Source organism: Zootoca vivipara, chromosome 4, assembly GCF_965207765.1.
Source record: "Zootoca vivipara chromosome 4, rZooViv2.hap1.1, whole genome shotgun sequence".
Taxonomy (NCBI): Eukaryota; Metazoa; Chordata; class Lepidosauria; order Squamata; family Lacertidae; genus Zootoca; species Zootoca vivipara.
In genome coordinates, this window is record NC_142587.1 from 66566792 (window position 1) to 66710970 (window position 144179).

Here is a 144179-nt window from a genome sequence, read left to right on the forward strand (position 1 = left end):
CTCCCTCCCTTTAGGCAAGGCTCTCCTTTTGACATTGCTATGGACCTCAGTTGGTCGCCGTTGAGGGGCCTGGTAGGAATTTTCCCATTTGGCAAATTGGCTTTGGCCTGGTGGTTTTCGCCCCTCGTAGCAACTCGTCACAACTAGGCTTTGGATTATCTCTGAAAGGTTACAGATGGGGAGGTTGCTGCCATCACCTCCCCCAAAATGCGGAAGGGTACTCCCTTAAGGAGTCCGGGGACATGGCCATGTCTGAAGCCGTGGTAGGTGAGGGCCTAAGGCACGCCCCCTAGTGGTAGCCCCAGGGTGAGTTCCTAGTTGATTTGCATCGCAGGGCTCACCCAATGATGGTTAACCCTTCACAGACTGCCAGCAGAGCGGGCTGGAGTTGGATATAGACGGTTAGATCCAATGCCTAGGCCAATACCTCTCTACACCCGTAATCAATAAAGTTGTGGCCTTTTACGCCCATTAACCTTATGCAATGTGTCCTGTGTCTTTATTTATTCCAGGAGGGCTCGGGGTATCGCCACACAATCCAATCCTCCTTTGATATGCATGATTTATTGAATGAACATTATCAATAGCAAGAATTGTCTTTGTCTAGCTCTCTCAACTGCACACACAGCAACAAGGCAAATATCTGGGAAAATCTCAGAGTCATTTATATAATCCACTAAATCATAAATCATTAAACGTTGATTGGTATGAGTAAGCTCTCATTCAGCCCATCCTGATTCAGCAGTGCTTGTTTATACAAACCAGGATTTCCAAAGGATTTATTGCATGCACAGCTATTAAAAGGTTGACTGCAATAGGTTCACAGATTACATTGTATCTGAGATTTTGAATGATACACATTTTAAATGGGTTATTTATGTATACCTGTTATTGTTTACATGCTTACTAAATAAGACAAAACAGAAGAGAATGAAGATGTCCCAAAGCAAATACTGTATATATTTTCCTTTCTTTTTCCTGACTTTCCTTTGGTTGTTGACCATATCAGCAAATATTAAGACACTAGACAATTAAAGGATTATATTTTGTTGATTCTTCTTCTGAGCAGATCTGCCTGCACTCCAAACTATACAGTTACAGGCCTCAGCTCCAAAGCATTGTCTATCTGCTGCCATAATCATTTTCTGCTAGGATTGATCCATTATCAGGGCAGCAAGAGAGAATTTCTGTCATGGGGGCCATTCCAGAGAAATCTCATTACAACTAAAGGTCACAGCACAGTATGCAGTACTAAATTCATCACAACTCTAGCCATATTTATTGCTGCTGCTCCAACACAGCAGTAAGTCTCTATTTTATAACATTATTTAAGGTCACAGATGATGCATTGACAGAGACCTGAGGTTGCAGCCCTAAACAGCTATGGTCTGGGTGTCGGTGAAATACACACGAAGCTGGAAATGTTAATTTTCCAGTTACCTGGAAGGATGGGAGGACCACTTTTCCATTCAAAACCGGCCAGTGGAATGGCTGTTCTTACAGGTTCTGAAAGATCTCCCTTACAGACACAGAGCTGACTCATGGAGACTCTACTTGAGGTAGATTGGCAGGGCTAATCCATGACTCCGCAGTTATAGCTGCATTCCAGTTCCCAACATCTCTGCTCATGCTGACTGGTTGGCACTGCTGGGTGTTAGGAGTCCCCCAGCATCTGGAGGCAGGGCTGGCTCAAAACATTTCACTGCCTGAGATTAAGGACTAGATGGTGCTCCCTTTCCCATTATGCATACAGAACTGATTGTAGACTGCCTGAGGCAGCTGTCTCACATTGCCTACTGGTAGGCCTGGCCCTGTCTGAAGGGCCACGGGTTTCCCATCCCTGATGCAGATTCTTTCAGAAAACTGTACGCTGAGAATGTTTACTAATCACTTCTAAGATAACATCCTTCACATCTGTTCTGACTGAGGTGTCACTTTGAATATAGTATAGCCGCCAAGCATTCCCAGCTAGCTGCTATTGCTTGGATGGGTTTAAGTTACTGCAGCTTGAGGATATAGGCATGAATCCAGTGCTACCTGAACATTATGCTGCTGCTAAAGGCAATGAGCCTTTTCCTCTCTTTTTTAAAGGTGCTAAATTCAGACAAAAAATAATTTGTTTTTTCAATATATATTGGACCCATGATGAATAAATAAAATTGATAAATAAAACACAATAAAACCAGGCATCATTTAAGATAATAAAAACTGCAGCCAACAATAGGATACTAAAATATCATAAGCACAAAGATTATCTTTCTCTTTTGCTGGATGATTACCGGTAAAAAAAAGAGATTAAAGTAAAACAGTGCCAGATTTATATGGGGATATATCTCCATAGGAACTTTTATTTTTAGTGAAAGCTTGGCATTTAAGGAAGGAAACTTGAATCACCTCAATGGCCAGGTCCACCCAAACCTCCCATGGCTACAACCCGGCTTGAAAGATGGGGATTTGAAGAACAGGGAGCAGATGAGCAGTAAATGGAAGGGGTGTGTGGAAAGGCCTGTAGGAGATCATTTCAACATTTCAACACCATTTTTCTCACTTACTTAGTAACAGTGGGTGACAGGAACAACTGAAATGTTTCACGATAAACCAGCCACATTTGCTAATGAGCAAACTCCCATGGTGTGTGTGTGTGTGCGTGTGTGTGTGGCCGGGGGGGGGGGGGCGGTGTTAATCCTTCCTTCCATATTTTTTTCCTCCTTTGTCAATTAAAGCTTACTTGTATTGTATTACTCTAATGTCCCCAAGCCCTGATTTGATTGAACTGGCTAACTGGATATCCTAGGATTTATTGTGTTTCCTGCCTGTGTAATAAGCTTTGCTTGGGCTGACGCATTCAGAGCAGACCAGACCAGGCTGGATGTGAGAAGAGAGAAGCATACTGGTTCTTGCTTTTGTGGGAGGCCATCGTCTGACCAAAACTAAACCAGAGGTCTGCTATGATCATGTGACTTTGATCAGCTCCTGTTTAGTATGTGCCATCATCTAGCAGGCAAAGCCTGCAGCTTTACCGATTACCACTGTGGCCATTCCTACCATTAGGCAGAGTGAGGTGACTGCCTCAGGCAGCAATGCTGCATGTGTCGGGTTCAAGGTTCTTTTGCTAGTGCACAAACCCCTGAACAATGCAGGTCCAGAATAGCTTATGATGTGTCTTACCCTATAATAGTTAAGAAACCTTTTCAGCGTTTGCCATTTCAAAGAAGTGTTCTTTGAAAAATAGCAGGATACGGGTATGACGGATGATGTTTTAGGATCCTATTGTCCATTGCACCCTTTATTGTCTTAGTTGTGCCTGGTTTTATTCATCATAGAACCAGTATATAGAGGAAGAAGAATGGTTAAAATGGCATCACATTTCTCTAACAATGGAAAAGGCTGAATGGTGCCAAATTTAGACTGATTAATCCTAAGGCCAGGAGTGCTTGTGTGTGCACAGTGAAGTATTTGGGTCTCAGATGCCTTCCTGCAGGCCTTTTGGGAATCGCCCAGGACCATAGCTGCCAAGTTTTCCCTTTTCTCGCGAGGAAGCCTATTCAGCATGAGGGAAAATCCCTTTTAAAAAGGGATAACTTGGCAGCTATGCCCAGGACTGTGTGTTTACACTCTATATTTTTTGGGAGAAGGGCGCTTCCAGATGTAGACAATTTACAAGCATGCTTTTAGAAATTGAATAGCTATTCTCCTTCCAACCCCAGAAGTGGGGGGGGGCAATTTTCCTTGAGACCACTGGGTGTAGAGAGATGTTTAAATGCTCCGTCTAAGCCTTGTAGGATTCCCACTCCTGCCTACTTTCCGTTGCAATGGGAAAGGAGGAGAGAAAATGAATTAGAAAGGGAAGTGATAAACCAATAGAGTTGGTTTCATAGTAAGTGCCCATGGTGGGAGCAGCCTGGGACTCTTATGTTCAGGATAATTTGGTGTCATTGTTAGTGTTCCGCATGTTGTCTGACCATATCGCCAGGCTGGCCAGCAATCAGCCCTCTGTTTCTGGGCAATGTGAAGGCATATTCCTGCTCTATTCTGCCTAGATCAGACCACGCCCAGAGTACTGTGCCCAGTTCTGGGCATTACAATTTAAGAAGGATATTAACAGCCTGGAACACGTCAGAGCTCAACAACCAAGATGATCAAGGGTCTGGAGACCAAGCCTTATGAAGAATGGTTGAGGGAGCTCCATATGTTTAGCCTAAGAGGAGACTGAGAAGAAATATGATAGCCACCTTCAAATATCTAAAGGGCTGTCACATGGAGGATGGAGCAAGCTTGTTTTTTTCCTGTTGTGGAGGGTAGGACCCGAACCAACAGCTTCAAGTTACAAGAAAGGAGATTCTGGCTGACCACCAGAAAGAGCTTTCTGAACAGTAAGAGCTGTTCAAGAGTGGAAAAGACTCCCATGAAAGGTGGTGGGTCCTCCTCCCCTGGAGCTTTTTAAGCAGAGGTTGGATGGTCATCTATCATGGATGCTTTAGTTGTGATTCCTGCATTGCAGGGGGTTGGACCAGATGATTCTTAGGGTCCCTTCCAACTCTACAATTCAGTGTTAAGAACATAATGGCCTATCCAGTCCTAGAATCATAGAATCACAGAATTGTAGAACTAGAAGGGACCCTATCTAGTCCAGCCCCCTGCAATGCAGGAATCCTAGCTAAAGCATCCATGACCGATGGCCACCAAGCCTTTGCTTAAATACCTCCAAAGAAGGACAGCCCACCACCTCCCAAGGGAGACTTTTCCACTGTCAAACAGCTCTTACTGTCAGAAAGTTTTTCTGTATGTTTAGTCGGAATCCCCTTTCTTGTAACTTGAAGCCATTGGTTTGAGTCCTACCCTCTAGAGCAGGATCCTGTTTCAGCATCCTGTTCTCACAGTGGCCAACCAGATGCTTGTAGGAAACCCACAAGCAGGACAACAGCATCCCCACCCCCATGGCTTCCAGCAACTGGCATAAGAAGCATTACCGCCTCTGGCCATGAAGGCATCACTTCCACCATGCCCTTGGATTACTAGGCAGCAGCAAGGTTCTCAAGGATGCTGTTGGTGTCTTTCCAAAAAACAATATTAAAAACTGGGTGTGTGGCTGGCCTGCTTGGGATCTGCCTGCTGGGTGTGTGGCTGGCCTGGGATTCTTTAAACCAGGGGTCCCCAGACTACGGCCCGGGGGCCGGATGCGGCCCAATTAGCCAGCCAATCCGGCCCGCGACGACCCCCGCCGCCCACTCTTACGGCGCGCAGCGCGGCAGCGCTCTTCTGGGTTGAGAAAAAAGCGCCGAAAATCCTTTCTGCGCATGCGTATGGGCCTCTCCCGACCCGGAAGAAGTCATTTCTGGTGCACTTCCGGGTCGGGGGAGGCCCACGCGCATGCGCACAACGGATTTTCGGCGCTTTTCCCACCCTGGAAGCGCGCCGCCGCGCCAGTAAGCGCCCGTGCGCATGCGCACGGGCGCGCACTCCCCCGCCCTCCGGCCCGCACAGGCGCGCGCTCCCCTGCCCTCCGGCCCGCTGCGCGATCGGCGCGGTGGGAACCGGCCCAAACGCCGGTAAGTCTGGGGACCCCTGCTTTAAACAAACATTTCCTCTGTGTTTCTCCTTCATTTGCAGGGCTGAGAATATATTGGATGAAGCACCCATTAAGCCAGTTTAGCAACAGCAAACATTCTTACCAAGCCTAAAATAAGTATAGGATTGTTTGGCTCATTCAACTTTTCCTGTGATAAGCCAGCCCATTCGTTTCTTCTAGGTACTATAGCAGATCCAAATGGCACCTGGTTGAAGCTGCATGTTCAGTGTCCCCCCTTTATTGGGATCATCCTCATCAGCATCACAGCCCATTTTAGAGCTCAAAGTTAGGCACATTCTTCTCATTGGTATCAAACACTGCAAAACATATTCTCCCTCCTTGTCTTTTGGAGCAACTAAATCAGACCCTGGCTTTGCTCCATAAAAGCCTTGTGTTTCTCTCTTTACAGAGCAAGTCTTTTTCCAGATTGGTTTTTCGCCCTGATTTATTTTTATTTTTAGAAGAGCAAATTATTTCACCAGTAGAGTGGAGAAGAAGATTGCCGAGGTGCAAGAGAGCAAGTTCAATAAGACACAAGTACAGAAGGTAACAAACTGCAAATAAATACAGAAAAACAGTCTTTGCATAGTTCAGAAACGAACATCACAGGGCATCAATGTGCTGTGCGAAGTGGTACACATTAAGCACACAGGTCCACATTTCAGGTTGAAAGGTTGCAGCTGGAAAAAGAAATCCAAAAATCTTAGAAGGGAAAACTTAGAAGCAGATTTTTCTTTTCTTTTTAGCATGAACATTAACTAGCTATATTTTTTCCCCAGTCAGGCCATGCTGTAGATTGTGTGTGTGTGTGTTTAAAGGTGGAGAATGTGACCTATATGATCTGTCTTGGCATGCCATATCCCGTCATCCCAGACTGAGACGCTCCCTTGTTGCTCCCCATTTGGAGACCGATGACATTCTGTCCTTGACGAAGTTGCTCTTCCGAAAACCCTCGCCGGTTCTTTTGTGCTTTCCTGTGAAGAGGAATTTGTAAATGTGACAAGCCTGAAGTTAGTTCTCATTTGCACACCGCTTTGAGCACTTAGGTGGATTGGTGAAGCAGATCAAAAGTGGTACATGTTCTGGGCTTTAATTCCTTGCATTCATTTTCCTTAAAACGGAACACAGGTAAGTGCTATAGCTCTCACCCAGAGGACAGCAAAGGGCAAAGCAAATGGGGAATGATCAGATAAAGGCTCCTACTAGAGTGGCTTTCCTCCCACCTGGTGTCCTCCAGATGTTTTGAATTGGACTACAACTCCCATCGTCCTTGACTATTGGGCCACTGCTGAGTCCCAATGTATCTGGAAGGCAGCAGGCTGGGGGAGGCTGTTCTAGAGTTTAGACAGCGTCTGATCCTTCTTAGAAAGGTTCCCATCCACCCTAAAGATCAGAAAACCAGATCTCCTTGGAATCTTACTGTTGATGCATTAGCTATACCCACAGAATAGAGGGAACTTTTAGCATGGCCAAATCAATATAACGCTTTCCCAATGGCTGCGGTCTTAAGTAATCTGGCCACCATCCAGCAAAACACTTAAGTGGATGCCCAAATGATCTGCTAGATTAAGGCAAGAATGTTGAAGACTGAGCACCATTGTCCCAGGAGCTGGTGTTACAAAATGCATAAAATGCCAACTCTGCAATGAGTTGTCCAGAAAGGTTGGCTCTCTTATACGGGTGTATATTTGCTTTTTTATTTTTTAAAGAAAGTTTCATTGCAGGTTCTGGATGATTTAGTCACAGCTGCCGATTAATTTGCACAAATCGGATAACAGAGTTATACAACAAAACCTTGAGGAGAGACTCGATTTTTAAAAGCACACAGCGTGCAATACATTTATTTGTTTATGAATACAAACGTCTTTGGAATTATCACAGGGGGATGAAACTGCTTATCAGAATTTGAAAAGGGGCCTCGTGTGCCGTAATTCTAGCAGCCTTTTCATGACAATCTTTCATAGCATTCTTCCCTCATCCCACTCCTAATATTCAGTCAGTCAGCCTCTGGAGTATCGCCTTCTCCTCCTGGAATAATCCTGCCCACAGGCGCCCCTGGGGGGGCTTGAACCACCAACCTTCTGGTTAACTCATTAACTAGGGTTGCTATATGTCCCCCCCCCCCAAAAAAAGGCCAAAGTTGTGGAGCTATTTTTTTTTTTAGCAAAATCTCAAAAAAAAGAGGGTCCAGGAAATTCTGGACATATAGCAACCCTAGTAAAAATACAATTTAAGGCCATACCTCCTAGTGCATTAGAATTCCTACAACAACAGAAAAATAATTAAGAGGTCCATCAAAACTCTCAGCAGTTTTCATGTGATCCATTGGGGTGGGTGGGGGACGGAGGTTTGGGAACCACCCTGCTCAAAGATTGACAATATTAATTCAGCAAATGGTAAATTTGGTGCTGATTGACACATTTAGTCTACACCCGAAACATGGCCCCAGAGGATCCAGGGAAGAGCTATAGATCCTTACCTGTGAAACCAGGCTGGATCCCCTCTATAGCACCCGTCATCCCTTGTGACAGCTTCGCTGCCCAAAGCCATTAAAGTTCTTTGCACAGCAGCCATGTCCTTCCCTAGAAAGGCAGAGGAAGAGAGAGATTCTTTACTGCTACATTGTTTGGCTGTAGTTTTGGCAGTACTGTAGATATCAGTTCAATCCCAGAAATCCCCAAGGCTTTGTTGTCCCATTATGTTTTCTGTTTCTCTTCCGGTCTCATGGGCACCATCAGGGTTTTCCTCACCCAGAACAGCTGCTTCTTTCGCCTTGCAAACTGTGGCATGGTTTGCAGTGGACACTTGGGTAGTTCTGCAATTCCCCCCAATACAGTGCAGTTTGGGGTGTTATTTTCACCAATATATACATTCGTGAATTTTGGAGGATGAATTGTTTTTGGAATTAGATAAGTTTGCCTTTAAAGGTGAATTGAATCAAATTTCTCCGTCATCCCTAATTCCCAAAGCTATGAATACTGAAGTCTGGGCCTGTCCATTCTTTGTATACAGCATGCTTAACTTAGGACCGGTCATAACCCTTCTCTGCTTATGCCTCACACTTTGCTCCATGTCCAGTGAACTCATTGCGCTTCCACTACCAGTCAGATCCCTTCCTTGTGTCAAGACCAGACCCTACACTGATCCCTCAGTCTCCCCATTTTTATCAAATAGCAGGCCAATCCTTCCACGCAAAAATGCTTCCCTTTGCAAAGCTTGGCCTTAGTCTGCATCTCCACCATACATCTCAAGCTGTATCCTACCTCTTTAAACAATCGTGCCTCTCCCAAAGAAGTCTGGATCCTGTCTTTTGTTAAGGGTGCTGAGAGTTGTTAGGAGTCCCCAGTTCCCTTCACAGAGCTAAAATTCCCAAATAGGTTTAACAGTCAAACCCTCTTCCCAAGGAACTCTGTATAGTACAGATGGGGCCTTAAATTGACCTAATTGCAGAGAGACTGATGCGTGACCCCACTTAACCTCAAGTCTAAAGTGGCACAACAATATTGAAAACCATGGAGCGCAGCGTGTGGAAGGAGAACTCACTGCTGGAGCTACAGCAGAGGAAAGTGACTGTGTTTATTGTGGAAATGGGCTGCCACTGATTTCATACCAATCCTTGTTGGAAGCATCATTCAACTCATTAATCTTCACAGCGGTCCCAAAGTAAATCAGCTTTGCTATCTCATTTAACAAAGGCAGGGCAATGGTCTGAGGCAACAGAAAGAGGTGGCATTAAACAATGCTTCCAAATACTAGTGTCCTATTTTAAGCAGGCTATCCTGGATCCTGGCTTCAGTTTGTATCCCAGAATGTCTTGTTTTTTGGTCCAGCGCTCTGGCACAAGGACGCTCTGGTGCGACCCTGCTGAGTGCCAGATTGGAAGTCATTTTACCAACAATTTGTTAATTATATTATATGATTTATGCTGTACTTGTGAGGTTCTGTTCTGTTATTGTTATTTATTGTTTGCAAGCAGTTTGAGGGATTCGTTTGAATAGAAAACAGCATCGAAATACAATAAATTGATCTGGTGTGGGAGCCAAGAGTCTGAGCTTTAAACTGGGAAGGTGCCTTAGATAAAATCTCACCCCAACCGTAAATTCCTAAGTGATTTCTTAGTCTCAGCCCCAAACTGAATCCCCAACTCAGCCATGAAGCACACTGGGTGAACTTGGGGCGGTCACCCTCTCTCAGCCTAAAAAGGGTCACAGGGTTGTTGTGGGGATGAATGGGGAGGAGGAGACCCATGTAGGCTACCTTGAGCTAATTGGAAGAAAGTGTGGTGTATAAATGTAATAAACATAAAACACAAATACAAAACACGTACCAGAAATATGGAGGGGAGAGCATCATAGCAACAAGCTCCTCATTCCATCCAACACATATTCTATTTTGAATGAACAGGAGCACAGATGCTTTAATGAACACACAGAGTGGAGCCCGCACCCACAATGTTCCACAAACATATACCGGTACATATATTTTAAACTCTTGCAAAGGGCCCAAGCAGAAGCCTTTTCCAGCCCTGCATTCTGTTATAGCACATTGCAAATCATGGCTTGAAAATGGCTGTCCCAAGTACAGTGGTACCTCTACTTACGAATAACTCTACTTACGAATGTTTCTACTTACGAATGGAGCTCTGTCCGCCATCTTGGATGCTGTTTAGATAGGATTTTTTCTACTTAACGAATTTTTAGATAGGGTTGCTTCTACTTACGAATTTTTTCTCCCAATGCATTCCTATGGGATTCGATTTTTTTTTTTGACTTACGAATGTGCGTTTGGAACACATTAAATTTGTAAGTAGAGGTACCACTGTAGTTGATCTCAGTACAGTTCAGGAACTCAGAACAACAGATCAACAAATGATGAATAAATACATCATGGATCTTCAAGTTCTGTTCTAAGCTTTTCTTACAGGGCTGACTGACCTGTGACTCTCCAGACATGGCTGGACTGCAGCTATCATCATCTTCTGATGCTTGGCCATGCTGACTGGGGCTTATGGGAGTTGGCGCCCACCACTATATGGAGGGCTACAGGTTCCCTATAATTATGGATAGGGAAATCCATCAATTTTAGCTCTCCCATTTACCCGTTTTCTGAATCTTAAATTCAGCTCTCTGCACTTCTGTGCCCATTTGCTCAGCCAAGCTCAGCTAACATTAAGTTCCCAACCTTGGCTCAGTTAAAGATATGCTGGCGTAACTTGCCCGTCCCCAGTGAGGTGAAGCTCACTGATCTGAGGCCAGTGTAAGTCCCCTAAAAGGGCCACTCCAAGGTCATGGTAGAGGAAACTTAGTTGGTCTCTAAGGTGTTACTGGAAAGAATTTTTTTATTTTGTTTCGACTACGGCAGACCAACACGGCTACCAACTTGTATGGTAGAGGAAGCACCAGAGAGAGCAGACTTAGGCTGGACCCTAAGCCTGTTCCACTCAGTCATGTAATCAGGCAGCCTGGCACAGAACACAGTTTTAATGGCTCCCCTCTGCCAGGGTTTGGCAGAGTAGCAGCAGAAGCCCCATTGCTGAATGCAGTTTGGATATGGTGCTACTTTATGGGAGCTTATTTTACACCTGCATGTTTTTCACCAGCTTCCTGTACAGGGCCGTCTTAAGCGCCCCTGGTGCCGTGGTGCGCCAGATTCCCTCCGGCGCCCTCCCGCCCCGTTTCCCAGCGCGGTGGGCGGGTGGGCGCAGCATGCAGCACGGCTGCCACAGGCGCTGCTGCGCGGCGGACCGGCCAGCCAGTGGGCGGGCGCAGCTCACGACGGCCTCCTGGCAAACCGGCGCCGTGGTGCCCTGCGCCACCCAGCCTGGCCGTAGGGCCGGCCCTGTTCCTGTAGGATTACTCCCTATCTTGCTCCATGGAGGCAAAAGGGAAATGAGAGGATGAGCCATATGTCTTACTTTACAGAACACAATCCTCTCTTTGAGGAGGTCCACGTTTGGTCCAAGTTCAGCTTACAGATAAAGATCCTACAAAAAGGGAGGAGAGCAGAGCCCTTGAAGTTTCTCATAAAGATTTAGCACCTGGACCAAGCAGGCAAAAGGCTCACCTATTTACCCTATTTTAGTATTGTATTTCTGTGTAAATTATAGTCATTCTTTGCCAATACGTATAAATTAGCACATGCAAATGTATCCTCTTTTGGCTTTTTTTTTTTTTGGCCCAAGAAAGGACTGGAAGAAGAGTTCGCTTCAACCTTCTCCCCTGAGAGCTAGTAGCCACATTCTTCAGGGCTTTCAGCTGACGCTGTCTCAAGCCTTCCTAGCCATTATCATCATTACATATCTATAAAAGGACCACGGATGCAAAAGTTACAGTAAATGGGTTAGACGAGCCTGCAGGCTCATAATCTAATTTAAAACACAGAATGAACAGAAAGGAGGGGAAGTGGGTGGTTTGCTGACTGCTACATTGGACTAAGAAATAGAAAATAGTCAAAACCAAAGAAAACGGAAGAATGAGTTGGTTGTGAAAACTGATTTGTGTTTTTGTCTTGAATCATGTACACAGATTAGACAGCTGCTGCATGCATGCTTTTTCTTACACAGGGATTAGCTCCATGTGAGAAAAATGTCATGCGTGAAAAGATTTTAACATGGCTACTTTTCTGGAAGGTGTACATACGTAGACACCCAGTAGAGGTTCTGGGAAACAACTCATTGTGTAAAGTGGATTAAAATCATCACATGGGTTGATGCTAACTCTAGTCCTCCAAAGAGAGAGAGAGAGAGAGAGAGCTTTAGGATGGGAAAACAAATAAAAGATGAAGGGAAACTGTTGAATCAGATGGTGAAAATGAAAGATGTTGCAGTCTTGCGTTCAGAAAACAAGCAAAACGCTAGTGCCAAAGCACTGCATCCTCTCCTTGTGCCGCACTGACTTGGGTTGAAATGAACAGAGATGTCCCTCTGCCCAGCTAAGCCAGCCTCCTACCACCTACTGGATGCGTCAGCTGGTGGGTAGGCCACTGGCAAAGTTCCTGCTGGTGGGAGTCAGTGGAAAGCCCAAAAAGAAGGCATTCCTTGGGTGACTGAGAGCGACTGAGCTAGTGTGGACCCTGGATGGGTTGGACCCTGAGCTGATTTCACTGCTGTCATGCAGTGGCTTAGGACCTGATCGCTGCACCAACTCCCAGATTGCTTCAGTGATCTGCCTGCGCCCTACCTGCTGTGCATTGCAGGACTACAGATGTGGTGGTGGTTTTGCTGCTCCATACAACCCCACTGGCAAAGGGAAGGGAGGTTTGGATTGCAGCCTAAAACACAAATGACACTGATCCTACCCCCTAACCCAAAATTCTGAAGTGTTAGCAAAATTTAGTTCAAGAATTCTCTGTTTACTGTACATGACTACGTACAACTCTCTTCCTTTGAGTTTCTGAGTTATAATATGATCAGACAGTTGAGCAAACATCTTCAAAATGCACACATGTTGTTCATGGTAGGAACACATGATGCTGTCTTCTACTGAGTCAGAGCCATTGGCTCATCTTGCTTAGTATTGGCAGTAGCTCTCCAGGGTTTCAGACAGGAAGTCTTTCCCAGCTCATATCTGAAGATGCTGAGGATTGAACTCAGAACTTTCTACATGCAAAGCAGTTGCTCTACAACTGAGCTATGGGCCTTCCATAAAGTAATGGACAACATGCTAACAGTTTGGGCTTCCTATTTGCAAGAAGAGGACTATAAGTTGTTAAAAGAAGTCCTGTACTTTGCTAGTGGATATTTCCAGTGTGAGTATGAACGTTCAGGTTTCCATTCAAGGTTACTAGATGTACCCTGACATTTAGGAGCATGCTTTAATTCCAGAGCATAACAGCAGCGTAGAAATGAGACAGTGTTCCTTATTTCAGAAACCTTATTGTGGACCATGCTGACTGGGGCTGATGGGAATTGGAATTAAACAATGAAGGGCCATAGTCTCCCTATCCTTGGCCTAAAAACTAGCTGTGAATTGCCCCATCTTCCAGCGATACAACAGTTTGCCCTGACTAGGTTACTTTAGAGAGCCTCATCTGCCAGTGGGGCCTCACTCAAGCATGAAAATGGACACTGTTATGGGAATACTTTTCGTAGTGAAAATTGGATATTACCACAGTTTCTGCTGAACCTTCTATAGAAACTACCCTTTCTCTTGGATTTGATAGGTTTCCATCAAAGTGATATATTTTTCAGTTATGGATTAGTACAAAAGATGTCATAAACTCCTGGAAAAAAATATAAAATCTCTCAGAGAAGATAACAAGGTGGGGAAAACATGGTTGTGACACAACAGAAACAGAAGAGAAAGATAATGACATCAGGGAATTTCCACCCTAGAGACGTGCATGATTAGCATCAGTCTAAGTAGTGTAATATAAAGAAGGCAATTGCCCCTTGAATAAAAGCTCATATAAATGGATATTGGTACCTTCCCATAAATCCACTGTCTGGAAAATATCTGTTGTTCGTATTCCATAGATTTCTGCCGCTTTCAAGAATTGGGAAATTTGCTCCATTTGCTTGAAAGCCATCTTTGATTCTGTGATCTTTGGAATGGGTTCTTTCCCCTTGGGATGTAAACTGTTTATTAACTTGCACAGCAGCTGGGAGATTAAAGATAGAAGCAGAAATGAAGAGGGGGGGAAATCAATTAGTTCCAGCTGACTAAAGACAACATGTACACGCTATTGAGTTTATGGCGTGGGTGCTCTGGTGCCACTCAGGAAGGAAATCTTCTCAAAAATCAAATCAAGTAACAACTGAGAATAATTCTGAATGTGTTCGAAGCAAATAAGGGTTTTTTTTAAATTAAAAAAAATGCAAGCCAAAGCTTCCATTTCTGCAGCTGGATCAAAAATGCATGGATGTACTCAGGCAGACAAAATCAAATCATTCGCTAAAGGTTACATAACAATTGACAGTTGTGTGGGAGAGCAAAACGGTAGCTGGAATCCAACTGTAAGTGCTTCCATTTGGTATACTGTTAAAAACACAATGACAGAGGCTCAATAATTTGCCATGTCTTATATCTGCAGGGCAAAGGACAGCATCTTTGTGCTTATTTGCTTTTTTTTTAAAAAAAAAAATCCAAGATGTCATTTAAAGTCTTCAGGATGTTTACAGAAACAGATCAGGAATGTAGCATAAGCACATTTTACTTTTACTTTTCTTTTTAAAAACCGACACTGACTGGTTTCTAAAGAAGATAAATCTGGTATTAAAAGCTCAGCTAAAAAAAAAAGGCAAAAGCAAATCTGTTCTTCTTCTTCTAATTGTCAGAGAAATAGTTACCAAATTATATAATCTGCCCATCTGTCTCTATGCACATATACTGGCTATTGTTTCTAAAACCTCCTGATCATAATAAGCAATTGTTTTAAATATTTTAATTGTCCTAAAAGAGAAAAAACAGCTTAGAAATGAAATTGATACTCTTGGTAAAATGAAAAGTTAAATTCCAATCCCTAAACATTACTTTGTTACCTAATGATTTCTACAGGGTATATATGGAAGTAGGGTTGTTGCCGGGAGGGGGGAGGGGATAGAGAGACACTGTCCAAGGTAATTGATTAGCTTTCTCCAAAGGAGCTGTTGGGAGCAAAAGTTAAGGAGCAAATCTTAAAGCACACGTTATTATTATTGATGCAACATCCAGACTATTACTTACTGTTCCATCCATTAACCATTTCTGGAAATGTTGCCTTCCGGGAGGGGGATGCTCTGTGTTTTCACCACACTGTATGATAATCCAGTCCACCAGCCGACTCTCCAGTTCTGTGTCATATTTCTGTTCGATCTTTTCCTGGACTTCTCGGCTTAAACCATAGCTGGGTCCTCTGTTGGCCATCTCTAGGAAGAAGAAAAACCACTTTATTTAATTTGCAAGAGGTGCAAAGTGCTGAGCATCTGCTACCCAGCATCTATTCTGAACATCCTGGAAAGGGATACTACACAATCCCAAATGCATTACAAAAAAAAAAAAAATCAAAATCAAAAGCCTCATAAATTGTGATGCCAATAAAGGGTTTGCGTGTGCTGCATGAAATCATCAAAGCAGACATTTCGGCTGCAAGTGAAATTTCTGTTGTTGCTAGGAAGAGATGTAAGCATTTCAGATTAACATTGCAATTGCCAGCAAATCCAAAGGAATTAAAAGCAAAAAGAAGGCCAAAAAAGGTCTATTACAGGACAACTTGGAATAGCCTTTCAGTGATGCAGGTGATCTGGTGATTTTCAGCAGTTATCTGGGTCCAGAAATGCGGAGACCATCGAAGCAAGAAATGTTGGTAAAATTTCTGAAGAGTCGAAGGCTGCTGCGATGCTCTGCTGCTCCTGGAACTGCTGCTGTGGGAGCATCGTGATCTGAAGAAGGCTGTATTGATTTGATTTTCCTCACAGATGAGGAGGGTCAAAGCAGGGGCGTTGCTAAGAGCTATTAAAGAGGCCCTCCTACTCTGTCATGGCCAGAAAAGGATCCCTGTTCATCTCAATCCTCTGCAGCCTGCTCCTCTGCACACACTTCTGCTGCTGTCAGTCCTTGTATCCTAGGCTTTGGTACTTCACTTCTACGTTCTTATGCTGCAGCCGTTGTCATGGTGCCCAAGAAGATTGCTATTAAAAATACTCTCCCGATGACATCCGTTCGGTGTTGGCTTCTTTAAACCCAAGACAAACCTGCAGAAAATGCATGGAACAGAGCCCATAAAACAGCAGCAAAGATGTATTGTCAATAAACAACAAAAATCACCAGCGTAAATTCAAAGAAGGTGACTATTTTAATCTGCTTGAATGGAAATAAGAAAGCTAAGCAGCTAAATGCCGTCTCAGAGGAGGACAGAGTTCCCCATCCTCCACCCCAATTCCCTGCAATGCAGTGCCAGACAGAATATTCCACATTCTTAAAAGTCTAGAACTTTTCCAGTTCTGACTAAGCAAGCTTTGTCATATGCAGAGCTGTGGGTAGCAAGCAAAGGTGCATGATGGGTAATGGACAACAGCTGTTCAGGACCAGCCCAAGATGCTTTGCTGCCTGAGCTGAGACAGCAAATGGCACTCCGACCCCAAAGGCAAGATGCACGGCACCAAAGGCCAAGACATCAATTGGACAAGCTGAGGGCAGCTTGAGGAAGAAAAGCCCACCAGCACCCCTGTCTGCAAATGTAATGGTATGATAATAGTAAATTAAATAGCTAGCAATTTCTTTGGCTTTCATGATATCTAACCTGAGGTGACCACCTCAGTCCTGATTATCTATAGTAAGGTAAAGGGACCCCTGACCATTAGGTCCAGTCGTGGATGACTCTGGGGTTGCGGCGCTCATCTCGCTTTATTGGTCGAGGGAGCTGGCGTACAGCTTCCAGGTCATGTGGCCAGCATGACTAAGCCGCTTCTGGCAAACCAGAGCAGTGCACGGAAACGCCGGAGCGGTACCTATTTATCTACTTGCACTTTGACATGCTTTCGAACTGCTAGGTTGGCAGCAGCAGGGACCGAGCAACGGGAGCTCACCCCATCGCGGGGATTCGAACCGCCGACCTTCTGATCGACAAGCCCTAGGCTCTGTGGCTCTTTATTCAATGGCCTTTGACACCACCATGGGTGGTGCCTGCTGAATTTAGACCAGAGGGTCTCATTCTATTGTTTGCATTGCAGGCATTACACCAACTTCACACCAAAACGTTGGCTTGTACTGGTTCAGATGAAAGCTTGGGGGATGATGTTTTGAAGGCTCTCATGTGTTTTGAAAGCTCCTGCCGTGCCAAATTAGCAAAGGGAGAACTCTTCCCCACAATGTTCATTTTGTAGGTACTGTATGTGAGAGTGTTTTCCTCCCTTCCGTATAGGAAAAGCATTCAGGTATCCAGTCCTGAAGTGAAGGACAAAGCGGCACCTCCATTTCAATTATGGAAACCCACCAGCTTGGCAATTGAAACTCTGTCCTTCAACAGAAGGAAACCCGTCAGCATCTTCAGGAAGAATGGTTGGGGGTTGCCACTTCTATACAAACACACAGCATCTGCCATTGAGATGACTCAGCTGCCTCACTCTGCCTAATGGTAGGGCTGGTCCTGAGTCCAGCAAAAGGTTCGTCACATGAGCATGCTGATCATGTTTCCTTCTCCCTCCCTTCCATGCCGCTCGAGAGAACTGCCATCGTCATTCTAGGTTGCATCTTTTCAGATTTGCAGCCAAGCCTCTTCCATACATTCCGGACAGTTCAGATGCTCAAGCCGCGAGCTCTCTGGTTTACATAATTCTCAGACTCTCCTGGCTTGACTTGAATACATGAAAAATTCAGTGGGTGACCTCATTTCCCTGCAAGATTTTCATATTGTGTACTGGCATTTATTTATTTATTTTAAAAAAAGAAGTCGTCTGGAAAAAAAAATCTTATGTAACTCAGCTCTCTTAGAGCTCATCCTACTCACACACAGAATGTTGTTCATGATAAAGAAATGAGGCATCTGTGGGAAATGTTTTGTTTTTTAAGTACTGCCTCAATCGTGTACAAATAGCTAGGTTGCATATACTGATAACATTCTATTTTATAGTTCTGGAAAAGAAAGCTATGAAGAGGGTCTATTCCTCTAGTATCCCTGTAATACAAGAGATTTTAATGCACTGCATTTCCTTTGAATTAATTCATACAACTCTATAACATGGCAGTGGAAGGTTATTTGGCCTTTGTCATTGTCTTCAGATCCAACAGGATGAGTCATACTGTAAGGATTGTAGTCAACAAATGAATAGCCATCGCCTTATCTTTTATGTTGTGAACTGCCCTGCGATCTTTGGGTGAAGGGTGGTATACAAATTTAATAAATAAAAAATACTTATTACATGCATTTGGAAGGGCCACGCCTCAGTGGTAGAGTTTCTGAGTTCAATCCTTGCCATATCCAGGTAGGGCCTAAAACGCTAGAGAGCCACTTGCTCTCCGTGTGTAGGCAATGCTGAGCTCGATGGACCAGTGGTCAGACTGTTTCCTATGTACGAGGGAAGAGTACTCTCTCGGGGGGGGGGGCTCTATAGCAGGTGTGGAGGACCTTTGGTCCTCCAAAAGTTCTGAATTATTAACTCCAGGCAACTACAGGAAGCAGGGACAACAGCCAGGGATGATGAGATTTGTAGTTCTTTAACCAGTGCTGATGCTAAGTGGAGTGTGGAGCCTCTGCAAATCAATGTCCCAAGCTGAAATGCTAGTTTCTTTTCTCCCAAGGCCAGACATACTGAATGTGTACCTTTTTTTAAAAAAAGGAGGAGGAGGAGGAAACAGAACGTGACTTTTATATATGTGGTTGTATATTGGTGATGGGGCAGAAAAGAATAATCCTGAATTCTGGCATAGTTTAAAAATTCAACGATTCTGGCAATGCACACAAAAAATGTACTCTATGCAGATAAGCACTGTATGTTTTAGTTAGCATGTGCTTATTTCATCGTCACTCTTTCCCCATGCAGTGCATAATCAAAATCAGCCATTGAAAACTGTTCCCATGGGTACACAATGGGCACTATTTTCTGCTTAGTAGACAGATGGAGACGGCACAAACAACAGATGCAATATAGTCCAATATAGTTTTATTGAAAAATTGGGCTTGAGACAAGCCGTTCATGTTAAGAGTTTTTCAGTAAGACCAGGATTGTTCAGACGTCTTAGTGCCCACAAAGATGCATCTTTGAAACCCATTGATGATATCACATCACATGCGCTTTCAAGAACTGTGTCTTCTTTAATACAAAGGCAGGGTGGAATAGTGAATGTCACCAGGTCACAGGAAATGATGGAGGCAGAAGTAGCATAGAAATTACAGGGCAGGAAGCAGGGCAGATCTGAGAACCCTCCCCCTGGAGGTGCTATGAATAGCAGTTGTACAATTCCTGGGGTTAGGGTGAGTTAAAACAAAAAACCACCAGGCTTTTGAAATGATAAATATTTTACTCCTATTTTCAGGGGGGGGGGACATCTTAAAATGTAGAAAATATGGTGGGAAATGGCACTGATAAATACACATGGCCAATATACACAGAAATAAACTGGCACACTTGAACCCAGATTGCATTGGTTTCAAATTCACAAGGGCCACCTGATTATATAAGCTGCTATGGCATAAATAAAGCTGCATAGACACAAAAACGAGACAGTTGCAAGCTGATGCCTGAAAAACAAAGACCACCTATTTCCCCATATTGATTGTGGTACCACGAGTCAGCAACCAACCTTGTCCCCAGTCTTCCAAGAGACATGGTAAGAGGTCATGTGATCCAGCTGGTGATTCCTCCTGCTTCCTTTGGAAACTGAGCAGGCATTACAGTGATCTTGTTTAGTCGTTTAGTCGTGTCTGACTCTTCGTGACCCCATGGACCGTTGCACGCCAGACACTCCTGTCTTCCACTGCCTCCCGCAGTTTGGTCAAACTCATGTTCGTAGCTTCGAGAACACTGTCCAACCATCTCATCCTCTGTCGTCCCCTTCTCCTTGTGCCCTCCATCTTTCCCAACATCAGGGTCTTTTCCAGGGAGTCTTCTCTTCTCATGAGGTGGGCAAAGTATTGGAGCCTCAGCTTCAAGATCTGTCCTTCCAGTGAGCACTCAGGGATGATTTCCTTAAGAATGGATAGGTTTGATCTTCTTACAGTCCATGGGACTCTCAAGAGTCTCCTCCAGCACCATAATTCAAAAGCATCAATTCTTCGGCGATCAGCCTTCTTTATGGTCCAGCTCTCACTTGTATCTTAAAAGACAGGAGTGCCTGGTGTGCTCTGGTCCAGGGGGTCACGGAGAGTCAGACATGACTAAACCACTAAGCAGCAAGAAGTATCTTAAAGAGAAAAGGCCAGTGGGGACATGGATGTGTAAACCAAGGGAAATGAAAAATGTTACTGCTTCACACTCTGCTAACACCAACACAGAAAATTCAAAAGAGCCCCATTAAATACACCCTGTGGCCTGGGCATGGCTTTAAGGCTTTTTGACTGCCATTGTTTCTTTGAACAGCAGGCAGACCCATGCCCAATCATGAACTGCTTTTGCAAGTCTCCTCAGTTTCAGAAAGGGGTTGCCATATGGTACACAGACAGCCGTTGAAGAACAAAGACGGAGCGCAGATGCCCCTCAGATGTGCAGAATTCTCAGCCACCAGACAAAGCTATGAATATCTGCATGACTGATTTCATCAGGCACCTAGTCAGATTTATTTATGAGATTTATTAGTTGCTTGTTACCATCCATGGTCAACAAGCAATTTACATATAAAAGCATAAGTGTATGTACATTATGTGATGCAGGTGGTGCTGAGGGTTAAACCACAGAGCCTAGGGCTTGCCGATCAGAAGGTTGGCGGTTCGAATCCCCGCGACGGGGTGAGCTCCCGTTGCTCAGTCCCAGCTCCTGCCAACCTAGCAGTTCGAAAACACGTCAAAAATGCAAGTAGATAAATAGGTACCGCTACAGCGGGAAGGTAAACGGTGTTTCTGTGTGCTGCTCTGGTTCGCCAGAAGCGGTATAGTCATGCTGGCCACGTGACCTGAAAGCTGTACGCCGGCTCCCTCGGCCAATAGCGTGAGATGAGCACCACAACCCCAGAGTCGGTCACGACTGGATCTTTACCTTTACCTTTGTAAAGGTAAAGGGACCCTTGCATGGGCGTACCCAGCATGGGGCAGGAGGGGGCAGCTGCCCCTCCCCAGAGAAGCAAAAAAGGGGGGGAAGCTCCTGCGCAGCAAAAAAAAAAAACAGCTGGCAGCGGAGAGCGGAGTTGCAGTGTTCATACTCAGTGTGGACCATTCCCTGGGACAGGGAAGGATTGCTGGGTCACCTCTGTTGGTTTTTGCATCCTAAAGGTTCCCTCTAAGTCCCTTTCTAGCCAACAGCTAAATCACTCTAATCCTAGTTACATTGTTTTGCTTTTGTTATTGTTGCTTGATTATTTTACTCTCATAGCTGCTAGTTTATGCTCGCCTTGCATAAAGAGTAAATAATGCTCTATAATAATCAGTAGTTGTAATAGTAGTAGTAGTAAGAATGATGATGATGATGATGATGATAATAAATGTTTAATATATAAAATAAATAAATAAAATTCTATCAATAATAAATTATATTCTTCAAATCTCCAGTAAATTGTCAAGATTACTAAATGACCTTTGGCCTAATTACTTAACCTAATCTTAGAGCTGTACCACAGTGAAGATAGCCTGCTTTGCATGCAGAAGGTCCCTGATAGCTCTAGGTAGGATTGGGAATCTTCTTTATGAAACTTGTAGGTTCAATCCCCATATGGGAGAGCAGCATATTATTGCATTACAGGGGGTTGGACTAGATGACCACTAGGACCCCCTTGATCTCTGAGGTACTTTTCTGGGCAGAATAGTAGTGCTATTAACACCAAAGTTGCAGGTTCTATCCCCATTTGGGCAAGCTGCATATTATTGGTTGGCAGGATAGTAGTGCTGATAAAGCCAAATTTTTGCAGGCCCAATCCCCATATGGGATAGGTGCATGTTCTTGCATTACAGGGGGTGGGACTAGATGACCACCAGGAGCAGATGTAGCTTGGGGGTCGCTTAACACCATAATCTTCAACATTTTCTGAGGGAAAGAGGGGCACTCTACCATACTCTCTTCCGACGAGAGTACTCCTTAATTTCCCTACATCTTTAAAAGATGTGGTTATTGAATTCAGTTTTGTTCCCAGTGAAGAGTTTGTGTAGCACAGTAGTCTGCTTTAACCAGTGTACATGGTGGCAGGACTGTATACGCATTACTATACCACACAACTGCCAGTTTGTTTAGTCCAGATACGTAAAAAGGCCGCACCAAACAAACCTCAACATTTTCTTCGAACCCAAGAAAAATGATATTAGTATAAGACATGTAATTAGAATAGAAATTTTAAAAAATTCAAGCAAATAACTGTAATAATTACCATATAACTACCGTAATAAAACACTGCTATAATTATATATAATAAAATTTTGGTTTCATTCGCCTTTTCCGTGCTGAAATGTCACAACCTGGATGACCATGGCTTGCCCCCCCCCAGATTTGTTCCTGGGTACGCCCATGGACCCTTGACCATTAGGTCCAGTCGAGACCAATTCTGGGATTGCGGTGCTCATCTCACGCCTATGTACATTATACCAATAAAATTCATATAAAATACTAACATTCTCAAACACAATTCATACACACACACACACACACACACACACACACAAATTAAAAAACAAAAAACAAAAGCCCCATAACAGTCACTGGAAGCTTTGGCAGCATTTTGTTATAGCAGAACAAAATCAGCTCAGTCCATCAAAATTACATCCCTTGATTGGGAAACTAGGCTGATGCAGCCTAGAATAGCATTGGCTTTCTTTTTTTGCTGCTGCATTGTGGTCTACTAAGATCACTAGATCCTTTTCATATGTACCACTGGAAAGCCAGGTGTCCTACTTAAGTGTCACTACTGAAATTCATTTTATACGTTTTGGCACAGTTCTCCAATCTGTTTACTTTAGGTCAACTTGAATCCTGTTTTTGTCTCCAGCGGCAGTGGCTACTCCGCCTAGTTTGGTGTCATCAATATGACAATATGTTTAAAATAAGAACTCTTAAACTCCAAATTGTAAAACAATAAAAGCAGTACAATGAGAACATGGCTGGTTGTGGCAGAATATAGAAACTGAGCTGAGCATCTATGAAATATCCATTGCATCTCAACCAGCCTTCTAACTGTTCAAATCAAATTCCACCCATTTCCCCATACACATTCCCAGCCTATTTCGTTCATGACAGCTGGGGCTGTTTTATTTCCCAGACAAATCTGTAGGGGGGGACAATAATGAAGGGTTTTAGCACTGCAAACCTAATCAAACCTGCCACAGCAAGAGGCATTTCAAATTAATTGAAACCTGGCGATTAGAACAAGATTGTCTTTATTGACCATGAATGTTAAAAGAAATTGAACACTGCAGTTGTGAGAAGAGAAATGTCTGCCCTTAAAGTCATCTTCCTTTGCTCAGATGTAGAGAGAAAAAAATCAAACAGATATTTCATTTCTATTTTAAGTACAGATGTCCTAAAACAAGACACTAATGTCCAATTTTTCAAATCACACAGCAGAAGGGACCATAGTTTTGGACATGATGACATCTGAGGTGAGGTCAAAACAGCATCAGTTCCATTCTAGCTGTTTTAATGACTGAAAGGAAGGCACCACACTCCTTTTTGCTTCTGCTTCTTGAAACTACCGTTTCACAGCATGTCTAATCCTGGGTCAAAAGGCTGTAATAATTGGGTTTACACAACAGCTTTTACATGCTCCATATACATTGCTCTCATTTCCTGCTTATGTGCATTTGTTAGGCAACTGGTTGGCTACTGTAGATAAAAGGATGCTGGATTCAATAGGCCTTTGGTGAAGTCCAACAGGGATCTCACATTCCTCTGTCACCAATACAAAGTAAAGCAAACTAGTGTTATACCACTAGTTCAGATAAGGATACGATTGTGAGGTAGCAGCTTCTTCCAAAGACTGACTCATAGATGTTAAATATTACCTTTTTAGCTACTGCACAACACTGTAATCACTACACAAGGATTCTTAAAGTCATGTTAATTCAAAATGCATTTTGAATTTCAAGCTTTATTTCCAATGAAGAAGAAAAAATATTCAGCAGTTATTGACTGCAGTAAGCTTTGACAATGTCCACTCTCATCTTCGCTGGGATGAAATGCCAGCTGGTTTCTTCACTCCTAGAATTGTCTCTTGCACCTTATCAATAAACATTTATGTAGTTTTATGAAAAAGTATTTTCCATTTTTGCTTCCCTGTCCTCTCCCCTTCCCCTGACGTAGTCGTTCAGATTATAAAGCTGTAGGGAAGAACTATTGCTGGTAATCTGTGTATAGAATCTAAACCACTTTAGGATCTGAATTTCCTGAAGGAACTGATATATAGGCAAGCAAAAATCAACATACTATCAGGAGCATAAGATTAGATCTACACATTTGGAACATGGTGAACTGGTTACTCAGTAACATTTTATACTGGAACAAGCAGCCAGTGCTGCCTCAGGCTGCCACTGAACTTGCTTCCAAGATATGTATGAAAAGCATAGGCCATACTCCAGGCCTGTAGTAAGTAATCAGCTGACCTTTTTCTTACTACTGGTTCAATGGTCCAGTCAAGAGCATTGCATATACACTATGACGGACATTCCACTCCTTTACAGTCTGCACCAGAGTAATTTTAGCACGGCCATTCGACTAAACCAGAAAAAGTACTATGAAAAATGTAAGCATGTTTTAAGTCAGGGGAGGAGGAAAGAAATTCAGAGGACAAAGTCCTGCAGTGGTTTAGCTGCTTGAGGAGTAAAACATCCCACTCAAAACTCTTTATAGGTAAGCCATTCAATTGTCTAGTTGGATAGTGTCGTATATTGTATAAAAACACACTTCAGAACAGCATCTCCTTTTTATTATTAAACGTATTGAATAATTGCATAAGAATGTTAACGAAGAGCTACTTTTTGTCACTACAGTTCAATTCAGGTTATAGTTTGGACAGCGTCATTTTATTCCTTTCAAAGCCCATATGGTGGATTAATTTCTAGCACCTAAAACAAGTTTCTACTACACATGCACTTCCATGTATATGGCATTTCTTTTAATATAAATTTGAGATAACTGTTTTATCATTGACTTTCTATAGTATGGGACCATTCTCTATGCTCCAACCTCTCACCAGCACAAGTAGCTGTGGAGATATACAACAGCAAGATAGAAGAAACCAAGAGCTGATACAAAATCTACCCAAATTGAAAAAGGCAACTCTTCAATTGCATAAAGGGCTATGATAAAAGGCTTTTTCTTGTACCTCATAAGTATTAACTGGTTGTAGCCAAATATAGATATTATCAGCGACAGTTCTCATATCAAGTACTCAGAAATAATAATAAATGTCCTCAGATGTACTTATTCAATATTCTTGATTACAGGATGGTTCAATGTCATCCAGAAAACTACAGAAAACTGTATCTGAAGAAGTGTGCATGCACACGAAAGCTCATACCAAAATAAAAACTTAGTTGGTCTTTAAGGTGCTACTGAAGGAATTTTTTTATTTTACAGAAAACTACAGGTGCACTACAGACTTATGCTTATGTTATTCGACAGGTTCAAACTCAGGTCACCCAGGCTAGTGTTGACATGCACCATCACATTCTCAAGTTGAAAAACTACGTTTGCAACCTTGCAATTAAAGGCATCCTCTTCCCTAGAGATGTGAAATGCTGTGTTGAGAATCCTTAAGGTGCACCAATGAACTCTCAATTGCTGAAGAGTCTCAATGGGAATAACACCTTCTGAGATGGTAGGGTTTTCCACATGTAAGAACTTAATGTAAGATCTGGTTAAACGCTGCAAAAAACCACACCATAATTTAGAACTTATTTCTTCCATATATTATTCAGTAAAGGTTTTACTTTTCTGCATTTCACACACTGATTAGAATCCAGTGAAACAGCCCTCTGCGTACACAGGGAGCATATCCTTTAAAGAAATGTCATATAGTCAGGGCAATTCTACCTGCAATAACCAGCAACATGAACCAACCGCTAAGGTTTTTGATTATAACCAAGAATCACAACATAATAGGTCACCCCACATTTGAACCTTTAGTTGCATGATCTAGTAATACTGCCTTTCTGCTGCAGAAATGTGGCTTCAAGTATAAATCTTTTAATATTAGAATGAACTTTATATAAAATGTTTTTTATTAGGAATGAATGATAAAAGACCTGCTTCCCCTCACCTAAGAAAGGGTATGTTGTGTAGTTAAAAACCAAGAACAATGAGAAACGTTAACCTTAGGATTCCATGGTGAATGGCTTCCTCAAGACTACATGTCTAACAGTATTATCTAGTAACAATCTTATAACCAGCACAGAGCAATTCCTATAACACAATTCTATCTGCAAACCAGGTCTTGTTTTTTTGGAAAGTCTGACGATCCTCACCACTGGCAAATGGAAGCATTGACAACCACAAGATCAGGCGTGTGAAATTACACAAAAGTTCACATTACAAATCTGATCTTCTTTGGCAGACTACCTGCGGAAGTTTATCAAAAAGGAACAGCAATCTTTGACTTGTTTACATGTAAAGCACACTTAAATACTAGGCCCTACACACAGCTGGAATCAAGCCTCATTCATTGTAATTTCCGGTTGTGTTTAGGCTTCTGAACGTGAAATTCCTCCAACACATGTTCTTTCTTTGGTGGAAAGATACTTGTTTTTGCTTTTCCTTTGGTGACTGAGTTAAAAAATAATAAGGAACAGTTCCAGTGGCATGTAACTCCTTTATAGGAAGTACATCAATAATTGAAACCCATTTTAAATAATTCAATATTAAGTATGCATTCTCCTTACCTTTTAATTCTGTCTACACTATGAAAACCAGGTGCATTCATTCATGCTAGAAATAACAAACATTGCACATATATTTCAGGTACATTTCTAGAAAGTTTGACTGTCAAGTTATATTTCACAACTCAAGTGGGAAAACTTTACAATGCATATTTATTTTTAAGGTGTACAAAAGGGTGAAAAAGTCACACCATACTGCAAGTAATAATCATTGGCACAAAAATACCCGGGTATAAAAATATAGGAAATGTATGTTGCATAAAAGGTCAGTGGTGATTTGCATTGAGCAGAAGGGTTTAAACAGCAGCATTTTCTTCACATTATTACTTGTGCAAATGCATCGTTAAGAGTATTTACAAAAAAGAGAAGAAAACTAAGCAAGGAAACCATGGTAGGGCTCCAAGTGCATCTAGCTGACCAGTTACCCTCTGAAATGTCCTGCTGCCCCAACTGAGCAACAGAGCCCATGTAAACTACCTCTGCTTCTCTCATTAGGGAATTCATGCTAAGTGGTGAGCTCCTCAATCAAGTCTTCCACTGTGTATACGATAAGTTTGATATCTTCCTTCTCTTTCATCCGATGGTGACCAGCTTTGCGGAGAATAATATCCACATCTGTGCTAACAACGCGTTCTGCAATCTTCATAGAAGTCTCCCACGGGACATCCTCATCTTTTATGCCATGGATAAGCCTCACAGGACATTTTATGGGAAGAGGGCTAGTTAACACACAGTGATTTTCTGCTTCCTGGATGAGTCCATATGGCACAGAATAAACCCCTTCTTCGTTGTGCTTGGTTGGCACCTTCCATTCACCTTTTTCTTCAATTTCCATTTTTAACTAGGAGGTAAAGACACACACATATATCTATATCTATATATCTATTACAGACTAAACTCACAAGGCGGGACCTGAAAGTCACTCTCCATCCTAAGGTGAGTTTCTCCAAGTGTTAACTGATATCAGCACCTCACCATCATATAATTATGGACTTGCATCATCAAAAGAACACTAAGAGTAGGAGAGGAAGTTCAAAACAAATCTTTTTCACAGCTGAGATAGGCTACATGTAAAGTAGTGCGTTTATCAAGTAAATAATTGTTACAAGCTCAACCTGCTGTTATGTACTGGTTAAGAAAGAGGGCTACAAAAAGCTAGGAAGGACAAAGCTTGATTCTGCTATCAATGCACTATGAAGATTCTTCAGTTATCAATACAACAAAAAACCATTTTCAAGACTCGTCACACCAAGCACCAGCAGAAGAAATAAAAGTCAGAGCAGAATATTCAAGTGAAGGGGTAAAGGGCCAGATCTATTCTTAATAATTCCCATTGTGATCTAGTTGGGAAAGTTAACAAGTTACAATCTGCAACAGTTGGAAAGTGAACAAACCCAGATTCTTACAAAGAATTTAGATAATGTTATTCATCAGCTTTATAGTGATGTTAAATAGCTTAGGATAGCCTTTCCCAGTGGGTGGAACCACAGCAATAGCCTCCCAGAAACAGCATCACTGGTGCTATGGTTGTGGGAACACAAACACACTGGCAGAGCCAATCTAACATTGCTGCTGACATACCTGTGAACCCCAAACCTCACTGTCAAATCCACCGTCAGAGAAAGTGGCAGTGATGTGCCTGCCAGGAGGCTATTGCTGAAGTTCTGCCCCAATGGGCACTCCTTTAAGAGCCTGGGGGACATGATGGAACCCTGTAGGACCCTGTACTGCTAATGCCACAGGGCCAATCAGCTGTTGCCCAGTCATGTAAGTGACATTTCTCCACATACATGCTGTCTATAATAACAAAAGCCTTTTAAGTAGTGAAGTAAAACGTACAAAAAGGAGGGCCACTAAAAAAATTAGCGAAGCCATCCTAAATATGTCAAGTGTTTATTTGACAATCCTCAAGAGGCTTGCAAAAGTAGGAAGAATTGTTTTCTGCAGTGATTTTTCTGTCTGGCATACAGAGTCTCTTGAGACAGAACACTACTTCTCCACTAAATAAAGTGCCTATTTAGATCAGGAAAGCCTTATAATTCTTCCTTACCTCTACAGGAAGCTGTTGATAAGTTGATACTAGATAGTCTGCCGCTGCAGCTACTCCAACTAGCGCAGCCACCTTCTCTGGACGAGCAATTGCAGCATGAAGCATCAACCATCCGCCCAAACTGGAACCAACTAAAATCTTAATGCAAGACCAATATTAGTTTACTGCAAGCTCATTAATCAACTGCGCCACCCTAAACAAAACGGTTCAGGAGATAAAGCCACTTTAAGTTCTATGAGGACTGTCCAAGAGAATATGAACACCAGTTGACATGGCAAGCACATTTGCAGTCTTGTACCTCCTGCACTTCAATTAGTAGCCTGGGGGCTGTTATTACTTAGCATAGTTCTTGGGTGGTTTAAATATGTTGGCTCTATTGCTCTAAAAATATTTTAAAATATTAGAGAAATGTAACACACACTTTTAAATATGCTCTCAGATGAACTTTTTAAAAAAGCAGTTTTACTCAATTGTCTCATGAACAATTACCCAGCAAATGTTATCAACCAGAAGCCAGATTCCCAGCAGCATTGTGCAAATCTGGGATATCCAGTTAAGACAGTTCCTCCAGTGCAAGGAGTTTTAGCTGTGCCATGCAACTTCCCGTCCTCTCCTAGGGTGCTCCCTAAATTTGTTGTAGGGGTGCTCTCATCCCCCTGGGGCATATTTATAAGGCATGCAGGGAGAGGGGAAACGCCTTGCGCTAGTGGAACTGTTTAGCTGCATACTGTTCTATGTTTGCTTCTTTGAAAGTTACACAGGTTGAAAATGGCAACATATTCAACAACTTTTATTCACGAAAGAGGGCTTGAACTACATTCACAGGGGCTGCCAACCTTTCTGGAACTGTGGGGATATTTAGGCATCACAAATCCCGCACAACCAATTATACTGGCTACAGCAGAATGCTTTTAAAAAAAGCTTAATTTCAGGAGGCAGACACCACACTGGCAACCCCTGTACTTGAACTTGAGAGAAATTTTTATGCTAGGTTTAAAAATAAAGACATAGTCAACCTGTGGTCCTTGTGTGAGTTCATCCAATACTGAAAGTACATCCTTCCGCCACTTTCCCAATGTACATTCTTTAACATCGCCTTCTGAACTTCCACAGCCTCTGTAGTCAAACCTGTGAAATTAGGCAAGAGAGGGATCTCAATAAAAGCATAGCTTTGTGCAAATGACACTCAACAGGGCCACAAAATGTAAAGTCTGAAAAACATTAACAATACAAAGAGCTGGAATAGATTTCATTAACATTTACAGAAGGTTCAGAATAACAATAATTTATCAATATAACTTATTGAAAGGTGTTTGCATGTAATTAGCATATACTTCTAAGACATACCTTACAAAAGCGTGGCCCACTGATTTGCAGTATTCTTCGAGTGCAAGTGCCTTGTTGCCATTCATATTTGAAAGAAAACCTGAGAGGAAGACAACCCCAGGATTCTTGCCTTTTAGCTTGTGATAGGCTAGGTTTGGATTATCAGGACGGCTAAGTAAACTGTGTGAGGATTTTTGTCTGCAACCTAAACAGAAGACATTTCTAAGCCATGTATGTTTTGTCTGTTGACAGTATTGATACATATCATTTGGAAAAGCTAGCAGCGGTCTGATGGCAGCTGCTTAACAGTCCTATCTGTAACTTTTCAAATATTATTGTTTTCAAAGTAAAAAACAAAAACAAATCCAGAGACCAGAATGTGCAACACACATATCATATGCAAACATTGTCATCTATTGAGGTATTCATAGAAATAAGAATCATGTGAATGTTTTAAAATTGCAGTATATGCATTGATTTGACAAACACTACAATGAATCATTGTATATACATAAAATAAACAAACCATTTTTTTTAAAAAAAAATATCTTCCACACAATACATCAACATCAGGGTGGATTTGATTTGAATCAAATTGATTTAAATCATGATTTTAATAATGTTTTTAATCACCAGTCAGTAAGACTTTGATTTAAATAATTTTTTTTACAGAAAGACTCATTATTGCTGGTATAAAAATTAATATTCACAACCAGATGAAAGTTTCATTTTTGGAATAATACGGTAAATTTTCAGAGTAGTTTTTACAGTTATATCAAAAATTACTGATTTGGTTATACTATTAGAAATGCATAGACATATAATTATGAAATTATGGTGAGGTTTAATAAGTTAACTGTTTATATTTGGAGAACTTTTCTGCTGCACTTTATTGGAGGGAGAAAAATTATCATTTCCCTAGTAACAATTTAAACAATTTATTTAACTAAAACAATGAAATTATAGCATATGTATCCATGTTTCTTAACTGATGTAGTTAAACATTAAAATCCAATGTAAATTTTAAAAAACCATTTTTTTAAAAAAAAAAATCATTGATTTTTATCCACCCTGATCAACATTGAACACTTTTAAGTCCTGTTGATTTTGATGGGAGATTTAGGCATATACTTAGTTCTCCCGGTAAAATGAGTGGGACTTAACAAGAGACAAAGCAAGTCCTACATTTCCTCTCCACCACCAAGCCCAAACTCTCTCTTTATATGAATATCTCTTTACACAAAGTAAATTAAAAAGTGTCACCCAACATCTGGAAAACCTAAGCTGGATATTTATAGGCAAGAAGCAAGCTATAGAAGGGTCTATTATGTTGTGAGTTCAGAGTTGGCAACCTCTTTGGACCCACAGGCAAACTTGCAAACTGAATAAACTGTTGTTGGCATCACATACCCACTATTACAGATTCTATTATGACAAACTGCTTCTTTCAACCCTAATTTTAGTGTGTGGCAGGAGCCTATGGGCACCAAGGAAGGCCTCTGTGGGCACTCACAGGCACCCTAGGAGTGATCCCTATTCCAAGGGCACACCCAAAGCTGTAGCTCCATCTGGTACGCAGGATGAGACCCTACCTGCCCGCAGACTGTCTCACCAGAGTGGTGCATGCTCTAGTTATCTACCGCTTGGACTACTGCAATGCGCTCTATGTGGGGCTACCTTTGAAGGTGACCCAGAAACTATAGCTAATCCAGAATGCGGCAGCTAGACTGGTGACTGGGAGTGGCCGCCAAGACCATATTAACACCGGCCCTGAAAGATCTACATTGGCTCCCAGTACGTTTCCAGGCACAATTGGAAGTGTTGGTGCTGACTTTTAAAGACCTAAACAGCCTTGGTCCTGTATACCTGAAGGAGCGTCTCCACCCACATTATTCTGCCCGGACACTGAGGTCCAGCTCTGAGGGCCTTCTGGCGGTTCCCTCACTGTGAGATATGAGGTTCCAAGGAACCAGGCAGAGGGCCTTCTTGGCAGTGGCACCTGCCCTGTGGAATGCCCTCCCATCAGATGTCAAGGAAATAAACAACTACAGTACCTGACTTGTAGAAGACATTTGGAGGCAGCCCGGTTTAGGGAAGTTTTTAATGTGTGATGTCTTATTCTGTTTTTAATCTGTTGGCAGCTGCCAAGAGTGGCTGGGGAAACCCAGCCAGATGGGCAGGGTATAAAAAAATAAATTATCATTATTATAACCATCGTCCAAAGCTAAGCAGGTCCAGGTCTTCTGGCCTGTGCTTCGAAACGAGACTACTTGAGAAGAACCTTGTGACACCAAACAAGCTTGCATCAACTTTATGGTAGGGTGTGATTTCTTGGGAGGAAGGGAGGCTTACGTCTGCCCAAAGGGCCGCACTGCAGTTCCGGGGACTCGCATGTCCCAAACCACGCGGTGGGAAGTGGATGTGGCCACCTGTCCACACCACGCACAACGCGAGTGGCCACACAAAAATGACACAACATTGCTCAATCCGGAGTGACAGAAGAACCCCATGGCATTTCTCTAAAGCCCCATGGCTACCCACTTCTCTTTCTCTTCCTACCCTTCTTCTCTTTCTCACCACAAAGGCAGCTTTCGTAATCCGCCTCTGGTTGGGCAGGCACGAGGCAGTGATGGCCATCAATTCGGGTTGCTTTTTAAAAAGGACGAATTCATGGCGGAGAGGGCCGCTGGCGGCCACGATGACTACTGTTTGGAGCCAGAGGCGCTTCTGAATCCTGCTCGCCGGCTTCCATCGGGGGCACCTGGGTGGCCACTGTGAGAGCAGGATGCCGGACTAGGTGGGCCACTGGCCTGACCCAGACAGGACGCGGATCTGGGGGGGGGGGGAATCGGCGGCCCGCCAGTTGCCGGACTACAACTCCCATGATCCTTCGCCACGGGGTTGAGGGCAGATGGAGTACCACAACACCTGAAGCCTCGCCAGGAACCCACGGGAAGAAGAAAAAGAGGCGGCGGCGGAGGAGGCGGCGGCGGAATGGCCTTCCATAGCGCTACCGTCCGGCCGAGCCACGCCCCCTCGCACTTACCCGGCAACTGAGGGAAGCCCACCAGCGCCGTCGCTTGAGCGGCCTGTGGGCCCCAGCGGCGGCGGCGGCTCTCCCGCCACAGGACTCTCGCCGCCCCCGCCATCGCCCTCCAGCGCAGACACGCGCGCGCGCGCCCCTTCCCCTCGGGCCGCTCGGCGAGGAAGCGAGTGCGCATGCGCCTGGCCAGGTTGGGGGGGGGGTGGAGCCAGTCGGTTTTAGACCACGCATGCTCGGAAAGCCCGCGGGGATTCTGCGGAACAGCTGTGGGAAACGCGGGAAAAGCGCGTTAAGATGAGTAGAGCCGCTGGGAAGTGGAAGCTGGGCTTGGAAGGGGGCAGGATTTTGCTGTCCGTCTTCATGACTGCTCGCAGTGAGAACCTTACGGGCGGGGTAAAAATGAACGCTTGAGAGGGAATGGGAGGAAAGTTTGGGGTTGGCTGGATGACCTTTGGGGAACCCTTATGAAAACCAGTTCTATGGAAGCTCTGCCCGCTGCCGCTTCCTCGCCGTCAAACCCCGGTGACACTACCGGTAGTTTGTCCCAAATAACACAATAACCGGCCTATTACGAAGTTGATGTAAACGTGTTTATTCATTTTTTTGCTTCCCCTCCCAGTTTCACCTCCCTATGGGGAATCTTATGCATGCCTCGAAGGTGGTTTAATTATTTTTAACTCGTTTCCCTACTCTATGGACGGATGCTTTGGGGTTAGGGAGGGAAACTACACCTTTTCCCCAGAGCAGTATACTGTAGTTAGTCTGCACTGACTCAGAGAGGTTTTTCAGGGATTTAGGCAGGGAAAATTCCCAGTCCTATGTGGCGATGCTGGGGGTTGAACCTGTGAGCTTCTGTGTGAACTACACAGCCTCTCCCCAGTTAGGGGAGCTTGTAGCCAGGGCTGCTGCAACAAAAAGCCATCCAAGCCTTTGGGAGGCAGAGACAAGAGAGGGCATCAGAAGAGAAGGAAAGGGGGACATAGGCCAGTGTTGCTTAAGGCACCCGTGACCATCCTTCAAGGCACCCCAGGTTGAAAACCACTGAATTAGGTGTTTGAAGATTGTGCCTTGAACGATCTTAGTCTTTCCATGTTCCCATACCCACAATAAATGAATGGGGATTTAAAATAGATTCAAGGTTTTCAGCCTGATTCTACCCAGACATGTACCTCTCGGCATAGTCTGTTCAAGAGGGCTTGTGCCCTAGAACAGGAGTGAGGAACCTGGGAGTTTAATGCAGCTCTCCTGTCTGGTCCTCAAGTTACACTTTCTCCTTACCCACACCATCTGGTTGGCTGTCCTTTAATTTTTGGTTTTTTTTTCCTGGTCACAATGTGTGCCCTTGAACTCTGTTAATGGATGACAGATAGAGTGGGGTGTGTAGAAACTAGCCTTCTGTAGGAATGTAAAAGGTGTATTTATTACTCCACCAAGTTTTGCTTTTGGTCCCACCCAACTGCGGCTACCCAGAATTTGTACCCCAAAGGGAACACAGCCCCCAGGCTGAATAAATGTTTCCCGCTCTTCTTGTAGGAAATGTGGTTAGGATTGCATGAGCATGAGCATATAGGGTGTGATCAGCCTTGTAAACATACCCAGAAAAGTTATGAATCCTGCAGCAAATTTTGCTAGTCTGCTAAGGGCTGGAGAGTTCACCATGCTTGGGTGCATGCAAACAGAAGTCCTGGGACTGAGCTAAAGACCATCAGGGCTGCACACTGATTAAAGCTTGCTGCTGTAAGAAACGAGACACTATTATTTGAAAATAAAAGATTAGGTATATTTAAACATTTATTTGAATGTTATTACAACATGAAAGATACATTTTTTTAAAAAGAAAACCTGTAAAACGATATAGAAGTAAAATCAAAATACATGACAAAAATTATATAACACAATGCCACCCATTTCTGGAATTTATCCTCAAACATTGCAAACTCATTTGTTTTTATTTATGGGAATCTCTATACTGCTTAATATATATTTTTTGTTTTAAACCATCTAAGCTGTTTATCCAGTCTTTTTTTTTTAAAAAAAAGAGGATTTTTAATTAGGCTTTGTGGTAAGAGATCCTTTCTTTCTATTCACAATGACTTTGTTATTTATCATTCATACTGCATTCCTGGAAAAATCACTTACATCACAGTAGATTGAAACTTTAATCAAACTCAAGCAAATGTAGCCTTAAAGTTAAACCATGCTTGTCAGGCTGCAAGTAGGAGGTGGGGGAACTCAGGCCAGGAAGCCCTTGTGGGGACTATGCAGGCCACGCCTCCTCCACAGGCCACACCCCTCACCAGTCCTGTGCCAAACCCTCCTGGAGTGTTTTTGCCTCTGTTAATGCCTCTTGTTTGCCTGGATGGTGAGCTGTGTAGGCTGCTTCTGTAGAAACCTCCTGAGTTCTGCAGGGCTGTAATGTAGCCCTGAAAAATGTTCAGTCTCATTCAGTGCTCCGCCCACTTTGCCTCTGCCCCACCTAATGTTGTCATGTGGTCCCCAGTAGACTAGCGAGCAATGGAATAGGGCCCTCATGTTGAGAAAGGTTCTCTAACCCTGCTGCAAGCACACTTGGACGTAAGGACGTAATTTTTCAGGACTGTGGCATTTGTGAACTATTGTAACCACATTATTGGTCATACCATAGTGTGTGTGTGTTTTATAACAAACAAAAAAATCTGCTCTTTTCATGCAGGATTTATTATCTATATTTTTCTTGAACAGAAACGACGATTTTCATTTCCTACATTAGAAAGCATATGGCACTTACAAATTCAGATTATTAAAAGAGAATATCAAACACAGACTTGAACTTAAAAATTCAATCATTCATCTGAACACAATATTCAAAGATTAAAATGTGTTTTAATGGAAAAGATCTTCAAGGAATATATAATTTTTATGAGATAGATACAGTAATCCCTTCAATTATACAAACACTTCAGACTTTCTTGGGCAAATGCTGTGTAGCAGCCACCTTCAGACTACTGAACTTTAACTGATCCACTGGGTCTAAAACAGTTTGTCATATCATCATAGGAAGCTGTCTTATAGAAAATTAAGACGATTTGACCACCTAGTCCAGTACTGTCAATCATTCTGACAGCAGCTCCTTAGAGTCTCAGGTAGAAGCCTTTTTACATCACCTGCCTGAACCTTTTTAATTAGAAAGGACATGGATTGAAACTGGGGCTTTTGGCACTCAAAACATCTTTTCTACCACTGATCTACAATCTCCCTTATCAGTTGCTTAGAGACCACAGGGCACAGAAAATACTGCATTCACTGTATTTGGGCTAAGGGGAAATATACTGTATTTTTTAAATACATTTTTTGTACTGGTATATTTAGTTTGTAAGAAAGCTTCAAGTATGTGGGAAAGAAAATAATAATTTCTTACATTTGTATACTGTCCTTCATCTGCAGATCTCAGGGTGGTTCACAAAATAAAATACTTGTCTTGGGGCTAATTCACTCTTTCACTTGTCCCGTATTTCGATCAAACTATATACCGATGGATTCGTCCAGGTCCAAGAGCTTTTATTGTTTCATGGCTGTGCCTTGGGAAAATCCGATCTTTCTCACTGAATCAGAAGCTTGGTGAGCAAAATCTCTCTTCAGCTCTTTCACACATCTGGTAAGGTCCGATTCAGCGGGCAAAATCGGATTTTCGCAAGGGAAACTGCGGAATGGCGAGAAAAGCCCTCAGACCTGGGAGAATTAATAGGTACACAAGACGATCAAAACACGGGTCAAATGAAAGTGTGAGTACAAATGCATGTGGTAACTGATGACCTAAGGCTGTGATGACACCCTGGAGGGCTGATTTGGGAGCGTAGCAGTAAGACAAATGGGCAGTGGAACGAGCAGCAGCTGTATTGTTTATCATGCAGAGTAAGTTTACATGGCTTCTATTCAGGCACTGAAACATAGCTGCTGGTCCTGGTGAAATACGATAGAAATACTCCTAACCCTTCTTCACCACCAGTACATATACAATTCTGGTCAGGGTGAAGGAGTCTGGTTGATGACTGGTCTCATGTGCGCCCAAGAAAATTGCCCCAGCTTTTTGTTTCTGTCAACCGACCCTCGGAGGGTATTCAGTTACGCTGAAATCTGTCACAGTCTTTATGTGAAAGGGTTGAAATCTGTGAACTTTTCCAACGCGAATACAGGGTATTCCCTAACCCATCTGTGGACTGATCGTATATCCCCTATGTGAGGTCCAGGATATTCTGAACAAAGATTTCTCTGTCGCTATATACAACAAAATCTTGCATTTGGGGGAAATTTCTGCTTTTGGGAGATGCTAAAACCGCCAACACATAATTTTAGAGTTGGCTTTTTAGCTGCAGTTCTTAGCTCTATCGATATTCTTTACCCACAAAATTCTTTCTTCAGTTTTAGCAGGCAGAATGTCGTAATGTTGTAAGAACTTAAATAATAGTCATTGATACTGAAGAAACGCAGGGCATGAACCCCTCTGCATACAGATTTTCAGCTGATACTGCCCTCTTAGTGAAACGAGTGATGTTTGGAAGTTACTCAATTCATGTACAGTATTTCTGTTCAGTATTTTCAAAATAACAAGATAAATGGTAATATTTTGAAACGCCCCAATAATATTTATGAAGTGTTTCCATGCTCTTCCATCACATGAAAGCTAAATCTCATCATACAGTGTGAATCTTTGGTTCTGCAGTACACTAAAACAAAAACATCACACGCTGTAGTTTTTAAAATTTGTTATAAAAATTATACAGAATTTATGTGCATTAAATACAGACATCATACCTTTCCCTTTCATTTCTTAATAGTGAAATACTGATGAGTATATTAACACTTTTATGCTATGAAGTTTCTTTTTATTAGGAAATTTTGCAGGAAATTGCCATAGAATCTGTGTGCCAGGCTTATGGCGATCTGATTATCCATTTTGGAGCACTACAATCTTTTAAGCAGCTTTCCTTTTCTTCTGCTATGCCAGTGATTAACAAATCTAAGAATTAATGTTCCCGTACACAGCATGTGTTCCGTTTCTGACCTGCGGCTTCTTTTTTTTGTGTGTGACTTGTCCAACGTGATTAAATATGGCTTCTCCCCACCTTGCTCAAATGTGAGGCTGTTTATTGCATTATGCCCTGCCAAAGAAATTTTGCTCCATTTTACTATAACATGAAGTGGGTATAGCCTTCCGCCCCTGTAACTATTACATCCATCCATATCCGCATAGCTTCTGGTGTGGGGGCAACCATGTAATATATTCTGTCATGTGTCTTAACGCTGAAAGTAAGCATTGGGTTAGGACTCTGGAAGGAAAGAAAAAAGAATACATAAAGTCAATTGCATAATACAACCTGTGTGCTGCTGTGTAAGTTTACATGCATCAGAAATTCAGAGCTTAGTAAGTTTAACTATGAATGAGCCCTTGGCCGTCCGCAGAGACCTTTTGTGCAAGCTAGGATACAGACCAGTAAGTTTTCCATTAGTCCAGGGAGTACAACTCCCATCATCCCTAACCACTGGCCATGCTGATGGAAGCCGGAATCCAAAAATATGGATACCCACAGGTTAGCCACTCATATAATAGCTGCATTTACCTGGTTTGGTCAAACTGGGAAGCTATAGGGTATAGAAGACGTCTTGGTTGCTGTGCCCACATGTGCAAAGGGGCTGAAAAGACGTGTTTGTATATCAATTTACAGTGGTACCTCTGGTTACGAACTTACCGGTAATTCATTCCGGAGGTCTGTTCTTAACCTGAGGTACCACTTTAGCTAATGGGGCCTCCAGCTGCCGCCATGTCACCAACGCGCAATTTCTGTTCTCATCCTGAGGTAAAGTTCTTAACCTGAGGTACTACTTCTGGGTTAGCGGAGTCTGTAACTCAGTGTTTGTAACCCGAGGTACCACTGTACTAAGTCAGTGAGTATTACTGATTGTGCACGATTGTGATTCTTTGCCTTCTACAGAGGATAGTAGGACAGGAGTGCAGGATTTTTAAATCTTGACTGTTGTAGGCAAGGGAATTTCCAGGCACAGCTTTTCTCCCACCTGACAGATTTCACCTGTCAAAATTTTCTCTTCTGCCCAACTATGAAAGTTCTGTGAATTCTGTTCTTTGCATCAGGTGTTCTGTGCAATGGGAACTAGATCTTCCAGTTTTCTGTGCCACAACCAGCAAGTATTCACTGCTTCTCCTTAAAAGCCACTTAAAAGACTGTAACAACACTTTGTGAATTTTTGAAGGAGCACTGAAACAGTATACTGACAGTATACTTACTGAAATGACAACTCCGCTTGACTTGATTTCTTACAGACATAATGAGTAGTAGTGGGATTCCTAGCATCAAAATCATGTGCCTCACTTTTTCTTTCCATTGTATTACTGTACATTCTTGAAAAATTTAAGGTGGTGTTTTACATTGAAAAATCTTGACAGAAAATAAGTGTTTTACTAAAACTAGGTTCTAACCCACTTTAGGCACTATGATACTTTCAAAGAGTAAAATATACTTATTTATTTATAGGAAAACTTTTTTTTTACCTTATTAGCATTCTTTAAGTGATCATAATAGACTTCTTCAATGGCTTGAAAATAAATTACTCCTTTTAACTTGGTTTCGTGTTTGTCTACAATAAGGGAAAGAAAAGTTGAAACTAACACCCCACCAAAGGAGTTGAAAGATAAACCTAAACAACATGTTTTGTTTATTTATTAACTATTCAAGGAAAACATCTACTTCTTTCTTCACTTAGATTACCTTTATTATAGCACACTAATTCAGAGTGTATATACGTACATGAAAGGGAAATATAGGTACAGAATGTGGCAGCTAGACTGGTGACTGGGAGCGGCCACCGAGACCACATAACACCAGTCTTGAAAGACCTACATTGACTCCCAGTACGTTTCCAAGCACAATTCAAAGTGTTGGTGCTGACCTATAAAGCCCTAAACGGCCTCGGTCCAGTATACCTGAAGGAGCGCCTCCACCCCCATTGTTCTACCCGGACACTGAGGTCTAGTGCCAAGGGCCTTCTGGCGGTTCCCTCACTGCGAGAAGCAAAGCTATAGGGAACCAAGCAGAGAGCCTTCTCGGTAGTGGCACCTGCCCTGTGGAACACCCTCCCATCAGAGGTCAGGTCAGAGAGATAAACAACTACCTGACATTTAGAAAATACCTAAAGACAGCCTTGTTTTGGGAAGTTTTTAATCTGTGATATTTGATGTATTTTAATGTTTGTTGGAAGCCGCCCAGAGTGGCAGGGGAAGCCCAGCCAGATGGGCGGGGTATAAATAATATATTATTAATTATTATTATTATTATTATTATTACAGTACAGACGCGGCTGGCGCTGTGGTCTAAACCACAGAGCCTAGGGCTTGCCGATCGGAAGGTCAGCGGATTGAATCCCCGCGACGGGGTGAGCTCCCGTTGCTTGGTCCCTGCTCCTGCCCACCTCACAGTTCGAAAGCATGTCAAAGTGCAAGTAGATAAAATAGGTACCGCTCTGGCGGGAAGGTAAATGGCGTTTCCATGCACTGCTCTGATTTGCCAGAAGCGGCTTAGTCATGCTGGCCACATGGCCTGGAAGCTGTACGCCGGCTCTCTCGGCCAGTAAAGCAAGATGAGTGCCGCAACCCCAGAGACGTTCGCGAATGGACCTAACGGTCAGGGGTCGTCCCTTTATCTTTACTTCTTATCCGAATGCTTTGTAAAGGAGAACAAAGCACATGCAGGCATTTATCTGCACACAAAACTATTAATGGGCCAGCAAGGGTCAGCTGTATCCTGAGAAAGCCATGCAACCAGCAGGTGACAGCAAGGGGCATAATCTGCCTCTGGTGTGCCAACCTGGTAGCTGGTGCAGTGATGGAGCATTTCTTCCTTCTCTCTCATCATCTGCCCTGGTTGGCATAAGCAGTGGGGCTGTGGCTGTGGTGCTAGTTGTGCCACTCCATTAAGTCCTGCCACAGGTTAGGATTGTAGTCTATATGTGGTGGAGACAACAACCCAATTCATTGCAGTCATACCTCGGAAGTCGAACGCCTTGAGACTCAAACGTTTTGGCTCCGGAACAACAGAAACCCAGAAGTGAGCGTTCTGGTTTGCGAACATTCTTTGGAACCCAAACGTTCAACGCAGGTTCCAATTGGCCGCAGGAGCTTCCTGCAGCCAATCAGAAGGTGCACCTTGGTTTCCAAACGTTTTGGAAGTTGAGCAGACTTCCAGAACGGATTCTGTTCAACTTCCGAGGTACGACTGTATTGCCAAGAGATAGGTCCCACTGGACTTGGTGAAAGTTCCAAACAAATAGGATGACTCTGTTTGCTAAGAAGAGATTTACCTGCATGTCTTTATCTGGGTCATAGACTAGAAGCATCAGAGCATTAGGAAGCTCTGTGAGTTTTACAAGATAAAATGTAAACAGGTAAGATTAAATTACAAGTAGCAGCACAGATGTAACTTAATAGACAAACCATAGGAAGGCTCCATACAACTTACCTGCATAATAAGAAAATGTTCTCTTGTTCCTATCAAACACAAACCATCGCTTTTTCCAGGTTTTAATTTTCCCTCCCATCTTAATAAGAAAACCTCGGCAGGTCTTCTCTGTGAGTGAGACATGGTAACAGGTCTCTATATTGTGCCCTGATGTCTCTATGTGGCTGCGTAGATCGAAATCTTCCTTTCTGACAGGTAAATAACGAGTCAAAGGGCGAGACTAATGGGAACAGCAAAAAAATAAATTTTAAAAATCAGGTTTTTCCCCCTTTCTCTGCTTATTTATAAAATATATTTATGTGCATTCAACATCTGAAATAAAGTACCCAACCTGAAACTTACGCTTTTTGTTGTACGCTTACACACAATCAGGAGTGCTTAGTCACAGCCTTAGAAACCAAATGTCAACAGCCCTCATGATATATAATCTCAGTCTTAATTATCTGACAAAGGCATCAACTTCACACATTAAATTTTGAAGGCATACATACCCCTCACATATTTTAAGTGCACATGTAAATATGTGAAGTTGAAATAGATAAATGTATGCTTTTTCAACCTTTAGGTGTAAGTGTAAAAGAGTTATAAACCCTATTACTGAGTGCCATAGTACTGAAGAGAACTGGAAGGGAGGAGAGAGTGGCTGCTTTTTTTTAAAAAAAAAAGTAAGAAAACATCTGTCCACAGATCTCTGCAACTTTGTCTAGTTTGGTCTTCAGTATTTACCCTGGGAGGATAAAGGAATGACAGGTAGCACAGTGACCTCTGCTGGCTATATACTACCAGCAACCTAGTACACATTAAGTTGACTGCATCCGTCTCATTCTAGAAGCCTTTAAAGGCTTAATATCAGACATAGGCAAACTCGGCCCTCCAGATGTTTTGGGACTACAACTCCCATCATCCCTAGCTAACAGGACCAGTGGTCAGGGATGATTGGAATTGCACTCCAAAACATCTGGAGGGCCGAAGGTTGGGGATACCTGGCTTGTACTCTCTTTCCTACCCTTGAGGTGGCTGATTCAGGGGAGAGGGAAAGACACGACCAGAGTAGGTGGCCCTCACAGCAGTCACTCATAACCCAATTGCTTTCACAGGCCTAAAAAAAGTTGGCACAGCCCCTGCCTTATCCCTTGGGATGCAAGGCCTGTCACAAGTGAGTGCCATAGCGTCTTGCTTGCAACTGGGCTTCCCTTCCATCTCTTAATATTTGTCTTCCCATTCAGTGCCTGCATTTTCTGTATACAGGGTCCTTACCTGCGACCTTTGCTTTTCACGTATCTTAACTTCTTTTTCAATTAGTTTTTGTCTCTGGCTAGTTTCTTCTTGCAGCCTTTTTTCTAGCTGCTCCCTGCGACGCTTTTCTTCTTCCAGCGCTCTTTTTTTAACTTCCATTTCTCGTTCCTAAAAGCCGCCCCATACAACATCAATTTAGAAATGTGTTTTTTTATATATTAAAAAAACACACACGAAACCCCCAACCCTATTAAATACACATCAAGCTCAAACACATTCCCTACCAATTCATCGGTGTGCCAGTTCTACAGTATTGTACTGGCTGATGGCAAATCCTAACTAAACTCTTGTTCTAATGACACAAACATGGCCTTTACACACATATATTATGACTACCCACCAACCTTAAGCCTGAGTCTAATATATGCCCATAAAAATGAGACTATGAAATAATGCCGGAACCTAAATATAAACATAAATATGAATGAAGAGGCCTTGGCACGGGATGAAAAGTAAATATTTTTTATCTCAGTGTCAAGGTTTTTACTTTTTAATTATTTCAGTTAACACCTGTGTCTAGAAGTTTGCAAATGACAACACGTGGCAATTTCTCAATCACTCAGCTATAATAAACAGAGGCTGATGAAAGCATCTACTGCCCACAGTGGCTACATTCATTATGCTAAAGATAGGCGTTTTTATTTTTGCTCATGTGCAAGGTCAACCTTATTGAAAAGTGGGTTCATGGTTCAGCCACAGAGCTTGCATGTTATGATACTCGGTTAAAAACCCAGTGAAGGCATTTCAGCCATGAAAGGCTTCTGCTTCAGGCCCTGAACAAAACTCAGATTAAGCCCCGTTCCCAATGCTGAAGAGAGAGACATGAACCGACACTGTATGAAGTGGCTCCGAAAACGACACATCTCCAGCCAGAGGGCAAAGCTGCTATCTATTTAATCTAGGTTGCAAGATTAATCATTTTCAGAGCTTGAAATATAGGCGGAAATCCTACAAAAGAACTGGAGGTACGTATGAACATATGTACTTCAGGGGATTTCAGATAAAAGATTCAGTGTTTAGATTTGATGAGGTAACACATCTAAATGTTGGATCTGTATTTCTTTGAATTTTCTTGAAGAAGGACCAGTAGGGTACAATAATCTCCTGCTTTATTACTGGCCCTGATACCTGTTTTGTTTGTTCATCTAGGCTAACCTGAATTTAGAGCACAGAATCTCTGTACTATACTGCATATTTCTTTGGCAGAACCACCAAATACTTTTATATATATATATATTTGTGGCGAGCGGATAAAATTGGAGCAGGAGCAAAGAAATAACTCACAACGAATTTTGTGAAAATGGAACCCTTTCAAAACCCCTACTGCTGATACAAGCCAACTTGTAACTATAACAATGTTTGCTATTACTAATGTTAGTTTACCCTGGATTCAAGTAATCGAGTCTTTTCAGCATGAGCTTGTTTCAAAAGTCTTTCCATTTCTTCTATTCTTGCAACATTTGAAGTACTGGCACTAGTAAAGGAGAGAGAAAAAGAGAGTCTGACTTTCAGGAAACAGTTCTGTATTAGATATGTAATTCCAGTCTTTTTGTTGATAAGTTTGGATACAAGATCCGGGTATGCTCTGGTTACCTTAACGTGCAGAGAACTAGACACAAACTCAGTGCAAACAATATATGTTAAGACTGAAATTACCTGTAGCAAAACTACAGGGAGAAGGGCAACTTCCACTCTATCAGTGAAACTATATATGCATGTACATGCCTGAAAAATACTGTATGACCCTTTGCAATCCACTAAATGTGGACTAAGGGTGCCTTTAGAAATAATGTCAGGATGCTGGCTGGATAATCCCTTAAACTGCATTTAAAAAACAAACAAACAATATTTTTAAAGTGTCAAATTTACTGAAAAAAAACTATACCTGGAGATATTATCTGGGGAACAGGCTGAAATGCTGGTCTCCATACTGTCAGAACTGTCTAAGCTTAGAGTATCAAAGGCATGGTCCTTGAAATTATGATCAGGATAATGGAAGGCGTTCAGATACACATTCGATTCAGAAGCAGTCCTGCTGTAGAACTGAGGAGATTTCTGGATTTGATCTTCACAAATATGTTGGTTGTTATAACCTAGAATGAGAAGCAGAAAATATGAGTCAATTTTCCTACCTTTTATATTTTTTAAAATACTTTTTTTAAAAAAAAGAGAAGCATTTTGAATTCACTGCTGTATTCTAACTGGGATCGAAGCACTGCAAATGTTTATTAGTACCATCTTTCTTAGTAAAATAGCAGCTAATTGGATTTAACAGTATCTGGCATATTTCTGATCGGTATTCTAGCATATGTCTCTTGTCAGTCTTTGTCTCCTTTTGTAAAATGAGATTTTAGATTACAGGGTTGGCCATCTAGCCAACATCTAATGATATATGCAACACTGTTTGCTAGTTAAAGGTATGCAAGCAGATGAATACTGTATGTAAGTTACTGGCTGAAAAATGATTTATTGGTTGCCTGCATATGTATAGCTTATTGGTCCTTATTCTGATGGGATCTGATAAATTTTAGCTTTTGTATTGCTGAGTTTTTTATTGTTGTAAGCAGCCTTGGATAGGTCTGGAAAGGTGACCTAGAAATATTTTAGAAGAAATAAATAAATCACATTGTAATAGTTTGTAACTCACATAATTTGATATAAAGCCAATATCAGTATAACATGTAACTTAAATGCAAGCATTAATGTGCAAGAAGCTTTCATTGTTAGAACACTGGAGAAAATTAAGAGGATATAATTTGCAACAATGGATAAAAATTACCTTTAATACTTGCACTTTTGGAATGATTAATTGCTCCTTTTTTATGAGAGAGAGAGAGAGAGAGAGAGAGAGAGAGAGAGAGAGAGAGAGAGAGAGAGAGAGAGAGAGAGAGAGATTACTATCATTTTGCCAATTGGGGAATTTGGGTTAAAAAATCCAGATGAGAGCATTTAAAAGTACTCAAGCACTGACTGCTTTTAGCTAGCAAATCAGTTGCATTCTTACTCTAATTCCTTTGAGGATAAAGTTAAATTAGTTTGCCACATGACAGCTCTGGATACTTTCAAAACACAAACTAAAGCATATGCTTTCTTCTCACTATGAAAAAATAAGGTAAAATGATCCCATTCTTATTACTGTATTGCCAAAGAACAAATGCAACTCTTAAGACCATGCACCGTTGTTATTTAGGTACAGGAATTACTTGTTTTATGAGTTGCAGATTCTTATTGGCAAACCATAAAACTCGACATTCTTTTTTCTTTCCATACAGAAGAATACGCACAACTTAATTCCACCCCACCCCCACACCCCAGTGTCTACATTCCTAAATAATTGAGTTAAACTCTGGGTTCAGTGGAAGATGGAAAGGTGAAAAAGGGAAGACATTAGAAGGAATTGTGAGTCCTGAGTCGGTGAGCACTGAGGCTCACTATTGTCGCAGCATGCCAACACTAACCACCATTTTGGAAAAAGGCACACACACACACACACACACACACACACACACCCTTTAAAACTATTGCACATGCATGTCCATAGCCATAATTTCCATGTTTTAGAAGCTCTGAGCTGTGGTCTGGTGCTGCTAGTGGAAAAGAGTGTACCCCGCCTGCTCCTATAGATTAATGTTGAGTGTTGTGCCGGGAAAAGCCCTCCTGGCAGCCCATTACAAACTGAAGGAGAAAAATGAGGATTGTGCTACAGGGACTAAACAAGAAAAAGCAGATAGTAAGGTTGAGTAGTAGGCGAGAGAATGTAATGAAGTGGATCTGGGAAAAATAAATTTTGGAGGGGATCTGGGCTATCCAGATGCATCGTGTGCTTGCGAGGAAGTGACGCCATTACCTTGGTTGTTTGTCTGTGGCAACCGGCGTTTAAAGATCCAGTGGTGCCTCGACTTACGAATTTAATCCGTTCCGAAGGCACCTTCCGTATTAGGTCGAAAAATTCGTAAGTCAGAAAACGCCATTGGAAACGCGATTTCCCATAGGAATGCATTGGAAACGGAAAAATTCGTAAATCGAAAAATCCCTATCTAAAACCGCCGCGGTTTTCTTTCAGATGTCGAGACATTCGTAAGTGCACGGCCATTACCCCCATTCGTAAGTCGAAAAATTCGGTTGTCGAGTCGTTCGTAAGTCGAGGTACCACTGTACATATTTGGCTATTCCCTATGAATTCAGCTAATCCGTTAAAAAAAGCTACGTGATGTAGTGACCGTTACATACTTGGTGATAGCGAATTCAATATATTAATTTTGCATTGGTGAACAAGAAATATGTGTAACACTGTTTGGTGCAATCAGCTGAACTGGCTTTCCTGTTTGTCTCAGCAAATATTGAAAGTCTTGAGCGCAGGAGGGAAGAGTTATTCATAACATGTAGCATTGCAGCACCGCAGCAAGTGTCGGGTCAGGGGTGGGCATTTGGGGGAGGAGAAAAATTATTTTGGAGGTTTGTTCTGCCTCCAACAGCATTTAGCTGTTTAGGAGTGCTGCAGACACTTAAGCACAAAAGATACTCTACTAAATCTGAAGTTATTAATCCAGAGGAAAACTACAGCATTCAGTTTAGTTTAGCTTTAATCCAGGAAGACATGCAAGACTACATCTGATAGAAAAGCAAACCGCGTTAAAGGTTTTTTTTTTGGAGGGGGGGGAGATTACTAGAAGTATACAGAAAAGAAACAAAAATAAATTTTAAAAAGCAGTACCAGTTATTTAAATGTTATTATAATAACGTTTTCAAATGCAATCTATATTGAAATCACAATTATTTTTCTCAAAGGTTTTGGTTTTCAATAAGGAACACAGTCAAGTAAACATAAATCCTTTAAAATACGCCCTTTTATTATTTTGGATCAGTGTTATACAGACCAGCCTACTTCTATGTGCTGCAAACACAAATAATTTGTCACTTCTTTCTGAAGTTGTCAACCCAGAAAACATGGATATGTCCAACTTTATTGTTGATGTTTTGTTCCGCTGCTGCTTCTTTATTATGCTAGCAGCTAGATAATCTTTTTGCATCCTTCAGCACAAAAAGGCAGAGAAGACTCATGTATCATAGAAAAGCAGGATGCGACACAATTTTGTGGGTTAGCACGTTTTCTAAAACTTTTTGGCATGGCTGTACTGCCAAGTGTGTGAACAGATATCTAGAATCTGTGTCTCTTCTCTTATTCATTTTCATGCGAATCCTCTGTTGCTGACATATGAACCAGATTGACTCTGAAGAAACATCAGGTTTATATGTCAGCCGCAGAGGAGTTGCATGAAAATAAATATTTGAGACTAGGCAGTACAGAAGGCATCAGGTGGTTAACTTTCAATGTGTTTCATTTCAAGTTTCCTTTTGCAAAGCCAAGCTGGCAGCAGCAACAGTGGGCAAAGTTTATTTTCCAACATTCATTCTTTAAAGCCCTCTTTAGGTGTTTCCCAACATGAGATTGTATATTATAATGAGGATCATGGAGCCATGCTGTCTTCCATTGTCTCATCCCCTGCCACTCACATATTGGGGGATTTACTGCAATGGGGAAGCCTGCTGAAAATGCAGTTAAGCTCTCTCCGTGATGTGGAACCCTGACTCCTCAGGGTTCTAGATCATACAAGTCTTCATAAATGCAGCAGACTTCTCCATCACATAGATAGGAGGACAAAATGGTAGAAGCCAGGCTGTTTGAACATGAATGTAGCCTGAAGGGAGCTACAAAAAATCACCACATCCACCAGAAAAAAATTAAAGGAACTTTAGAATTTCCACATTTGCTAACTCTGAATGACTTGATGGTGTCCCTTTTTTCAGTGACAACAACAAAAGCAAACACATACAGCCACACAAAGAACATTCCTCATACCTTTTCTGCCTTTTCCTGATTTAAATAAGACATAAAAAAATAAAAGTATAAAAGCAGTATAAAATAATTAGGCTAAAAAGAGAGCTATAAGCACAGAATGCAGACATGACAAAGATAAACTGGCTAATCTGTCTTGGGGCACAATTTTATTTAGTAGAGTTTATTCGGGGCTACAGTCCTATTTGAACTTAATTTCAAATAAATGCACATGTGCTTCAGTTGTAAGTCCCTAAGAAATAATTTTAAAGTTACCGGTACCTAGCTCTCTTGGGAGACCACATCACAATCTAAAAGTCTGAATTACTTTTAATAATTTTAACCTACACCAGTTTTTCAGTTGCAATCCTGCATGCATTTACCAGTAATAAATTCCATGTTTAGGATTACACTTCTTGATGACTCCTGCATATGTGAAAAGCCCGACTCGCCTTGCCTTAGTCCACAGACAAAAAGGCAGCTGCAGAAATAAAGGCTTCTAAGGTTATGAGGTCCCATTTGCCTTTATGTAGTTCTCTTTAGGTCCCTTTAATGTGCATTTGCATAGTAGTAACGCTGCAATCATCTGAATGGTTGCAGAAGATTCACAGCTAAGAAACATAAGGTTTTGTCCATTAATGGTTTAGTTCAGGGATGGGGAAACAGTGGCTCCAGTTGCTATTGGAATACAGCTGCCATCGTCCCTGACCATTGGTTGTGCCAGCTGGTGCTGATGGAAGTTGGAGTCCAACAGCATCTGGGTTAATCCAAATATTAATCAGTTACCAACTTATAAAACTCTGCTTAGCCAATAGTTTCTGTTGCAAGTAATTAATGCCAAATGAAGACTCATTAAGACTCAACACAAGTACTGCAGTAGTTATCTTAAACATTAAGAAAGAAGAAGTTACTACAGTCATACCTTGGTTTTCAAACAGCTTGGTTCTCAAACGTTTTGGCTCCCAAACGCCGCAATCAGAAGCCATGCTTTGGTTTCCGAACGTTCTGGAAGTTGAACGGACTTCCGGGACGGATTCCAAGATACGACTGTATAGGCCAGGCATCCTCAAACTCGGCCCTCCAGATGTTTTGGGACTACAAATCCCATCATCCCTGACCACTGGTCCTGTTAGCTAGGGATGATGGGAGTTGTAGTCTGAAAACATCTAGAGGTCCAAGTTTGGGGATGCCTGGTATAGGTAGGCATTTTGGGGCATCTAATGGACCAGTCGTAATGAAGGAAAAGGTATTTAAGGTCGAAGCTGTCACTTTAAATTGCATTATATTATGCAATATAAATGCATTATATAATGTGCACATTGTAGTGCACAGGGACTGGATATGCACAAATCTTCCCAAACAATAGACTGAACAAACAGTCTATTTGGTAAGAGCACCAGGCTCTGAAAGGCTGGTATGCTCAAGGACGAGTCAGAATAATATGCAGGATCACGAACCATGAAGTTTCACAGGAGTATCTATTTTCTAAGCAAGGTGTCCGCCTTTTTAATCAGTCTAAAGCTATAATTCTATACACAGCACAATCCTAAGCATTTTCAAGTCCTACTGTACTCAAGGGGGCTTCTCTCTGAGCAGACACAAATAAGGTTGCACTGGGAAAGATATTGCCCACTTGTTGAGAGTATTATGCACACACTTCTGCAAGAACAGAGTGCTTTGTGTATAAAATAATTCAAATAGAATCATGCCATTTCCCATTGTGGTGTGCCATCAATAATTATATTAAGAAAACTTAATTAATTTACGACTCAAAAAAGCATTGCAGCTGAATGAATGCATTTTCCATTTATCAAATTAAAAAGAAAAACTGATTAGTGTAAATGGGATTTCCCTTTCAATGGCATTGTGTTGCAGTGTATGAAGATAATTTTTAAACAGCCTTACCTTTATGCATCCTCCTTGGTTCAGACTCTTTGGTCATAGTTCCCAAACAATGAGGGAGTACGCTGCCACAGCTGTTGCTTTGTCCAAGTGGAGGATGGCCCTGCAGAAAACAATAGGGATTAGCATTCACAAATATCAGCCATCCATGCTGTCCAATGGTGGCTTTGCCTTATCTGAAACTGTTTCTGCTCATTTCAGCCAGCACACCCAGTAACACTGCAGTACAATCAAAAGAATCTGGGCTGCTCAATTTAAGACAAAGAGATTAAGGTAAGAAATAACAAAGAAGTAAAATAGGAATAAAGTAAAAGGATTCACAGACTACACAACAGGATGCAAAAATTAAAGCAAATTGAGAAATTACATTCTGCAACCTAGATATTATAATCTGTAATCACCTTGACACTCCTTCCAAGAGTAGAACTGCTGAAATGGGGAGACACGGAAGCAGCTGGCTTCTTGCGTGGCAAGGTATCACTCATGTATGGGCCGCCTTTATGCTGCTTCTTCCTCTCTTCCAGATTTCGGAAGTGCTTAAGAAATATGAAAATATGAATATGGGAGCCTGCATGCTGTAAATGTTGGCATTAAACAAGGTGCAGTTCACAAACAAACAAACAAACAAACCTAAATGCTGTTTGAAAACACAGCCCAAAACAGGACAAGGGAACAGCCAGTAGGGGAGAGTTTCTCTGTTTAAAAATTCTTAAGTGCATAGGAATTACAGCACACACACAAACCAAAAAGAGAAATGTTTTACAGTTACACAGATTTAAAATAATAGTGCCTTAAAAAAAATCCAGGGGTGATTTAATATAATTATAATTACAAGGGAGATTCCCTGGACAAGTTTCAATAAAGACAAGTTTCAATAAGGAGGCTTTGAATCATTTGGGATAGTATTCAGGCATCCAAGAGAACATGCGAGGGCAGAAACTAAGGAGTAGGATGAGGGCATGTGCTCTACTCCTGCCCTAACATCAACCTTCATGCATTGAGAAGAAAACTCTGTAAGGGGATTCTAAGTGTGTTTGGCTGAGTGCTAGACTCTTCCGTGTGACTGGGAGCCCTGCACAATCAAGGCTCCCATCTGTGTGTAGGATTCTATGTATGTTCGGACGAGGGCACTTAGAATAGTCCGTCAGATATTCCTGCTCATGATGGAACAGTAGAGAATGTTGCAGACAGGACAAGCATGTACAGCCCCATGCTCATGGCTGCCCCACGTTGGCCACTGTGGGAACAGGATGCTGGACTAGATGGGCCATTGACCTGATCCTGCAGCCTCTTCTTATGCAGAGTTTGTTGCCCTCTTGTGTTCTGAATAGGACGCTGGATACAAATCTTACTGATCGTGAATCTGCTGTCCCATTTTAGGATGGTTAAAAATAACCAAAAGTTAACTGTGAAATTTTCACTAAGGTAAAAAGACTGAGCACATTGGACATGAAACAATGTTACAGAAATGATGCATAATGCCAACTATTGTTTGAACAAAAGGACAAAGTTATTTGGTCTAATTGTGGCATTGTGATTTGACTCATAGTAGGTTTTTTAAAATAAATAAATAAATACACAGCTTTATACAGGCCAACAGGCTTCCTTAAGATGAATCTGATTTAATCCCACAAAGGGAGGTCTGCCTGCAGCCTTATACACCTTTAGGTGCCAGGCGAAAACACTCCTCTTCAACCAGGCCTTTGGCTGACTGACATCCTATATCTTTTTAAATGTGTTTGCAGGAAAGTGAGGGGGGGGGGGTTGTAGTGATTGTTTTGTTGTTGTTGTTACTGTTTTATTTTGTGTTTCTATATTGTATTTTTATGCTGTGAACTTCCCAGAGATCTGTTGGATCAAGGGTAGTGTACAAATTCCATAAATAAGAAAACTTGGATGCTACAGGTTTCCATCTCCTATATTATGTGTTTCATCCAATCAATGCTCCATTCATGAAGGAAGGTTCCACTTGTAGAAAGCCTCTCTGCGTCCACACATTTCTTCCATGATCAGAGTGCTTTGGATCCAACTAATTGTCCTGCAGTTTCAGTTTAGTATGATCTCAAACTGGCTACTACTACCTTTTAGAAGCTTAATCCGTACACAGTACTGAAAGAAAATAAGCAACTCTTATTCTATTAAAATAAATGTTTTAAACTTAATCTAGCATTGGCATTCCGACTGTTGTAAACTATTGCAAATGCCTCTCTCAGTTGAGATTTCTGAAGTAACAGCTGTAGCATTTCTACATGCCATAAATACAAGACCAAGTTGTTGAATAAAACATTTATTCTCCCCCATGCTTTTTAATATCTATATGACCTTTAAAGCCCTAAACGGCCTCGGTCCTGTATACCTGAAGGAGCGTCTCCACACCCATCGTTCAGCCCGGACACTGAGATCCAGCACCGAGGGCCTTCTGGCAGTTCCCTCATTGCGAGAAGCAAAGCTACAGGGAACCAGGTAGAGGGCCTTCTTGGTAGTGGCACCCGTCCTGTGGAACGCCCTCCCATCAGAGGTCAGAGAGATAAACAACTACCTGACATTTAGAAAATACCTAAAGGCAGCCCTGTTTAGGGAAGTTTTTAATCTGTGTTATTTTAATGTATTTTAATGTGTGTTGGAAGCCGCCCAGAGTGGCGGGGGGACCCGGCCAGATGGGTGGGGTATAAATAACAAATTATTATTATTATTATTATTATTATTATTATTATTATTTCACTGTTAATATATTTTACTGTGCGGCTCTCATTAACAGAAAATATCAGCTGGCAAACATCAGGAAGATGAGGACAACTTTTAAAAATCTTATACAGATATTCAAATAACTACTGACGTCCAAAGAAGCAAGAACAGATTGTAAGTGGGTCTCTCGCCCCTTATGCATTGAACTCTGCTAGTTTGACCTAGAAACCTCATTACACTATGCATGTGTAAAAAAAAGGCTGCTGGGGGCGCTGTGCATGCAAAGTCCTTTAGAAAATGTTAGAATTCCACCCATCAACTGTAATGGAAAGGGAATGTGGCGCTGAATTCAGCTCCTTCCCCCCGCCCTCCTCACTCCCTTCCAACACCTGATTAGTTGGCAGGATTTCATGGCTGCCTGTTTTGCATGCACTCCCTCCGAATGAAGCAGAAAAGTCCGTGCAAAAATAATTACATGGTTATCAAGGCAGTCGGCCTTCAGGCAGGTTACCTGTGACTGCCTTCGGTGTTTCTTAGCTGGAAGAGGTGGTGGTGTGTCGGCTAAAGGAAAAGGCTCTACATTTGCAGCCCTGACCTCAGACGAGTGGGCTGGTGAAAGTTGTGCAAGAGGGCGAGGAGAAAGGGAGTGAGGAAACACAAATCCAGAACAGAGAGGCGATCTTAGCTTTATAGGAAAGAGAGAAATTACGTTCAGAGGCTTCTAAACAGGATGACACACAAGCTGACAGCAATACACACATAGAGAAGCATTTTATGGTAGTACAAAGCTGCCTATTCCAACCCTGTGTCCCCCAGATGTTGTTGGACTACAGCTTTCAACATCCTTGACCACTAGCCATGCTGCCTGGGTATGATGTTGGATGTAGTTCAACAGCGTCTGGGGAATCTGGGCTTGCTTCAACAACATCTGGACTTGCTTCATCAGCCTATGTCAGGCATCCCCAAACTTCGGCCCTCCAGATGTTTTGGACTACAATTCCCATCTTCCCCGACCACTGGTCCTGTTAGCTAGGGATAATGGGAGTTGTAGGCCAAAACATCTGGAGGGCCGCGGTTTGGGGATGCCTGGCCCATGTGTATGAGAAGCATGAGGTGCAACCCTCAGGTGATAACAGGCAGGTGCAGAGAAAGCAGGCAAGCAGCATTTTCTGTCGAAGGAGTTCACTTAAGGGCTTGCAGCATTCTACTGGGTGAAAGCAGATCTGGGGCTATCCAAACTAAAGCAATAAAATGTATGAATGCTGATGGCGAAATGAAAAACACTTGTTTTTACAGATTTAACTGCTTTTGTGGCTAAAGTGTTTGGATTAAAATTAGATATACCAGGCTCAATTCCTGCAGCTAATGTACATTATGTATGTATTATTTATGACAGCAGTTGAATATTTCTGGATATGGAATTACTTCTTTTCCTAGATAAAAAGGTGCTCCTCCTCCCCCCCCCCCCCAATCACAAGAAACACCTGGGAAAGAAACATTGTGAAGAAAATACCATCTAGGGATAAACTTAAATTTGTATAAATTAACGGGACATAAAGAGCTTAAAACATTCTACACTCACAATGTTAAATTCCACGAGTGAGCTCCACAATTTAGTTAAACCAAATTTATGTGGTTTAAACCTCATTCCACAGAAGTCATACCCAAGTACTTGGTCTGTTGTCCAAATGCCATATGATATTAAGCTCTCTAAAAGGCTGACTCTACAATGTCAGTGTACCTTTTCAAGGTTTGATATACAGTATCAATTACTCAGTTTGGGAGGTGCTGAAGAAAAGGGGGGTGGGTTCGTTGCAAAACGTTTGCACAGGTTTGGAAAAGAACCCAAATTTTGGGGATCCATAATTAATATACCTCCTTTTCAAAGGCTTCTCCCTCATTTCAGCCTGGTATACCTCTCAAACATCTTTTCCCCTTACTGAAGAGAAAGTAATTAGTTAACTGGGCCTTAGTTAAGAGAACCAGTGTGGTGTAGTGGTTAAGAGTGGCACTTCCTGCAGCCAATCAGAAGCCACACTTTGGTTTCCGAACATTTTGGAAGTCGAATGGACTTCTGGAACTGATTTGGTTCAACTTCCAAGGTACGACTCTATAGAGCTCCTGGTTCAGTTGCAGTATTCTTCCCAAGGTGCGGAGATGTTTAAATAGCCCCAAGTCTTAAACCTGAGTTTTCTCCCTGAAACACTAGGTATAAAACTAAATTTAGCTCTCTTTTAAATTGGATATATGCAGTTTTACCATGAACCTGCAAAAACCAAGGGAACAGAACGTTGCAAGCAAAATGCATACAAACAGGAAATGTCTCTCAGAACAAACCTCTGTATTTTGAGTCTGGCTCATCAGGCCAGCTGTGGAAGGAACAGCCTCAGCAGCCGTGGGGGCTTGAGTGGAAGGGGATATATTCGTGGAATTGCCATACGGCTCACTAATGTCATTTACACTCACATAACCCTAAAGGGAGGAATTCAGAAGTTAGACATAAGAAGAAGCACAAGCTAAAGGGCATGCAAGAGTATTAAGGTTCCCGGTGTGCTGTGAAAGTTAGTTTAGAGTGATCCAGCCAATTTCTGTGGTATTACAAAAAAGTTTCATTCATTAAAATATTTTTAAAAATCAAAGTTACAAGCACTGAAAATCTGAATGCTTTAATTTACCGTAAACAAAATTGTTATCATTATATCTGGTTTTCATAATGAGGTAGGACCATAATAACTTAATATGTTTAGTTCAACACAATTAAATGTAAAAATACTGCTAGATTTCAAAGGTAGCTCCCACTATTGGCCCTCATGTAGCTATTTCATGTACCACAGATTAAAATGTGGTAGCTTTATGAACTACAACCATGTGAGGGCAGTTCTTCAAGAGAATATGTTTGTTTGTTTGTTTTAAAAAATGGCTCCCTGCATAGTTTACAAACTATTGGGGTGCCGGAGGGTGGGGGGGAGAAAGAAAAATTCCAAAGCATGGTAAAAATCATTTAAGAGCATGAATCTCTGGCAAAGGGAGTCTGCCTTTATTCCAGTGCATTTCAATGAGTTGCTATACTGCAATTAGATGCAGGTTTTTGTTGATCCTAAGCAACACCCTCCCTTCAAATTTCACTTTTTTTGGTTAATATCAAAATAGATTAATGGCAATTTAATAATTTAGGGACACCTTCATGAGCTAGGGTTTTGTTAAGGTCATCAGAGTATAAATAAGTCTAGGATTTCATTAGCAGCAGTAGTAAAAGCAGCATAAGGGTTTTAGGCAAAAGCAAGCTGCAGGAGGATATATTGGAAGAGAATGTGCTTTCTAAAAATCCTAACTGAATTTAGTCCCTGAAAAGTACTCTTGCAAGAACACTGGCAGAATTGTTCAAATAGTCTAGAAATGAATGATTGATTTGGGGTGAAATATTCTGGAACAGATGGAAATTTCTGAACATTTAACTTTGGTTTTGAGGAACTATATTTTGGAAGGTATGAGAATGGCTTCAGAAAAACACTTATTATATCTGTAGGAGTTAGTTTTCATTATTTTAATTTTGTATGAAGGGTGAGACCACTATGTTTGCATGTGCACACTGGAAGGAGTCATTTTGGTATATTTATTTTCAACACAAGAATACCACGCCACCATAAAGTAGACACAATGACATGTGCCTGTATGGATGCTGGGAAAAGCACAATGGATGCTTATTTACAGACATACACAAAAACAACCCCAAACCCGACAAAGAGGGATAAAATTATGTCAAATTTTATATAAATCCTGCATGGCTAACTATCTTTAAAAAAACATATATGCAAACCATTTACACACAAAGGAAACTGGACCACACGTAATTTCACACTGAATATTATAAAATGTGCAGCTCTAAATCACCATCTAATACGGAGAACAGTGACTGCTTTCTCTATCCTTCTCCCAAATTTCACATTTTTACCTCTTTTAGACTGCTGGGACTTAGGGGGAAGCCTTTTCCTCCCGATAGTGAAGAGTATTTCTTTTCTAGATTACAAAGGTTCTCCTTCTCCTGTTAGCAGACATAAGTTATATTTCAGATACAAATGTTGACAGTCACTTCTATGACAGAACACACACAGAGGATCACAAACAGTCTCAGGCTTTGTTTGTACTCTTCAGAAATAACAAAACTAGACTAAAAAATTAATGAAGTGATGAACGGATGTTTCTGGTGATGCTCAAGTAGGTCACGGAGAGACCCAGTGAAATTAATGGACCAAATTTTGTCATCTTCATTAATTTTAATAGGATTACTCAGAATAGGATTAGCTTTGACTGCAACCCAATGTCTTAAAAAACTGAAGCCATTCATTTCAATGGGTCTACTCTTGAGTATACTCACATTGGATATCAGCCTCTGTTTGGAATTGTTCACAAGAAAATTGCATTGTATCTGTTCATTCCTTTCACACACACACACACCCCAATCATCAAATCATATCCCAGTATACAGTTATCTCTCCATGTATTTAAGGTAGCTTGACAAGCATCTTGTTTTTTGGCATGTGTTAACCAGTATATGGCAAGCACATAAAATATGAATGGATAACATGTACATGTGTGTTGTGTGTTGTGTTTATGTGCCTGGAATCCTGAGTGGGCCATGTCCAAGGGCTTGTGAAATCACCTGTACAAACAGGGATGACACCCACCTTAGAATGGCATCAATTCCATTTAGTAAACATTCTGCAAAATGACAGCAGAGTTTAGAGCAATTGTCAAGAAAATCTTCCGATAATTATAGGTGTACAATAATGTTGCTAGATTCAGGTAGTGTTGGTCTGACGCAGTCGAAATAAAAAATTAAAAAATATTCCCGTAGCATCTTAGAGACAAACTAAGTTAGTTTTGGGTATAAGCTTTCGTGTGCATCACACTTCTTCAGATACACTGAAACTGAAGTCACCAGACCCTTATATATAGTGGGAGGGTGGGGTGGGGTTTTCTCAGAAGGGTAGTAGGAGATGGGTGATTGACTCAATGGGTATGGTAAACCTGTTGACGACTGTTAACAACTGCAATTAGTCCTACAGGAAAAAGCAAGGGATAGTATGCAGATGACCAAAAATAGCTTTATAATCCGATATTTCCATTCAGACCAGTTTTCAGTTTAGTAATAAGTTGTCATTCAGCAACTTCTCTTTCAACAATGTTGCTGTCTTTGAATCAAGGAAAAGTACTTACCCTCTGCAACATCATTAGGAGGTTATTCTTCTCTTTCACAAAATGATCTTGTTCTCTTTGCGCCTGCTGGACAATATGATTGGCTTGTTTTTTGAGGGCAGAAATTTTTTCCTATGACAAAGATAGCACCAAAACATAGTCAATATGAGCTTGGGAGTATAATGTAGGCACTACTGATCCTGTTGATCAGGAAGACACTCCCAGGAAGGAAACTAAAGACACTTTTGCACCAGTAACTCTTGGCTGTAGTTCTTGTTGTTGCATATATTTCATACAATGGCCATTTTCACAAATAATATATAGAAATGTTAACTTGTAGTGTAGATTACAACATTAGCTGTACTCAAGCAAGAAACACAAATGAAAGCACATTGAGGATGGATGCTAGTTTTAATTGCAGAATCTAAATTAATCTGAGCTGAAAACTACTGGAAAGCTTTACTTTTTCCTGAACTGGAACAACCCAAAGCAAATCACATCACCTTGTGGTAGGGTTGCCATATTTCAAAAAGTAAAGACTGCATGAATTTCCCAGTATTCAGGCCTTGAAGGAAGCAGTTCCACAAGGATGTAAGCCTCCGTAAATGTGTTTAGGATTGCTCTGTAAACAGATGAACTTGTTCAACTACATTTTGTGAATCTCCACTGTCCTATGAATAGTATTTACATTTTTCAACATGAATTGGAACATGAACCCATTACTGAATTGGCCAGGTCCAAAACCAAACCAGAACAACATCTCACGAAATGGAACCAAACCACAAGAAAACAATGATATTACCGGTACCTACTTTATTTTTAAAGTAGTTTTACCTTTCTACTGACAATGTTGCGTTGATATTCAGCCACCTCACGCAGGAGCTGCTGTGTTAAGTTCTCCTTCTCCTCATCTAACCTGCTCTCATTTTCAAGCTGCTGAAACTCCAGATCTTCAAAGTGTTTGCTTTCTACCTCCAGCAGGTCAGCATCCTTTAATAACAAAAATCAGTGTATTTTTAAAAAAAGAAAAGTTGTATATCATTAGCGAAAGTAGGCATGCAGCACCATCCTAAACAAAAATAAGCCTAAGGAAGTTCAAGTCAGTGTGTACAAGATCACACTCTAAGAACAACAGAAAAAAACAGCTATTTATGACCTTTTCATTGTTTTTTGAACTGTTGACTGGATGTTAAAAATGATCATGTACACCCTCAGATCAATTCGTGATACTGAATAGCAGATCAATCTGAGTGCCCCACTCGTGTAATGATCTTTTGGTCACAGTTCAGCACAACCAAGAGATGATATAGCACTATGCAGATGTAAGGATAAAAAAAAGTTAAGGAGCAAGGAAAGGGACATCCAGCAGGCTTGACCTCACTTCCCTCTTACCTCATTCTCCAGGGATGCTAGTTTTGTGCCTCCTGCCATTCATTAATGGCCAAGTTCAAGTTGGATGAAAAGCAGATGAATGGGAAGATAGTATGCAGCTCTTCCCCACATCCCCTTCCACCACTGTGACCTCCAAAAGCTACTTTAGCATGAAAAAGTCAAGTGAAATTTATACAGAACTCCACGTAATGTAGAATTTGTGCCTTAAGTATGAACTGGGAAATTCAGGAGGTGCTGTTTAAAACTCTGGTCTCCCTTAGTTCAAGAAAGCAGGTTCCATAATAAAAAGGGGAACCAAATCTCAATGGAAGTTTGGGAAAGAAATCTTGTTTCGGTGTATGGATGGTTGGTCATCACCCAAGTGTCTCACAATGGTGAGCCAAATCCTGGATAAATAGATGAGTGTTCTTTTGCAACAATATGGCAAGCAAAGCTGTTGAAGGACAGAATTCTCTGTCTATGGCAGGGATGAGGAGGCTGTAGCAGGACCACAATTCACATCTTCTGTGAGTATTGGTCATGCTGACTGGGGGTAGATGTTGGAGTCCAACAACATCTGAAGGAGCACGTGTCTTCACCTCTAATCTATGGTATTAGCAGAACTCCATAAAGAAATACTTAATATGCCAAGCAGCATGCCTTGAATATGTAGCTAATTTCCATTTGTAATTGTTTTATTCAACATGGGGGGTGAAAGTGTAATGTTATACACTAAGAATGTGTCTGAACTGGGATTTCTTCTGGCATTGTATTCTAGCTTATTCCTTCTCACTGTCCCAAGAATATTTCATACACACACACACACACACACACACACACACACACACATATATATATATATATATATGCTTCCATGTCTCAGTATATTGTGGGGGGTAAATTTCCCCAAAACAAAACAAAGCCCACTGAATGTGGGTGGGTGAACCTGCATAGTCACCCAGCTGTAATTTTGAAACAGCATCTATGGCAACAGTGATTCTCCCCCCCTTTTTTTTTCCTTGAAGTTTAATAAAGAATTTTTTTTAGAAAAACAGATTTCGTTCAACGGGTAAGAAACAACTTTGAAGGAGGAAACAATTTCATAGTGGTGGCAAAGGGAAACTTAAAAGCAACTGCAAACATAATGAGGGCTAAAATTAGATAGCTAAGTGCAGTTATTAGACTCAAGAATGTATCCAACACGTTTACAGCAAATTACCCTAAAGCTCAACTAAACATCACAAGTACACAAACACGGGCACACAGAACTCTGATTTGCCAACAGCCAAAGGGTGCTAAACATTAACTGGTTGGCAACTTCTAAAGTATGTATCACAAACCAATTTTTAATCCAGCCCTTCGCATTCTGATTATTCATCACCATGCAACAATCCTGTTAGCAGTACAGAAAACCAGGAAACCCTTGAGATGAGAGGCAGTCAGTAAGTCGTCTTTCAACACTTGTGCTTCCACACAAAAAATAGAGGAATCCATGCTACTGACCCTGTTTAGCTGCTGTTGCAATTGTTCCCGCATGGACTCAGGGCAATTATCAAGCTGTGTCTTCTGCTCGGTATAAAGCTCCTGAAGCTTTTCTAGTTTTTCCCTCTGAGCATCAAGCTTTATTTTTTCCTGGAGTTTGAACCAGAAAAATAAAGAACAGAATTACCTTCAAACCCAAAGCAGTTGTTAGTGATTCTGATGGCACATGGAGCGGGGTTGAGCGGCGGGGATAGGATCGGTCCTAAATTTTGCAGCAGGGATGCTTAAACATGCTGGAAAGTTGTGGCTAATTCATGTTGCACAGCATCATCTAGGTATCATATTAATAAACCTGGCAGATGCTAAAGAATGGTTAGTTGACACACGTTAACATTTATTGATTATGTCTCAGGTGCACAAAGGCGGATTCTCCATTGCGAAACAGAGACTCTGAAGATGGATTTAGAAGACTGGATAAGAGTCACTTCAAAGCTTCCTTATAAGTGCAGAGGGATGGTAATGCTAGGCTAAAAACCGTATGGTTGAAGGATACAGGTGCCACATGGCAAACTGTTAAGCAATGGCCACTTCGCTTGTGGCAATTTGCATCCACCCTCAAACCGTGGAAACTGAAATAAAATATAAAGGTTTGCTTGGTCCGAATTATTTCATACTTCTCTCTACCATCCATAAAGTTCAGCTCCATTAAGGCTGGCATTTTGCATCCATTAAATTTGGACCTTGGAAAGATCAGGTGCTACACATACATAATTTGTGGGTATACTCATCCCCACTGCACAGTAAATTCAATTAATTTAATTTAGATTTTTCTCAGAACATGTTGCTGGATCTAGGACATTGATTAGTAGAAACTAATCAACATAAGAGGTGGGTTTATAATTTGACTGCAATAGTCAGTGTCACAATGCTTTTACACACACACACACACACACACACACACACACACAAGACATGGCATCCTTTCAAGATCAATGGGACACTAGCTATTTAAAATGGAATCATTAGTGTGTTAATCTCCAAATGAGAGAAGGACAGAAAAGGGTGAGATTTTACAAAGCGAACTAAATAGAATACTATCCAGAATGACACAGAAGTAACAGGCAGAGGGGACAAGAATGATGGGTTTTAATAGTTTATAAGCAGTGAAAGGATGAACTGCGGCACAGTGTATCGGTTTGGAACAGGAAATTCTGTTTCAGAAATCAAACATGCTGAATGAACAGGACTGGTTCAATTCACCCTAAAGGGAATGCTATAATGACCTCCAATATAAATTTGGCTTTCAAGACATCCAGCCCCTATTTTGAAGATGAAAGGATTTCCATAGTGTGCACTTTTCTTTTAATGCAGATTAAAATATATAAAATTTCTGTCTTTCTGATAAGCCTTTTGGATTTATCCAGAACAAAACCTTTTAGACACACAGATCTAGAAAAACATAAATCATTCCATCTAATTATAGGACTAGATCCTGTCCTATATCTGAAACCGTATTTTCAGTAAACAACTCATGTAAGTGTTACAGTTTCAGTTTTTAAAACGGAACTTTTACTGCAGAAGAACAACATATTCCAGACCAAAGCATTTTGTTGGAAAAATAGTACACAGTCACCAAAGTTCCGCAATTTTTCAAGGCTTTTAAACACACTAATGAAAGAATTGCAGGTATGACTCAAGCTGCCAATAAGCAAGCTGTGTCAGCTTACATGTGCTCTGCCAGCTGTTTAATTCTTATACTTATGGTTCATAGAATCATAGAATTGCAGAGATGGAAAGGGACTGTGAGGGTCATCTCGTCCAACCCCTTGTAATGCTGGAGACTCAACACACACTCCCCCCTCCAATTTGAAACCATACTGGACCCTGCTTAGCTTTGCAAACATGCTAGCCCAGATTGCCTCATGCAGTGCCTAAACGAGGACTGGTTCAAAATTGATATAAACATATATAGAAGGATATGTTCTTATCCTGAGTGCCTCCTCTGAAACAACAAAAGGCACATTGTTCCACCTGTGGTGGACAATACAATGTGCACAGTAATCTCCTTACATTAGTTCAAAATTAACCTAATTGTTTTGCTGCAACAACTGCTGCGCTTCATACAGCTGAAACATCTATCTTCGTAGCACATCCAGCTGGATTCCACTCTTTTCATTCACTTATTACATTTGTATATTGAGGGGTATATCCATCCTGTTACATTAAAGATGTCCTGGAAACTATATAAGAGTTGGAAGCAGGGACAAACAATAGGATACTTTGTCACACGTACTTTCTGCTGCAAACAACTGCAGTTTCTAGCGGGGAAAGTAGTTCTTAGACTAGTCACAACAGTTAACAGTTTCCAGTGCACATAACATTGTTTTGGGTTTAGGTCCCATCTCTTCTCAACAAACCATTCTAGGTTATTCAGTAGGGTTGCCAGACTCAATAGAGGACATGACTTTTGTGCCTTTAATTGCCCTGCTCTCTTTTGACTCTGGAAACCTTAAAGAGAAACCAGCAGACCCTTTGTTTAATTTCCAAGCAAAGGGTCTGCTGGTTTCTCTTTAAGGTTTCCAGACTACTAATTATTTGTTTGAATTTATTCAGTCAGACATCGTGGCAGTAATGTCACAGGATATAACATGGAAGGCCAAGTCTACTGTGATAAGGAGCAGATGGAACCCCTATCTTCAATGGATAACAACTACTGGACCAGAAGACATTCAGTGGAAATTAAAGACATTGTGCCCGTGGCTGAGGACAACTGTTTGAACCCTTCCAATGGATTATGGGTGAGGGAGGGGGTGGGAAGGGAAAGAAAAAGTGGTACGGGAAATTAAACATTGGAAGGAGAGAATATAATGTATGTAAAAATTCTCGTACTTCAATAAAAAAATTTTTTTTTAAAAAAAAGGTTTCCAGACTCAAGAGAGAGCAGGGCAAGTAAAGGCACAGAAGTCCTGTCCTCTATTGAGTCTGGGAACCCTATTATTCAGCCCCAACTCCCGCTAGCATATGGGTGCATGTAAAAATTCATAACAAGATGGAGGAAAGTCACACACCCCAGTAGTTCTGTGTGTGATTCATCATGCAGGAATCACTCTCCACTAGACTTCTTTTTTTCTGCCAGGATTTCTATAATTTAAAGAATTATCTGTATTTACCCCTTTATTTTTCAAATTAGTAGTCTAGCATTCTGCCATAACAAGTACAGAAGGCACTTCACAATTAAAACCTGTCTTCTTAATTACCCTAACACTGGGCTGCTTTAACCTTGATGCCCTTTTTTCTTTACTTACAAGACCCAGCATTGACAAAGGTGCTCTATGCATTCCCCCTGCATTTGCCCCACTCTGACTAAATCCCACTTCGGTGTTTTTTGTCCCAAAGGAGGAAACATGCAGGCATTATATAGGAACCTATAAGTTTGTCCTATAGGGCAAACAACAGCTTCAGCAAAGAAAAATAAAATAGATAAGGAAAGTAGTTTATGACCAAAAAAGAAAGAAGGTAAATACCTGTGAGGGACAAGGGATACAGGGAAGTCCCTCCCATCTTAAGTTCCAGCCCATCACCAAGCGCTGGAGAGAGTAAGGAGAGCTCTGCCTCCAGCGGAGAGTCAGGAAGTGGTGTCCGAGGCTCAGGCAGGGTTGTGGAGCCCATGCCTCAGGTGGGACAGGAAGTTGGACGCACGGGGGGGGGGGAGGCCAATCCCCCCAACTCCCGAATTGCGACGCAAACGTAGGGGGAAGAGGTTGGGTCTGCCAAAGTTGTGGTGCTGGAAGAAAACGCGCCAATCGCCATTCGGGAGTTCTGACACCTCACCTTAAGGATGCATTTTTACTGCTCTGAACACTGTAAATAGTCAGCACTTAATAAAAGCCTTAAAAGACCATGCTGGAGTCGTTACTCTAGAGTAGCCATACCAGGCCCTCTGACAATACCAATAGCTCAACGCCTCTTCACATTCTGCTTCTTTTCATGAATGTGCTATTCTTGGCACTGAAGCCAGCCCTATACAGGGTCAGGGCATTGGGGGGGGGTTTGGATCATGCCAGTTCCAGCCCCTCACAACCTCCAAAGTCTAGGCATTCCACACAGGGACTTCCACACATAGATGTGAACCACATATTTGGTATGCTACATTTTTACACGATGTTCCAATTACAGTGGTACCTCTGGATACGTATCTGATCCGTTCCAGGGTGCCGCTCGCACCCCAAAAAGTACACATCCAGAGCAGTGCTTTTGAGCATGTGCGAAGTGTTGATAGAGTGCTTCTGCACACGCACAAAGCGCATAGACCGCTTCTGTGCATGCGTGAAGCACGCAGAACCCTTCTGTGCATGCGCACGCGGCGAAACCCGGAAGTAAACACTTCCAGGTCCGCTGCGTTCTTAAGTTGAAAATACGCAACCTGCAGCTAATGCAACCCAAGGTATGACTGTACACAATTTTCATATGGATGTGAAGGGCCCCCTGGGCTGATGTTCTTCCCCATGTGCCAAGAGAGGCACAAGCACCGTTCTCCCTATGCTCATACTGAAAGTCCGCATAAGGTTTTAATGTTCAGGCTGCCAGTGAAGAGGCTAGCAATGGTACCAGCCACAACAATTATATAGCCACTTGCTGGGAATCACAAGTGGGGAAAGTTGTGTTTTTAAGTCTCGCTGCCGGGCTTCTCATAGGCATCTGGCTGGCGGTCACAGTGAGATTAGGCTCTTACGTTCTGAAAGTTTCACAAGTCCACATCTATACTGCTTTTGTAAGCCAACTGGAGAACTTTCCTTACTGAGTGGCATTTGAACATGGTTAATAAATAAGCACAGACTGTTACCCATACTGATTTATATCAGATGTCCTGAGCGGTATAATTCCTGGCTGAGATGAAAAATCCAAAGCAAGGAAGAACTATTTCATACTTTTATTGCAGCATCCTTAGGTTCCTAGGGATATTTTCTGCCTAGCAAATAGCTTAGCATATTTGAGCCGGGGAAGGAGACAGGGAAAGTGTGAGGATACTCCTTCAGCAATTGCAGTGCAAAACAGCCCCACTGAAAATGACAACAGAGAGAATAAGGCTTATTTCAAGAAAGAAGCAAACTATTTATCACTCAAAGTGAGAAGATGTCCACAGTTTGCCATTCACTGCATGGGAACTGAGGCTAAGAAAACCAGTACTCTTTTAACCACAGCAGGAATTGATATATTAAGCATTTATCGCTGACAAGCATTCTGCAAACAGTCAAGTGACCTTGACCAGTGCTATTTGCTACAAGTTGGTTTAGTGCCTAGGACAACAATTACGCAAGATAGATGCATTATTTTTGATCTCCAGTAAGCTTGTATCTGAGATCATAAAGGTCTGTGGAAGCATGGTTTATATTTACAAGACCAATAACCTTATAAACTGGATTACTGCAATCCCACGGATGACTGAAGCACAAAAACTAAACTGCTGAGCAGCTGAATTGTCTAAACTGTCAGTGGGGACTCCTGGGTCCTATCCTTAAATTGCAATAGCATACTTACCCAAAAGAAAAAAGCAATTCTGGTGCACGTTTTCAAAGGCAACCAGACAAAGATACATTACAAATGCAAATCTGATTTAGCAATCAATGCAATTGATCTATTTTTATGTAATGTATAGACACTTTTGTCAACAAACTTTTTAGTGCAAAATGGGTTCTCCAATTTATTTAACTATATTTATATACTTAAATAAATAAAAAAACCTCTAAGCAGTTTATATAACATACTAATAAGAAAATCCCAATAAAGTCAACACATAAAATACATATAGACATAAAGGAATTATCAAAATGTAGCTAAAGTTATCAGTTTTAAAAACAAACATACACAATCAAATTACATGTCTGACTAGGCTTGTCTGAACAAAAATGTTTTTAGCGGGCATCAAAAACAGCACAGTGAAGGTGCCTGTATTTATTAGATTGGTGCAACAAGTCTTGCAAGTCAACAGCTTCTCGAATCTAAGCTTTGCTATTCCATTAAAAGGACTGAGCATCACTCATGATAAAACACTTCTACCTAGCATTCATCTAATGCCAGCTGATGTTCAATATTAGCAGTAGTTTATAGCAGCAATAGGAGTGACTTTCCAGCTCTGGTCTATCAGTAGCAGGCTGATAATAAGGGAAAGCCAGGTGTAGGCAAACCTATATGTTTACTATATGCAGCTATTTCCAGTACATTATGCAGATCAATGGAATGATAAAAATGATTGGATTTCCTGCAGCTCCTGATCTAGACAGTTGTACTCCCAAAGGAAACCAGAAAATATAATAAAGATTCTTGAATATGCTGGGAAAGAAAATACAAGGTTTTATGCCTTTGCAATGAAATCTGGGATAAGGGTTATATCACCAGAGATGTCACAGTAGGCACTGTCCAGTAGGTGCCCATATATATTAGAGAGCACTGCCAGTTCTGAAGCTAGAAGGTAGTTCTTTATACATTATGGCTTAAAATACCTGGGAAATGGTTTGAACAAAGACTGCGATGGGACAGGAAAGATGAACACATGTACCATAGGCAATGATAGAGCTAAATACCACTCTCTGAACAGCTACTGTCTATTCTGTCTTATGTATATCCTTAAACACTTTTCTACGTTTCCAGAGCTTCTATTTCAAACACTTTTCTTTGCTGGGGTAACAGGGAAGCTACAGAGAAAAGCTAGCATAGTTTATTGCACAGTGGTGCTAAATACAAGGCTGTTATTGAGCTCATCTTACAAGGGAAGCAGTTATTTGGGAGGCTAACAGCTGCATGCTACGGATGGAGAAGGAAACCTGAGACCAAGTGGAAGAGCCATTTCCTTTTTCTTTTTAAGACACAGTGTCTCAATAAAGAGAGGAATGCTTTTTCTTAAATCCAAAGCAGCATCTCCTATGGACTCTTAAAAAAACACCCACCAAGCACAAAATAATTTGAACCCTCTCTATTAAAATAAATATTCACTAGCGCAACCATTTCTATTGAATGTGTCTTGTGTTATTCAGCTATGAATGTGATGCATGATGGATACGTGCAAGAACAATATTTTATAGAACAAAAATGGGTAAGCGGAAGTCATATGAATAATCAGCAGCTGGCTCTCCTCTTTTCCTCCAAAACCTTTCACAATTTCTAGACAGAGAAATATATAATGTCCCAACTTTGCAAGTCACAGTAAACCGTGGTTTGTGGCTTACCACGAGCAAGTAGTATGCTAGTGCATACTATCCCAAATTGCTGCCACTTTGCTCCTCTTCTGGGATGAAGAGCAAGCCATGAAGCTTGGCTAATCATTATGCACAAACTCAGAATTATGCTTTACTTTTTCCTGATCAAACCATGATCATGAAGCCAAGGTTTGTTCTTGACTTCCTGAGTGTTCGTCTTCTTGGCTTGTTGCTGCTGATCATGCAAGCTAAGGTGAAAAACTGATGCAATGAGGCAGGCTAGCATACTGCTTCTGCATGGTAAGCTATGATCTGGGCTGACGTCCAGTTACATGATTATCACATGGAACAAGAAACAAAATGATTCATATCCCCCAACCTGTCAAATTAGATCTCGACAGGATGCTAGCACTTTTGCAATATTTTTGTTTAAAGCAGGGGTGAATCTTTAATACATTTGTCCAGCATTCAACCAGAGAACAATAGTTTCCTTTATCTTCTCTTTATGTTATGCAGGGTTTTGTTTTGTTTTACTGAAAACTACATCTGCAGCCCTTTGCACAAGTTAGGCATTTTGTTACTGGCAGGATAAGACTCAGATTTAATGGGACACACCACGCAGCTATAAACAAGCAACACGGGAAGTTGTAAATGAGACAGTTACAAAACACTGATCAGCAGTTTGTGATGCTAGTAAAGAATCAGAATTTTTCTCTGGCAGTTAGGAAGTCCTAGAATTCATGCACATGCGCAGTTTAGAGGATCTCGTGGAGCAGCCAATCCCATACTGACTACATACCCTTTGATGCCTGAAAGGAACCCACAAGCTTAGCCAAGAATCCAGCTGGGAACTGGCCCAGATGAAACTCCTGTTTCTTAGTGCTGCTGCCACCATCCTCCATTTCCTTCCCCTAGTCACGAGAGGTCTTTTTCCACTCAGGTGAACATGCATGATAGAGATTGTAGCTCACTGTTTTCCTTTCCACTAGATCTTTGCTATTAGGAAGAGCTGGGAGATCCTGACCAGGAGATAAGCAGCAACAGAGAAATGGAAGCGGCAGAGGTCCAGCAGCAGGGGGAAGTTAAGAGCCACAGCCCATCCTGGATACCCTTCCCTTCCTCTCTGGCAGCTGTGACCGTGTCAAATATCACCGTCAAGAGTCCCTGCTAGGATTCCCAGCTGTAGCTGGAAGCTGTGAATCCTATCTGTTCCCTACACATGCACAAACAAGGCAAGGAACTTCTTTCCTACAGGGGAAATTCCACTGAGTACACCTGTTTTCACCAGTCTCATCTTATATCAAAGCAATTTTCCACTGGGAACATAATTCCATATAAACTACACTATCGGAAAAGCGCATTTTATACAAATCTAAGAAATACTGTACAACCTGTATAATTGCATGAAGCCTAAATATAATTTTAAGAAAGTTCTGGAAATATGAAAGTTGGTTCTGAAGTGCAAAAAAGTCACTCCAAATAAGCTGGGCTTAGTAATGCATTCTGTCTCCTGGCTTAGGGCTGGATACATGTGAAGTTCAGGTCTAATGTTTTACATTCCCATTAGCAATATGATTCTATAAACTGATATTAAATTTATAACAGAAGCACTCAATAAGCTTACTATGCACTGGCATTGTCAGATGGTTGGCCAAGACTTTATAAACCATGGCTTATAAGCTGGTTTATAAACCATGGTTTATAAAGCCAGGATGAGCACCAAAGACATATGCTCCTCCCTCACCCCTCCTTTCAGCATCAAGATACAGTGGTACCTCGAGTTACAAACGCCTCAGGTTACAAACGCTTCACGTTAGAAACTCCGCTAACCTGGAAGAGTTACCTTGAGTTGAGAACTTTGCCCCAGGATGAGAACAGAAATCGTGTGCCCCATTAGCGAAAGCATGTCTCTAGTTAAGAACAGTTTCACGTTAAGAACGGACCTCTGGAACGAATTAAGTTTGTAACTAGAGGTACCACTGTACTTGCTTACATTAAGCCAGAGTTCCCTGTGCATTTGAAATGCTTAATTTCGGATAAGAAACCAGGAGAATAAGCTTAACTTAGGCCCCATGTGAAACCCTTTCACAAACCCTGCTTGGTACCCTTCCTAGAGTGCTTCGGCCTAGCTGGAATGTGTTCTTGATCTGAGATTACTGCATCTTGTTTGACAGAGTGCAGAGACGCACCTCTCTGTGTAGAAACTTCCAACTTTTGCATGGCTAGAACGTGCAAAAGTAAGATTCACATCTATTGCTCTGGCCCCTTCCCACTGCCCCATGAGGCAATACAGCCCTCAGCCTGGAAAAGGTTCCCCCCACCTAGGATAAAATATTGTAAAATTACCCATAATGTGAAGATTTAAACACTCAGGGTCATCCAAAGAAAGAGATTAACGACAGATTCTAGGCAGATAGAGCAAAGTGTATACAGCCCCCCACCCAACATAACTTATGGAACTCATTACCACAGGATGTGATGATGGCTACTAGTTTAGAGAAAGTCATAGAAGAGGATATGCCTGTCTATATATATGGCTGTGAGGCACCTCCATGTTCAGGGAATCTATGTTGCTTTCATGACTTGGATGTGGACTTCCCAGAAACATCCCAGAGGCATTGTGTTGGCTCTATGGACCTTTGGCTTAATGCAGCAAAGGTCTTCTTTTGTACTACGAACATTTATCCAAGCTACACTGATCCTTCATCTTTTATTCCACATTAGCAAATAGTACACAGCCTAAATTCGGCAGTACTCTCATAATGCTGGCATTTTTTAATTTTTTTTTGTTGAGGTTGAATTTAGTCTGTTCCTGCAAATTAAGAAATCAAGTAAACTAGGTTCGATTTTATTCAAAAGATTTTAACAATATAACCTACTCAGGTGGTTGTGAATGTGCAGTTTCCTTTTCAATTGCTGCAGAACAATGGGATTTGCTTTGCAGTAAATTACTGTGAAAGCATAAGTGGTTCAATATTCTGCAGCGTGTTGTATCGTGTCTATGGTCTTTGAAGTAGATGAATAAGATTACAAGTAATATGAAAATTCTCCCTTTAGTCTATTTTAAGCACTCAGATGGAAAGCTGATTATGTTTTCATTCATGATGTCTCTTAAGAATTTCACAAGCTTCTGAAGCAGGTGTCCTTAAACAGTCAGATGACTTTGCATAAGGCTTCCTGTCAAACAGGTGCCTAGATCAGCAATTAATTCCAGTCTTAAATCTTTCCATAAACATCAAGCTATCACCACCACAAAACAGACCTGCCATCATTTGTGCTATATATTTTTATGAATGAAATGGTTTTGTCTTTCATAAGTTGTACACAGATATCATTTCACTATTCACAAATCTCCATTCACTGGTGGAAGAGATCAGAACAGCTGTTCAGAAGTGAACAGCAGTACCAGAAAACGGAATACGAGTGGGGAAATGATACCACATGGGCTTTAAGGTTGAAGGAAGATACTGAAGGAGTCAAAATGATACATAGGAAGGATGCAGGTGTGAACTACAGCTGTTCCTTGCAACTACCGTATTTACTCGAATGTAAGGCGCACCTTTTTTGGCCAAATTATGTCACGAAAATCAGGGTGTGCATTAGGTTTGAAAAGCACCGCTGATGCAGCAAATACTTTTGGGGTTTATAGGTTTTGAAAACTTAGGTGCGAATTAGGTTTGATGGCACATGAGATTCACATCAATACGGTATCATCAAACCATTTGTCAATCACTAGAAACTAGAAGCTGCAAAACCATTTATTCCAGTGGTTCTTTCAGGAACAGTGTGTTAAAAAACAGAACTCGCTGAGCAATCCTAACTAGTGTATCTCCTACATACATTAAGCTGCTTTCTAAATATATAATATAATACAAGAATATATATAACAATGTATAAATAATAAAATTATTATGATTATGATTATTACTGCTAACAGTTGTGAAGGCAGTGTATATCTTCACCCTATTGGGTGAATTTTAGTTACAGGCATCCTAATTTGGCCCATGAAACTGTTTTTCCACAGCCATACATACTGAACCTCATAGAACATCAGGACAGATGTGGGACGGCTAAAGCTGCAGCTGCAAATAAACAAGCAGAAGCCTCGCAATGTGCTTCAGATTGTTTCTCTGCAAGCAGAGTTTGCATTCAGCAGCTTTTAAATTTGATGCCAAATGCATGCTCCATGGAGGCAAGTTCCATACAAGAGTTCCCAATGAGAGGACCAATGTAGGAGGGCTGCTGAAAGGGTAAATCATTTATATACACATATACACATCACTTCTCACATTCCTAAAAGCTATGGCCATGACGTATTTCTTTACTGGCCCACGACTTTGGACCTAATTTAGTGATTATGTGGATTCTCATTTTTACATCATCTTGAATTTCTGAAATGTGACAACATTTCATTAAAATGTTACAATATTTGCACGTTGGCTTCCATGTTACACATAAAATGATTTAATGTAATTCCATGCTCAATGCTCTTTTGCAATTTAGATTTTCGTTTCCTTTTGTCCCCTCAGTATTCCGTAGCAGTTATCAAAACATGTTTAGGAGAGCAAATTACAAGCGTGCAAAATTTAATGTACTTAAGCTAAAAATATGTAGCCATGAGAGGTAAATAAAATTCTCAAGATTTTCACTACTATGAAGGAAACCCATTGTAGATGACATTAGTAAAATTGCTGAACATGCACAATAAGAAAAATACTGTAGACACCACATTAAAGTACAGATTTCCCCCGTTTAACCTTATTCATGTCTACTCAGAAGAAAATCTCACTGAGTTTAACAACTTACTCCCAGGAAACTGTGCAAATGATTGCAGCCTTAGTTCTCATTCTTCATCATTCAACATGCTGTGTGTTATCTTAATCACTATAATAAGTAACTAATTATAGCATCAATGCCCAACAAAACCCATACCAAGTCCAAGTTATCTTTCTATTTTAATTTTCACAACTCTAGACAGCAGCCAGCAAGTGGCTTCTAAATTAGTTCACATAATTTTTATTTCATCTTAAAACAATGCACCATGACACACTATTTTTTTTATTAAAAAAATACCAGTTACTGAAGTTCCAATTCTGGACAAAAATATAATTAAAACCGGGATACCATAACTTTATTTACCTTGCTCTTTTCACCAATGGCATTTCTCTCCAGCTCGGCTATCTTCCTGTTTAAATGATCCAGTATTTCCTTCTCCTTGAGAAGTTCAGCTGTTTCAGATTTCTGCTCCCCATCCAATAGGGCACATTCCATATCCATCTAAGAACACGAAAAAAAAATTCTCAGCCTCAATCAAGCTCACAAAGAAATACTGACACACACTTTTTGAAGGCCTATTCATGCATGATGCATATTTTTAAACACACTGTGATGCAAAGCCACATTAACTTCTCTTGAGATAGTTTAAGACATGTACAAAAACAGCATGCTATTGAAAACTGAATCCAAAGTTGGCTATTTCTCAAGAACCTTCTAGTGCTTGTAGTATTCACTTCCTCATGGCACGTTGTTATGTTGATCCCTTTTGCAACAGCTGCTCCCCCTTTACCAAAGTTATTCACTAGGAACTGAGCCATTGGCAGGTTGTTTTTGGCGATGTGAGATCCCAAGTAAAGCAGAATTCAGAAGGGAATTCTGGTGCCGTTCATTTTCTCACGCTTTGACTATGGCAAGTAACTCTGCAGTACTCCCAAGCAGTTCATATTTTCATATTCCCAAGCAGTTCATATTTTCAATTTTGTTGCATCCATTACTTACCTGACTCTGCAGTCCTAAACACACTTACTAGAGGGTAAGCCCCCTTGCACATAGTGCGGTTTATAGATTAGGCACCAAGATCCAAGATGTTGTCCCAATGAAGATCACCAACCCTCGCCCCCAAGCTGCTTGGATGTGCTATTGGTTTGTTATTTGGATGGGAGTAAAAATAAATGCTAACACCCAGTGTGCTGGTGCTTAGGAGTGTGGCCAGTAAGTATATCAGTATCATGAGCACAGTTAAAAGGCACGTTCTTGCTATGCCTTCATGTGTTCAGAAAATACATGTGGTGGAATGATGACCATTGTATCAGGGAACCTTTTTGGTCCAGATGGACAATTCTTTATCTCCCCACCAAGCCATAGAGTCACCTACCTGTCAATCATCAACTGATAGGCAGGTGAGCATGGCTTGGGGAAAAATTGGGGGCCAATTTGGACCCACCAGCGGACCAGGTTTGACCCATGGGCTATTGGCTCTCCACCCTTGTTTCATATCAAACAACATTTCAGTAATCTGATGAATGTGTTTTTCTTCTTACAGCAAGATTGAGGCTCAAATCTAATCAGATAAAAACAAAGAAAATACTTTTTATACCTCCCTAGAGGACTCATCCATCTGATCATTTAAATCTTTGACCTTCTGTTCAAGTTCTTCCAGGTTATTCAGTATTATGATGCGCTGTTCTTCCATCTGATTAAGCTCCAGTGCTCTTTGTTCATCACTTATGCACTCTGCGGTCTGAAAGAAGAACAAGGAAGTGTTGTTACTTTTTAAAAATACAAGTTCCCAAAATGTACGTTTTCTCATTTCTCCACCCCCGCCCCAACAACTGCTCTTAGTATTACCTAAAAATACCAGGCACAAAACACTGCTTAGGCCAGCAGATTTTTAAGAACAATAGCAGCATAATAATTGCACTTTATAAATCAGATTCCCCCCCCTCTTTTTTCTCATATTCCTCAAAGGTGCTGTTTCAAAACTTCTACCCATTTACCTATTGGACAATACTGTACTGTGCAGGAAGATACAAAAACTAGTGTCAAGGCTATTTTCTGGGCAACTATTTTCCACATCCAGTGCTTTTTTTCTGGGGGGACGCAAGGGTATGCATACCCCTAAACAGTTTCTGAATCTTTGTGCTTCTGTCCATTTACTGTATTTATTTCCCCCAATTTGAACTACTAAAATGGTGATTTTCTTGAGTCAAAATGAGAGTACCCCTAAACATTTTTTAAAAAAGGGCTGCCTGCATCAAACTGCTTTAAACCCTAGCACAGGCAGAGACTGATAGCACAACAATCTATGCAGGTTTATTCACACATTGCCTGTGCTTAGGACTGCATCCCTGGTGTCCTGACTATGGCTTTTCTGTTCCAAAGGGGGCTGGTTAGTCTTCAGAGGGCAAGTTACTTGCATAAGGTCACAAGAGTATTTCTCAGTATCAGAACTACACCCAGGACTCAGTTCCTATTCTCTGTCTTTTGCCTTATATTACTAAACCATAGGTCCTTCTCTCATACGTCTATTAAGCAATACCGTTTTGGAGCCGCAACTCTGGCATTTTAAAACAAATAATGAATTGCATTCAAGTGATCACTGCTATTGCTATTAACATTATATATATAATTATACAATGAACTGTACTCCTTACTAGCACTAGTAATCCTAGCAGGAAAGCCCCTTTTCACAAGAATCCCTGCTCAGCTATTTCTAACACTGCAGCTTGGGTTTCATCTTCCTAGTGGCTCCTCACTTACAGAAGGCAAAGTATAATCATAAGGAAGAGATGCAAGACCACAATCTTGTAAAGACAAAGGGGGGCGCATTATAATCAAGCAGAGGGGGCACATGAAGAAGGGACTAGATGATTATTGCACGGGCTGGGTCAGTTCATATAGCAGTATAGTGAGCAGTATAGCCCATCACCCTGGGGAACAGCACTATGTGCTTTGAGAGGGAAAGAAGTATAAAAAGGTGGCATGGAACAATTCCATACATTTCTCTCTCCTTATGATATGAATAATGTACCAAAAGGGAGAAACTAACAGGACTGTCCCTCATCCTCAGCCTGACCTAGTTGGTCAACTGCTGTAACAATAATACAATTTTTCTTCTACGATTTCCTTTTCACCAACAATACACAGCAGCGTCTGCCTCCTGAGAGCTCTGTGCAGAGCATTTTAACTTCTGAAAAATTAGTATGCTTATCCCATGATATAACAACACTTCTACTAAGACCTGAAGATTCAGGGTTCAATTTTTCTAAAAAGTGAATTCTGATCTCTTAGGGGTGTCTAAAAAAACTGCAGCCTGGATTCCCCTCTCTTTCTGCCCTCCCAAAACCATTCGCAGTCTGCTAATCATAGCTCGGTGGGATGTGCAGTGCTTGTGTTGACAGTCCCAGGCAGCCATGCCATTCTCTAGTACAGGATACTATAAGGTCTAAAGGGCTCGAGGATGTGAATTCACTTTTCTCATCCTCGTTTTCCTTTACCAGCTGACATTCAACATTCTGTGTTTCCTGGAGGCAACTGAGCACACCCAGACATCATGAACCCTCTTTCAAATAGCATCACACCACACTCGTGGACAAACAGTTTAACAAAGGCCACTTTGAGAGAAACAGAGTACTTATTGCCCCCTTTTTATTTATTTTTTCTCTCTCTCATTTCACACGCTAGCAAGGTTATGCTTAAAATTCTACAAGGCAGGCTTAGGCAGTATGTGGACCGAGAACTCCCAGAAGTGCAAGCTGGATTTCGAAAGGGCAGAGGAACCAGAGACCAAATAGCAAACATGCGCTGGATTATGGAGAAAGCTAGAGAGTTCCAGAAAAACGTCTACTTCTGCTTCATTGACTATGCAAAAGCCTTTGACTGTGTCGACCACAGCAAACTATGGCAAGTTCTTAAAGAAATGGGAGTGCCTGATCACCTCATCTGTCTCCTGAGAAATCTCTATGTGGGACAAGAAGCTACAGTTAGAACTGGATATGGAACAACTGATTGGTTCAAAATTGGGAAAGGAGTACGACAAGGTTGTATATTGTCTCCCTGCTTATTTAACTTATATGCAGAATTCATCATGCGAAAGGCTGGACTAGATGAATCCCAAGCAGGAATTAAGATTGCCGGAAGAAATACCAACAACCTCAGATATGCAGATGACACAACCTTGATGGCAGAAAGTGAGGAGGAATTAAAGAACCTTTTAATGAGGGTGAAAGAGGAGAGCGCAAAATATGGTCTGAAGCTCAACATCAAAAAAACCAAGATCATGGCCACTGGTCCCATCACCTCCTGGCAAATAGAAGGGGAAGAAATGGAGGCAGTGAGAGATTTTACTTTCTTGGGCTCCTTGATCACTGCAGATGGTGACAGCAGTCACGAAATTAAAAGACGCCTGCTTCTTGGGAGAAAAGCAATGACAAACCTAGACAGCATCTTAAAAAGCAGAGACATCACCTTGCCGACAAAGGTCCGTATAGTTAAAGCTATGGTTTTCCCAGTAGTGATGTATGGAAGTGAGAGCTGGACCATAAAGAAGGCTGATCGCCGAAGAATTGATGCTTTTGAATTATGGTGCTGGAGGAGACTCTTGAGAGTCCCATGGACTGCTAGAAGATCAAACCTATCAATTCTTAAGGAAATCAGCCCTGAGTGCTCCCTGGAAGGACAGATCGTGAAGCTGAGGCTCCAATACTTTGGCCACCTCATGAGAAGAGAAGAATCCTTGGAAAAGACCCTGATGTTGGGAAAGATTGAGGGCACTAGGAGAAGGGGACGACAGAGGACAAGATGGTTGGACAGTGTTCTCGAAGCTACGAACATGAGTTTGACCAAACTACGGGAGGCAGTGCAAGACAGGAGTGCCTGGCGTGCTATGGTCCATGGGGTCACGAAGAGTCGGACACGACTAAACGACTAAACAACAACAACAACAGAAAAAAGTAACGTCCAGCAGCATAAGAAAGGTCTGGCAGCTACTTGTTGTTTCATTTGGACCATATGTCAGCGCTGAAAAGAAAAAAAAGTCACCAGCTTTTATTTTTGAATATTGATCTGGTTGCGGACTTTGCAAGGGCTGTACTTCCCATCCGTTGCACTGATTGGTGCCAAAGGGACTGTGCACTTCCTGGATGCCACCACTGTGTGGCAGCCCTGAATGTAGCCTGCACTGCTATATGAAATGGGCTCTTTCTTTGGTTGTCCAACAACGATGGCAGCTGAAAATCAAGCAGGCCCTCCCCTTGGCAGTGGCAGGCAGTCACTAACAAACAGCATTGGGACCTGTCCGTGAAGAGGAAGTTGGTGCTGTTCAGAAAAGAAGTTACAAGGTGTTAGTGTGCACTTACCTGGATTGTGGCCTCAAAACTAGCATTTCTAAGCTAAACATATATATAAATACAGGTTTGCGATTGAAACTTGTGGGTTTTAAATATTTCTCATGGTAACTGTTCTAACACAGAATGGGATCCCCAGCCAGTTTGTCTTGTAAAATATTTGCCGTTACCTTGGACGTGATGCTCAGGTAGGACGATTCATTGGCACTCTTCAAGAAGGGGGAAGAAGGTAAGGGTGATGTTGTCCTGTTGTCACCTAAATGTTTATTTGTTCTCATCCCTCTGGGGGTAGAGAATCCCATTGCATTTTGACCTAGATCACTGAACTCAGAGAAGTCGGAATCTCCAGTTGGCATCTGCAAGTGATTTCTGAATCTTGTTTCGGGAGTCATCTGAGAATCTTCAAAGACAGAATCTTCCTCAGATACCTGAAGCTTTTCAAGTTCTTTATTGATTTTCTGAACATCGGCTACTGTTGTGACAGTGGCGGGATCACTGTCTGGCTTGGAATATTCTGCACACAGGTTAAGAATGGTCTCCAGCCGCTGACGCTCCTAATATTTGAAAGAAGCAATGAAAACCATTAAAGCTGAGGGCTAGGATACATTAATATTAGCATCATATTAATGCTAATACATCATATTAATGCTAATACATTAATATTAGCATCAAACTGAATGAGAAAGGTACTTAAAAACTGGCACATTGATCCCGAAACCTATAACCTGGAATGTAGGTATCATGGATTTCAATCTAACATTCTTCTAATCAGAAAGCAATGCATGCATACTTTATAAATTTAAGCAAGCAACATGCAAAAGTCACACAAGGCACAAACTTTTATTAAATTATGAACACTCACAGAAAACAATGGGCTTCAGGAGGGCAAATCTTCTAAATGAACATTTGTGGTAATGCAAATGTTAGGATCTAAGCAGACTATGAAGGATTAGTAAGACTACACCAACATCAGTGATTGCTGAATCTCCTCTTGAGAAACTCTGCAAACCACACTTCATGCTTACATTTCAACATATGAGTACTCTGTACTTGTGCAGTTCGTGTAACTGCAAGGCTGAGGATTTGGCCGAATTACACCACATAGGCTTGAGAAAGCTGTCACCAACACATAGCTTTACATACCTTCAGGTACAGTATAAAGTCAGTTTTAAAGGATGGTTCTTCAGGATGCAAGTTAAACACGTTACAGTAGCCTTAACCTTGCATTCAAAAGCACTATACATGACAACTAGGGCAACTAGAGTCTCAGCTGCCAGCTACCTAATTTTCAGAGTGTTAAGAAGTGCTCCTTTAACCTTAACCTTACCTGAGGACTCAACTTCAATCTGTCTGCAAATTGAACAAAAAATTAAGATCCAGTCCAAGCCTATGATTGTAAGGCCTGCTGAGTCCAAGGGAGCTTACTCCCAAGTAAGTGTGCTCAGGATTGCAATGTTACAGAACAATCCGATGCAGGTCTATACAGCAACGGGTCTCATGGAATTTATTCCAGGATAAGTGTGTCTGCACCCCCTGGATGTTTTGCAAGCGGGTGGTATACAGATAGTTTTAAAAATAAATAAAAATGTTTAACAATCATATAGAAAAGGACTCATACCCCCCCCTTTTTTAATCTTGGGGGAAAGGCAAGTGGAGTTTATGAAATCAAGATTTTCTTTATATCCATGAAAAACATGCAAGTATATGAAAAAAAGAGTTCAATGCTATCCCGAAAAAGATAAGATTATGAGAAAATTCTGTACTTGCTTCTGAATTCTACCTTCTAAGTCATGGAGAAAATATCAGTATAGTTGAGCTAGCATAGCTAGTCAAATGCATTCTTGAATTATCTTGTAACCTGACTTCCCCTCTTCTCCTCTTTCAAGACAGTAAACTGTAAAGACAAAATGACAACAAAAATCCTTGCACCTCAAAACTCCTTTGCTCCCTCCATGCATTTTCTCCACAAGCCTCCAGCTCCCTCTTCATTTGCTTAGCCCGTGTTTTCTCTCTTCCTCTTAAACCCGTATTCTTTGAGTAGCCAACCCATTTCTGAAAGCACCGTCTAACTGCTGGCCAGGAACATTTATCCATCCCTTGATGCTGCAACAGGCTACTGTGCTGGCACTTTTGCTACACCTTCACGGCAACGGTTGGGATAAACAAAACTCCACCCCCACACAGAGCGACAGGATGTGTTCGTTCTGGCGTCTCTCCTCACCCACTCTTTGGAAGACAGGACATATCAAATGGAAGCCTGTGTGGCTGCTGTTCACCTTAGCCTTTCTCAAATGCAACGAGGTGAGTTTTACTCTCACCCAGAACTGTCTAGAATGCACCAAAAATTAGGGTGAACGGTGTGTGTGTGTGTGTGTGTATATATATATATATATATATATATATATATATATATATATATATATAAAAATGCAGAGAAAAATCTCGAGGATATCACTGTTTTAAGAACTGGTGCCCAACCACTGAGAATGCAGAGAAAAGCTTCTGAATGCAACTGCTGATACTTCAATCACACAACTCAAGATGTGGATTTTAAATCTGGAAAAGCTGAAAACAGGCAGGTTTAGTGAGAAATCGCAAGCCCCTAAATGCCTATATTTGCAAGAAAGAACGCCTCTGTGCCTAAGTAAGAAACATAGCTTCCTTTCGCTACAGAGGTAATAGGAGACTATGTTGCTTCATTTCTATTTTGACTTGCACAACGTGGTATGAGAAAGCTTATGCACAGGAAGTTCTGTCTGCTGCTATTCTGTGCTGTCTGTTCACATCATTCTACTGGCTGCCAGCTAGTCATGGTTTCATTGCACCTGCATTCTGTTCATGCCATAAATTTAATTTCTTCTTGCAACTCAGGAAAACAGAGAGGCAACCGGGAGACTCGCAGGAATTAACAGCGCACATGTAGTCACAAGTTTCTTTTTATCACCACAGCATATTTCACAAAATATGACACTCATCGCATTATAGACAACTGCCTATTCTACGGGGATTCAGAGGGCACAATCCACCATGAAATTAGGTAGAGCAGAAAAAACACAATGAGATTATTAGAGAGGATGGTATTCAACTAAGCATCATAACTCAGTGTAGGCCCGTTAAAATGAATGAATATGACTAAATGAGGTTCATTGGTTTCAACAGATCTAAGCTGAGTAAAATGCAGTGGAATACCACCCAAGATCTTAAAGTGTCTCGGTAGGGTTCAAGTACTTCCCATTAGACTGTGAAACTTTACGCACACTGTATTTTCTGTGACTGATCTACCTTCAGGTGAGGAAAGGGGTTCTGGTCCTATGGTTTGACACCATTAGTCTATGGCTGGCCACAGAAGATGTTCTGTGCCCTTGGTTCTAGCTACTCCTCAGCCTCATAGTTCAATAATAGGGTCACAACCACCTTTCCCCCCCAAAATAAATCTGTGGTGAAATCTATAGTTCTGCTAAGGTGGAACAGCAGAGTGCAAAGCAGACTTGCATTTCTCCAGCCCTTATAAGTTCCATCTGTTCCATTTCTACTGCTGCTCTCTTACATTCTGTGGTGTTACATAGATTCAGTATGTTATTGCAAATGTAAATCGGAGCTTCCCTACCTCCTGAGTTTTCTAGTCTACAGGTAAGAGCTGGAGCAAGTGTGAACTGGGACTCTTTGTGTCAAATCTCACCTCAGGTATGAACTCACTTGCTGCCTTTAAGGTGTCACTACTTCTCAACCTCAACCCGCAATATGAAATATGGGGATAGTAAGATCAACCAGGCTTTTGACACATTCATAATTCAGCATCTCAATATATGGATTTAATTTGAGAATATTATTATTATTATATTATTATTATTACTTATACCCCACCCATCTGTCCAGGTTTCTCCGCCACTCTGGTTGGCTCCCAACAGAATATGAATAATAATAAAAATAATAAAACATCAAACATTAAAAACGTCACCAAACAGGGCTGCCTTCAGATGTCTTATAAAAGTCAGGTGGTTGTTTATTTCCTTGACATCTGATGGGAGGGCGTTCCACAGGGCTAGCAAGAAGGCCCTCTGCCTGGTTCCCTGTAACCTCACTTCTTGCAGTGAGGGAACTGCCAGAAGGCCCTCGGAGCTGGACCTCAGTGTCTGGGCTGAATGATAGGGGTGAAGACGCTCCTTCAGGTATACTGGGCCCAGGCTGTTTAGGTAATGTGTCCTTGTTTTGCCTAGTATATTCCACCACTATTACCCCAAAGATAGCAAATCCCACATCTGCATCTGCTATGTGAAATGGCAATAAGATTTTAATTTATAAATTATTATTATTATTATTATTATTATTATTATTATTATTATTATTATTATTATACTACACACACTAGCAGCACAACCATTGGCCCCTGAGACCATCCTGAGTAGCACAATAATAAGAAGAGTAATGTGGTCAATGTCTCCTTGAGAAGCACTGGCTTTGACCTATGAAGAAGGTGGCAACAAGAGAACCTTTTCAATTGTAGGTCCCTGACTATGGAGTGCTCTCCCCAGAAAAAACCACCAGGTGGCAGCATTACTTCCTTTTTTAGTGCCAGGACTACCAGGGAGCTTCCTAACCAGCTTTTCAACTGAGCATTCATGCTAACGTGTTCATACAAAGTTACTGAGCATTCATCCCGATACATTCGTGCAAAGGTATCTGGGAGGCACTGGTAGATAACAGCTGTTAACCTGCACTTTCCAGTGCCAATTTATATCACTTTTCTTATTGGACCTTTTGCAAGCAGGAAAAGTGCAAAACTACACTAGGAAGAGCAAAGTAAGAAGCCCATTTTGCATGAAGAAACAGCCTCTCCAGCAGCTGTCAGGGATTGGATTTTAGTTTTTTTCTCTGGCTGCTTGGCGGTGGTTGCTTTAACAGTGATCCTACTGATGTTCTTGGGGAATGAGGCCTTTTACCTGTTTGTGTGTGACCACATACATCTTGGTGTGTGTCCTATATTTTCCTCTCTTTTGTCTCGTTGCAAGCAGCCCTGAGATCTTTGTGGTACGAGGAGATCAGCCAATGTTACTATTCTCCTAGCTTTGCTTCAAGGGCCTAATCAAGATGTAGCACGGATCAGAACATACTCCTTATATAAAATGAATAAATTAATATTAACACTATATCGTCCAACTCTCTGATTCTGTGATAGGGCGATGAACCTTTTTCAGCCCTGAGGTCACACTGGCAGCCAGACGCCTTTCTGTGGGCCACATGAACTAGCACATGTACACACATAGCACACTCACCAAACATACAGGAACACAGCACCCCTTCATTCACACATGCAGGTGCATACACACATAATCAGCATTTCCAGCCCTTCCCACTCCAATGCTTGGGGAGCGTGCCTTTTACTCTGCACAGAAAGCTATCCGCAACATGAAATGAACATGTCTCCAGTCCCACTCCTGCCCTGAGGTACAGATGAAAACTGACTCTTTAGTGTTAAAGAGCAGGCAGAGGGCTTTATCTCTCATCTCAGTGCTGCGGTACTGAGCACTGAGATCCTTCTGGCTGCTCTTTAGTTAGAAGATTTATGTCAGGCAAACTCTGGCCCTCCAGATGTTTTGGGACTACAACTCCCATCATCCCTTGCTAACAGGACCAGTGGTCAGGGATGATGGGAGTTGTAGTCCCAAAACATCTAGAGGGCTGAGTTTGCCTATGCCTGATTTATGTCCTGATCTTAGTGCTGCCGTGGATTTCCTCTTCAGATCTCAAGGATCCAGATTGCTCTCCAGACAGAGAACTTCATATTCTGATCGCTTGGAGTGGACTGAAGATATGCCCTTTTTATTTGCTTTAAAAATATATAGAGAGAGAATTTTTTATTAAATTTTCTGTTTTACAATTTTGAATACTCATTAAAGCATCCTTAAAATATCAGTGACTTCCCTTCTTCTCTTTCCATGGTTCATTTTGCATACCATAAATCCCTGCATAAACTGAACCATTCAGTATTCCATTACAGTCAAACCTCGGCTCCCGAACGCTTCCATTTTGGAACGTTTCCCAAACACCAAAAACCCGAAGTAAATGCTCCGGTTTTCGACCGTTTTATGGAAGTTGAACGTCCGGCGCAGCTTCCACTTGAGTGCAGGAGGCTCTTGCAGCCAATCAGAAGCCTGTGCCTTGGTTGTCGAACATTTCGGAAGCCAAACTGGCTTCGGGAATGGATTACTTTACGTTCAACAACCAAGGTTTGACTGTATTACATCCATCAAAACTTATTTACTGTTGAATTCATCTTAATGCTGCCAACGTTTTCAAGTGTACACAATTTCCCCCCATATATTCAATAAACATTTTCCAATCGTCTCTAAACGTAGGTTCTTGTTCTCTAATTCTATATGTTAAGTCTGCAAGCCGTGCATATTCTGTCAACTTCGGTTGCCATTCTTCTTTGGTTGGGACCTTGCCCATTTTCCATTTTGGGGCTAACAAAATACAGGCGGCAGTAGTAGCATACATCAATAACCTTTTTTTCTATTTTAATCACTGAGATGGGATGCAAAACAACTGAAACCAACCCTATGCGTGCTTCTGTGTATCTATTACAGCATTTTTAATTAAATAGCACCATCTAGAGGCAAAACTGTGCACTTCCTTAAATTGCAGGTTGGTTTTACTCAACTTGGACACCAGAGGCAGAGCTGTCCATTTCTCTTCAGCAGTCCATTCCCTAACTTCAACATGTCAGCAGCCTGACCCACGAAATCAAGACAGAATAATAGAATCAGACAATTGTAGAGTTGAAAGGCACCACAAGGGCCATCTAGTCCAACTTCCCTGTAATGCGGGAATCTTTTTGCCTGGCGTGGGGTTCGAACCTATGACCCTGGTTTTCAGCGTCTCTTGCTTTACCAGCTGAGCTATCCCACAGTTCAATGCCTGAACACGGAGAAGCAAAGGCTAACCAACTGGGCCAAATGATTTGTCCCCGTGTCACTGAAAGATCCCAGAAGATTGAGCCCTGCCTCTTGTCAGACACGCAGAAGAACCATGTTACTAAAAATATGCTAACTTGTTAAACTTGTTTTCCTTGAAGAAGCAGGGAATCCTCCATGGCATAGTTAGAGGGTTCCTGGAAATGTAACATCCCTACTTGTGCGTTTGAATGAGTTCTCAAGAAAACAGAATAAATTATTGTGCTCTGAGAAGAATTAATGCTGAACACTTTTTTATAATAATAATAATAAAAAGTAAGGAAAAGAAGATGCTAAAACTAGTTTCTTATTTATCCACTGGAAATGGATCTAGATTCTTTGCTTGATTCTCCACACACAGGGCAGAAACGCAGAGCGAGTCTGGCATCATAGCCTGCCCTGTAACTAAGCACAACACCAAGAGGCTCCTTTGAAGGACAGTACAATTACAGCTGCAGAACAGCTGACCTTTTGAAAAAAAAAAAGCATTAAGCCAAGGATGGAAGGGGGTCTGCCCGACAAATATACGCTTCCTTCCAGAGCTGTTCTTGTTGGTTCTTAACGCCCTTCAGTGTTTTGAACACAAAGTCCCCAATCCCAGCGCTCTGAGTGGCCAACTTGAAAGACAATTACCCTTGTAGAATGCTAAAAATGGAAAACTAAATTAAGTGGGAGGAAATTCCTTCATATGTAAACACCGAGGCTCATTCACATGTTACAAACCAGCAGGCCTACATCCTATTACAGGATGGAAGCTGCTAAAAGGGAGAAGAAAGTGCTGCTGTAAGGGAAACAACAGCCAAACAAAATCTGAAACAAATATTTTGTCATTTTATCTTTATGATAAGTATTATTCCTCAAGCTTTCACAAGGGTATAATTACCGATTCCTCCAAATCTCCCATTAAGAGATTTCTCTTTTTAGCTCTGTATACCCACATCAGCTCCTGCCAACCTAGCAGTTCGAAAGCACATCAGAGTGCAAGTAGATAAATAGGTACCGCTCCGGCAGGAAGGTAAATGGCGTTTCCATGTGCTGCTCTGGTTCACCAGAAGCGGCTTTGTCATGCTGGCCACATGACCTGGAAGCTGTATGCCAGCTCCCTTGGCCAATAACGCGAGATGAGCGCCGCTACTCCAGAGTCGGTCACGACTGGACCTAATGGTCAGGGGTCCCTTTACCCTTTACCTTTACCATCAGCACTGAAGTATCCTCTATCATGTGGGGCCACAGGACACCTGGTATGACTCTAATGTCCCACTATGCCTCTGAAACATGTTTCTCTGCACCTTCCATCCTTCAAGCAGAATGCACTAGGAACAGGAACCACCAGAATACTTGCTGTCTGTTGCAAACCAATGACAAGAGGCTTAGAGCCACTGCAGAATGCACATACATTGTTAGATTTCTCATCACTTACGGGTGCATGGGCTTGATGACTTGCAGCTGCATGTATGAAGCCCACTGTTATTTGAGGTACTCTGTTTTCTATGGAATGACTCGTTCACACATTCAAGTCACCACTTGATACTTACTGCAAGTCATGCAATGATGAACATGCATGTGTGCACTCTCCCTGGAAAAAAAAGTGCTTTGAAGGTTAGTCCTGTGCTATCTCACCATTTTTAAAATCTGTCTGGCACAAGCTATGATGGCTCCAAATGGAAATATGCTCCGACTGAACAATCTATTTATTTATTTTCTTGCATTTACATTCAGCCTTTCTTCTGATACGGAACCTGAGGCAGGGTACATTTGGTTCCCAGGTGGCCACCCATCTTCAGCAGGTAAAAGGTAAAGGGCCCCTGGACCATTAAGTCCAGTCAAAGGCAATTATGGGGTTGCGACGCTCATCTCGCTTTCAGACGTTTGTCCACAGACAGCTTTCCAGGTCATGTGGCCAGCAGGACTAAACCACTTCAAGCGCAACAGAACACTGTGACGTAAGCCAGAGTGCAAGGAAATGCTGTTTACCTTCCCGCTGCAGCAGTACCTATTTATCTACTTGCACTGGTGTGTTTTTGAACTGCTAGGTTGGCAGGCACTGGGACAGAGCAACAGGAGTTCACCCTATCATGTGGATTCAAACCGCCGACCTTCTGATCGGCAAGCCCAAGAGGCTCAGTGGTTTAGACCACAGCGCCACCCGCAAGGTGGTGCCAACACATGCCTTCAGACCATACTCTGGTCTGCATGCTGTCACAATATTTTCCAGTTTGCTCTCTTCAACAAAATGCATACAAGAATGGCTCCGAACAGCTTAGGCTGGAGACATGAGTTACTTACCCAACCACCACAAAACAATGACATCAACTTTTTTTATTTAAGTGCTGTATCCTTGCAGCCTATGATTTGTGGCTTTTAAGTATATGGTCATCTTGGCAGAACGCGCAGGATGAATGGCTGCAATTCCTATCAATTTCCTACATCATACATATGATTTCATTAGACCGCCCAGTTTTCAAGGCAGGACACTACATGGCCAATTGACTTTCGGAGGTTGACAGAGTAAACACTGTTTCACCCATGTACAAGGTCAAACACCCAAAACTGAAAACACAACAGCAGCACACACACACACACACACACACACACACACACACACACACTGTCTTAATAATTTTAACTTGGGCAAAGTTAGGCTTGGAAGCAGAATGGCTTGTTAAAAATTAACCAGAAAGTATCATTACCAGTCGTTCCATCTCCTGCTCTTTCAGCCTTTCTTCCCTCTGCCTCCGGTGGTAGTCCATGAGGTCATCCCTTCCGGAAACAGAACTAATGCTATTCTTTCGCTCCCGGATGGAAGGGGTCTGCCTGAGGCTTTCCAGCTCCGTTTCCTCGAACTCCATGGAACTGCTGGAAACTTTCCTTCTGATAGGGAACGCTCTCTCGGGATCCACAGGGGTGAAAGAATTGCTTGGGCTCGTCCCTGAGAGTCCAACTCTGTCAAAGTCGTCAAGCATGTACGGGGAAGAAGAAGCCAGGAGCATTTTCCGAGCCATGCGGGGGCTGGCAGGAACACTGAGAGTTGAATTCACATAGGAATTGGTTTCAGATGCAAAGTTCGTATGCGGCAAACCCCCTGAGGTGTAGGAAGAAAAGTTAAGGTAATTGTCAGCATCCAGTATACTCTGAGGTAGAAGATCTTTTTCCACAATCTTTTTTCTTTTGGTGTTCCCAAGGGAGCTCCTTGGGGGTAAACTTAGCGGCACCAGCTGGCTTTCTGACGATTTGTAAAGCCTGGGTAAAGAACGGCTATAAACTCCCATATGGCTCAGGGAGCCTCCAGAATACTTCCTGGTTCTAGACCCCAACATGTCCACGGCTGGGTCCTTCTGTTTAGCTGGTCTGGTCTGAAGTGAAAGGATATCTTGAATATTCATCCTCCTGCCTTGCTTTGGGCTGGAGGGCATACTAGCGGCTCCTGAGTATCCGAGTGGTGAAAGAATTATTTCATTCCCTGAGCTTCCATTCCACATGGCAAGAAGAGACACAGAGTTTTTCCGCCCATCCAGCACTCCTGGGAAGTAGACGTTATCGTAAGATTTATTCTTCTGACTATACTTTGAGTAGGGAAACTTATCCAGATGTCCAAACTGTTTCTCATTTTCTCTGGGAACGTAAATATCAAAGTCTCTCCTCCCTAGGCTGGACCCACTTAAGGATGGAGACATGCCTGAAATGGAGCCCAGATGCTTCCCAGAGATGTTCTTTTCTGAAAGGTAAGAGCTCTCACAAGCCAACGGCTTGCTTCCTTGGAACTTGGAAGCAGACGACATACTCTTAACACTAGACGCCGGGCTGGATTTGGGAGGCAGCGGCTGTGAGAGTGTTAAGTAAGAACCAGCACAATCACCGTTTGCCTTGAACTTCAGACTCTGCGAATTTTTTTTCTGGTTAAGTCTGTCCATTATATCCTGGAGATCATTTTCAAGGGAATTCATCACTCCCTCCTTCCCTAAATTGGGATTTTGTAATTCTACCTGGTTTTGCACGTGACTGTACTCTTCCATCATTTTACTGGCACCTGAAGGAAGGCAGAGGGAGAAAGAGAAGGAAAAGAAAAACATTTCAGCAAAGGGAATTATTTGGCATTAAACCTGCAATCAGATTACAATTCATGTGCAGAAACTCACATCACATGAAATCCATAATGCCTTTCTAGTAAATATGGTCATATAATCCAATAATGATTGTTACTTTCAGAGAATGTGTTTCAAAGCACTTAATAAAAATTCAGGGAGGTTTCAAATAACCACCTTGTAAGAAAAATCAAGGTGGAGAAGAGGGTTATCTCAATGTGGTGGAAGAAATAACTATACCAGACCTGCCCAGTGTGTGTTTCTACCAAATCAGCAATGTACAACAACCCACCAGGGACACAAGAACCTGTTTTAGCTGTCTGTCTGGGAGCGGCCACAGAGACCACATAACACCGGTCTTGAAAGACCTACATTGGCTCCCAGTACGTTTCCAAGCACAGTTCAAAGTGTTGGTGCTGAGCTTTAAAGCCCTAAACGGTCTTGGTCCAGTATACCTGAAGGAGCATCTCCACCCCCATTGTTATGCCCGGACACTGAGGTCCAGCGCCAAGGGCCTTCTGGCGGTTCCCTCGCTGCAAGAAGCCAAGTTACAGGGAACCAGGCAGAGGGCCTTCTCGGTAGTGGCACCTGCCCTGTGGAACGCTCTCCCACCAGATGTCAAAGAGAACAATAACTATGAGACTTTTAGAAGACATCTGAAGGCAGCCCTGTTTAGAGAAGTTTTAATGTTTGGACCACTGTATTTTAATATTTTGTTAGAAGCCACCCAGAGTGGCTGGGGAAACCCAGCCAGATGGGTGGGGTATAAATAATAAATTATTATTATTATTATTATTATTATTATTATATCTGCAAAAATGAGGTACAAGGGCTGGATGGTTAATATCTGACTGGCTACTGTAATGGGTGCTAAGTTTCATTTGGCATTGCCCTGTCTAAATTTTCAAGATTACCCAGAGTTTCTTTGGTGATCAGACCACATTATTAAATTTATTACATTCATATCCCACCTTTCCTCCAAAAAGCAAAAAGGAGTGTGCATGGCCTCTCCTGGCTTCCATTTTATCCTCACAACACCCCTAAATGTAGGTTAGATTGAGGAAAAGTGACTGGTCCAGCGAGCTTCCTGGCCGAGGTGGGATTTGAACCCTTATCTTCCAGGTTCTAGTCCAACACTCTAATCACTTTATACCACAGGTCGGCAACGTCCAGCCCATGGGCCGGATGCGGCCCATGGAGGCCATTTATTCAGCCCACGGACCGCCCATGAACCGAGCTGCCGACTCAGCAAGTCCCCCACACACTGCGCTAAACCGGCGCAGTGTGGTAACTCGCCAAGTGGCACCAGAAATCGTGTCCGTGCAGCCGCAGAAGCAATTTCTGGCACTGTGGACATTTTGGACATGGGCAGCGCATAGCTGGAAATTGCTTCTGTCACATGTCCAAATGTGATTTTCGGTTTCCGGACATGCGCAGAAGCAATTTCTGGTGCTGCGGACATTTTGGACATGGGCAGCATGGGCACTGGAAATCGCTTCTGTGCATGTCCGGTGCATGTCTAGCCCACGGATGATCGTCTGTGGGAATGATCTGGCCCACGGCCGGAAAACGTTGCCGATGCCTGCTTTATACCCTCCCCTAATGAGGTCTCCCATCTTGCCGAGCTAGCAGAATTACATATATGGAATTACTGGCAAGGGTCATAGTAGCATGATTCACAATCTATGCTGTTCCTTTGCCAAAGCTCTCTGGATTCAGCTGGCAGTTTTAGTAAGCTGGTAAACTGACTTCGAACAAAAACTCATGTTTTATAATATGAATACAGTTCCAATCAAAATACTATCATGGAGAAGTATTTTATTTTGCACCTGCCTGCCAAGAAGCACAATCCAACCTGAAGTCTCAAAGTTTCTCATACTTAATGGGATGTCATTTCTAATATATGGTACAACGGTATGTAGTGCAATCCTGTCTTTATCAGGGATGGCATAGCTAGTTCTTGAAAAACACAGAATTTGTTACGCCTGAGAAGGGTTAGAATCCCAGGCAATTCTAGGAGACACATTAGGCTAAGACTAAGATCCTAAGTGGACGCGGGTGGCGCTGTGGTCTAAACCACAGAGCCTAGGGCTTGCCGATCAGAAGGTCGGCAGTTTGAATCCCTACGATGGGGTGAGCTCCCGTTGCTCGCTCCTAGTTCCTGCCCACCTAGCAGTTTGAAAGCACGTCAAAGTGCAAGTAGATAAATAGGTACCACTCCGGCGGGAAGGTAAACAGTGTTTCCGTGTGCTGTTCTGGTTCGCCAGAAGCAGCTTTGTCATGCTGGCCACATGACCCGGAAGCTGTACGCCGGCTCCCTCGGCCAATAATGCAAGATGAGCGCGCAACCCCAGAGTCGGTCACGACTGGACCTAATGGTCAGGGGTCCCTTTACCTTAACGATCCTAAGTACATTTATCTGGGCAGGAGTCTCATGTCGAGAATCCTGATGGAAGCCATGAGATTAGTTTTAAAACATGGGGCTCTTTCCAACTAAATCCACACAGGGATTGAATTCCCCTCCCTCATTATCCCATTGCACCACCCCCAAATCTGCTTGGGGGTGTGTGTGAAAAAACCCAGAGCAGATTTTAAGGGAGCACATCTTGGTTTTAAATGTGCTGTGTGGGGAGGCAGCAGGCTTAGATCAGGTGCTATGCACATTTCAGATGCATCTAGGACTGCCTCAGAGGATTGCAGGGACAAAGAAGAATATGCATACAATTTTATATATTTTTAATATATATATATATATTTAAAAAGTCCTATTCCCCAGGTCTTGGTCTCCATCAATAGCAAAAGCAGACATGTTCCTTGGTATATGAAGTTTCTGTATAAACGGAACTGAAGTTTATTACTTTTTTTTAACCTAATAAGGGAGGCTTTTAATGTTTAACAAATTAGTGTATTTTAATGTTTCTGTTGGAAGCCGCCCAGAGTGGCTGGGGAAACCCGGCCAGATGGGTGGGGTATAAATAATAAATTATTATTATTATTATTATAAAACTAATCTCCAGTTCGATTTGTATAAAATTGCTTTGTTTCTCTTTATTTCTCTATTCCACCTATGAAGGAACCTGTGTGTTTTGCCTAAGCGTGGCCTGCAATCTTAGATGGAAGGACCCAGGTTTGCAAGTTAACAAAACACACAGCATTCCCCCCCCCTAAAGTTGTTGGCAACACTGTATAGATCAGGCATCCCCAAACTTCGGCCCTCCAGATGTTTTGGACTACAATTCCCATCATCCCTGACCACTGGTCCTGTTAGCTAGGGATCATGGGAGTTGTAGGCCAAAACATATGGAGGGCCGCAGTTTGGGGATGCCTGGTATAGATTTATCAGTGGTGATGCAAAAGACTATCCATCTGTGACAGGGAGTCAAAGCACATGAAAAAAATTACCCATTGGCAAGTATCTTCCATTACTCCACCCAAATGCACAAGAACAATTTGATTCAACTGCTAGAGTTATTATGAGCAGCTTCACATACCAGCCGCCTAAGGACTGGAGCAGGATATGTTCCCCTTCTGGATGTTTAATATCCCAGCAATCCACAACCAGATGCATATTGCCTAAAAAAGTTCCTGCTACTTCCCTTCTTGACCAACCACAGACAAACATGCCAGCAAACCCATAAAGATCTGGAAAATTGCCCTGAAATGGAAAACTCTTCCCCTTAACCTCAAATGTGGTAGATGGTGAAATATATGTTCAGAAATTGCACATCATTTGTTCCAGAGCTGAACGAAGGTAGCCAAAGCAGGTTTGTGGGACAAAGATCTGGTTCCAGTTAAACACTATGGATTTTTCAAGACGATTTAGGAACACAGAAAGTTAATGCAATATTTCCTATTAATAAGTTCAGATTTCTCCATACCACACTGATCACATATCTACATTTATTTTTAAATTTAGACTCCATTTAAGCTGTTTTTGATATGGAGTTCCCTGCTGAAGTATGACTTCTGAGATGGTTTTATTGGCAGTTCCAACGAAGCACAGATAAAACAGTTTGTTTTCATAGGTGCAAGAAGAACCTTTTCCAGCTGAAGGTCAGCCAGAGTTGAAATTGATTAGCTTTCATTGCTGAGTGCCTGCCTCATCTGTATAGGCAGGATTTGCTAGTTAAAGCTATACGGATACATTGTCTTTTTCCTACTTGTCCGGTTTCTTAAAATAGGTAGCTAATTGGGAAACTCAGCATTATTGAACAGAAAGACTAACCAAATGAAGCTTGTTTTCCTGTAGCAGACCACAGTTGCATATGTGAGGTTGCAGTACTAAACACATCCACTGAGGAATACGCCCCACAGAGCATACAGGACTCACTTTTGAAAAAGCATGTGCAGGTTTATTTTGTGAATTACTGAAGTAACCTGAAGAAGAAGAAGAATTTATTATTTCTACCCTACCCATCTGGCTGGTTTTCCCCAGCCACTCTGGGCAGCTCGCAAGTGAATATTAAAATATCAAACATTCTAAACTTCCCTAAACAGGGCTGCCTTCAGATGTCTTCTAAAAATCAGATAGTTGTTTATTTCCTTGACATCAGATGGGAGGGTGTTCCACAGGGCAGGTGCCACGGCTGAGAAGTGGTTCCCTGCCTCTACCTGATTCCCTGTAACCTCACTTCTCGCAGGGAGGGAACCACCAGAAGGCTCTCGGAGCTGGACCTCAGTGTCCGGGTTGAACGATAGGGATGGAGACAGAATTGTACAGCAGAGTTGGGCATCAACATTTCCAGGGGTTCCCAAACTAAGGCCCGGGGGCCGGATACGGCCCAATCACCTTCTAAATCTGGCCCGCGGACATTCTGGGAATCAGCATGCTTTTACATGAGTAGAATGTGTCCTTTGATTTAAAATGCATCTCTGGGTTATTTGTGAGGCATAGGAATTTGTTCATATATTTTTTCAAAATATAGTCCGGCCCCCCACAAGGTCTGAGGGACAGTGGACCGGCCCCCTGCTGAAAAAGTTTGCTGACCCCTGAAACAGTACCAGAACCATTAAATGTTATGACTAGGGTGGGGAACATTTTCCTCACAGAAGCATATGCCAGTGGCCAAAACTGAGCTTGCCCAGAGCCTAAAGTGTACATCAATTCATTTCCACTCACACAAAGCACATCTCACCATCCTCCCATTCTCTCTCTTTCTCTCTGACTCTCACATTCAAAAAACATGGGTACATACACTGCCAAAAAAAAAATCTCTTCACTGCAGCGCTTCCTCCCGTGTGTTAAGTAAACATCCCTCTAAATATAAATGACACAGCTCATACCTGTCCCAAGATTCTGGTAAGTGAGATTATTTCTATCTGATATCATATCATTTGCCAGAAGGAGCAGACGGTCAGGCTGAGCCACGTAAATATTGACACCTGTAAATAAAACAAAGAGTGTTATAAACCGATCATTGTAATGGTCACAAATGCTTTGAAAACATAAACTGATTTACTTATTGAAGCATTATACCTGCCATTTGAAACTAAGCAGATCTGCAGCACAACTGATAAGCGTAAAATCCCAAAACAAGTTGCAAACAAAAAATCTGAATAAGACAGAAACAGAAGCTGGGAGTGGGCCGGGGCCGGGGGGGGGGGCAGAACAGAAAGAAAGAGACCCCAAAGGAACAGCCAAATAAAGAAAAAGATTAGCTCTGTGGGGTCAAAGGATAAACACACGCCCTAAATAGAGGCTGCAAAGACATGTCACTGAAATGTGTTAAAGATTTTAACATTCAAACAATGCCATCCAAAGTTCCCCACATTCATGGTGATAGAGTCAATCCACATAGTCATTCCTCTTGGATATGCTATTTGGATATGCTAATATATTATTATTATTATTATTATTATTATTATTATTATTATTATTATTTGGTCCCCTTCAGCGACATAAATGTAGGGGACACTGCAAATGGCATCTGTGTGCAGCAGTTCCCAGAGTGAATATTGTTTGACTATACTTTCCATTAGGAGGGTAGAGGGTGTTATGGGAGGGGTAGGATCTCTGGTGGGTAACTTGTCCACCTTTGGTCTGCTCCCTGCACTCAGCTCTGACCTGTGACTCTTAGATGCTGTCAGCATGCGACAGTGGCTAAACCCAAGCTGGTGCCAAACGAACTGCTCTGCTTTCCTTTGGACCACATCAGTGAGTCTGAGGGTGTGGGTGGGTGTGTCTTGTCATATGGGCAGCCCAGGACTTCCATACACACTGCCCAGGCAACTTCGGTGCTGCTAACACAGCAGTTTGACTTCACCCCCGGAGGTGCACTCCATTGTCTCTAGAGACAGACGGATGCCAACCATGGTTTCCACTCAGTTATACCAGAGGTGGGGAACCTCAGGCTGAGGGGCCAAAAGCAGCCCTCCAAGGCCTCTCTCTCACACACCCTTGGAATTCTTCTCAGGCTGCATTCCTACCTCCAGACTAAAACTATCCCTGTTTTCCACCGAATTGTTTTTGTCTGGTAGAAATGTGTCCTTGAACTATGGTAATACTTGCCTGGATGGAGGATAGAGAGGGGTGTGCAACCTCTTTATTTTATTTTATTTTAAAACCCTTCCTTGGAGGTTTTTAAGCAGAGGCTGGATGGTCAACTGTCATGGATGCTTTAGCTGAGATTCCTGCACTGCATGGGGCTGGACTAGATGACCCTTGGGTCCCTTTGTTTTGTAGAAACTAGGCAACTGTACTAAGATAAAAGTTTTTTGCACTGCTCTGCTCCCTTTCCCCTCTGGCCCTCCTACCCTTGGCATGTGGCCCTCAGGTGTCTGTCCAAAAGGGAATGTGGCCCTCAGACACAACCCATGTAGCTACTGCCTAAGCACATTTTCCACCAAAGATCATTAAGTGATCTATTTTTAAACATGTATTTATTCACATTTTGTCTGCCCCATCCAAAAGGCACACAGGAGATAACTGTTCTTTAAAACAGACACGAATAAAATAATTGAAACCAATCTTAAAAACTCCACAAGTGCTCCTCTCATATAGGTTATCTCATGCCACCAAACCCATATCAAAACATTTTAATATGCACCTTTCCAAAGGTACTTCATCATGAAGCAGAAGAGTGGGAAGAAAATATTTAATAAAATCAGGAAGGATCATAATGAGGAAGAGCTCGTTTATTTTCTTCACTGTGTTTCGCTGCCATACCACACACAGGCAAGCTATTTGAGGACATGCATAAAAATTATTTTGATCTCAGCAAGCAGCCTTGTGTGCAGGTTCTTAAGACATGGATGTTTGAAGAACATTCAAGAAAGATCAAAGGTGCTGCACAAATATTATGGGTATAAGAAAATGGGAATGAACTTTAATTCCAACGGCTCTGCCTTCACAAACAATCTTCCATCAAAATGAAGGCATGAGCCAAGTTGTCAAAAACACAGTGGGAGAATGATTCACGTTTGAAACGTCTAAGGAAATAATACCAAAAGGGGGAAAAAATAAAGATTTTTTTAAAAAATCCAAGCTTAGAGTTTCTATTGCCTTCTATGGACAAAAATAAATAAATAAAATATTTTATCCCACAAGCAAACAAGTAAAGGGTTTAGAAACAAGCTAAAATAAAGCTGGTAAACAGCAAGTAACTTTCTGGATAAACCCTGAAGGTTTAACATTTGTTTTTGTTTTTCAGATGTATACCTTGGATCCCAAATGCCCTGGAACTCAGACGTTTTGGCTCCCAAACACCGCAAAACCAGAAGTGATTGTTCTAGTTTGTGAACATTCTTTTGGAAGCCAAACATCTGATGGGGCTTCTGCAGCTTCTGATTGGCTGCAGCCAATCAGAAGCCGCACTTTGGTTTCCGAACGTTTTGGAAGCTGAACAGACTTCTGGAACGGATTCCGTTTGATTTCCAAGGTATGACTGTATTATGCTTGCTATAGGGAGCTGAGAGGTGAGAAAAATCTGGTAGAAGGTTGTGGTGTTTCACCTCTAGGGGACCAGCAAGAGTTAAGTTGCATGGGAGGTGAATAGCCAATAGGAGCTCTCCAGGCAGAAGCAGGGGGATATAAAGAGAAGCAGTCAGTCAGAAGAGGAGATAAACAAGAGTTGGTGAGGAGTGGATGAGTGAGGTGGAGAGGATTTTGAGATAGAGAGAGGGTTAGAGAAGCTAGTGAGATGATCAGTGGTGCAGAATCTGAGAGAGTAATAAGAAGGGAACTTCAGTCAGGGAGGGAAAGGGGGGAACTAAAGCTAAAGGTTAAGTTTAAGCAAAAGTACTTGAGATACCGTGAAGAATTTATATGCTTGTAAGATCATCACCTAAATAAACTTAATTGTTTGGTTTACCTTTCACCTGATTGGAATCCAATATTTGTGTACCAGTACGCAGATTTACTGGTTGGTGGCAGCAAGGGAAGAATATAGGCGAGGGAGGTACCGGGTCAATAGACCATTAAACGTCTGGGGGCCCTTTGCCGGTGTATCTCACCACAAAGGTTAATATAGGGAAGTGCCATAACTCAAGATCCCAGATTCATCAGTTTCCTTGCCTGAAACCCTGAATAGCTGCTACAAGTCAGGGTAGACAATGGACTGAGCTGCATGGACTGAAAGCCTAGCTCTCTATAAGGTAATATCAACTTCTTGTGTTCTTATTTAGGAATCTCAAAATGTGGCATGCAAAAATAGGGAGTTTAGGGTCTGACAAGTAAGCCAATGAGGCCCAATAGAACTGTTTCCAGTATCAATGCTTCAGTGGCACGCTCTCCACCCACTCAGAAAAGGGGGGGGATCACTGAGCACTAGAAATGAATGGACCCATAGTATAATTTGGAATAATTGATATGATATGATTAGTTTGCAATTGAAAAATTTAATAAAAATTGATTTTTTAAAAATAAATAAATGAATGGACCCATTAAAGTCCAATGTGCCTCTTCCTGCTTCTGTGGAGATTTCTATGGGCACATGCTTAAAATACATAGGGAAACACAAAAACTTATATATATATATATATATATATATATATATATATAACATACATAAGGTGGCCAAAGGGCTTCAGTGATGCCCTATCTCCCCCCCCTTTACCTTTTTGAAAAAGGTACTGGTATTTCAAAATACCTTCAGCTAAGTTTTTCTTCAAGAGTTGACTTACTGAAATCAATGCATCTAACTTAGTCATGTTCATTAATTTTAATGTGTCTACACTGAGTAACGCTGAATACCACACAGTGGCAACATGGGGAGTGCCTTCCACCTTCCACCTCCCCAGAGTGACAGGACTTGATAATGTGTCATTGCTCTTAGGCAGAATTGTCCCCCCATCACTCCTGTGGTCTTCAAGTATCCAAAGACGGCTATAATATCTCCTCTTAGTCTTCTCTTAGCCAAGCTAAACATACTCAACTCTCTCAACCGTTCCTCATAAGGCTTAGTTTCCAAACCCTTGATCATCTTGGTCACCCTCTTCTGCACACATTCCAGCTTGTCAATAGATTTGTGGAGCATTTTATTATTCTTTTTGTTTTGTTTTAGCACCTGCTGGTAACATTTTCTGTTTAAATCATTTCATGTGTTACTATTGAAACATTTTAGTATGAAAAAATAAACAAATATTGCTGAAAACAGGAAAGTTATCAAATGTTACTAATCCCTCTGTTAAAGATGCAGGATTTTATTTTGTATAGCATTTACTGTTGGGTATTTCTCCAAATGGAGCCCTCTAAAAATCAAATGCAGAAAACTCCATACAATTGTTTTATTATTTGTAATCTCTGCCTTTTTAATCAGTGTTTCCTTTGACTGACAAGGTTCTCTCCACAAAATACTCTTTTTAAAAATATTTTTTTAATTGCTTCTGCGCCAGTTTACCTCACAGCATTTGACAGCTTTCAACCCTAACATTTTCATCTGCGATGGAAAAGGACAATCATCATTATATTTGGACAAGTATGCTAACATGCTGAGTAAACCAAAATCATTCCGATCACATAATAAATTAACTGTGCATGAGATGCAACAACAACAACAAAAAGACTTAATCTGTCCTGTCTAAAAATCGGAAGGAAAATGTACAATGTACAAAATCTGTGAAGTAGTTTAGCCTCACTAAGAATTTGTCTGAAAGAAAAAGCAGCCACTTAGGGCGCATTTCAAGCTCTGGACAAGCGGCAGCAGGACTTAGCAGCCCATCAACTCACACAGGCAAACTTTTAACTGATGCACCATTCCAAAGCAGGCTCAGGAACTGGACCCACACCAAGCCTATGCAGTCATGTGATCCTGGTCCAACACAGCCTCTCTCTGCCTGGGAATGCCCTCTGTCAGGGCCACCAGTAGCAGCTGTTTCATGAATGCCAAGGACTGCCCTGGATTAATGTTAACTCAATTTTGCGAAACTGATTATACAGCAGCCCTAGCAAAATGCACTAATGCAGACCTTACGTGTGCTTCAGTCCTAGTTTGACTTCCCACGCTGTGCCGTATAAGACACTGCCTGTCTGTTCAGGACTACATTTCCCCACATCTGTGAGACGCCACCCACAGCACTTCTACCTGCCACAGCAATGCAGAATAGGAAGCTCTGCACAAACGGAGTGGCAGGGAGATGCCAGAGGGAGTGCAAAGCCAGGTCTGGATTGCAGTATCAGATCAACACTAGTTTTTAACCTGGACTTAAAATCTCATTAAAGGTTTGTTGTTGTTGTTTAGTCGTGTCCGACTCTTCGTGACCCCATGGACCAGAGCACGCCAGGCACTCCTGTCTTCCACTGCCTCCCGCAGTTTGGTCAAACTCATGTTCGTAGCTTCGAGAACACTGTCCAACCATCTCGTCCTCTGTCGTCCCCTTCTCCTTGTGCCCTCCATCTTTCCCTGCATCAGGGTCTTTTCCAGGGAGTCTTCTCTTCTCATGAGGTGGCCAAAGTATTGGAGCCTCAGTTCCAATCTGGGGAACTGGGTTCGCTTCCCTGCTCCTCCACATGCAGCTGCTGGGTGACCTTGGGCTAGTCACACTTCTTTGAAGTATCTCAGCCCCACTCACCTCACAGAGTGTTTGTTGTGGGGGAGGAAGGGAAAGGAGAATGTTAGCTGCTTTGAGACTCCTTCGGGTAGTGATAAAGTGGGATATCAAATCCAAACTCTTCTTTTCTTCTTCAGGATCTGTCCTTCCAGTAAGCACTCAGGGCTGATTTCCTTCAGAATTGATAGCCTCCTCCAGCACCATAATTCAAGGTTTCGCTATGCTAAATTAAAGGTTTAGCTACACTTAAAATATTTTAAACAAATCCGTATTTTCTCTCGGCTTCCCCACTCTTCACACCTGTGAGTACGGTAACAACACTCTGAGAACAAAACTAACATAAATCAGCCTGTTCCCTTTGTGCACTGAAAAGAAATGAATTGTTGGGAAAGAAAGGGCTTTGTTACAAATACTTTGCAGACTAAGAGAAAGATAACATCGATTAATCGAAATTGAAACTTTAAAATTCATGTTATTACTACCCTGTTTCTCATATTTTAAGACATACCCATAAAATAAGCCATAGCAGGATTTTTAAGCATTCAAGGAATATAAGCCATACCCCGAAAATAAGACATAGTGATAGGCGCAGCAGCAATGCCGGCCGTGGCAGGGGGAGGAGGAAAAAAATAAGACATCCCTTGAAAATAAGCCATAGTGTGTTTTTTTGAGGAAAAAATAAATATAAGACGTGTCTTATAATATGAGAAACACGGTAGCTTCATAGGATCAGAAGTTCAGTGCTGGACAAGTGGAAAGTACTTCTGTTTGTGAAAGGGGAATGCTCCCCATTACCTATTTCTGTTGAAGCACCCCCATAACATAATGACATTCTGTTCAGAAGATTTTCCCCCACCCTGCTTCCTGCTTTCAGGGTACACAGAGAAATGTGTAGAGTCTGCTAACAGAGCCCTGTTAGGTTCATGGAAAGGAATTCAGGATCCAAGCCATTAAGTTGTACTCTTAATTCATGTATATGTACTGAAAGTGATATGTAGCTGTGAAGTTATTCTCTTTCAAGAGTAGGAGATGCAGTCAAGGGGTAACGGAGAACAATTTGGTTGGAGGAAGCAAGCAGTATTCCCCCCCACAAATCATGTTGAAGGGCCTTCTTTGCTTTCTCTCTTAGTTCTTGGTCTCAATAATTACAAAAACAAACAAACCCCACCCTTCCTCAATGAGAAACTAAACATTTCATGACAGGGATAGTAAAGTGGGACCCTCCTGATGTTGTTGAACAGCTCCTCTCAACCCTGACTGTTGGCCATGCTGGCTGAGGCTGGTGGGATTTAGAGTCCAACAACTTCTGCAGCGCCAAAGGTTTTCCCTCCTTGCTCTATAATACTGTATAGAACTTAAGGGAAATGAACTTCTCTATGAAAACAACAGTTGTGTCAATGCAGGGCTATATACTGTCCCTCCTTGAATCGTGGTGTATTTCTTGGGAACCTTACCATCACTTAATAAGCAAAATACGGCCTGTTCACACCCAAACAGCAGAAAGCCAAGTTTTATACCTTAGAAGCGAAGAACATAATAAATGCAAGTGTGATGCTAGAAAGAGCTGACGATGATAGAAAGGCCGAAAACTCCCCATATGGCACACATCTGAACATTACACAAGTCTAACTGCAATGTGCATTTCTGCCTCCCAAAATGAATTTTATGATCACAGAAACACCACACAAGGTTTTGATACATTTACCATCAAAATCAAATCATGCGATCAGAATGATAACGCAAAACAAAGGTCTCTTTTCTAAAGTCGTGGGGGAAAGGTGAGAGTCCCAAATTTGCAACTAGAAAATCTGTAATCTGATTCAGGACTGCCAATTTGTGGCATCTGTTCTACAAATCACTTACTAAGAGGCTGTGTTTTGACACATTTGACAGCTACTAAGTTCTGAAATCAGGAACTAAGAGAGAATTTGGCAGTGAGAGAGTTTAAGGACACATCCAACAATATGTATTTCAGCAAAAAAAACAACTTGTGGATCCAGATGTTTCAGATTAACCCCTCCCCCATAGAAGTACACTTACAACATTGTCATAGCCATTTAAAAAGTCAAAGTAATGCATTAAATCTGTGTGGATCCTGATTTACTGGTATGCATTTCTCTCACAACCAAACAATTTATTAAAACACTGGATTTTTTTCTTAATTGTCCCAATTCCGTTATTCTTTTCAAAACCATTCCAGGTGAAAATAAAGCTGTTTGAGACACACACAAACGTTTGAAAGCTACTATTACCATTTAAGGTATTATTCTACTTTGGAAAATGGAGGGCAGATCCTGTGGTTGAAGTGATTTTCTGAGGGAATCTGAGGAACTGAGGCAAACAGCAGCCACATCACAGATTTGAAATGAACGCATTTCAGGGTCCAGATGGCATCTATCCAACAGCTCTTAAAGAACTTAAATATGTAATTGCTGCTCTTTTAAAAAAAGAAACAAAAATAATACCTGACCCCTTGCAACTGGTCTCTAAGAGTGGCTTCTTTATCTGAGCACCAGGAAGTGGTCAATGTAACACCAATTTTAAATAAGGGATTCAGGGAGGATATGGGAAACTATCTTAACTTAATGTACCTGTATGTTCTAGGAACACTGGTGGAAAGCACATAGAAGAAGTATTGATGAAGAGCCAGCATGGCCTCCACAAATTTGTCATTTCTAACTATGGTAACCTCTTGGAGTTAGCTTTTTCAGTAAGCATGTGGATGAAGTTATCTGGACTTTCAAAAAGCTTTTGGTACAGTACAACACCAAAGACTGCTAGAGCAGAAATAAACTGTTCTCACAATGGAAAGATTAACAAACAAACAAAAAGAACCAGAGTCCCCCCAGGATAAGGATTGGGATCTGTGCTTTTTAACGTGTTCATAAAATGACCTGGAGTTTGAGGTCAGAAGTAAGCTGGCCAAGTTTGCTGATTATACCACATTATTTGGGGTGGTTAAAAGGGGGTCGGGTCATGGGGAGTTTCCAAAGGATGTATCCAAACTGCCTTATAGGGTATGCAAATGGCAAACTCCATGAAAAAAGTGTCAAGTGATACAAATTGGGGCAAAATTTTCTAACTTCACATATATGCTCTTGGGGTCTGAACTGGCAGTGACTGACCACAAATGAGATCTTAGGGCCAACCATGGGTAGTTTGACCCAATGGGTAGCTGCTATGAAAATGGAGATTTCCATGTCGTAGATCATTAGGAAAGGAATTGAAAATAAATAAAACTGTCATTGCCACAATGCCATTATACAAATCTATGCTGTGAGAATACCCTCAAAGAGGGTATTGTAGAGCTGGAAAAGGGGCAGAAAGGGGCATCCAAAATCACCATCAGCACCATCCCTTTTAATTTGTATACTGTCTTTCTATTTTACTATACCCAAGGCAGTTTACAAGCTGAAGAAACAAAGAATGTACACCTTATAACAATATAATCCAATACAAAAATGTGAGAATAAAACATAACTTTAAAATAAGCAACTTATATCAAACGAAGTAATATTCAACAATGAACAATGGCCTGCAGCAACTCAAGGTAGTAAGGTGAGGTGACATTAAAAAACATGGAGCTTTTCAGTTTAGAGAAAAGGCACGTAAGTATGTATGTGTATATGTGGCTGTAATTGTGTTTTTGTTTTCATGGGACAGCATTCAATTTTGTTTTACTATGACAATGACAATAAAGTTATATCTAAATCTATCTAAAATAGCTAAATGTACAGCTATATATAATCAGGCATGGTATAGAGAAGGTGGATAGAAAGACATTTCTCTTCTTCTCTCACTACACTAGAAATTGGTATCATCCAATGAACCTGAATATTCATTGAGGTTGTCGTTCGGTTACATTTGGGGTATATGTATTAATGAAGTAAGATGATATTGGTGTCTATCAGACTGTTGCATGTAAAAACTTTATGGTGGGGGTTAGTGTCACAGAAGAGTTATAGAAAGAACCTGACATACAAACCACAATTTACCACTGGAAAGTACTCTTGTAACACTACAATTGTGGGAAAAGACTGGCAGAGGAAGTGCTTATGACTTTTTCTTTTCCTCAGAGGAAATAACGTGGAACACTGCAAGAGCAGCATCTTTTAACAAACGGGTAGTATTACAGTAGTTTGCTAGATAATCTACATTTTTGGTGACCACATCTATTGGACAAATATTTTTAAGGCTATCTTCAGGATGTACATAGGTAGGAGGATACACACGTACAGATTAGAAAAGTTTTGCTGGCTTGATACAAAACCCAACCAAATATACTTTGAAAAGAAGGGTGTCGTCATTTTGTCTGATTTACAGTCATCATCAGATACCTGTGATGTTAAGTCTGTTTAGAAATCTACTATTAGTATTCTTGGGAGAAAAATTAGAAGTTCCACAGCTGAGGTTGGTGCTCAGATTCTCCTTCTCAAGAAGCTCATAAACCTGAAATGCAAAGTCTGATATATCTTTGTTATGCTTACTTGCAAATAAGGTGCACTGCAATCCATGCAGATTTCTCAAATACCAGTAAGTGAACAGGACTATAGCCTTACAGCACAATCTTGTGTCTGTTATTTGTGGAAGTAAGCTTCCCTCTATTTAATGGAAATATTTGATTTGATTTTAATTAAGGTAGTTATAGGACACTTTTCAATCCCAGGGCAATTTATATATATAAAATCCCAGCTCCAATAAAATGTATCTCACTTGGATTAGTGTTTAAAATTGCAGCCTATATCCAACACTCTATTGAAGGGTATGGGTGTGATGAGATGAATTGATTGTTTTTATTATTTTCAACAGAGAAACCGAGGGATACGACCTTCTTCAGCTTGGCGGCCACATTTCCTTCTAGGGCAAAATGTCAGCAGCAGGTGGCAAATGCGGCTGAGCAATCGTTGCAGATTTTACCTTTGTACAGGAGACCAAGTTTCACACACCCCTCTCTGTTCTCCGTTTAGGGAATCACAGTGTTTTTATCAGAATTCAAGGACACAATCCAACCAGGCAAAACCAGGACGCAAAGCAGGACCAATAGGGGATGTGGCCTGGGGAGGATTCCAAGGGCCAGATAAGAGAGGCTTGGTGGCCCTGAGGTTCTCCACCCCTGCATCAGTGGGTTTCTACCTATCAGCCGCTGCTGAGCTGGAATTCATTTGCAGACCTGACATCTATCAAATGGGGAGTGAACAGAGCCTAAGAGCAGATAGCTCCCTCCAGAAAGGAATTCTTCCTTATCCAGTATTTATGTCAATGACTCCTCTTGTTTTGAAGGTTCCTTACAAGTCGAGAGGGCTTCGTACTCATTTGTCATTCCCCTTTTCGCATCACCTTGTTTGCATTTGACTGTCAATTGCAACAGGACACACCTATGGTTTGCATAACATCCTTCACCCACTGACTATCATCTGTCTAAATCAATGCAAATATGTTTATGCTAACTAAGGACAATACTTCATACATATGAGTTTGTCGCAAAGCAAATGTGCTAGTCTTTCACTTGCCATAGCACCCTTTGCTGGTTTTTGTAGGCAAAGCTGTAGATCTCATGGATGCATGAGGATGAATGGGAGCTTCCAACAAAAACAAAACAAGCGAATTCAAAATTGTATAAGCCAATCAACCTAGATTTTATATTCTCATTTTGTTCTTTTTCTCCTGGTTTTCAGACGGAATCCTTCCCAGCTTTACCAGGATATTCTGAAGAACGTGGCATCTTCTGCAAACAAAGCAGATGCACTACCACTGCGGGACATCATTTAAAAGGTTAATAATATCGGAGGAGAGGAGGCTTTAAAACTCTGGCCATATGGCAAGGAAACCATTACATTTCAACTGAAATTTAGAACAATGACCTTTCAGTCAAAGAAACCTCAAACCTCAACGAGTAGACCCTGCCCCCATGCAATGAACATTATAAAAGTGTTGCTTTTGGCTTAAGGCAAACTAACTCTGGATGTTGGGAAGCAGACAGAACTGTTTTAAAGCTGTCCGGAAGCAGGCTTAAGATTCTTGATCCCTGAAAGAACACATGAAGTACCAGAGAGTAGTATATATCACCATTCCTGTCACTGCAGGATCCTCAGAAAAGGGACAACCGGCACTCACATGCAGTTCTGTATTTACTTCACTGGTACAACAATGGAAATAAAACATACAGGTGGAATAAGAGCATAACAAAATGCATTTGGGGCTTCTAATTGCTCTTGTTCTTTTAGTCCTTGTAACTATTTACATCTTGGTCCTCATCTCCTTTTTTTTTTACTTTTGCCACTTTGTTTTTAAAAAAAATCCTGTTTCAAATGCTAGTATGATTATCAATTTATTCTTTCCCTACACAAAACATATAGTAATTGGTTTTCTCTGAAGAACCTGTTCAAAACACGCAGCCTGATCCAACACATTTCCCCAGAAAACCCCACTCAGTTCATCCATGTAAGTGTGCCTAGGACTGCAGCCTTATTCCATCTTGTTTTTAACTCATAATAGTTATCTATACTTGGATCCAACTACCACCTCCTCTTCGTTTTTCTCTCCCTAATGTCATATGCTGACAATGTATTCGAGGTAACAACTAAAACGCGTTTGACTGCTTCATAGCTCCATATGGTCAAAGCATTTTAATAGGAGCAAGAACCACAGCATCAGTGTTGCCAAATGTGAAGTAAACCTCATCAGCGATGGAAGTAGCAAGCAGCAGTTAACATAACATACTGTACAGTACTGTAATTATCAAGGTACTTACTCAAGAATGTCTGAGTGCTACAGAATGTTAATAAGACAATCCCAGAACAAATTGCTCTTACCGTAGTAGACTGTAGCCATAGATTTCTATAAAATAGCTTCCCTTCAGTTTTCAAACTCACATCCATTTTCTAAAACTGAAGAAGATTTATTCTTATTAATCATGACTTATATTCCGTCCTATCTCAAAGGCTTGGAACACATCTAAAACCAGCACACAGGTAATATCTACCACACATATAAAGCTTTAAGGTAAATTCAACCACTACAAATAATTCCAGTGATATAAGCCAACTCAAATAATAAGGTCCTCCTACAGTGCTTACAGTACCTAGAGGTAAGGTAAAGGTAAAGGACTCCTGGATGGTTAAGTCCAGTCAAACTGCGCCCGCCCACCAGCCGCACAACGGTGCCAGGGCGCCCGACATGCTTAAGACGGCCCTGGTATTACCACACTTTACTCTGAACCTTTGGCTGCTTGCTATCTTTCAACAAACAGAGCTGGTAACAACAAGTGCAGATATGATCACTAAAGAATCCCACAGGTTATCAACCAGGAAACTCACACATGCATTCAAGGACAACCCATGTGCTCACAAAATAAAGATTATGGTTTATCAATATCTGGACATGCATAGTGTGAGATGCTCCAGAGTGGTCAGAAACTTCCTAACTTGATCTCGAAACAACTGAAGCAAACTGTGTCCCAAAGCTAGAAGCAGGATTGAAAAAAAGACAAGGCAGAATGCCTAGATGCCTAGAATTGTACACCAACTACATGCTGTAACGATTTCCCCAATTTTCCCACAAAGGAGGAGGCAGAATTAAAATGAGCTTTTTGACATAAAGTAAATATTTCTTCTTGTTGTTGTTTATTCGTGTCCGTCTCTTCGTGACCCCATGGACCATAGCACATCTTGCACTGCCTCCTGCAGTTTGGTCAAACTCATGTTCGTAGCTTCGAGAACACTGTCCAGCCATCTCGTCCTCTGTCGTCCCCTTCTCCTTGTGCCCTCAATCGTTCCCAACATCAGGGTCTTTTCCAGGGAGTCTTCTCTTCTCATGAGGTGGCCAAAGTATTGGAGCCTCAGCTTCACGATCTGTCCTTCCAGTGAGCACTCAGGGCTGATTTCCTTCAGAATGGATAGGTTTGATCTTCTTGCAGTCCATGGGACTCTCAAGAGTCTCCTCCAGCACCATAATTCAATCTCTTTATTACAGCCAATGACTGAAGTATGATCTGCAACCTTAACTTTTGACATTTATTTTGTACTTCCATGTACCATAGGAAGATCCACTGCTGTTTCAGCGGGAGAAGGAGTTAAGAGTCCATAGCTCCCTTGCTATGGGAGAGATAATACAAGTCAACATATCTTCCACCTCTGTGGGAGGACAAAACCTTATGAGAGTTCTGGAAACCTAGTACCTTGGAAGTTGAATGGAATCCATTCCGGAACTCCATTCGACTTCCAAAACGTTCAGAAACCAAAGTGCGGTTTCTGATTGCGGCTACTAGAAGTCATAAAAGTCATAGAAGCCCCATCGGACATTTGGCTTCCAAAAATAGTTTACAAACCGGAACAGTCACTTCCAGGTTTGGGACGTTCAGGAGCCAAAACGTTTGAGAACTAAGCTGTTCAAAAACCAAGGTACGACTGTATATCACTTCAATGGAGGTTTAGAGCTGCAACATATGAATCTTTATGGGTTCTATATTATCTTCCATATTACCTTTTTCAATTTCAGACGACCTGTTCCCAGGTTAGAATTTCCAATGAAAATATGCATAAGTTCCTAAGTGTTCTCACCAAGTGCATTTTTCATTCTCATTAGATTTCCTGGAATCTCCCAAACCTCACACTGAGCTGTGAAAAGACCTTTGCCAACAGCAGACATTGCCCTTCTTTATAAGGACAGTGATCCCTTTGCCTTTTTCTTAAATCCATTTTAAAAGCAAAGCAAACTGAATATGCTTTTATTTCGCCCTTGATTTTTGAGTGACAGTGGCATAAATGCATTAGGCTGCATTGTACAGAGGCCAACCACCACCAAGAGGATTCATTCCACAGTGGTTTTGTGGTTCAGGGAATCATAGCAAGACCAGTCAAACTAAACTATATAGGAGTCTGTACCACAAGGGCATGAGGGACGCGGGTGGCACTGTGGTCTAAACCACAGAGCCTAGGGCTTGCCGATCAGAAGGTTGGCGGTTCAAATCCCTGCGATGGGGTGAGCTCCCGTTGTTCGGTCCCAGCTCCTGCCCACCTAGCAGTTCGAAAACACGTCAAAGTGCAAGTAGATAAATAGGTACTGCTCCAACGGGAAGGTAAACAGCATTTCCGTGAGCTGCTCTGATTCGCCAGAAGCGGCTTAGTCATGCTGGCCACTTGACCCGGAAGCTGTCTGCGGACAAACACCGGCTCCCTCGGCCTATAGAGCGAGATGAGCGCGCAACCCCACAGTCATCTGCGATTGGACTTAACGGTCAGCGGTCCCTTTACCTTACTACAAGGGCAAACAAGATCCCTTATCAAATAGAAGATGCATAAGTGCAAACAAAATAGAATTAATTATGTCCCATAATTATCAGGAAGGAAGAAGTATAGCAGAGCAAGTTGAAAGCATGCAGATGTATCTTTGTTTTAGCAGACTGTTGTTGCTTAAAGGAATAGGGGATCCTATGCTAAACCAATGTGTCTGCCACCCATTATTTTAGCCCTTCTAGTCCTGGAATATAAATTGAGATTCACACAGCCTCCTTTCCTTCTGCTCAGCCTCTGAAATTGTCTATAATATAGTCAGCATTCTACCCCTCCAATTGGAAAAGCTATTCATACATTGAAGTTTTTCTAAACTTGAAAACATTTATTCAGTTCCCTAATTTTATGAAGAAGCAACTGCTATATTATGAGCTTTAGAATATTCCGAGGTGCAGGCACAGTCTTAACCTCCCATATAGCTAATCATCATAAGAACCAGAATCTAGATGGTGGCGCTACTCTATAACTTGCTTCCCATAATAGTCAACCAGTCCCAACCGGTTCTCACATGTCAGTCAATGATGATGTTTGAATTCCAAGGTCTACTCAGTGAAGGTGACGCACTTCACCAAATCCATCCCCTGCAGAAGACTGCTACAGAGTATAACTTAAGGAAAGCTACTGCTTACATCTATACAACCTATGCACATAGCCTTTATGTTCTGTAAAGAATTTAGCAGTCTTTCTTGTCTTCACAATAGCTTTGAAGTGGGTTTCCATTATTTCTGTTTAAAAGATGATCAGAGATTTACCACACACTATGGCAACTTTGGATGATACTAGAAGTGCTAACTAACAAGGGAATGAACTCTCTGTGCTCACATTCTCTGTACAGTACTTGCATATCTGTGCAAGCTGTATGAGTGACCTCCAATTTTGCACAAGTTGCAGTGGAAGAGCAAAAATGCCAATGCAAGGAACCTGTGCACTCACTTAAGGCAGAGATGGGGACACAGCTTTTCTCCTCCCAGAACATTGGCTACGCTACCTGGAGTCCAACAACATCCAATGGGCCAGAGGTTCCCCATGCCTGACGTAAGGGTAGCACTGATTGTATTATCCAAAGACATCCTGCATTTTTGACACAACTGAGACTTAAACTCCAGTCCAGAAGATCACAGTTCAGCAACCTATGCCAGGCAGAGCCAACACGTTGTCCTCCATGTGTTGAACTTCAGCCCCCATCATTCCTGGCCATTCGCCCCATACTGGCTGGGGCTGATGGGAGATAGAATCTGGTAACATTGGAAAGGCATTGTGTTGGCTACCATTCAGTCTATATACTGGACCAAACTGCAGTAAAGGGGCTATCCATCTCTTCATCACCGTGATTGTAAGTTCAACATGTTATACTTTGATCACAAAAATGACAGAGTCTAGTGACATCTTAGAGAAAACTTGATTCAGCATTTCATAAGCATTTCTGGGTAAATTATCCTACAGATTTAAAATACGTAAACAGTCTACCATGACTACCGCTTTGTGCGTCTGACGAGTCCACAAACATTTATGCCACAATAAATCTGTTAGTCTTTAAGACACCACAAGACGTCTCTCTCTCCCCCTCTCTCTGTGTATGTGTGTGTTTGCTGTAACAGACAAACACAGCTATCATTTTCCAGGCTCAAGTTCTGGATTATGTGATCTGAAGCACATGTTTCAACTTCTGTCCTGTACTCTCCTGACAACAACCAGTGTACTTTGCTTGAATAAGAGCAGTAAAATCACATCTTCATTTGCTTAGGAAAACTATGCAAAACTGAGGATAGCATCACCAAACAGATCCTATTTGTGAATGCACAGATGAAGTCTTTGGGCTTATCAAGAGGGAGACAGAGAGAGAGAGAACAGAACACAAAAAGCTTCCTTTAAGAGACATTTTTAAAGGGCAACAATCATCTGGGATAGCATACAAAAGAGGAAAACCCTACAGGAGGAAACAGCAAGTGGGTGAGAGGAAACTGCCTAGCTGTGTTTGTACAAAGTCTCTTTCAAGGCAAGCACTAATCCTTCAGCTACAGAGGGTTCCTAACCAAAGCTCTGCTGAATGATTCTCAGCGGAAGAGAACAGTTTACATTAAGTCAACAGTGCCCTGGACTTGCAAAAAAACAAAACAAATGCTGTGCTGTCCCCGTTTCTTCTCAGCAGAGGCTTTTAACCTACTCTAAGCAAGTCCATTAGCAGAAATTTGTAGAAGTTGAAAAACAAACGCGCCACAGTTTGCAAAAGCAAAAAGCCCAGCAAGATTAAAATGCATGCAAAGCGACCAGTAAATCTTCCCCCATGAAAGACAAAACAAATCTGTCTGCCACGGAGCATAAAAGAGCAGGGAATCCTGGTGGGCAACAGAGAGACAGGTTTTGGGTTGTTAAGTAGGTGCCCTTTCTGGAGATGCCCTCCAAAATTCATTCCCTCCAAAAAAACAAAACAAAACAAAACTTCAGGGCGAAGTTTACAATCCTCTCCTGGGTTTTGTTTAGCTTCCGGACGGAGAGACGGACTTGCCTTTCTTAGGCAGCGCTCCCTTGCCCCGCACACAAGCTGTCTGCTGCGCGCTTTCTGCGCTCCTTCTCCCCGCACGTTGTGCGCGCGGGCGCGCAGATACCCAAAAGCGCGCGGGACAAAAGCAGTTGCTCCAGGCAGCGCCTCACTCACCTCCTGGCGCTGCTGCCTTTTGTGCATCCTTCGCCTTCTCCAGCCACTCCGGAGACTCCTATCGCGGGCGCCTTACCAAGAGAGACCCCCCCCTCCCGCCTCCTTCCTCAGCCCGACAGGATCCTCCTCCTGCTGCTGCTGCTGCTCCTATTCCTCCCCGCGCAGCCGAAGCCAGTCCCGCCCCTTAGGGTATCCAAGCTCCAGCCGAAGAGCTCCGCCACACACACTCACACACACCCCTCCCGGCTACAATGGTTCGTTCCCTCCGGGATAACAGGGAGAGGGGAGGATCGAAAGAGGAGGGGTGCGAGAGACGCGCGCAGAGTCAGGAAGAAAGAGGATTTTTCCGAGCACAGGAAAGCTAACGAGCTGGGAGAAAGGGGGATAGTTCCAAATATTTCGCTCTGCATCTGATTGCACTTTGACCCCCGGAGGTTTAGGGCCAGTGGCTGTCTCTTAGCCAATTCTACCTGGCAGGGATGTTGGGAAGATAAAGGAGGAGAGAGAACAACCACCTGCACTATCTTGAGCTCCTTGGAGAAAAGTTGGAATACAGATGTAATACGAATAATAAACTGCAGTGCTAGTCACACTTACCTAGGAAGGAGGCCCGTTGAAGTCAGTGGGATTTTCTTCTGATTTGATTGGCTGCGGTTGTAAATCCGTTATGCGTTTACAATACTCTGTTTGGAGAACAAATTCAGGTTGGCCTTCTAGAATCCAGTTCTGGAGAAGAAAGCCTGTATTTGGGGAACAAGGTGAAATCCTCCCTTGAGGCTCTTGGGAAGTAGATTTCAGTGGCTGCCAACGCTGCAGTGACACCCACTTTAGGACAGGATAGGGGCAGAAAGCCAAGGTGCCACTCAGCATAGCAGAGGGTTAGACTAGATGACCCTTGGGGTCCCGTCCAACTCTACAATTCAATGAAAGCAAGATGAGCAGGAAGGCACCCAAAATCAGCAGGGCTGGATTGTCACTTTTTAAAAATAAGGGTTGGATCCATACCTGTTCATACTTGGAGTAGCCCAATTAAAATCAGTGGGGCTTAAATTAGTGGGGTTTCCTTCCAAGAAAGTGTGTCCTGCAGTCCTAAACACACTTAACCTGAATGAGGCTGCAATTCTAACCCCAATTACCTGGGAGTAAGAACCCCCATTGGCATGGTTAGGCTTGCAGTGTAAATCTGAATCTGACCTATTACCATCTAAAGAGGAAGGCCACATACTGTAAAAGCATTAGCTCTGGAGTGCAAAATTATGTCATTGCACTACTGGTGCCACACTTCCTACTCTCTCCCTTGGCTGACTTGTAGGGCGCAAGTTTCTCACTGCTGCTGGAGAGCACATTGCAGATAGAGCCGATGCAGGCTAAAGTCCTGGATTGCCGCAATACAATTCCCCTTTTCCAGGACTACTCCCGGTGACATCATGCTAGGAGCAATGTGCCTGGAGCACTTTAGGGGAGCTGGTTGAGAAATCTCTTGTAAAACTTAGCACAGATTTTCTGCAAAAGGGCAGGCTGTCGGGGAACAACAAATAGTTATTCATCATGAGTCAGCTTCCTATCTGTGACATCAGCAAGAAAAATAGGAGGAGAGCCAGAAAGAGGGGAGGGAAGGGAAAGGAATCTAGTCTCAGAAGACTCCCCCTTCTCCTCCTCCTGTCCAGAGCTTGGACTGGAGTCAGACTCGCAAGGAAAAGGAAGGATGTCTGCAGCCGGACTCTCTCAGGAATCCAGCTGTGTTTATTCACCCCTCTTGCATAGAGACGTGAGGACATTTCAAAGGGGGACTGCTTAGTATCCACCCTTTGGACTGCTTAAGCAGCAACCCTTCAACAGCACTCCTTTAGAAAAAAGATTGGGATAAGTTTGCTTCCTTGAAACTCTAGCTCTCTAAAGTAGCTCCGAAGAGCCATTTCGAATTGCTTGCAAAACGGTTATAGCAACCCCACACAAAAAAGAAGAGGGTTTGTTCTGGTCATGTGTGACCTTACACAGGAAACGCTGGGGGCCTTTTCTGTTTTGTCATTATTCATTTAGTTGGCCCAGACAATGTTGTGTTGAGTTCAACATAATCCTTTTAAGTCTGTGCCTACATTGGCCAGTTTCCTCCATTACTAAGGCAAGAGGTTGCCTGTGGGTCTTGCTTCTGCTCCAGGCTGCTGTTTTATTGCATTCTGCAACCTCTGGCTTTGACAAAATCCATTTGTTTTCAGGAAAGTATCATAGATGCAGCTTTCCCACAAATTGTGCCCAAAGTGACTCACTCACAACATATAGCATTAAAAATAGAAACAATTATAAACAATCTAATCCATAAATATAAAATCAATATATAGTTTAAACAGAGGAGAAAACGATACCAATACAAAAGTAGAATTGTTGCACAAAGGCACCACCATGGTCCAGATGATGTATCTGTAGTTTGGATCCAAGACTCCATCTTCAAACATCCATAGATTCCACCCCAACTTTCAACTAGGGCACTGTAGACATCCCATCCTGGCTCTAACTCAGAAAGTGGTCTCATGCCCACCGTTATTGTGCCTCTTGCCCCCACATGGTGGCCATCTGGCGTTTTGAACACAGCAACAGCATCAGCTCGAAATGCCTGCTTTGTCAAGGACAACGAATACACTCTCTTCCCTTCCTCTCTCCCCATTTCCCATTCTAGTCCACGCACCAACATCTGCCATGCAAGCAATACTCTGATTACTGTTTATCAGAAGCCATTGAGTGCTGCGTGCAAAATGCAGAATCCAGCAAAGAGGTCCAGTAACTGCTGGGAAATTAGGTTTCATTTTCTGGTAAGTGTCTTGTAAATCGTGTCTACTTGTTAGTTAGTGACTTGTTAATTCAAGATGATATTTCATGTGGTTACAAAACAACACCATGTAGCATGGCAGTTTAAAACTAGTCATAAAATTCCTAATGTCTAGACAAAAGTCAAAAGAACCACAGTTATCATAATATTTACTGTAAATTATATAAATAAGATTATAAAAGATCCCTGACATGGAATGTTTACTGGCAAAAGCCCACATATCTTGTTCTTTTATAACAATTCCATAGAGGCATACCTATTTAATATCCACAAAAACAAAACAAAACATATTTATTCTTTTTTTAAAAAAACACCTCTAGTATATTTAAAAGTACTGTTGTTATATTGCTGAACAAAAAGAAATACTTTGTCATGCCCTTCTCTACTGCTTTGTTTCATCTTTTTTTAAAAAAAAAAAAAGTGATACTCAGAAGGGAATAGGTTTTGGCTATGGTTTAAATCCTGAAGCATCAGTAGTCTTGCCAGCTCTTAGAACTCCAACGAAGAAACTAAGATGAAATTTGCCAGATTATGCACACTCCGAACTTCATTCTTTATAGATGCCACATTTACAAAGGCGTGTATAACTTCACTTGGGCTGCAGCTCAGAGTAAGTCCCATTGAACACAATGTGGCTTACTTCTGAGTTCACATGTGTAGGATTCTGATGTTAACACTCTTTGAAAACTGTGTTTGTGTTTCCCCCCTCAGAACTATTTTTAAAATGGCAGATCCATTAGCCAGCTGGCATTTCATCAGCATGGTAGCAATGATGACAGGGCAATTGTGCTGAAGCCAAGCATGCCAGTGTCCATTCCATTTGATCCCCCCATCAACACAGAGTCATCATTCCTTGCTTACTTAACACATTTAGTCTTCACTGAGCTGTGCTGGGTTTCCCCTTTAGTATTTTCCTCTCAAGAGATATTGGACTTCTGTCAATTTTGGGGCTCCTTCAAGCCAGCTGTTACTTCCTCTTAATTCCAAGTGGCGCCATTTTCTTTACGCTAGGATCCACACTCAAATTACGAATGTGCTACTAGCTTGTAGGATTTGAGAGAGTTTGATATGCTTCACATATACTTTCATGGTGTGATGGTTACGACCTGGCAAGGCAAGCGCTGTGATTTAACCAACTTCAATAAAAGTTGAGTGAAGCCTCCGTGAAGGCTGTTTACACCAGGATTCTTTGGGGGAAGCAATAACTGTTTGAAGCAGCATAAGAAAAACATGTGCATCTCACTTTCCCTCTACAAATCTCAAGGTAGGAATTTTTTATCCAGTGGTATGCGTTAAGGTGAAAGGTAGTGACTAGCCCAGTATCACCGAGTGATGGTTGAGTTGGGATGAGATTTGATGCTACTGTATTTTTAGCTTGTAACTGTGGGTGATACTCAACTAAGTTTTACTCAGCAAAGACCCACTGAAATTAACAACATGACCTAACTTTGCAATGCTAATTTATGCCAATGAGTTTCCTCAGAGTAAACCTTGGTTAATAAGCACCCTGTCCTAACCTGCCCTGAGATCTCCAGTAATGAGGGATGGGCCAAAAATGTGCCAAGCAAACAAATACATAAAATGTTAAAATGATAGTGATCAACACTGACAGTGTGTTTGTGTGTGTGTGCCTAAAGAGAAGGGATGAAAAAGAGGGGGTTGTGTGAGAAAAGGAACATAGTAACTGATAACTTGAAACTGATTAAGTAGGTTATTATATAAGCCAGTCTGCAATCACAACAAAATTGTTGAGTGTCTTTGTTGCTACAACAACTGTATGTGTTTTCCATTCACTTAAGCCGCTAAGAGCTTCCTGAAAATAGTCAAAGCATTCCCTTAATCAGACTCCTGATTAATGTAAATGACCAACTACCTGATGCTAAACATGTTGACTCAGAAGAAAAATATGTCACTGACTTAGGGTGTTTAGAATAGTAGGTGGTGTTCATTAGCACCAAGCATCAAGCACTGAAAGGCCATTCTACATTGTGGTTGTCCTTGCCTAACTAGTAAGAGAAACCTTGTGTTTTACAAGTTGCTTCTACTGGACATAGCTACTTACAGTTGAGAAGGGGTGGAGTGTGGGGTCCTTGACATTTATAAAATACTTTCCTAGCATAACATTCCATTCTAGGGGTGCAGCTGATTCAGATCTGTTCTGAATTCCTTATGTCAGCCTGTTCTGCAACTGTAAAATCAAGGATTTGGGGCCAAGGCTTACCCAGATTTCGGTCCAGAAGCCTTCGTCTTGGTTTATGTGAAGTAACCAGGGGAAAAGCAGACCTTTGAGCATGTGCAAAATACCTTAAAGAAGAGCCTTCAAGTGTAAGTGTAAGAAGATCAGACCAAAGACCTATATAACAAAAGGCCAATTAAAACAAAATGCAAACTCTAAAAACAATAAAACCATTCCTACAGATGCACATTTAATATGTACAATTGTCCCCAAATAGCTAGTATTCCATCACCAAGCACTTACCAGATATCCTTACTGCTCAATTTGAGACAATGCTTATCTTTTCATCGTTCATTCATTTTATATACTACCCTTCATTCAAATATCACTGAGCAGTTTACAATATAAAAGAACGTTATAATATTTGTTATGCATAAATATTGAATATATAAATAATGTGGCTGTAAAACATATTAGCCTGGTAGTCTCCAGACCTTCATTTCTGACCATGAGGTACCTTTCCCCCCTTCTTCATCAAAACATAAATTTGAGACAATCCAAACAAGAGGGAACCTTGGCCAATGCTGACAAGTTTTTGGTGTGGTTTTTTAATATATAAGTGGACAGAGGCTGTTCCACAGAAATAAAAATATTTTTTTTCCTGTCTCCTAAACCAAATATTAAAACTATTCCAGGTAAGTGAAGGTGTTTTATACAAGCTGGGCAAAAACATCCTAAAGATAGACCCAAACTAGCCCACACAAAACCATATTAGACTGAAAAGGTGATTCATCAAGTCACATGTCAACCTTTATTTAAAGTGTGCTGGCTGAAGGACTAAAAGATTTGGTAGAAGCCACACCTTGCCAGGGGAATTTACGATATGAGACCAGCACAAAAGATACACTGGCAGAACCATTCCAGGCAGCTAGAGCTCCTCCTGAAGCCACTGTTCTCCTAGCATTAAGAACATAAAAGAGCCTACTGGATCAGGCCAATGGCGCATCTAGTCCAGCATCCTGTTCTCACTGTGGCCAGCCAGATGCCTGTGGTGAGACCTGCAAGCAGGATTCAAGCACAAGAGCACTCTCATCTCCTGTGGTTTCCAGCTCTTGGTATTCAGAAGCATTGCTTCGAACTTAACCTCTCTCTGGAAGTGACAAATAGGCAGATACTACTTCCCTTGAAGGACAGATCGTGAAGCTGAGGCTCCAATACTTTGGCCACCTCATGAGAAGAGAAGAATCCTTGGAAAAGACCCTGATGTTGGGAAAGATTGAGGGCACTAGGAGAAGGGGACGACAGAGGATGAGATGGTTGGACAGTGTTCTCAAAGCTACGAACATGAGTTTGACCAAACTGTGGGAGGCAGTGCAAGACAGGAGTTCCTGGCGTGCTATGGTCCATGGGGTCATGAAGAGTCAGACACGACTAAACGACTAAACAACAACAACTTCCCTTGACACGACATCTATGGCTGAGTCTAGCAGCTGGGCAGCAAGACAAATATTCCACAACATGTGGCTTTCATGTTTGCTGCTGCTGTTGTGTGGCTCAGAGGTAAAGGCAGGTGTCACCAATATGGCACCTACAGCCAATGGTGTTCCTGCCAGGACCTCCAACAGTTCCCACACAAGATCTCTAGACACATTCCCTCAAAAATCTGCATTGCCCAAGAGACAGTCAACATAATTGGTGCTCCATGTTGTAATATTTAGATTCCCCCTTCCTTCCTTCACACAACCTTAAATAAATATTTTAAACGGAGAACCTCTGTTGACAAATGAATATAAATACTATCAAATTATTTGGAGAAGTTTATTTGTAGTAAAGTGGACCCGGCGCACATTTTGTGACTGCAATACCATTTTTGTGTTGGGATCGTGTATTGAAAAGGGCATTCTTCAATGCGGGATAAACGCCGACGTTGAAAAAAACAGTGGGTTATCTTATTTGCTTTCCTTCCCTCTGTCTGCTCTATTTTCTGCTAGTTCATGTGAATATTTTAAGGCCACTTAATTCTCCACACCCATAATAAAATGAATGAACAAAGCATGACCATTTCACAGCAACTGCTTTACACGGAACCAGCCTTGAATGCAAAAATACTCCCATGTGTTGTTGAACCCACAACTTACCTCTAAAAAACATTTAGCAGGAGTTATTCAATGGCAATGCTTGAAAAATATCTGGATGTATTTCACACCAATTTACATTTCAGAAAGTATTAAGAACAAAAAAACAAAATTGGTGGCATATGCAGCCTTGCACATAAGTCTGTGACTGCAAATGTTACCAGCTATGGATATTTGTTATTTTACTCCCAGCATAAACCACAGGCTGATTCCCATACCTACCAGAACTGTTGAGAGCATCAAGACTGTAAGACAAGCATAGCCGCAAAATGGAAACAAGAAAAAATACCAACAAAAGAGGAGTGGATCTGTAAAGTAAATGAATACCTATTATTGGCAAAATTAACCGCAATAATAAGAAACCAATCTAACCAAAAACTGAAAAACAAATGGAAATGTTTTGATGCTTATATGGTAAAACAGGCACCCCCAAACTTCAGCCCTCCAGATGTTTTGGACTACAATTCCCATCTTCCCCGACCACTGGTCCTGTTAGCTAGGGATCATGGGAGTTGTAGGCCAAAACATCTGGAGGGCCGCAGTTTGGGGATGCCTGCGGTAAAACATTGCTCAGGAAAAAACACACGCTGATATGTCTAGATTAAAATGTGGAGTGTGAGGTAGATTACAAAATAGAAGGTTAAAAATGAAAATTCAAATTTAAGAGTAAGAATTGAGAATACGTAATGCAAGGAATGAAATATGTTCGGTTAAATATAAGGAAATCTAAATCTAGCAGGGGTGGAGGGAAGGGTGGTGTAAAGGGTGGAGGGGAGGTGGTGGGATTGATAATGCTATATAACATTGTTCGGATATATCTTTCATTTCGGAAATTTATGATTTTATTGGATTGATTTGTAATTCAAATTTAGTTTTAATAAATAAATATTTTTTTTTAAAAAAAGACTGTAAGACAAGCTCTTCTCATTCAGACCAAAGGCATATTGAGTCCAGCACAGTCACCAAGCAGAACTAACTTCTGGAAATGGATCATGGACTTCATTTACTAAGCAAAATTACAAAACCAACATCTAATGGTAAAAATAAAAAATTAAAAGGTCACACTTACAGTATGTTACTTTTGTCTAATGATTATCTGTGGGCTTTTGTTTTGTTTTCGTTGCTGTTTCAAAATTTGTGTTACTCAAGATTATTCAAGATTATTTAGCAACTGTATCCTCCATAGGCAATATCATAAAACAGGGGATGGGGAATAATAGGATAGCACAGGCATTCCCAAACTGTAGCCCTCCAGATGTTTTGGCCTACAACTCCCATGATCCCTAGCTAACAGGACCAGTGGTCAGGGAATATGGGAATTGTAGTCCAAAACAGCTGGAGGGCCGAAGTTTGGGGATGCCTGGGATAGCACCCACCCACTTCCTCCATCTGCACATTAAAATATGACTTTTGAAACCTAAGCAAAATATAACCAATTGCTATGAACTACAGAGAAGGGGAGAAATTATTGCAATAAACTATAGTCCTTTCTGATTTCAGGTTATCTCCAGATTAAGTTCCTATTGGTGGTTTACTTCTACATGTTACAGCCGCTAACAGGAACCACTAGGACTGGGTTATTCAAGAGACAGACTGAGGCATCCACCCCACCAGGGGAGAAGTGGCATCAGCTTCTGGGTTCTCTCACAAGATCTCGCCAGAATCGAGATGCTGCCACTGCTACACAACCGAGGGTTCAGCAGCGGGGCAGTAGCAGAGGGAACGTTTACCTCAGATGGCGAAACATAACAGGCCACTGCTAGGAGTTGCTGCCATAGCCATTTCATGGTCCTTGCAATATATTGTTACAAGCCGAGTGGTACGCTTAGGGTTAGCATTTACCAAGGGTTAGTGTTTTCTTTGGGAATGAGGCTCAGCAGAGGCTAGTGTCTTTATGATATATGATTTATTACTGGAGCTTTCAGTGGAGCGGCTCATGGCAGCAGCACCCCAAAAGTGCTAGCTTACTCCACAGCAGAAGCCAAGCAGCATAACAGTTCCTCTCTCTGCTTCCTGGTTACATCATTCCCAACTCTAACCCCATTCCTCTCCCCTACCCTAAGTTCTGGTCTCTTTTATAACTCAGGGGAAGGTCCCTCTTTTGATGTGCTATAACTCATTACAGTGGTTTACAAACTTAATCTGTTCTGGAAGTCCGTTCTTAAACCAAAGCATTCTTAAACCAAGGCATGCTTTCCCATAGCAGTGGGGGACTCGATTTACAAATGGAACACATTCAACAGGAAGCAAAACATGTTTTTATTCCAAGACAAAGTTCACAAACCAAAACACCTACTTTTGGGTTTGCAGTGTTCTTGATCCAAGTTGTTCATAAACTAAACTGTTCTGGTACCTCGAATTACAAACGCCTTAGGTTACAAACACTTCAGGTTACAACCTCCGCTAACCTGGAAGAGTTACCTCGAGTTGAGAACTTTGCCCCAGGATGAGAATGGAAATTGTGTGCTGGTGGCGCAGCGGCAGCAAGAGGCCCCATTAGTGAAAGCATGCCTCTAGTTAAGAACAGTTTCAGGTTAGGAACGGACCTCTGGACCAAATTAAGTTCGTAACTAGAGGTACCACTGTACCTCAAAAAGAATTAGCTCTTCACACCTTTTGCACATTTAGCCCTTGAGTGAGGGAGGAAACCCACACATTTGCAAACGAGATTTACCCCTTTCATCCCTTTGTGTTGCCTAAATGGCTTATCTCTCACAAAGAAGTCTGTCTGACTTCATTAACAGTTGCTGATTTGTCCAAGACTCTGGTTCGCCAGAAGTCATGATGTCATGCTGGCCACATGACCTGGAAGCTGTACGCCGGCTCCCTTGGCCAATAACACGAGATGAGCACCGCAACCCCAGAGTCGGTCACGACTGGACCTAATGGTTAGGGGTCCCTTTACCTTACAATGTCCAATGCACAACCCAGGAAGTGTGACTTGGTTAATTAACTCTTCACAAACGCTAATTCCAGGGGATTAATAGTGGCTAATCCACATCTTAAATACACACAAGTCTGGCTATTACCAGTCCTAACATACCAGTTCTAATTATTCTTAACATTTATTAAGGCTGTGGTCTCAAACACTGAGCCTCTTGGGCTTGCCAGTCAGAAGGTCAGCGGTTCAAATTCCCATGACGGGGTGAGCTCCCATTGCTCGGTCCCAGCTCCTGTCAACCTAGCAGTTCAAAAGCATGTCAAAGTGCAAGTAGATAAATAGGTACTTCTGCAGCGGGAAGGTTAAACGGTGTTTCTGTGCGCTCTGGTTCCGTTGTGCCAGAAGCGGTTTTGTCATGATGGAAAGCTGTCTGTGGACAAATGCTGGCTCCCTCAGCCTGAAAGCGAGATGAGCACCGCAACCCCATCGTCGCCTTTGACTGGACTTAACAGTCCAAGGGTCCTTTACCTATTTACCTATTCTCAGAGTTGCTACCTGGATGTTTGTGTGAAACCATCATGCAGGACTTGAATGAAACAGCAGTCTCCCCTCCTGTAGTTTCCTGCAACGAGTATCCAGAAGCATACTGATTCCAACAGTGGAGGAATAATATTACAGCCATGTGGGTTAGTAGCAGCCGATAGCCTTATACTCCATGAATTTAACTAATCTTCTTTGAAAGCCATCCGAGTCAGTCACCATTTACTACCTCTTGCAGGAGCAAGTTCCATAGTTTTATGTGCCGTGTGAATAACCACTTTCTTTTACCTTTCTCGAATCTTCCAACATTCAGCATCACTGGATGTCGACGAGTCCTAGTGTTATGAGAGAGGGAGCAAATCTTTTCTCTCTCTCTCTTCACTTTCTCCTATAGGGGTGTGGTTTTGAAAAAAATGGCTCCAGAAATTTCCTTCAGATCCGCCACATGACATACTCGGTAAAGCCTATGTCAGAGACCTCATGTGGGCCCAGTAAAAAGCTATGTGGCATATCAACATGCCAGGATAGGGTACATAATTCCTTTGCTGTCAGTTCCCAGGAGGCAGGAGCACTTCAGCATTTGTATACCTTTTAGGTATGCACATGTCTATGCATACATATGAGATTAAAAATAATGGTGCAATGGGTAATGCAATGGTGATGAAAAGCGGGTGAGCAGGAATTTAGGCAGTCACACTGTCGCCAACAACAGGTGACAATTAAACTCAGCAACAGCTGGCTACTGCCTCAAACGTCAGTTCCAGCATCTGCGCAAAGCCCTAATCCCAGAACAATAATGTGCACACAGACTCTGACCATTAGACTTTTTTCTGGGTCACAATCCCAGGAAAACATGATACATCAACTACACTGTGTACTGAATTAAATGGGCTTCTCCACAAATGAGTGTGCCTAAGACTAAGGCTTCATCTCTATCATGCTTTGGAGATGGCTCTGGGTTGAACAGTTCTGATCCAGCCAATATTTGAGGAGCGAAGTGAGATTGCCTACCCTTTCCATCCATCTGGAGTACCTGCTTTGTTTCCAGTGTTCCAATATGATCAACACAATATTGATCAACACAATGCTAGTCCTTCTTCAGAGAAATTCAGAGAATGGAAGCTTAGACATTTAGGTGTGCTGTTTCTCTTCTTTTTATGCTGTTGCCCCGAAGGAGGACCAACCAGAAGGGTCCAAAAATGCATAATCAGAATAATAAACCTCCTGTCTAGCTTTTTGCTCTTGTAAGAGGTAAGTAAACCATTCTTTAAATTAAATAATGTAAAATAATTAATTGGAATACAGTGCAGGCCCACCATTCTTCACCTTTTTGGAAGAAATAACAATTCCATCCTTTTTCTCACACATTTTAATCAGCTTCCCCCCACCTGTTTGTAAGAGAGCATATGGTTTCAATCATGTCATGTTATCCTATAGCCAAGATTCTTATATGCTGACGCACAGAAAGAGAAAATCGCACATATGCTTTAAATTACATTTAGTTTTACATAAGTTGAACATTAATGCACATTGCTGTTTTTCAATTTATCAGTTCAAGATTAAGGGCCTTTTCACATAATCAGGTTTATAGCATATTAAGTGCACATTTGTTTCTCATTTATTGTGCAGACTCCTCGTATCTTTCTTGCTGCGCTTCTGTTGTGGAGCATTTTCGAAGCCCACAAAGAGCCAGTGTGTGAGGCTCTCACACACTCTCATAAGGGCATGAACAAGGAAGACTTCAGTTCTTGCCCATGAAGCTCACTGGTTAACTCTGCACCAATCACAATCTTTCAGGATAACTACATCATAGAGTTCTAAGAATGAAATGGGATGTTTGCCATCTTACACTCCTCTCTAGGCAGCGCCATCATTTCTATGGCTATTTGAACGCTTTGTTTTGATGTTCATATTGTTTTGTATTTATTTAATCATAGTTCTTAGCTATCACGGTTCTCCATTTTTTAAAAACAATCTCATGGGTGAAAGTAGGGTTTAAAAAATGAAGTGAAACTTAGAGCAAACAGAATATTAAAAAATAATGTTTCACGTTTATATGTATGAAAGTTAAGGAAATTTTTACAAGTTACTAATCCAGTTAGATTGAAAAAATATATATACCAAGAACATACTATTATGAGTTTATAAATCTTGAATCCAGCACAGATTCAATTCCTGAAACAACCAAGAACCCCTCCATCACAGGTTCCAGTTAAACCATATATCCTAAAGACACCACATTCTCTGCTGTCCCTCATTCCAAAGGAAGCATGAACATGAGAAAACGTACCTGAAACCCCTGAAATCTCACACCGCTCGGAGATTGGCATGGTGAGCAACAATACAGACCACTGTTGTAGATGCAACATGCCAGGAGCTGATGTAATTCATATTATGTGCCACACACTAATATTCAAGTAATCTGGGATTTAGTTATATCAGAAATGATGATGGTGAGGATGATGATGATGATGATGATGATGATGACATCAGCAGCAGCAATAAATACTGGCTTACCATCGTCAAGAAGATCCAGAGTGAATGGAAATGATAATTTATTTGTTAACAGCTCCCAGAATGCTAATATGCCAAAACTAGGAAAATGTCACATGTGGTACTAGATTACAGTGGTACTCGGGTTAAGAACTTAATTCGTTCCAGAGGTCCGTTCTTAACCTGAAACTGTTCTTAACCTGAGGTACCACTTTAGCTAATGGGGCCTCCTCCTGCTGCCGCGCTGCCGGAGCACGATTTCTGTTCTCACCCTGAAGCAAAGTTCTTAACCTGAGGTACTACTTCCGGGTTAGCAGAGTCTGTAACCTGAAGTGTCTGTAACCCGAGGTACCACTGTATTGACTAGTTAAAAGTCTGGGAGATTTGCATGTATTGAAAAACGGAGTCTGTTTATTCATAACTGGAACAATTAAGTAAAAGATTCGGCTAGGAATGTGTGACCAAAATTTGATTTGGTTTGCATTTAAAGGTGAACGTAACCAATTCACACATTCAAAACCAGGGGTCAGCAAACATTTTCAGCAGGGGGCTGGTCCACTGTCCCTCAGACCTTGTGGGGGGCTGGACTATATTTTGGAAAAAAATATGAACGAATTCCTATGCCCCACAAATAACCCAGAGATGCATTTTAAATAAAAACACCAGGAAGGCCCCACAATTCTACTCATGTAAAAACACCAGGCAGGCCCCACAATTAACTCAGAGATGCATTTTACATTTTAAATAAAAGGACACATTCTACTAATGTAAAAACATGCTGATTCCTGGACCGTCCGCAGGCCAGATTTAGAAGGCGATTGGGCCACATCCGGCCCCCGGGCCTAAGTTTGGGGACCCCTGTTCAAAACCAATATGCAAACTTAAACACGGTTGAAATTTGTATTTCTCTGAATTTTGCAATGCAGTTCCCCAGCCATGTATTATGTACAAAAATGCCTATGCAAGGGTAGTGTGCTACCTGCTGTCTCACCACTGTGTTACCCTTGGGTTTAAGTTTTATGTTAGTCTTCAATTATTTGGTGGTTTTTGCAGTTTGGAAAGTGATGGGGAAATGCATTGAAAAGTTTGTGCCAAATGAACATTTCATGGGAAGATGTGTAAACACCTCACAAGCAAATCCAGACAGATGCAGGGTGCACTCTCATATAACCTCCCTGTAAACAAATCAGAATGAACACTCAGTAAAGATCAGACATAGTCTAATCACTGCATAGGCTTTATGCCAGAAAATCAGAATGGATGTTAAATAAACATGCAGGAGCCTGCAGTTCACATCCTACCACTGACTTTGAAGTCTCTGACTTCAGCTCGTTTTGGATATGCAAAAGACATAATTTAAATATTTGCTGCAGCAGATACAAAGGTTGTGAGCAACATCTAAAAATGTTGCTGTTGACCACAATGCAACATGAATTTCACTCAAACCCATTTGGAGTACAGATAGGGTATAAATATCTGAAATCTCTTGAAATTCTCTATCACTACAACGTCTGGATTTAATCTTTGGTTGTCTGCTTTAAATTTTTCCTCGATGCAATTGCAATATCACAGTTGGGCCTGACAGTAACCAGAAATAGGATATGTTATTTTTCTTTCAACAATTTTCTTTTGGTGGTTCCGAAAGTGCAATTGATGTCCTGGAACTACAAACGACTCTATGTGCAGAGAAAGGGCATCTTGGGTAAGTTTATTCAGGTTGGCAGAATGCTTTCTGATCTGACTGAGGAAACTGGGTAGCACATCTAAGTGAAGAAACATCTGAGGCCCTAGTTTTGCAGCCTTTCTGCTGCTGAGAAAGACATCTTTGAGGCTTCTTTTTAAAAGAACCCCCTCAAACTGCAGTTATTTACTTACCGTATGTTCTTTATGCCATTACTCACTCTTTTGTTTTGTGATTGTTTTGTAATTATCCATCTTAAACCAGCCCTGCAAGGCAGATGCTGGTAGAAGCGTATATATAAGAACACATCAGACTTGCTGGTCTAGGGCCACACGAAAACTTGCCAGCAGGAGATGGAATTAAAACACAACACCATGCAAGTGACAGGAGAAACACACTACCACTGCTTCCTTTTTCAAACAAAAGATTACAGTTATTCCAAGTGTCATTTCCCCCTCAAACATACCCACACCCTACATTTAAAGCACTTAGCTTCTCCCCAAAAAATCTGAGAGCTGTAGTTTACATCTTAAAGGTAAAAAAGGTAAAGGACCCCTGACAGTTAAGTCCAGTCGCAGATGACTCTGGAGTTGTGGCGCTCATCTCCCTTTACTGGCCAAGGGAGCCGGCGTTTGTCCGCAGACAGTTTTTCCAGGTCAGGTGGCCAGCATCACTAAGCCACTCTGGCGAAACCAGAGCAGCACACAGAAACGCCGTTTACCTTCCCTCCGGAGCGGTACCTATTTATCAACTTGCATTTTTGGCGTGCTTTCGAACTGCTATGTTGGCAGGAGCAGGGACTGGTTACAGAGCTACAATTCCCAGCACACTCAATAAACCACAGTCTCCAAGATAATAATAACAATAATATAATTGTCATAACAATGATACTTAGCATTTAAATAGCAAGTCAAGCAAGGAACTGGCTCACAGTGGTAAAGTGAAATGTGAATTGGCCCATTGTCCTTTGTGTAGAGAGACCACAGAAATGGGAAATAATTGTATACATTTCTCTCCTTTCCAAAAACCAAAGTTGATTTTTAAAATAAAAGTCACTTCTTTATGAACTTGTTTATGAAAAAAAAGACTGTATTTCAAACTGATTCCCCCAAACACCAGTCCAGCTTTGTCAGACATTTCTTAAAGCTGAAGAGGACTGTCTCATCTCTCTATCTCTCAACATATGGAGTATTGTCAAAAATGTAACAAACAAACAAACAATCTATATATTTATCTAAAGTTCTACAAGAAAAAATACACCCAAAAGGATAGGCCAGATACAATCCTGGACCACAGTGGAGGCAGCCTTTCAATGACCCAGTTGGCATGACAAACTAGTTGGCGTTTCTGAAACTTGGAACACACATTTGACAGGAATTCTGGAGTTTTTCCATTCAAAATAAAGGCAGAAACTTGTTTAGATACCATTGCCAGTGCTATTTAAATTTGTTTTTTAACATGAAGAAGGCAGTTACTATGTTGTTAAGTAAAGTATCCCTCTACATGAAGAGGTATTAAGGCTGCAATCTCATATCCACTTACCTGGGAGGATACATTTGCAGGATTGCTCCAAAATACAGAGTTCTCTGTCACAAGGATTGTTCTTCAGGCAGCTATTTAACCATGTAGGATGCTTGATGACACAGCTAATTCTATAATTACTTTGCAGTCATATATAAAATTTGTTCTGAAAATTTTCCATGCACACGGTCGCAAACTCGAGCCTGTGTGCTTATCCAGAATTAATGCTTCTCCACCCGCCCCCACCATTGCTCTAATGTTTAGCTTGTCTGCAGTGGGAAGCCCGATCCTGATTGGCCAGGGTTCAAAATCACAGAGGGAGCCTCCATTCACTGTGAAGGCCTCCCACTGCTGATGTACAGTGGTACCTTGGATCTCAAACACCTTGGTTCTCAAACGCAGAAAACCTGGAAGTAAGTGTTGCCGTTTTCAAACGTTTTTTGGAAGCCGAACATCTGGTTGTTGGCTATTGTTTCTGGGGCGCCTGCACCAATCAGAAGCTGTGCCTTGGTTTTCGAACATTTTGGAAGTCAAACGGACTTCTGGAATGGATTAAGTTTGACACTTTTGTTTTTGCTATTTATTTTGCATTTTTGTTTTTTGAGGCTTTATCGGTTAATTTGTTTTTGTGACTGTGTGGAACTCAGTTCAGCTACTGATTGATTGATTGATTGATAGTGTGACTGTCGAAATGGATAAAAGCCCCCCATCCAAACAATGACTACCATCAGTGCAGGTAAGAATTTTTTTATTTTTTTTAATCTACAATACTGTCTTATTTATTTTATAGTACAGTACATTGATTATTGCTTTCATTTTATGGATCAACAGTCTTATTAGATAGTAAAATTCATGTTAAATTGCTGCTTTTAAAAGTCTGGAACGGATTACTCCGTTTTGCATTACTTTCTTATGGGAAAGCGCACCTTGGTTTTGGAACGCTTTAGTTTTGGAACGGACTTCTGGAATGGATTAAGTTTGAGAACCAAGGTACCACTGTAATGCTGAACCTGATGACAGCAACATGGGCAGGAGGCGGAGCATAGCCTTGGGGGAGGAGCTGCATGCACTGTGCCAAAATCTCTGTCAACACCTCGCCACACAAGCAGTACAAGAGGAGGGCTAATGTGCTACAACTGAATTGATGCACAGGGCCTTCAACAATGCTCTACACTGTTAGGCCCATTTCTTTTCAAAGTGATTTTATGAACACATGAACACAGAAAGTAGAATCTCCATACTGTATATGGTGGCAGTTACCTATGGGACGTCACTGGTGTGGAGAGCAACATAGAAATACTAGTTTGTGTTTCTCAGGAACAAACTATGAGGAGACGCTTTCAGGAAACATAACTTTATAACATTACTTATAGGTTTATAAGTAACTTTATAACATTACTTATAAGTTTGTGGGGTTTTTTTGCACTACACTGGTTTTCCCCCCTGCAAATGCGTATGTAATGCAACTACAAAATTCCAAATCACTTAATTTTGTGTGTGCAGATATATACCTGCATGAGCATATATATGATAGCTACTGTATAACATTTTTGCTACTTTCTTTAAGACATACTTATCTAGGTAAAATGTGTACCAAAACCTGATTAGACTTTTAAAGTCAAAATTGAAATGGCATATGCTTGGTGCTGTATTCCAAACAAAATGGGGTCATGCTGAATTTATATAAACTGGAAACTTGGCCTCGGTGAAAGCATTGAAAGAATAACTGACAGGTTCACATGCAGATTTTCTCAATTCCTTCCTATGGTATGATGACAGCACTCAACTCAAGTCAAGAGTGAATCGGCAACAACAGCTCCAGGCAATTTACTCTACATTGGCCAAGGCAGATCTTGGAACACTGCAAGGCAAGTGCAGCTTCCAAGGTTTCTGTTTCTCAGCAGAGAAACTCATATTTCAAATCTACACACGCACACAAACATGAAAGTAAAAGATAGCACCTTCTACAGTTTGCAGTGACTGAAAAAAACCTGCACGTTTTGCCCCATTAATAGGGATTTGTTATACTGTCTTTTTCACTTTTGGAAGGAAGTCTGTAGCTCAGTGACAGAGCACACGATTTGCATGGGAAAAAAGTTCTAGCATCAGTTCTTGGCATCTCCAGGTACGACAAAGGAAAACTCTGTGTCTGGAATCCTGGAGAGCCACTGCCATTAATGGACAATCTTGAGCTGAATGCAAGGCTTTTTTTTCAGCCGGAGCTGTCCAGAGCTCAGCTCCAGCACTTCTCGGGTGGGTGCCATTGTCATTCTAAGAGAACAAGGGAGAAGTTCATGGTGAGCTCTGGCACCTCTTTTTCTAGAAAAATAGCACTGGATAAATGGACCAATGGTCAGACCTGATATAAGGCAGTTTGGTGTGACTTTTAATTTTATGATTTCTAATAATAGTCTGTGGGCCGGAGGACGGGGGAGCGCGTGCCTGTGCGGGCCGGTGGGCGGGGGAGTGTGCACATGACTTTCTTGGGTTGCCGGCATCGGACGGCATTGTAGCAAAATAGTTTACAGGAAGGTAGAAATAAAGCCAATGTCATTATTCATATATGCATCAATACTTTTAGCTCATCTCTTGATGGCAGAAACTTCTGAAGGCGATTCTGAAGAAGTCATCGCTTTGGGGAAGGTGGCGTTTGAATCATTAGATGTCTTCAGTAGAAAGCTCCGTATTTGGGGTGATGGTGAAAACCCTTTCCAGGAAGTGACTGCTTCACCCTCTCTCACAAAAAGACCTGGGAATGTGACAAAGGGAAGGACGAACTGTTGAACTGGAGAGGTGGTGTGATCAGAACTTCAAAGTGTTCTGCATTCATAAGAGCCAGAGTTGTAATAAAGAGGGGAGGCAGGCACATCCTGCTCATAAACTGAAGCTTTAAACAGCCTTTTAAAGACATATATCTCTGCCTCTGACTCCTAATTCCTAATATTGTTTTCTTTTTTTCTGCCCTGCTCAGTTTCATCTGTCATATATAGCTTTTACCCATTTTCTTTTAGCTTTAAAAGGATACTTATTTGAATATTGTTTTTGTTGTTTTATATGAATTTATATTGATTTCCCCAATTATATTTTATGAGACAAGTAAATGAAATAGTCACATATAGGTAAAAAGGTAAAGGTGAAAGACCCCTGGACGATCAAGTACAGTCAAAGGCAACTATGGGGTTGCAGCGCTCATCTCGCTTTCAGGCCGAGGGAGCTGGCATTTGTCCGCAGACAGCTTTCCTTTTTTTTTCCAAATAGTTTTTATTCAATTTTTCCAATTAACAACGAAACAAAATAAAAATCAATCTTTTATACAATACATCTTATGTTCCCCTCTTTCACCTTGCTCTGCCGAGCTGTGACTTCCCTCCCTCCCTTCATGCGGATTTCTTATTAACTCCTTTTTTGCAGTTCCTTATTGTCTTTTTTCAGTCAATTCGTAGGATTTCTTTCAATCCTGCAAGTGTTTTTAAACTTCTACAGTTTTTCTCCATATAGTCCACATATTTACTCCAGTCTCTTTGGAACCTTGTCTCTCCTTTGTCTCGGATTTTGCAAGTCAATCTAGCTAATTCAGCATAGTCTATCATTTTCATCTGCCACTCTTCAATTGTTGGTAATTCCTGAAGTTTCCATTTTTGGGCTAACAATGTCCTAGCCGCGGTTGTCGCATACATAAACAATACTTGATCTTCTTTCATAATCTCTCCTCCCATAATCCCTAACAAAAATGCCTCCGGTTTTTTGGGAAAAGTATATTTAAAAATCTTTTTCAATTCATTATATAACATCTCCCAAAATCTTTTAACTTTGTCGCATGTCCACCACATATGATAAAATTCCCCATCCTTCTCTTTACATTTCCAGCATGCTTTACCACTCATTCTATACATTTTAGCCAGTTTTACTGGTGTTAAATACCATCTATACATCATCTTATATACATTTTCTTTCAAGGCAGTACATGCTGTAAATCTCAAAGTTTGGTTCCATAATTTCAACCACGCGTCGTATTCAATATTATGCCCAAAATCCTTTGCCCATTTTATCATCACCTCTTTTGTCAGTTCATCTTTTGTATACCATTCTAACAACAAATCATACATTTTTGACAAAAGTTTAATTTTACCCTCTAGCACTTCTATCTGAAATTTGGACCTTTTGTCCTCAAAACCCATTTTTCTATCATCTCTAAGCACATCATTAATTTGGTGATATTGTATCCATCCTGTTAACATGTCTTTAATTTCTTCATAAGGTTTCAACCTCCAGCCCTTATCTGTTTTTATCAAGATTTCCTCATACATGGCCCTCCTCCCTTCCATGTTTACTTTCTTAACCGTCAATACCTCTGCTGGTGAAATCCACCATGGAGTTTTAGTTTCTAACAGCATTTTATTTCTTTCCCACACCTCGTACAGAGATCTTCTTATCACATGGTTTGTGAATCCTTTGTGGGCCTTTTTTATCATACCATAGATATGCATGCCATCCAAATCTATTATTAAATCCTTCTAAGTCTAACAAGTCAGTATTTCTTAATGTTATCCATTCTTTTATCCAGCACATACAAGATGCTTCATAATATAACCTCAAGTCTGGCATGGAGAATCCACCTCTTTCTTTTTTGTCCACCAAAATTTTATATTTTATTCTTGGCTTTTTCCCCTGCCAGACAAATCTCGTCAAAATCTTCTGCCACTCTTTGAATTGTCTTGTTCCTTTTACAATAGGTATAGTTTGGAATAGGAATAACATCTTAGGTAACACGTTCATCTTAATTGCTGCTATTCTTCCCAAGAATGACATTTTCATTCTGGCCCATCTTTCCAAATCTTTCTTGATTTCTCTCCATACTGGCTCATAATTATCATTATATAGGTTTATATTCTTTGCTGTCATCCATATTCCTAGGTACTGTACTTTTTTTGCCACGTCGATTCCATATTTTTGTTGTATTTCTTGTTTTTCTTCCTTTGTCATATTCATCACCATTACCTTTGTTTTCTGTCTATTTAGTTTAAAACCTGCAAGTTGGCCAAATCTCTCAATTTCTTCTATAGCTTCTGCAACACTTTCATTGGGGTTTTCCAGTGTCAAAACTAAATCATCCGCAAAGGCTTTCACTTTAAATTGTTTTGCACCCACTTTGATTCCTCTGATTGTAGAAAGTTCTCTTAGTCTATTCCAGGACCATGATGAATAATAGTGGAGATAATGGACATCCTTGTCTAGTTCCTTTTGTGATATCAAAATATTCTGTTAATGTATTATTTATTATCAATCTTGCTCTTTGCTCTGAATATATTGCTCCGATCCCGTTCAAAAATGATCCTTTTACTCCCATCGATTCCAAATTTCTCTTCATAAACTGCCAAGATATATTGTCAAAGGCTTTTTCCGCATCAACAAACATCAAGACTGCTGGTTTGTCTATCTTGGTTTCCAGGTATTCTATTACATCTATTATGTGTCTAACATTGTCTTTTAACTGTCTACCAGGAAGAAAACCAGCTAGGTCTTTATGTATCATCTCACTCAAAACTTCTTTTAGCCTCTTAGACATTATATCAGCAAATAATTTATAATCATTGTTCAGCAATGATATTGGTCTATAATTTCTTACTTCCAATCCATCTGTACCAGGTTTCAGAATCAATGTTATATATGCCTCCTTCCATGTGTTTGGGATCTTTCCTCCTGCAAGAATATCATTCATCACTGTCCGCAGACAGCTTTCCTGGTCATGTGGCCAGCATGACTAAACCGCTTCTGGTGCAACGGAACACCGTGACAGAAACCAGAGCGCACAGTAACGCTGTTTACCTTACTGCCGCAGTGGTACCTATTTATCTACTTGCACTGGTGTGCTTTCAAACTGCTAGGTTGGCAGGAGCTGGGACAGAGCAACGGGAGCTCACCTTGTCACAGGGATTCGAACCGCCAACCTTCTGATCTGCAAGCCCAAGAGGTTCAGTAGTTCAGACCACAGCGCCACCCATGTCCCATCCATCTAGATGGGTGTTAGGTCACATCTTTGCCATACGTTAAAAAAGCATTTAAAAACCCCCCAGTGCCACCACTTCTGTATTGTATGGCTTCAGTTCCGAGGTCATAATTTGACCTTGACGCCAGACAGTGATTCAGAAGAGAGGTTTCTGCCCCTAGAGCAGTGGAGAATGAGACGAGTGGCTCTACCACACTTTACTCTGAACCTTTGGCTGCTTGCTATCTTTCAACAAACAGAGCTGCAGGGCCGTCTTGAGCAGATCGCGCGCCCTGGTGCTGAGGGGCGGAGATCGCTCCGCCGCCCGCCCCGCCCTCGCCGGGCGCAATTGGTTTCTGCGCGGCTGCGCGGTGCGGCGCCCTCCTTGCCAGGCCAGCGCCCAGCTTACCAGCCCCCCGCCATGGTGCACTGCGCCACCGGGGGTCTATGTAGAGCCGGCCCTGCAGAGCTGGTAACAACAAGTGCAGATATGATAACTAAAGAATCCCACAGGTTATCAACCAGGAAACCACAACACCACCTGCATCACATATATAAGCCCCTGAACTGAGGTCATGAAGACAATGAGTATGGCTGCACGTGTTTCTCTGTGATGAGGTCTTGAGACTTACTTCTAAGTAAAGAGGATGCTGGGCTAGATAGTCCAATCCAGCGGGGCTCTTAATCTGTGATTACGCCTCACGTGGTCCAAGTGTGCATAAATCCTGAGTTGCAAAGTAAGCAGCTGGTTGCCAGATCGAGGTCTGTCTTGATTTTTTAAAAACTGGGACTTTAAGTTCAGTAGTATTTCGGTTCCTTGTTTTATATTGTGATGGCTTACGGTTGCTGAAATGACCGAACTGAACTGCTTCATTGACAGTACTTTCCCAGAGGAATAAGGTGCTATTTATAAAGTTTATAAAATGAGAAGGGAAATCCGGTTCATGCAGTGAAGAGAAGCTTCACTTCTGGCATGAGGTCAGCGCCTCTATAATTAACATTTCACAAACCCGCAAGCTTGGAGCACCTTCAGGAAGCACATTTTTAACATGGGAAGAATATTGATCCACATGGTTATTTAAATTGGGTGCTCTGTTTCCTGCCGAGTGCTCAGTCACCTATTTCCGAGACACAGGTGAGGAAAGCAAGAAATAAAAAGAATTTAATTGAGATCTATATTTGCAATCATAACTGCTGTTTAAACAGCAACCACGGCATATATAACAAGAGGGCAATCAGAACGCTCTTTTACTGCAAGGAATCAATTAGCATATAAAGTACATTTTATACATGTACTACTAAATGCAATACTAGAAACAGGAAGTCTTCCAGCCATTTACTACCATTACAAAATGTACACATATGAGGGGGGTGAGGTCTTTTTTTGGGGGAGGGGGGTGCAAACAAGAAACAATTAGACCATTTTAAATGGCCTGGATCCTAAGATCTCTTGAATGTCATCATGTTTCTTTGAATTTTATACTTTTTATGTTTGACTTTCTTCAGTAATGTTTCATACTGGATTGTTTTATTTGATGTTTTAATTTGATGTAGGTTGTAAACTGCTTTGAGATTTTTTTTCTTTAAAATATAATACGGTATAGAAATGAACAAATAATATTAGTAAGAGTAATCAGACAGCAAGTTTCTCTTTTATACAGGAATGCTTAATCCATATCAGAGTGGAACACTGTTCCAACTTCCAGCATTCTCTGGTATCAGATACCATTTGGAGAAGAGGTCAAAACACAGCAATAAAGTGTACAGATGTCTTGTGGTTTTAAATAACTACTTCCAGAGTTATTGAGCCCCACTGGGCTGCAAAATGTTTCTTATTTTACTCTGTTAATTCAAGGCCTCTTGCTGCATAGTTAGAGGGGGTAACTTTAAAAGATAGATTATTCATGGATGTACAGTATGAGTCTTTCCTTAACAAGAGACACACAAGACTCTGCAGATGTAACCACAACAGTTATAAAATGATCAGAACAAAGGGAAGGGTTGTAGAACATGGATTTCTAAAAGGTTTTTTCCTGGCGAGATATCTGTGGGGGACGGGGAGAGGGGGAGAGGGGGAGACTTTGATCATGTTGCAATTTAGCAGGATATATGTCTTTGATCTAAGAAGTTTAATATTCCCTGAATACTGGATTAAGACAATATTCCTAACTAAAAACAAAACAAAAAACTTTGGGCTTCTTACATGCACACACACCTTGTTGCTTGCCAATCTCTCTCTCTTTTTCTCATTACTTCTTTTCACTGTTTTTCCACTCCGGGGTGAATTTATTCCAGTCACCAGACAATAATAACTAGGCTTTCTCATTTGTGGCATAAACCTTAAGCCTATTAAAGTTGTTTGGCCACAGGCTATACATATGTCTTGCTTTCTGCCTCTGTAACCCAACTGGCTCGAAATAAAGGAACTAGAGTAAATTCAAAGCTAATAAGCCATGTTACCAAACTGCACACACACACACACACACACACACACACACACACACACACACCACCTCATCCTTAAAGGGCAGACCCATGGAGAAATAGAACAAATTACCTGAACAGAAGTTGCAGATAGAAGCTGGTTTTGGGGGAAACACTTCCAAACACAATGCTCAAAATGTCAACATCCTTCATGGTTCTATGTTGTGAAGAGTCTGTTGCACCAATACACCAGCTCTACCCATAGTTTGGTTCTTTTCATACAAAAGGTTCTGGACCCAATACCTGGCATCTCCAGAGAGAGCAAGGAGGAAAGACTCTTGTCTGAAACCCTGAGAGCAGCTGCTAGTTTGTGTCAACCATATTGAAATGGATCAATAGCCTAATTTGGTGTGAGGCAGCTTCCTGCACTCCTAAGGCCATAGAAACCTTGCTCTGAGCCATGTGGGTTCTTGTTTGACTGCTCCCTGATTGCTGGGCCTGCGGATTTAGGTCACATAATTTTGCTAGAATAATGGTTTGATTTCTCCATTTAAGGTCGAATGAGATGGATGTCATGGTGGAGAATGGCTTTCTCTGTTAGACAAGCTTGACTCTTCTCCTTAGGGATTCCACCCACTTCTCACACAAACACTACACAGTTGTTCCTCAAATATTCAGCTACATTACTTAAGCGTGCACTGCTCGGGATATGTACATATTAAATGCGCTTTCCAAATAAGAGTCACTCTACTTAGAATGGCTATGCTTGGTCGCTGCTTTTAATAAAACAAAGCCAAACCATTAAGGAAATATAAATCAAAACTAAAAGGTCCATTGTTTGCCTGACTGAATGTAAGCATCCCTTGGGAAGAGGAGTGCATGTTAGAGAAATCCAGCTGTTTCAGTCTGCATGGCGTCAAACTGAAATAAAACATGTGTGTGCACTGTAAGGTTATTCAAAGAGACACAGGGTAGAGATACTGACGTTTGCCACCGGTCAGGGGACCAAGGACCATTGGGAGTCTGTGCATCCTGCCTCCCAGGAAGAACATCACGGCAAAGGGAAGATCAAGTATGGCCCAAAGGGAAGATCAAATACTGGCCCAAGTATTAGCTAGAGAAGCAGCAGCTGCAGAGATCTTCCTTCCCTCCTCCCTGCCAGGTAGAACACTCTGCTCCCAACTACCCATTGTCCTCAGCCTGCAAAACAGACAGAGAAGATGTTCTGGCGCAATCCATCAGGGAAAGGACTGATAGCTATTGGGAGTGCATATATATGAGAGAGGCTTTTTTCAGGAAGGGTGTGTGTGTGTGTAACAATAACCTGTTGTTTCTAAGTCATATTGAGAATGATTTGATTGGAAGATATAGTATAAATCTTCAAAATATATACGTGCGTGCACACACACACACACACACACACATACACCCACACCCACACACATTATGGCTTTTGCCACATATCTGTGGGAAGCCATAGTTGGTGAGACATAAGAAGAGAGGACGCTAACAACAGCAGATGATGATGAGGATTGGGAACTGAATAAAACTCAGTAATAATTGAAATTAATGCACCTAAGTTAGTTGCATCCATTCAGTTCAATAGGTTCATTCTGAGTAGGTTGCATTAGATACCACCACTATTTATGACTACTCTTAAAAATTGATTGTGCGTGTCTTTCTGTTTATTTCCCTTCCAGTTGCTGGAGGATTGCAGTTTCCATCACCCTTAACCACTGGCTGAGGCTGATGGAAGTTAGAGTCCAATGCCATCGGGAGGACCACAGGTTATACACCCTTGCTGATATCAAGGCTCAGAAACAAAGGTTTTGATGATAAGCTTGCAAGAGGGAAAACCTTCTTAGTTGTAAGTGTTTAGGACTCAGCCCACATAACATCATTGGGAGGGATGTTTAAATGTCCTCCCTGCTCAGCTGGGAAGCATGAGTCATTTGTCACAGTATAAGAGTGGAAACAATTACTTCTCAGTGTGTGTGTGTGTGTATGCGCTTGCTGAAAAGGAGAGATGCATTAACTAGCACATACGGATTTCATCCGTTGAAAGGCACATGGAGGGGACCGATCTTATATTAAAGAATTTCAGGAAAAATTACGGTGTTTGAGCCTTGCTGAAGGAGCTTTTAAAGCATCTCCCATGCTACATATGGCTATTTGAAACCACCCTGATATTCCCTGAGGTTGTCCTGAGACAAATATCTCAGTTACATATTATAGATATATATATGTATATGCTGTTACAAAACACTTGTAGATATTCATATGAAAATCAAGCTTTATTCAATTGAATATTGTATGTTTGTTCCTGCCAGAGGCAGATTATGTTTACATGGCCCATTTGCTTGCCAAATAACTCTGGGCTCCAACCATCCTCATACGCTCTTTGGGGGATGTTGGTTAATATGCAAACACAGAATGCTATTTCTCCTATTGGCTCTTCCTGTTCCAACCACAGCTGTCCTGTTGTACACAGTGTATTATTAAACCTTCTAGGAAGGTTGAAGTTAATAACCAGTTTCCCTAAAGGAACATTTTTTCCCCTACAAAGGGATTTATTATCTGAAGTCACACAGACAGCGATTTTTTTTTTTTACAACCATAAAATAAATAAGCCTGCTGTCATCTGGAATGTTTGGGCCAAACATTTAGCAAATGTGATGGTGCCCTAAAAGAGAGAAGATTTGCTATTGAAACAGCTCCAAGGCCATGCATGCAGTGTTAGAGAGTTTTTGACAACCTTTGACCCAAAGAGGGCTTATCCTACTGTTACTGCTATTTGGCTGGGAGAGTTTTGTCAGCAAGACAGCGGCAGAAGCCACATACGCCAAAACTTTCATTGCTGGTTTGTTCTCTAAAGGCATAGGAATTCCTATCGAATACAATGCATTTGAAATTCTCTACCAACCAAAAAGATTTGGCCATATTTCCATGACCAAAGTGATTTTAGTGGTGAAAATAAGAGCTATTGTATATTCATCTTTATGACCAACAACAGATAGACTCAGCCGCATACCTCAACACTGGCCAGGAAATTGCACAGAGCTTCAATTTTCTACCCAGACCTTGCAATTTTATGATACTTAAAAATGTACTGTGCTGCATCCTGGAACCCTCCTGACCAAATATATAACCCTCTACCCATGCAGGACAACCCCCCTGGTTGCAACCATACTGATTTAGGTGCCTGCACCGGACTGTCAAAGCAGAGGTCTTACTGAGCACATAGATGGCAGGTCACAGCACATGGCTGTTGACCTACACTTGGTTTAGCACAGAGATGGGAAAACAGTGGCCCTCCAACTCCCATCACCCCTGACCATTGGCTCTGCTCACTGGGGCTGATAAGAGTTAGAGTCCAACAGAACCTGGAAGGCCACGGGTTTGGATGGTCACAGGTTGTACGGGGAGAAGTTATGGCAATTGCTTGTCAGCTGAAAGCAGAAGAGCAAGACTGGGCAGATATGCAGACATTCATTTTTTTTGTTCTGGAATAGTTACAGCAAGGTGATAGTTCCCCACTGAATGTTTGAACAATGTATACTTTAAAGTTGCATAAGCTAAGGACAATAGTTTCTCCCCACCACCTGTCTTTAATTAGGTCAGATTTTTGTTTGTTTGTTAGGGCAGTATTGTCGTCAGCTCACCTCTTTCCGATCCTTTTAAAATGGAAATGCCAGGGATTAAATATACGGTAGGACCTTCTGCAAATAAAACACAAACTTTACGACCGATTTCCTGGTATTATCTATAGTGTTTAGATGCTGATATGAGCATGTGTTGCCGTATTTCGGCAAATATATATGATCAACACATCACACCATATGAGCAACCAAGAAGAACGTGTAGATTCCACTGGATTTTGTTTTACTGTTTAGCTATTTTTATTTCGCTTGGCTCAATTATTTTGTTCTTCTAGCAGCCACCAATTAACTCTGATGGCTGTGAACCTCACTGAAGCCTGACTCCATTACAAAGCATCAGTTTGACTTTGCCAATTAAAAGTCTAGAGAAAACCAACTGCAGTGCAGCTGGGTCTGTTTTCTACTTTCTGTAGCAAGTGCAATTTTGCATGGTTTGGCCTTTTATGGTGTATTGTTATCCCAGATCTAGCAGTGATATGGACATTAAGGTTCAAAGGAAAGAATTTGAGGCTGCAGAGCTCCCAGGGCTGGTTTAATGGATGTCCATGTCCATGAGAGGGCAAAAGTAAATGCAGTTAGTTCTATAAATGACTTCAAAATGGAAAGTTGTATAAGTTATAACCAGAATTCCGTGCAAATTTTAAGGTGGTTATTTTTAGTTTCTTGTTGTCTAGTGTTGTCTGGTTGTCTTCTTGTGGATTTGGTTCGGTGCTTAAGCCTGATTAGTACTTCATCAACATTAGAAGAAAATGAAGTAGTGATCAAGGCCAATTGTATACCGGTTGAATATAGGATGTGAACACCCCTAGTGAGACGGCACACTGTGGTCACGTCTGTTTCCTGTCTGTTCCTCTTCACATTTTAGCCCAAGCTTATAATGCTGACATCAGCTCCAGCCCTGGAGAATGGTAATCACATTTCACACTTCATGGTATAAGCAGATCAAGAAGTTAGAGAGGGAGTTACTGTACTTTGCCTCTCTGCATAGCCAATACTGGAAAGGGTTTTCCTGTTTCTCAGAAACTCCTCGAGTTCTTGGTGTCAAGTTAGACTGAATATTCGCACAGATCAACTCATAAAATAGACTGTTTTGAACTGGCAAAGGAGCACACTGGCCTGTCTAGGTTGCTCATGAGACCAACGGCTTATATAAAGAATACTATAGTCCCTGTACACCCAGCCAATGATGCAGATAGCTAGTACATGTCAACAGATGTTAAACTGAAGGGTGGCAATACAAATCTCACAGTTCCTCAATCATCATCATTCTTAGGGCTGAACGAAAGTCGGGTAAAGAAGGAGGTATTATGATGCATTCCCTAGTTTCCCCCCAGTCAAGTGTCTGGCTCGATGCAGGGCTGGGGGTGGGAGGCACCAGCTGGGGAATCCGCAGGAGAAAAAGGCTCAGAGCCAGGGGATCGGTGGTGGGACGACGATAATGTCATTGGAAGTCTACTCAATACTGATCCAGAGTAGATTCCAATGTATAGTTAGCAGGATTCCCCCCAAAATAGACCAGAGGCAATCCAGCAGAGCTTTACTGCTACTGAAGGCAAATGAGCATAATGGTCACAAATCCAATACAATCAGGATTGGCACTGTCCATAAGAAATTCAGTTGCAGCAGACTTAACAAACTTACAATTACTTATAACAAGTCTAAACTTTAACACTATCGCATACCATGTACAGAACACCACACCAGAACAAAGAGAGAGATAGAAACATAAAGTGTGTGACACCTAGGCTCCTTCTGGCCTCACTATTATAGTCAGCATGACCTTAACAGAAAGAGATAACAGAACCAGTTTAAACCAGCTGTACTCAGCTTCCCAGAAGCTATAACCCAAACATCAGGAACCTTCTTGCTTGTCTCTTTCACACAGAGAAGCTTCTAGCACTTTCTTAAACTAATCAGAACAGGGGGGGAAACTCTACACATCAGATCAATACTTTTTGCACTAAGAAATGCAAAATGACAGATAAATGGTCAGAGGGAGCAGGAAATGAGAAGGTGGTGTCGGAAGCTGAAGAGGCAACAGGGTTTAGTGAGCAGGAAGAGGCTATGACAGAGAGCAGTCCAGAATCAGAGACTGGAGAAGAGGCGGGCCAGGAGATAGAGAGAAGTTCGGCTGCTGAAGTATCTAAGGAGTTGAGGCATAATTTCTATGAGGCTGAATACTGGAACTGGAAGACAATAAAATGAGCAAAATGCTGTTAATGAATCACTGAAAGAAGTGAAGGAAAAATCTATTTTTCCCTGAAAAAGAAGATACGCTGAAAAGCATTGGGCATGTTGCATTTTGTGCTCTCTTTCCCACATTTTGAATTTGCTCTTTTATTTTCTTTTTATTTCCTCTCACCCTTTCCTGTCTGTGAACAGAGGAACTGCAGTGGTGCAGTTTAGGATTTGTGTCCACTCCAGCGAGCCTCTTCGTGTGCAGGGAATAACTTGGGTTCACATGCTGCAGCTTCTGATGTATTCCCCCCCCCCCCGAAAGTTGCCCTTCCACGTTGCATTGCAAGCTGCTTTGGAAATCATTCCGCCCCATTTCAAAAGCCATGTGCAATGTGTGGGTACGCATGGGGCTCCATTTCAAGGGGGGGGAGTGGGAAAGCAGACGTATATAAGGTATGCTTTTCTTGACTCACAGCCTAGATTTGAAAGCAGAAAATAAAGCTAAACTTGACTTTTAAATCCCCAGAACATACTGATTAACAAATGACACATCCTTGTATTTAAATATAGTACATTCCTATGAGTTATACTTGCTCTTTCTTTTCAATTCCAAATTCTGCACATTTAAGGCCAATGTATTTTCTTTTGTTGCTGGAGTTTTACCAGCAATGCAGTGAGAAACTTCTTCTTGCCTTTTTCCTTTTTTTAAAATGTAAA

General features: G+C 41.7%; 3 protein-coding genes and 1 long non-coding RNA gene across 26 annotated transcripts; 1 reads left to right on the plus strand and 3 right to left on the minus strand.

The window, feature by feature from the left end:
• Positions 1–5793: 5793 nt before the first annotated feature.
• Positions 5794–16110, minus strand: TAGLN3 (transgelin 3). Of its 2 annotated transcripts, XM_035116348.3 has the most exons (5): positions 15750–16110; positions 15232–15413; positions 13993–14167; positions 8049–8151; positions 5794–6543 (listed from the first exon to the last, which is right to left on the minus strand). In XM_035116348.3, the coding sequence occupies exons 2-5, from the start codon at positions 15409–15411 to the stop codon at positions 6402–6404; spliced, it is 600 nt and encodes a 199-aa protein (XP_034972239.1). In that variant the 5' UTR covers positions 15412–15413; positions 15750–16110; the 3' UTR covers positions 5794–6401. The 2 variants fall into 2 exon arrangements, with proteins under 2 accessions (XP_034972239.1, XP_088524182.1); XM_088668056.1 differs by having other exon boundaries at positions 15232–16110.
• Positions 16111–25016: 8906 nt separating this feature from the next.
• Positions 25017–33565, minus strand: ABHD10 (abhydrolase domain containing 10, depalmitoylase). Its single transcript, XM_035116347.3, has 5 exons — positions 33412–33565; positions 30387–30570; positions 30056–30167; positions 29040–29177; positions 25017–27830 (listed from the first exon to the last, which is right to left on the minus strand). The coding sequence occupies exons 1-5, from the start codon at positions 33512–33514 to the stop codon at positions 27495–27497; spliced, it is 873 nt and encodes a 290-aa protein (XP_034972238.2). The 5' UTR covers positions 33515–33565; the 3' UTR covers positions 25017–27494.
• Positions 33566–35181: 1616 nt separating this feature from the next.
• Positions 35182–114341, minus strand: PHLDB2 (pleckstrin homology like domain family B member 2). 22 transcript variants are annotated; one of them, XM_088668076.1, is made up of 22 exons: positions 112965–113020; positions 107831–107905; positions 95316–95414; positions 88641–89977; positions 79168–79551; positions 75250–75393; positions 74016–74153; positions 61705–61833; positions 59665–59820; positions 58852–58962; positions 57587–57676; positions 55972–56106; positions 54146–54319; positions 51351–51485; positions 50953–51052; positions 45991–46026; positions 45097–45304; positions 44595–44685; positions 43173–43319; positions 41916–42135; positions 39953–40038; positions 35182–38714 (listed from the first exon to the last, which is right to left on the minus strand). In XM_088668076.1, the coding sequence occupies exons 2-22, from the start codon at positions 107847–107849 to the stop codon at positions 38574–38576; spliced, it is 4080 nt and encodes a 1359-aa protein (XP_088524202.1). In that variant the 5' UTR covers positions 107850–107905; positions 112965–113020; the 3' UTR covers positions 35182–38573. The 22 variants fall into 22 exon arrangements, with proteins under 22 accessions (XP_088524202.1, XP_088524185.1, XP_060129663.2 ...); XM_088668059.1 differs by lacking the exons at positions 54146–54319; positions 107831–107905; positions 112965–113020 and adding exons at positions 113562–113704; positions 113970–114341; XM_060273680.2 differs by lacking the exon at positions 54146–54319.
• On the plus strand, positions 53695–62340 carry LOC148685978 (uncharacterized). The gene is made up of 2 exons (XR_015949639.1): positions 53695–53808; positions 62096–62340. It is a non-coding gene; the product is annotated as an uncharacterized LOC148685978 (long non-coding RNA).
• Positions 114342–144179: the final 29838 nt, after the last annotated feature.

Coding starts and splice junctions, on each gene's coding strand:
- PHLDB2 (XM_088668076.1), bottom strand. Junction 42,136..43,172: donor GTGAAAAGCAAAGGTCGCAG/GTAAGGACCCTG, acceptor TGTTCCCATTAG/TCTCGCCCTTTGACTCGTTA. Junction 38,715..39,952: donor ACTTAAAGAATGCTAATAAG/GTAAAAAAAAAG, acceptor CTTTCCTTCCAG/AGTCCTAACCCAATGCTTAC.
- ABHD10 (XM_035116347.3), bottom strand. CDS start 33,514: ATGGCGGGGGCGGCGAGAGTCCTGTGGCGGGAGAGCCGCCGCCGCCGC. Junction 30,168..30,386: donor GTGGGCCACGCTTTTGTAAG/GTATGTCTTAGA, acceptor CTAATTTCACAG/GTTTGACTACAGAGGCTGTG. Junction 27,831..29,039: donor ATCAACAGCTTCCTGTAGAG/GTAAGGAAGAAT, acceptor TTTACCTCCTAG/TTAAAAATGGAAATTGAAGA.
- TAGLN3 (XM_035116348.3), bottom strand. CDS start 15,411: ATGGCCAACAGAGGACCCAGCTATGGTTTAAGCCGAGAAGTCCAGGAA. Junction 8,152..13,992: donor GACAGTGGATTTATGGGAAG/GTACCAATATCC, acceptor CTGCCTTTCTAG/GGAAGGACATGGCTGCTGTG. Junction 6,544..8,048: donor GATCCAGCCTGGTTTCACAG/GTAAGGATCTAT, acceptor TCCTCTTCACAG/GAAAGCACAAAAGAACCGGC.